The following is a 144,179-nucleotide window of genomic DNA, read 5'->3' on the forward strand; positions in this document are numbered from 1 at the left end:
TTCTCCATAGTTCTTGGGGCACACAGATGTATTTACCAACCAGGAAGCTCATTTGAGCTTTGGGAGAGTCATTATTGGGGGGTTCATTTTCAAGGCATGGTTGCTCGTAGTGGTCACATGGTTAAACTTAGTTTCTTTTCTTGGACGAATTTGGTAGCACTTGGATCTAAACCCATGGCTCTTTGCATTACAACCTGTCCCCTCCCTCATCCTGAATCTTCAAACTCTCAGATGTGGTTCAGGAGTCCACCATGGACAGCAAAGACGCCCTATCACTTGAATAAGTGCAAGGATTTAGAAAACACCTCCCAGAACCCAGGAAAAGAACCAGGCAAATGATTTATTACAGAATAGAAGGATCTATGATTGACTTTGAATCCTCTCCAATGCCTAGTATAATGCTGTGCACAAAACAGACACATTTAGGGGCCGGAGCGATAGCACAGCGGGTAGGGCGTTTGCCTTGCACGCGGCCGACCCGGGTTCGATCCCCGGCATCCCATATGGTCCCCCAAGCACTGTCAGGAGTAATTCCTGAGTGCAAAGCCAGGAGTAACCCCTGAGCATCGCTGGGTGTGACCCAAAAAGAAAAAAAAACCAGACACATTTATAAAAGAATGGGCATAGGTGGGCTTTAGGAAGGTAACTATGTAGGATAATGGGTTTTAGAGACCCATTAAGACTATTATAATAGAACTGATCTTGTTTTCTCAGCTAATTCAATATTCTGTTGATGGTGAGGTTGAAGAAATATAAACCTTAAAAACAGTTAGGTCTTTTATAGCTGCTCCTCCCACTATAAAGTCTTGCAATGATTTTCCTTATGTTTTATCTACGAAAGTCCTTCATAGAGAGGTTGAAGGTAATTTTATGTGGGGAGAACTTTATCTCATATATTTAACTGATTAAAATGAACACCTTGTAATTATGTTGCAAGAAGAGATTATACTTAGTACTGGCTTTGGTAGTATTCTCTTGGGAGCTTTAAGATCGCTTATCATGATGATCCACTCAGAGCAGCTAACCCCAGGATATTAGAATTTGCTTCAAAGTAATCTGGAAGGAATGAGGGTATACAAATGACAGAAGGTTTCATGAGTTAAAAAAAGGATTCATGAGTTAATAATTTATTGAAGCTGGTCATTGGGGATGGATTTTATTCTATTCTTTATATGATATTTATATTATAAGGGTATATTTATATTATGTTCTTTTCCCTCTCATATATTTTGGAAAGTCATCATGATAATAAGTGTAAAAAAGAAATCTTCATTTCCAAAACTGAATATGTCATATAAAGTGGCAATATAACAACTTAGGTCTCGTTACACCTTAGGTAGTGAGCCTTATAAATCAGTCCTTCACCCAACTGATGTGACTATTGGCGTCATCTGAAATTAGATATAAGAGGTGGCATTTGGAGGCCAGGTGTTGCCCAAAGATAACCCTCATTATTCTCTATGAAATTAGTACCAAATTCATTTGGAAAACCCTATGCAAGCCAATCCTCTCATCGGAAACACGGATATTTAAATACACCTGGGTTCTAATAATTGCTTCCAAATGTTTTACTTGGAGTCAAGGAAACAGAAAACCAATAAACAAAGTTGATTATTATTTGGAAAACTATGGGATGAAAGGTGAAGGTCAAAAATAACATGAAAGCCAGAATTGTTGCAGATCAGGAGAGCCAGCCCTTTGGGATGTAGTTAAGACAAAATTTGTGAAATGACAGAAGAGAATAAGAAGAAAACTTGACTCTTCTGCACTGAGGCCCAAACTGTAACAAGTGCAAGCATTAACAAATCAACCAGGCTGGACTGGGTATTTCTGTACTGTGTATCACAGCCCCTGTCTGGTGTCCCCCTGAACAGCTGGCTCTGGGATACAGGGAAAGCATGTTGCAAAAGATACTGCTTCCACTGGTATCAAATCAGTAGGAAAGTGAGGATCTCTGAGCCTTATTTGGAGTATAAATTGAAAACAACAGTTGCTCAAGCCCAGATGTAGGAGGATGTTATTAAGTCTGTTTAACTAGCAACACAAATAGCAAATTGGCAAAATAAAAGAGAGAAAGGGAAAAGTTCGCTTTTAGGAAAGGGGTGGCAAGAACTTCAGAAAGTAAAGCATCCTGAATCAGAATAGAGTCTCTAAAACAGGATTCTTTTGATTTTGAACACTTTTCCCCCACTTTAATAAAAAGATGAATCACCACGAGATATACAGCTACAAAGTTGTTTATGATTTGGTTCCAGTCATACAATGCTCCAATTCCTGTCCCTTCTCTATGGCAGACAAATCTTTCAAATCTCTCTCTCTCTCTTCTCCCTTTCACTTTTTTGCAATACTGTTTCTGGAAGGGTATCATTTATATCACTTTACCTCCTTTTAGAACTTGTCCAGAGTGATCATTTCCAACTGTCATTGTAGTAGTGGTCTCTTCTCTGTCTTAACTGCACTCACTTCCCACTCAGCCCCTCTTTGTGGCTAGCTTCTTACTATGATACTATGGACCAGTCCTCCTAGTCCTCATTACTATTTTCTTTGGGTATTACTCTCATATTATCTTTTTTTTATATCTTGCAAATAAGTGCAATCATTCTGTCTCCACCTCTTCCATCGACTCATTTCATTCAGCATGATACTCTTCATGTCCATCCATGTGTAAGTAAATGCCATAATTTCATTTTTCCTAATAGCTGCATAGTATTCCATTGTGTAGATGATGCACTATAGTTTCTTTATTAATTTGGATACTTGGGTTATTTCCAGATTCTGGCTATTGTGAATAGTGCTGCAATGAACATAGAAGGGCAGATAACTTTTCTGCATTGCGTTTTTGGGACCCTGGGATATATTTTCAGGAGCAGTACTGCTGGGTCATATAGAAGCTCAATTTCTAGTTTGAGGAATGTTCATATTTCCAGACATCTTTTTTTTATTAGTACAAAGACCCCTACCTAGCCTCCCACTCCTCACCCTCTTCTCAAATGAACTTAGTTCTGTTGTCAAAATCCACAGCTTTATTTATGTTTTAAATTTCTAAGTAGTATTATTTATTTAAAAATGTATTTAAGATGATTTTCATACATCCTATGTGTGTTTAGTGCATGCTATACATAGTATATGGATAGCAAAAAACATGGACTATTATATATCTCACATATGTGCAGGTTGTGAAACATGATAAACGAACTTATGTGTCTATTGTCTAATTTAAGAACTAGGATGTTACCTGTTACAGCCCCTGCATCCTGCTTCCTTCCACCCTACAGTAACCATTGTCATCAGTTTTCTGTTCACTATTTCCTGCTCTTTTGGAACTTAATAAGAATCCTTAAAATATACACATTGCTTGGTTTTTCTTATGTTTAAACTTCATAAAAATTACATCATGTCATTGTAGTCTCCCTGGAATTGCACAGCAGCCCTCCACCCCCCGCCCCCACACCCCCACAGACATACTTAACAAGGTTCCTAAGTTTTATCTATTATCATGTGAGCAACTGGAGTTCATTAGTTTTCATGATTGTGTAATGATCCATTGAAGGAACAGACCACAATTTATCCATTCTGCCATTAGTGAAAAAGTGGGTTATATTCAGTGTCCCAATGCTGTGAAAGTTTCTAAGACAAGTACAACCATTTTCTTGGGAAACTTGCACCAAAGTTTCCTTGATAGAAACACTGAATAGAGTATGTGTAATTGTCCAACTTTATGCAATTAAACGATACAAAGTAATGTCTGATTGCTTTCTAAAGTAGTTGTACCTTTTTTTTACTCTCAGCACCATTGGGTAATACCCTCCAATTACTTATACCATAGCCTAGTGTTTCTGTCAAACTTCTGAATTTTTATCAATTTACCAATTTAGAAATAAAAATTATTTCTATTGAAGTCATACATTGTGTTTCCTTATTATACTAATGAGGCATAACATTTTCCCTAAGCTTATTGGTCATTTTTCTTCCTTAGTGAAACATCTTTTACTCCTTCTTATATACCTCTCTCAGAGAGCCCAACAAGCTACCTAGAGTATCCCACCTGCATGGCAGAGCCTGGCAAGCTACCCGTGGCATATTCGATATGCAAAATCAGTAACAACAAGTCTCACAATGGAGACATTACTGGTGCCCGCTTGAGCAAATCGATGAACAATGGGATGACAGTGCTACAGTGCTATATTCCTCTACTATGTGTTATCATTTTCTCTTATTGAATTTATAGGTACTCTATACACAATAAAGTCTTCTTTACCATTTATGAACATGTGAGTATTTTAAGTTTACATATATAGAAATTAGAACTGGAAGGAGCTAGAAAAATAGTTTCTCTTTAAATTCCTATAGCTGACAAGGAAAACTGAGAAACAGCAATCAAATTGCTTGTCTGAGATCAAAGTTTCTGTTAGCAGCAATGCTTGAATGAGCACCTGAAACTTCTAATCCATAAGTAAGTGATTTTCCTATTCCTATGATGACTTCTTTTGTTGATTAATCTTTTTTTTAAATTGCAAGGTTTAAAACATTAAATTTTTTTTATTAAATCACAGTGAGAAACACAGTTACTAAGTTGTTCGTGATTGGGTTTCAGTCATATAATGTTCCAAAATCCATCACTTCATAATTTCAGGTTTTAAAGGGCTAAAGGAACACAGGTTTTTGGTTGGTTTGTTTTTTCCATGCACTGAGCCCAAAGGCTCAAGCTTTTTTTATTTTATTTAATTTTTTGCTTTTTGGGTTACACCGGTGATGCACAAGGGTTACTCCTGGCTTTGCTCTGAGGAATTATTCTTGGCGGTGCTCAGGGGACTATATGGGATACTGGGAATTGAAGCCAGGTTGGCTGCGTGCAAGGCAAATGCCCTACCCGCTGTACTATTATTGCTCCAGCCCCAAGCTCAAGCCTTTTATTTGATTTGTAGACCTATGTTTACTGGGCAACAACTTCCTTCAGCCACCATCACAGGAAAACCCCAACATATCCACATATTAGAGAAACAAAGCAGAAATACAATAACCAGGGAAGTCAGGGATGGAGTCTGTGCACTGGACAAGACACAGAACATGGACCCGAAACCACGGGTGCAGGCAGCCTAGGGGCTTCAACTCAAGACACACAAATTACTTCAGTTCATTAGGAAACACTCAGGGCAGTTGCCACTTCAGAGATCTACCAGCAAACAATATTGCTCCCCATGGAGTACAAGAACATAGAGAATAATGGAAGGGAACCTGGGGACACTGGTGCTGGGAAACATACACTGGTAGAGGGATGGGTGTTGGAACACTGTATGACTGACATCTAATCATGAACAGCTTTGTAAGGGTCTATCTCACAGTAATTTTAAAAAAAAGACATTTCAGCCAGATGAAGCTGTTTCCTGTGCCAATCTTGTTGAGCTGGACCACATTCCTGTCAAGGTTCTGGTGTCCTTGGTTCTCTGGAAACAAAGGTAAGGAGTGGAGCCTCCGAAGAAGACACCTGGAATCCCAGACTAGGGCCCTTTCTGTCAATCTAATTGAGCTCAACCATGTTCTTATCAAGGTTCTGTGAATCTACTTCCTCTGCCTTCTTCCTGCCAAAGAGTCAATACTCGTTGCTAGCCCCCACCAGTACTGCCAGACCAAGGTGGGCATTGTAGGTCAGCATCAGCAAGTAGCTCAGGACCACCTAAGCATATGCAGTGCCATCTGCACCAGATGGCTGGACCTCAGCTGCTGCTGCCAGGTGCTTTGGGGCATCTCGGTGGGGCAGGTTCCTTTGGGTCCTGGGACAGGCCAGGACTGGGTGTGTAGTCTGTCTTGGACTTTGCACAGAAGCCCCTTGCAAGCTCCCTTGAGTCCTTTGTAGGCTGTCGCTAGCAAAAACACAGCCACGAAAGCCAGGCTGTTTCTACAGCTGAGTCACTCACCAACCCAGCAAACTGCAGTTCCATCTTTTCTTGTAACCAAAGTAAAAGCCATAGGTTGTTGGCATCATCATAGATGTGTCTGTGCTGCCGCCCTGGGAGTGGGGCCCTAAGGCAGCCGGGGCCTGGTGAGATGGTGGCGGAGTGCTGCCATGGCCAGTAGTGCTCATCCTCACATGATGGTGCAAATGGGCCACTGTCCCAGGAAAGATGTGTCATAGAAGATTCTGGAAGGAAGACAGAGTTCTGCACTGTAGCCTCTTCTTGGAAGCTCAGCAGACAGCAGGTCAGGGACACAGTTCTGAAAAAAGGAAAAACAAATCCTAAATGAAGAATGTAAGAATCAGCTCCATATTCAGAGACAACTACTAGAGTTCACAATTTCTTTTCCAGATAAAAATGATAATGATTATTATAGAGTGCTTGTTATGTGCCAGTTGTTTGTATAAGCACTTTACCCTAAACGATTCTTTTGGTCTTCTTCACAGATTTATGATGCAGACTCTCACCATTATCTGAGTGTGGTAGACAGAATGTAGCCTCCCAAAGATGTTCTAATGCTAGCAGACAAGCCAAGGAATGTAGATGACTTCTAGCAAAGGTCAACAGTCAGATTCTCCCCTTGAGTATGGCCCTGTCACACACTGACTTTGCCCCAGTGAAACCCTTCTCAGACTTCTGGCCTCCAGAACTATAAGATATATAACTGTGTTGTTTTAAGCCACTGAATTAGTGATAATTTTTAACAGCAGCAACGGGAAATTAATATAGCTTGCTTACAACGGACTAAAGCCATACAACTAGTTAATAGTTAGAAGGTATTTTAATTTAGCTATTTGGCTCCAGAGCTTCTATCCTATGCCACTGTGGTCTTCAACCACCAGTCCATGAACCAGGGTTAACCCATGGGTGCAGAAAGGTTAAAAACCACTTGGCTACTGATTTGGTTATAAATGTCAGTTCGTGAACCAGTCATGAACAGATGCCAACCCACAGGTGTAAAAGGATTGAAGAATGTTGCTTTACCACCTGGCTGCTTTACCACCATACTTAGATATAATTTTAAACAGCACATACACTGCAATAAGTGAAAATCTTCCACATCATTTTAATACTTATTTAGCACCACTATATTAAATATGTTTCACTAAATACATAATTGTAGCACTGTAGCACTGTCGCCCCATTGTTCATCAATTTGCTCGAGTAGGCACCAGTAACGTCTCCATTGTGAGACTTGTTGTTACTGTTTTCTTTGGCATATTGAATATGCCACGGGTATCTTGCCAGGCTCTGCCATTTGGGCAGGATACTCTCAGTAGCTTGCCGGGTTCTCTGAGAGAGACAGAGGAATTGAACCCCGGTCGGCTGCATTCAAGGCAAACGCCCTACCAGCTGTGCTATTGCTCCAGTCCTTATCATACTTTAATCAATGCCTTTATTGCATTATTAGTTGCTTCTAATGTCCTAGTATTCTAAAACTGCCCATGATAAACATCTTTCTTGTGGAATTAGTACTTTATGAAAAACTCATAAATGGCATTTTAAAAAAATGTGCCTTTTCTATCCAGGAGACTCCAGGCTAACAGCATCCTCTGGACCTGTGAGTTTTAAACTCTTGACCTTGCACCAAACTAGTACTTTAAGCCAGAGAACCATCTTCTGGTTTATAAGAAGTGCACGTTTTTAAAAAATGGTCAAATTACCTTCATAAAATTACACTGGAATATAATTTTAAAAAAGACACAACTAAGAGAAGCAGCATATTTGATCTGTTTCTGAAATACCTGTGGTGTTTCCTCTTCTTATCCATGATATACATTTGAGTCTGTTGTATATTTTTGGCTTTGATACTATTTCTTCTGTAAAACCTCGGATATTAAACCAGAGATTATATAAAGTTCATTTAGTTTCACCACTTAACTTTGGGAAGTTAGAACTCCCAAGAGCGAGAGTGGAACACATGGGGAAGTTTCACCCAAGGGATAGGTGTGGTCAGAACTGGAGGGCCTGATTCCAGTCCAGTCATTTACCACATCTGCCATGAATATCACGAGGAAAATCCCCCATGTGGGTACCAAGATTGATTCCCCACCCACCCCTTCAACCTGTCTCAAACGTCTTATATCCTCAAACATCAGAAGCATATTTTAGGGGCTGTAGATTAATAAGCAGCCATATAAACAACATTGAAACACTGTATCCTGGGATAAACTTGTTTCAATTGTGCAACTTGGTAGAATCTACGGTAGGCAGTAAGTTCCTCTCTTCCCACTTCTCTTATCGTGCATTGTTTCCATGTTTTATACAGGAATTCTCTAGGCAGAAAATCAGAGGCTCTCCAGCATCACTCTTTTGCCTCACCCTAAATCATTTTCTTCCTTGGTTCAGGTGTGACCCATCTTCCCTCAAGTCACTCTTCTGGACTCCACAGAGCATGCATAGTTATAAGCAAACTCTGTCCATCTCTATGAAGCAAACAAAGAAAGAGAGAGGAAAGCACACTGCCATTTTCACTGACCTCAATCGCTGAGGGTGGACCCCGCAGGTTACATCAGCAGGCCGGCTCCATTACACTGCCCGGCGCTGTGCTCCAGCTACTGAAATATTGATTTTTACAGAGCTGCCGCACACACACTGAAAAATCAATATTCCAGTGCACACAACAGAACAGGCTGCAGAGCTGGGACCCACTCAGCCCGGAGATCTGGACCGAGGGGGTTGGGTGGAAGGAGACAATGCCCAGGGAAAGGTCCCCTGCAAACCCAGCACGGTTCAGAAAACCCACCAAGTATGGAGAGGGAAGAGAAAGAGTGGAGAGAAAGACCCTTGAGGATAAAACAGTTGGAAGGAGCAATGATTTATTTTTCCATAGGGGGAAATGGGGGAGAATGAAAGAGTAAATTAAGAAGAGAGGAAGGGAAGAATTTTACAGGTAAGAGTCTTCCCATGAAAATGTATTTTTTTGCTTTTTCTGTATCATTTGGTCAGATTTATGATGGGGGAGATGGAGAGATGATACAGATGTTTTACTACACGAAGGGGAAAATAACGAACCCTATTCTGGAGATTTTTATATAATTTTAAACGGAGCCCGTTCCGTCTTCCTTTCCGTCTGCCAGCCTAGAAGAAGCTGGCAGCTCTTACAATAGCCACGGGAAGAGCCCGCAGTTGCATTGCGGGCTTTCCCCCTGCATTGCTGTTACTTCCTTTCCCTAAGGGAAGGGGGCGGGGGCGGGGGTTCGGACATCCTGGTCACGTGGCCGCGCATCGATCCTCTTTCTAGAAAAGCACCTCCGTGGCGCGCTTGGGGAACCACATTGAGAATCGATCCCTTTTACGTGCCCCACGACTTCTGGGAGAATTCGGAGCTCGCGCGAGTCACACCTCCATCCGGATCTGGGGGTGGGGGGAGGGAAGGAGGACGTGTCGCCTGTCGCGGGGCCCGGGTTCTACTTTCGGGGACCCAGAACGCAAGCTAGGGCGGCGGAGACGGCTGTTTTAGGGGGAGGGAAAACCATCAAAACTGGTGTTTTTTACTTTGCGTTAGTATTTTGTTCCTTTCCTTCTCTTTTTGAATTGGGGGGATGGGTGGTGGGAAGCAGGCAGTTACCATTGATACTTTTTTGCAGGGTTGGGGTTCACATCCGGCGGTGCTCCGGACTGTGCGCTCAGGCATCAACTCCTGGCGGGGCTCGGGGGGACTTTATGGGGTTCCGGGGATCGAACTCTGAGCGACAGCGTGCAAGGCAAGGGCCCTACCCCCTGGACCACCGCTCCGTCCAGCGGGGACACTTTTAACCTCGATGGATTCCTTGATGTGCTTTGTCCTGGAATTCTCTTACCGGGAATCTCGCTCTTAGTTCTCTGAACTCTCAGCCAGAGGAGGAAAGTGCCCTCCCCGAGCTTCCCACCCCGTCCTCTTGCCCTGCCGGCAGCGTCGCCTCCTCTTCCGCAGTGCCGGAGCTCGGGGCCCCACCTGGGTGTGGCCGGGTTCGAATCTGGTTCGAGGCACTCCGGAGGAGGAGGTGGGCATTCAGGGGCACCTTGCAAACTGCAGTTCCTTTGGGCCTAGTGGGGCTGCCCAGGGACAAGGTCCGGCAGAGGGCCGCTGGAGACCTGGGACAGGGTGGCGGGAGGGGGTGCGCAGGGGGCGGGGCAGGAGCGAACCAGGTGGCACCTGAGCGGGGCCCCGCCCCTCCCTGGCGGCCCGCGAGCCGCGCCCGAACCGCGCGCCCCGCCCCGCGCGGCCGGTGATTTGCATAAGGAGGCGGCTCGTGGCGGGGGGGGCGGGGGGCGGCCCGGCGCGCACGTGACCCCGGGGGAGGCGGAGGGAACCTGCTGACTTGACACGAGCCTCTGTGCGGCTCCCCTTGGCGCGGAGTAGCGAGAGCAGCCGTGACCTCCGACCCCGCCCGCCGGCAGCCAATAAGAGCGCAGGTCGTCTCCAAACCCAAAATTTCCACGTCGGCAAAAGTCAAGATGGAAGGGAGCGGAGCGGAGCGCGCGGGGGGGAGCCGGCGGGCGCCGAGGGGGCCCGGGCCGCGGGGAGCCGCGGTGCGACCCCCGCCCCCCGCCGCGGGCGCCGAGGGGCGCCTGGTACTTGGTTTGCCGTCGCCTGTGCGCCCCGGGCCGGGGGGCGTTGGGGGAGCGGGGCGCAGCCCCCGGCCCCTCCGGCCCTGGCTGGAGAGTGGGCGGTGGGGGCTTGGGGGTGAAGCTGGGAAAGACACTTTTCCAGACCTGTTGCACCGGTGCAACAGCTGTTCGGGTGCGGTATGTCGGGGGAGGGGGCTGTCGGGGTTGGCATTGGCTGCAGGGGCTGGGGGGGGGGGTGCAGGGTTGGCGGGGGCGCTGAGCAGAGGGGCGCTGCTGGAGGATGTGTGCAGGGGCAGGGGGGAAGCCCGGGGCTGCGGCGAGCTCGCTGCCGAATGGGACGGAGAGAGTGCCGAAGAGCGGGCTGCGGGAGGGGAGCGCGGAGACGCGGCTCGGGGCCGGCCACGGCGGCTGGCGGAGCGAGCGGTGGCTGAGGCCGGGGGAAGCGGGGCTCGCGGAGGAGGCCCCGCCGAGCCTGGCTCTTCTGGGCGTCCCATCCGCGGGGCCTGTGTTCGCTGCACCACCCCCCGCCCCGACGCCCCCCAGACTCCCCCAGACTTCCCGCAACCAGGCTGGCCCCGCGCAGCCCCCATCCCCCGCCAGCTTTGCAGATGGGAAGGGGAAAAAAGTTGCCACAAGTTGGATGGCATGAGTTAGCTGCTTGGGAAAAAAGTTGAAAGCCCAGGGCCGAGGAGGAGGAGGAGGCGGCGGTGTGGGGCTGGGGAAGGGCTCTAACCTGGGGTGGGCGAGGGGGTAGGGGGAGCGGGGCGAGGGGTGGGAGGATGGGGGAAATGCGTGTTTGCGACCAGAATTCGTTTGAACCTGGTTGTTGAAAAAACACCCATTTTTTTTCCCCCTGCTGGACATTTCGCCCCTGCTGACTGCGGCAGTAACTTTCCATAATTAATGACCCGTTCCATTTATTGGTCGCATCCTGAGCTAAATTGCTTTTAACGACTTTTTTTCTTTGTCTTCACTGGGGGCAGGTAGGAGGTGGCCACCTGCAGGAAGAAACCTGGGCCGGAAGACGACGGGCCCGTTTGGTCTTTTGAGGCAAAGTTCTGAGACACTCCGACTCTGAGTATGATAGCAGTCAGTGCACTACAGAACTTTGTCTCTGCAGACTGTGGTCACCACGCCCGCCGCCGCCACGTCCCCGGGCACCGGACACCAGCGCAGGTAGCCCCCGGGTGGCCACGTCGCCCAGACTTGGCGTGGAGGAGGGGCAAGGTGGGGGGGGGCGGTCCAAAGCGCCGTTCCAGGAACTTGGCCAACTCCTTGAAAGTTGTTGCCCCTTAAAAGGGAACTAAATCCTCCAAATCTCTGTTGCTCTGACTCTGGAGTTGGGTTTGGGGCTGTGGGGGCTGGGGGAGCTTTGGGGTTTTCAAGGTTATTTATAAAGGTACTTAGAAGAGCAGCTTCACTTATTGAGCGAGGCAAGGAGAGCCAGGGGTTTATTAATGGGTGTGTCGGCGCTCAGTGCCTAACAGGAATTTACACTCTTTACCCTTGACGAAGGAAAGGTGTTCGTGCAAACGCTGCGATAATGGCCCTTTTATTCCGCTGCCCTCTTAGATAAATGAGAGCCTCCAGAAGGGTCTGGCCCTCACTGTCCCGTCCGCTTTCTGATTTAGGTCCAATTCGCTTTAATTATTGCTACATAAGAATATTTCTGAGTGGCGAGGAAGCATTGTTTGCGAAGAGCATTTTAACAGACATTCGGGGCGGGGGTGTTTGCACTTGGGCTGTGAAGGGGCTTTTCAGGGTATTCTCTGTGCCTCCCACCAGCTGTGGGATCTGGCTGATTGAGCGCCCATGGGTTGCCCCCCCGCTCTCTGCAGTGGATCCCGGCTGGGCACACTGGATTCTCATCCTGTGCCATGGCCATGGTCCTGGTTCTGTATTTCCCACCTCCACCCCCCACTCCCCAAGTCTTTCACGCAGTTTTATTTTCTGCCTTCTACCATCATGATAGAGAACCGAATTTTATCTTAATTGGAAAGTCTGAAAACACGGTCAAACTCAGCTCCTTGAAGTGGTCCCACCCTGGGCCTTTTGGTCATCCAATGCAAAACGTCCTCATGGCCTGGCTTGACCTTCACTCAGTCCAGGGGCCACTTTGGCAGACTCGCATTCCTGACTTGAACTTTTCCATGGCTCCCATACTCTTCCCTGGCGTCCTGTACAGAAAATGTGTGGGACCTTTCCTGCATTGCCCCAGCCTTTGGGACACTCAGTGAGATACCTTGCCAGGACCGCCTCTACTCCCCCTTACTTTGCTTTTCCAGACCCCTTTTTCCTGTGGACCGCATCCTCGAGACAGGCATCCTCAAAATTGCTGATGGATTCTCAACTGCCCGCCAAGTTTTAGCTTTGTGAACTTTTGAGCCACAGCAGCTTGATTCAAGGAATTGCCTCCCACCGTCCCTCACAAATGTAATAAAAAGGACCTTTATCCCACGGATGTGCATGGTGAGCTCTGGCTGCCAGGCACAGGGCGTAGGGTAGTGAGTAAAAAAATTTTAAAAAGTGGTTTTTGTGGCATGTTGCTGATATTCCGTCGAGAAAAGTACTCATTTTGATATCATTCATAGGATGCTTCAGGCTTACGGGGGTCTGTGGGTGTTTCTGGGAGGCCCTGGATTTTAACAGAAGCTGCTGACCTGGCTCCAGAGAGTACAGTAGGGAGGGAACTCGCCAACCTGGGTTCTATTCCTGCACCCCTCACCGTCCCTCAAGTTCTGCCAGGAGTGAGAGTGATCCCTGAGCACAGAGCCAGGAGTAAGCCCTGAGCACTAATGGGTGTGGCCCCAAAACCAAATTAAATACATAAATTGAAAGGCACTGTCCTCCTTGGCACTGTTGACTGTCTGCCCCTTGTGGGAGTGTGATCACGGGATGGGGCCAGTTGGGGAGAAGGGAGGGGGTGGGGGAGGGCGGTGGTATTTGGATGCTTGATAGATGTTAGAGCTTACTAGAGGACCTAGATGTTGCATTTCCCAGGGACATGTGACCTGCCCTCTTGTTTATGTGGCTGTTATCATTCTCCCACCTTTCCACCAGCAGCTGTTGTGCTTCAGTTGTTCAGCCCTTTAGACTCAAGATGGCCAAATTGGACTCATGCAGTGAAATAAAGTGACTCAACCCCCGCTTCCTATTCATTTGAGAGGTCAGATATGCTTACTTGCAAACAGAATGCTGTCCCCTGTTATGGTGTCTAAATGTATGCCCGTGAGCTAATGGGAGGCCTGTAGCTCCCCGGAGGGTGGAGAGGTTAACTGGGAGAGCAGTTCTCCTAGCAAAGAGGGGTCTGGGCCACCCCCAGAAAAGATGCCCAGGCTTAGAGTCCTTGACATGAAGTGTCTGTTTGACACTATATTTAAAGAACGACATTATGCCAAGAAATCTTTTGCTCTGTCTCTTTGCTGTGACCTTGGTGGGTAAAAGGACTTAGTGGAGGGCTATGGTTCTTTCCTGGGCTGAAAGTGATGGAGTAGACCCAGGAGAAAGGGTCTACTGGCATTCTCCCGAAGCAGCCTTGACCATATAGTGGCCTATATGATTATCAACTGAGTATCAGCTGTTACTGTGGATCAGAGGAACCCAAACGCATTTGGCCTAGTACCTCCTTGATAGAGCCCAGCAACCCCCTGGAAATCTGTCTTTAAGTTCCCCTCATTTGCACCAAGGCTATGCACCACTGCCTGGATCCTTCCATAAGGGGTGGTGGGGGTATACTATTATGTGTTTTAGGTGGAATTCTCATGTCAGTAAAAGCATCAGACATGTCGGGGTGAATAGAGCACTGGGAAGGTGGGGTGCTCTTAGAACATCTCTCTCTTCCCAGCCCCAACACCAGGCCACTAGGCACCATCACCTCAGGTTTTCCTGTCTATATTCAGCAAATTTTTTTTCTTTTTGGGTCAACACCTGGTGATGCACAGGGGTTACTCCTGGCTTTGCATTCAGGAATCATTCCTGACAGTGCTCAGGGTACCATATGGGATGCTGGGAATCGAGCCCGGGTCGGCCATGTGCAAAGCAAATGCCCTACCCACTGTGCTATCGCTCCAGCCCCTATATTCAGCATTTCTGAGGAAACAGGTATAATGAAAACATAGGTACACCATATGTCAGTAAACATTGGTAGTCTGACTTTTTTTTTAAAGAGCACTTTTCAAGTTTAAACTTTGATGAGTATTATACAGAAGTGATAGGAAAACTTCCAGCAGGAGCTGGGGACCACATCACTAGACCGCCTAGAGGTACATCTATCCCTCCCCCCTTCTAGCTGTGAAATAACTGGTAGCCCTGCACTTCTGAGTGTGTCTTTCAAAGAATTACAGAATGCACTTAAATGTTCTTCAAATACTGGGGTTGGACAGACACATTCCTTGGGATCCCCTGGAGCTGAAGGAGTACCACTAGTCCCCATGTGATTTCAGAGAACACTTAGGGACGGGGTGGAGGTAGGAGTTGGGGGATGGTGGTTTTGCTCAACTTCTCTGATTCCCTGGCTTCAGTATATACTAATTTGCGTGGGTGGTGTGTCCAGGAAGCTTTCACTGAACAATCACTACAGACAAGGAAAACCTCACCAGTACAAAGGCTGTGAGCAGGAAGAGAAAAGGGCTGAACATCTCCCTCCCACTGCTGTGTGTGATGTGGGAGGAGTGGTGGCACCTCAGTAGCCTTAGGAGGCAAGAGATGGAAAGAATATCCTAAGCAGCGTCTTTGTCTCAGCTGTGTCTCATTCCTCGGGCGGTAGGACGATGACTGTGCCTTCTCCACAGCAAGGAGCCTCTCCTAAAGTACTACTCTGCTTTCTCCTCAAATAGGCCTCCTTTCCCATTTGATAGGAAAAATGCAGAAAAGGGCTGTTTTACACTAAATGTGTATTATGTTGAACACTCGATGCCACAATAGCTATTTGCATATGTGAGAGCATTTACTCTGGTATTAGTACCATCGATATTCCCAAATTACAGATAAGAAAACCGGGGCATAGAGACAGTAAATAACCTGACCAAGGCACACAGCTAATCCGAGGCCAGGCATGCCACAGACCCAGGTGGTCTTAATCAGAATCTGATCATCACAGTAATGAGACTTGATATCATGCAATTGTCTAATTGACCACAGCGAAGGATAGAGCCTGAAAGTCTAGGTTCAAAGTGAGAAGCACTGCAGATAATTAGAGCACAGCTCAATGCAAATCTTCAGTCTGTTTCTAGAATACTGTTCTGAGGATTATTTTACTTTTTGAGGAAACTGCCAATGGGCAGAAGTGAATGCTGAGAAAAATAGCGATTTAAAAAAAAATGGCCTTGTGTGTATGTACAAGAAAAGCAAAGGAAGCAGAATATTAGTAAATTGTATTAGTGTATTTGTTCAATGACTTGTGAGTTCCTCCCATGCGTCAGCCAGCGGATGTGAGCAGTTTTGGTGTATGACCTGTACTGGTGCTGGCAGCTGCCACTAACTGCATTCAAGAGGGCAGTCCAGAGGTGAATGGTGCATGAGCCAGATATTGAAGGCGGGATTAGGAGCAAGTGGAATTAGGCAGGGAAGGGCCTTATTGTTAAGGGAACAGCAACTACTAACTCATGGAAATGTGCAGAGTATAGTGTGTTTAGAACCAGAATGCCCCCACAGTGTGGCAGGCTTATATGTCACTTGGCAGGGCAGCCCATAAAGGATTTTGTGTGGCAAATCCACAAAATGTTTAAAACTCAGAACCCAGTGCTGGAGAGATAGTATAGGGGTTAAGGCACGTGCCTTGCAAGTGGCTGATCCTAGTTCTATTCTGGATACTGCGTATGGTCCCCAGCACTGCCAGGAGTAATCCCTCAGCACAGAACCAGGAGTAAGGACAGCACCACTGGACATGCCCGCACAGCCAAAATAAGAATATCACCCTGAACGCCATGGGGAGAAACGAAAGGATCATTAGCAGGGAAAATGGTCTGATCTGCTCTGCTTTTTAGAGAAGGTGTTCTAGAAGCAGCAGGAAGGGTGAGTTGTTTGGACGTGAGGTGAATGAGCCAGTTTTGAAGCTATTAGAGAAATAGAAGGGAAGCATGAGGAGGGGTGCACAGGAAAGGTGTGGGTGGGCTTCGAGTGAGAGCAGGAAGACCAGGCGCCTGGGTCCACATGTGTGACCTTCCAGGGCAGCCTGCTCCGGGGCCCTCGCAGGCAGCCTGCTGTCGGCACACACCCTGGGAATAAAATCAGCACTAAATTGCGTTGTGTCGGACATTTCGAAATATTCAGCTTGCTTGGCTCTAATCCCAGGTTAAATCTGGAAGTGTAATACTGGAGATAGCTCTTTAACCCTTTACAGCATTTGGTAGATTTTACCCTGGTTCATTGAACACGAGGAGTTGTAAGGCATGTCATTATTTAGTATTCTGCTAAGCAAGGCAGGATTGCTGCCTGCAAAACTGAGCAGTGCTTATGTAGCATGTAGACTTTCAAAACTTATTTTCCCTCAAAAATACTTTTTTCAAAAACTTATTCTAGATGTATTAAGGTACAGTTATTTAAAACTCAGAACCCAGGGCTGGAGAGATAGCATAGGGGTTAAGGCATTTGCTTTGCAAATTTGATTCCCAGGATGGTGTATGGTCCCCAGTACTGCCAGGAGTGACCCTTGAGTACAGAGCCAGGAGTAAGGCCTGAGCACCACTGGGTGTAGTCCAAAATCCAAAAGAAAGAAAACTCAGAAGCCCAGCAGGAAACAAAGCATCCTCAAAAAGGTGTGTGTGGGGGGGAAGGGGGCTGATGTAGGTCATGAGAAGAATACAGATTCCCCACTACCAACCTGTGATGTCCCGATCAATCTGGAAGTGAAAGAACAAGTGGGAAGTGGTGCACAGCCACAGGTGAGGACCCCATCATGGTCCTTACTGAGAGGATGTCATTTCCACACCTTGGTCATGTCGAGAACTTGTATGTGGGACTGTCACTGGCAGTGAGGGACCGTCTGTATTCACCCAAGGTATGGGGAACCCTCGGTGAGCTGAACCCTGGACCAGGTCCCAGGGTGCAGTGAGAGAACAGATCTCTCAGGAGAGTCCAGGACACAGGAAAGCGGCCCAGGGGAAGCTGTGGCCTTTAGTGGAGGGGTGTGGCAGTGACAACCCACAGCTGAGCAAGGACACAGCCAGGGCAGTTAATACCCTGACCTCTCTCTCCTCTGGCTCTCGGCAGTCACTGCGCCGTGGCTGAACCCAAGTAGAACCAATGCAAGGGCCTGGCGGGGCACTCCATCAGGTCCGCCTGTGGGCATCGAGGAGGGGTGCAGAGGGCGTCTGAAGTGCAGAGGAGAAGTCTTGGGGCTCCTGTCACCCTGTGTGTTCCTTCCAAGGACAACTTTCAGAGAAGTCAGGTGCTGGACGTGCCCCAGGATGCCTTCATGTTCTTTGTCTCCATTTCCTCCAGAGCCTTGACGTTGCAGCCCTCCAGAGGGAAGCCGAGATGTTTCCTAGAAAGGAGACGCCACTGCTGCTCTCTCCAAGCCAACAACTTCCTTTCTGAGAGGTTGATAGGGGCTCGGAGATTAAGGTGAAACGGGAGAAAATTAAGTTTGCCATTTTTAAATGCACTTCAGTGGCAGTAAATATACTCTGATTGTTGCAGCCAACACTGTCATTTGTCACCTCAAATTGAAACTCTGTAGCCTTAAATGATAACTCCCTATGATCCAGGGGCTTTCCAGACCTACTCAGAAGAGGCCAGCAGACGAAATTTAAGCAAGGGCAGAAAATATCAATGAAATCATACCCATCTGGCCGCTTAGAAGGCTGTACCCGGATTCTAATTCCAGAAGCTAAATTGTGGGGAAAGTACAAGTACAATCAATTGAAATTGGTGAATTCCTCTAGAACAAAACCTGTGACCTGTTTTCCATGAATGGGCTTCAGGTGCACCAGAATTCTCCCGTCTGCCCTCAGAATCTAGGGCAGCTTGAAATCTTCGGCTTTAATAAAGTAGCAGTATCTGTTTGCCTAGCGTAACACAAATATGCTCATGATTTGTATGCAGTATAACACACGCACGCACAAGTAATAACTGGGAAACAGTTCTTTCTCTCTTCAGTCTGGCCAGATTTCTGGGTTTCTCTTCCATTCCGTACCATCCATATGCTTCAGAGCTCAGGGGAGGCTTATGGACGACTGTTCAAATATACTTGGACTAATGTAGCAGGAAGACTGCTGATTATGGATGGAAAAGCATTGGGGATATTGGATACTTTCTCCTTTTGTGCAAAGAAGATGTTAAACTAGGCTGGTGGATAGGAGGGAAGTGGACACTGGTAAAGGGTTTAGTTTTGAATATCACATGCCTGAAAACCAGTCATCAATAACTTTGTTCACAGTGACTAAATAAAACTTTAAATAAAAAACTAAAAAGAAAATAATAAACAGATGCGGAATAAGACCTGTGTGTTCCCTTTCAACCAGCAGCCTCACTTGTATTGATTTGGTTCTGAGTAATATCAGTCTATGGTCAACTAGTTGAAAGGAGAAATGTCCAATTTTACCTTCAAGAAGCCTGGAGGGAGGGAGGTACCATGGCTGGGTAACTCAAAAGCTCAGCTATTCATGAAAGATCTGGGTTCTTTACAACCTACTTCCTGCCTCACTCACTTTCTGGTCTAATTTTCAGACTAGGTCTTCCCATGGCTTTGTGAAAGCTGCAGTGGTTACAAGATGGGTAGAATAATGTCTCCAAGCCTCTCATTCTCTTAGTCTCCAGCTACTTTTTCTGTTTCTCATTGGGCAATATCTAGTTGTTGTTAGCTGTAATATCCAATAACCGTAGGTCCCTTGCCTATAGGAATGGGACCATTTGACATCTACCAATCAGGACTTAATTCAGACTCATGAGAAATTGATGTGGACCCTGAACCAAATCAATTCTGTTAGCAAAAATGAGATAGATGGTAGGGATGTCTTTTGGGAAGGCAAATTAATGTGTCTGCTGAGCCACTTGGGGGGGAACAGTCTTGCAAAGCTGAAACTTCATGGCAGTTGAAGTTGCCACAGAAATACTGGCTTCATTACCAGTATTTTTATGGTTAAAAATTAGGATGAACCAACATGTCCACAAATGGAGGATCAGACAAATAAGCCATGGTATGTCCTACAGTGAAACCACTGTTGGGAAAGAAGTGAATATGTGTGCAGTCACCATGGGAAAAACAGGGTTTCTAGTAAAGAAAATGTAGGAAAAGAAATGGGGCTTGAAGATCAAAACAACTATGAGATACCACCTCACACCACAGAGACTGGCTCACATCCAAAAGAACAAAAGCAACCACTGTTGATGTGGATGTGGGGAGAAAGGAACCCTCCTACACTGCTGGTGGGAATGCCGACTGGTTCAGCCCTTTGGGAAAATAATATGGTCACTTCTCAAAAAATTAGAAATTGAGCTCCCATTTGACTCAGCAATACCACTTCTGGGAATATATCCTGGAAAGACAAAAAAAAGTACAGTCGAAATGACATCTGCACCTGTATGTTCATTGCAGCACTGTTTACAATAGCCAGAATCTGGAAAAAAAAACAAACCCGAATGTCCAAGAACAGATGACTGGTTAAAGAAACTTTGGTACATCTACACAATAGAATACAATGCAGCTGTCAGAAAGGATGAAGTCATGAACTTTGCATATAAGTGGATCAACATGGAAAGTATCATGCTAAGTGAAATGAGTCAGAAAGAAAGAGACAGACACAGGAAAATTGCACTCATTTGTGGAATATAAAACAACAGAATGGGAGAGTAACACCTAAGAATAGTAGCAATAAGTACCAGGAGGCCTGCTCCACAGCTTGGAAGCTGAACTCACATGCTGGGGGAAAGGGCAGCTCAGATAGAGAAGAGAACACCAACTAAAGTGTAGTGGAGGATCCACTCAGGATGGGAGAGGCGGGTTGAAAGCAGATTATAGATTGAACACGATAGGCACCAGTATCTCCATTCAAACCATAACACCCAAAAGGAGAGCGAGAACAATAAGGAATTCCCTGTCACAGAGGGGGGGACCCTGGGGCCATTGATGGAGGAGAATGGGCACTGGTGGAGGGATGGGTACTCGAGTATTGTATAACTGTAATACAGGCACGAAACTCTATAACTGCACCCTCATGGTGACTCATTAATAAAAAAAAATGGGGCTTGATTCTATTTGACTCCTCTCTGTTTTTTTTTTAGTACATAATCACTTAAAATAGACATGTGGAGTATGGGTGTGTCATCTGAAGTGGGTTAGGATGGGGTCAAAATGGTGGTGGGGAGAACTTTCAATGACTAAGTTGTATGCTTTTGATGGACATTTGGGGGCTCCCAGACAGTGCTCAGAAGTCCTGAGAGCCCCACTGGAGATTCTTGGGCAATAAATACAAGGGCCTGAGGATGTAGTCCTGCTCAGATCTCAGCCCCCAGAGGTGGTGGGGGCCTCTAGGACTGCAGCTGGCAATGTTTGGGAGACCAGGGAATGCCAGGGAGTGAATCTGGGTCTAGTATGTCCTCTAACCACTGTACTATCTCCTCTCTTCTTGACTTTTTAAAAGTGCAGTATAAAATACTTTTGTGATAAAAAGAAAAATTCGTTTTCTGGGGCATGGAGATGGCTTAAAGGGATGGAGTGGGTGCCTGTGGGGGCCCCAGATTTGATCCTGGCACCACATGTTCCCTCAGCACTACCCCCACTTAGCATCTCTGGAAAGTTTGCTGATAGATGCAAATGGATGATCAGATCTTAGGCCCTTGATTTGCTTGTTGCTTTTGAGGGGAAGAAGGTGTTGGAGATGAGAAGGCAGTGAAATTTATTAGCAGCCGAGTACCCTTTTTCTGTGGTGTTTTAATGTCTCAGTTTCTTTTTGTGGGTTTTCCACAAGTTGGAAAACCTTTAAAAAGGAAACCACTATGATCAAATGAAAGAAGGGGAGATCTTGCTAGGGGACAGAACAGGAAGAGACCGTTATCTTCAAGAAGTAATCAAAGTTAAAAATCATCGTCTGTCTCTTCTTAAAAATTCAGTAACACAGGCTTCTGTAAACCAGGGTGCACATAACTGTAGATGTTCATTAAAGGTGCCTTGTGTAAAGCACTGGAGGTATCATGTGATTGGGAAGGGCTTGGGTCTGTCCCAGACACTCCTGGGGATCTAGGTTCGATTTTATTGGTGGCAACAGCACCTTCCATCAGAGGCACTTTAGAACTATTTTCGGGGCTGGAGCAATAGCACAGCGGGTAGGGCGTTTGCCTTGCACATGGCCGACCTGGGTTCAATTCCCAGCATCCCATATGGTCCCCGAGCACCACCAGGAGTGATTCCTGAGCGTAAGAGCCAAGAGTGACTCCTGTGCATTGCCTGGTGTGACCCAAAGAGCAAAAAAAGAAAAGAAAAAAGAAAAGAAAAGAAGTATTTTCCTGATTGTTCTGCATGCATCAGAAAGATATGCCATGTCCCAATGATGAAAACAAACCATGGCAGTGGCCCAGAAAAAGAACTGGTCTCTGCAGATAGTCTTGCTTTGAATTTTATTTCTTAAGTGACAGTTCCAGTTGGCTACTGCTTCCTTGTGAGTCAACATTTATATTGAAGTTATTACCATGAGCTGAAGTGCTATGGAAAATACGCCTTCAGTTTTTTTCTGCCTCCTTAAGCTGTGAGTAAATGTATGTCAAGGATAGACAACAAACGCAGCTTTTGAAAGGCCATTGAGAGCTGGTTTGTTAGGGTGTCACTGTGTTGCATCTGGAGATCTGAGAAAAGGAAGAGGATGATTAAGTAAGACCAGCGTGGGCTGCTAATCCATCTGATGTTAACTGTCAATTGGGATTGATCTGTACCCAGTGAAAACTGAAAATCAAATTTAGTTTGTCTTTCCAATAGTGAATTTGTAGTTATTTGAAGCCTTCACTGTATAATTAATCATGAGCACTGGGATGTGAAATACGGAGTTTGAGTAGTAGAACATGAAAAGGTTAAGATACTTAAACCTGCATTCTTCCTTCCTAATGCCAGTCTCATGAGGTTTCTTTTTATTTCTGAAGTATAATTTTTACAATTACCCAAAATTACACCCTTGATGACTAAATTTATAAATAATGATAAGTATCTATATACATTTGTGCTGGAGGCCCACAGATTTTCAAAGTTCTTGAGATGAAGGGGGGTCAGGGGAATTGTGCAGATAAATTTAGGGAGACTATAGGCTATTTTGGAAAGGGAACTGGAGTGACATCATAATAAATATGTGACAGTATTGGATGATTGTAACTGATACTTGGTAAAATCGTACTAAAGTCTGTTACTGTTGGTCATTTGATGTGAGTCCCTTTCTGTATATTATTTTATATTCGGCAGAGAGTCTCTTGCCTGCACGCCTGGCTGTCTTCCCCGGGGCCCCTCGGAGGGGATGGGTTCCAGCTTCCCTCCCCGCCCCGAGCAGAGCTCCCGGTTGCTGAAGACCTCCGGAGTCTAGCCACAGCCATGCTTAAGTCCCCTCTCCACTTGTTCGGACGAGCCTCATGCATGAAGGTACCGGCAGAGGAACCCAGGTGTGTGGGACCCAGGGCTGAGACTTCCAAGCCTGATCGGATCAGGACTGGGCCTCTTCCGCCCAAATTTCCCATTTTCTAGTAGCTAGGCAGTCACACTCAGGGACTGCCCCCGGCACTGTGGAATCCCATCAATGGCCGACATCTAGAAACTTAAAAGCAAGCTCCCGGAAGCGCACTGCTGCGAAGAGCAATATCTTATAGCCTACTTCTCCCTCTGGGAGAAACTGGCAAGCTGCTGAGAGTTTCCTGCCCACATGGGAAAGCCTCTCAAGGTCCCCATAGTGTATTATTCATAGGCCAAAACCAGTAACAAGCTGGGTCTCATTCCCCTGATCCTGAAAGAGCCTTCAATGCAGCATCGTTGGGAAGGACGAGTAGAGAGAGACTTCTAAAATCTCAGGGCTAGGACGAATGGAGACGTTACTGAGACTACTCAAGAAATTTAACGATCAACGGGATGATGATGATGATGATGATGATGATGATGATGATGATGATGATGATGATGATGATTTTATATTCTACCTGGAGAGAGAACGTTCTGGATCTGTCCCTCTCCATCTCAATATTGGAGAGCATAGACCATGTTTGTGCAATGGCACATTTTTGTGGGTGGGGCCAATCCAAGTACAGGATTAAAACTGATCCAGTTATTTTCTCTCCCAGGGGCGTGATTTGATTTTGCAGTATCTAGTATGACTTGGTGACCCTGACTTGTTTGTTTCACAAGTGAGTATTCATAGACACACTCATCAGTCCCCGCTCAACCTGCCATGGCTGGGGTCAGACCACTAGCCAGTAATGCAGAGCATGGTGTATAGTCAGATTCTGCCTGGAGACCCTGACAACTGTCACCAAAGGGAAGAGGGAGATACACAGTGTAGACAAATACAGTGACAAGTGCTATAGGAGCGCCGAGCCCAGATACTGAGCCCAGAGAATGTGTCACCTTCAGTGAAAGATTTAGTTGTTTCTGTTGAGGGCTCAGGGGGCATTTACAAGTAGAGGGTGGCTCTGTGCTCATCTAGTTCCATATGGAAGACTCAAAGAATTCTCCCCACAGATTATCCTTTATATAGTCCAAGTGTTTGCACCCCTTCAGGAGTCATGTGTTGAAACCTAACCTCCAACTGGTGCTAGTAAGAAGTGGGGTCTTTGGGAGATGACATTTGGGGCATTAGTACTCCAGAGAGCCCCCTGTCCCTTCCACCATTCGAGGGAACACAGTGAGAGAGGGAAGCTATGACTTGGGAAGTGAACTCAGAGAAACCAAATCTCTCAGCATCTACCTTGCTCCTGGATGTCTCAACCTCCAGAACAATGAGAAATATCCGTGTCCATGAGTCACCAGGTCTCTAGCATTCTATTATAGAAGCTGGATTGTTGTAGAACCTTATCTGAGACAGATACTCTACACCTGGGTCTTAAAGGGTGAAGGAGAACCACATATGCACAGGAAGAAGAACACCCAGAGGAGACTGTGCATATGAAACACATGGTCGGTGAACTGTGGGGTTGGTGGATCTGGTCCAGCCATATAGGATGGGCTCATGTGTGGAGAAATCAGGGGACAAGCTGAGAAACGCAGATAAGGCCAAACTTCACGGCAGGCTCTATATGCAATGCCAGTAGATTCGGACATTTTGCTGAAGGGGCTCTAGTTGGGGAGAAATGTGGTTAGATGAGTGTTTTGAAATATATCTCCTGCCTGTTGAGAGGAGTTTCATCTGGAATAGGGTGTGAGGCCATGGATATGTTCAGCCAGAAGTCAGGAGGATAGTAGACCAGAAAGAGTTATGATCACAGCCTTTATTTATTTTTTGCTTTTTGGATCACACCCAGTGATAACTCAGTGGTTAAGTAACCACTCAGTGGTTACTCCTGGCTTTGCACTCAGGAATTAATACTGGTAATGCTTGGGGGACCATGTGGGATGCCAAGGATTGAACTGGGTTAGCTGCATGCAAGGCAAATGCCCTACCTGCTGCCGAGGATTGAAACAGGTCAGCCCCTTGCAAGGTAAATACCCTACCTGCTGTAATATCACTCCAGCTCCTGATCATGGCCTTTAGGTGACACTATATAAGAGCATCTGAGAAGGTAAGATAAGCCAAACCTAGTTTTAGCCTGGAAATGGAGAGTAAAAGAAAATATGAGGCTTAGGCTTATTTTTAAAAATGCAGGTTTTGGGTTTGCAAAGTTTCTAGCCTGCTTCTTTTAGAAGTCTTGGTGGGAGCATAAGAGAGAAGGTGTTTACAAAGATAGAGATTGGAGCACAATATAGAATGGAGAGCTGGGAAGCAGTTTTTGTCTACGAAACTCAGTCCTTCTGGAGTAATAAAGATTTTCTTATTTTTAGAAGAACTCAATTGCAGTTACATTTTCTAGGTTTTTATTCAACTAGATATGACTCTATAATCAAATTCTGGCTAACAAGTTAAACTGAAGTGTCCTATGGTAAGTCTGGAACTCATCTGTGAAAGGCAGCTGGAATATACCTTCTACTCTCTTTGTTGTTCCTTCATGGGTCCTGCCCCCTAGAACATGTGTGCCACCATCTTGGATCATGGGCACCAAAAAGGATCTGGGCATGCTCAGCCAGAGTTGAGATGGTCTGGATTCCCGAGGGTCTTGTGGGTAGAGTGTTATAACAGCCCTGGATTACCTGTTTCCAGTTTCACTTACCTGAAAAAGGCAAAGCTTTTGTGTTGGGTACGCCATTGTTATTTTGAATTTCAGCCACAGCTTGAACCTAACTTTAATTAATGTGTGACATCACTAATAAGATTGATAAACAATCCAGTCTGAGGACTTTCCAGGGTCACCAACTTAAATAAGTGTTTTCAGGGAAATTTAATGAAAATCCTTATGCAAGTAATATTTGATTTCATTAACTCTGGTTCTCATCTTTCTTTCTTTCTTTCTTTCTTTCTTTCTTTCTTTCTTTCTTTCTTTCTTTCTTTCTTTCTTTCTTTCTTTCCTTCTTTCTTTCCTTCTTTCTTTCCTTCTTTCTTTCTTTCTTTCTTTCTTTCTTTCTTTCTTTCTTTCTTTCTTTCTTTCTTTCTTTCTTTCTTTCTTTCTTTCTTTCTTTCTTTCTTTCTTTCTTTCTTTCCTTCTTTCCCTCTTTCCTTCTGTCTTTCGGGTGGTGTTTGGGCCACACCTAGCAGTGATCAGAGCCTACTCCTGACAGAGTCAGGTAACCGTAAAGGGAACTGGGGATCAAACCCAGGTCAGCTGCATTCAAGGCAGGTGCTCTCCCTACCCACTGTACTATTGCTCTAGCCCCATCTGGTTCTCGTTTATCTCTCATTTCTCAGAATCTTCATGGTTTCAGAAGTGAGGGATGTGATAAAATGTACATTTGGACCTTATTTCTAATTTCCTGTGTAATTCCAAAGAATCACAGTTGGTGTGTCTATTAATCATCTCTTTTCTGTATATTTAATGCCCTAACATTGCAGAGTCTTGATGACCGTGAAGAGAGCCCTGCTCAGAGCTCACAAGACTCTAGAGGAAGCAGCAATTCACTTGTAAGTGCCTGCCTTCTGAGTGCTGACCACTTGGACAGTTTGGGAAGGGGTCATGCCTAGCATGTTCCAGAAGTGGATTCAACCTTGGTAACACATGGCCTCTTGGAGCACTGTAAGGTGCAGCCCTCAAAGGCTGGGCAACCTCTGGGGCGGCTCTCGTGACCCCCGGCACCATAGGGCCTGAGCAGTGTTGCACACTCGGGCCCTCACATTGAGCCCCCACGTTGGTTGGTCAAGGATCAAACAGGAGTGGCCTCCTGAGCACCTTTGGGAGCCACCCTTCCCCACCTACCAAAAAAAAAACCCACCAAAAATGCAAGCTAATAATCAGTTCAGAACCTGTGCCCCCAACACTCCAGTCCACTAGAAACAGCCTCTGTCCCCTATGCAAGTTATTCAGACTAGTTGCCCCTTTCCTCTGCCTACTCTGTTCTTCCCCAGAATCCTCAATAAAAACTCTTGCTCAGGCTTCCTCTCTCTTCCTCTGTCTCTGGTCAAACTAGTGCTCCCCCATGCGGCCTGCATGGCTAGCCATGCCTCCTATTCCTAGTGATGTGAGTTTAAAGGAGGGGGTGGCTCAGTGGCTAAAAGCACTTTTTCCTACAATGGTGAGGCCAGGAATGCAGTTCCCAGGATTGCCCACATGCACCAGGCTCACTCCCTGCAGATTTGCTTTCGAAGAACCCCCTCACATGCCAACAGAGAGTTCAGACACTGCAGCTGCTTGGGGACCCCCAGCAAGGGCCCAAACTAAAGACATACAAGAACAGTGACCAAGAGTCTGACTCCCTGCAAATTCATGTGAGAGCAGCACTATGGCCCCTGGAGAGCTTCACGGCTAGAATGTTCAAGAGGGCCCCAACTCAAGGACTGTCACTCCCTGTGAGCAATTGCCAGCCTGGCAGCTAAAAGTGTGACGCCCAGAGAGCCCCACAGCTGAATGGACAAGCATCACAGTAAGAGATGCAGCCTGATGCATCGCAGTGGCCACATGCACAAAAGGAAGAGAAGTGGGGCTGGGGGAACTTATCTTGTAGAGCAATCATGCTTGCCTACCTTTCCATAACTGACTCAAACATTGCAGGTTTCCTTAAAACAGTGTCGGCCTCAAGAATGGAGTGCTGAAATTAGATCAAGGGATATACAACAGCCTTTCAGTACCTGTGTTGCAAACCTTAATGCCCAGAAGAGGAGGAAGGGAGGGAGTTTGGAAGGAAGGCACAGAGAGAGAGAGAGAGAGAGAGAGAGAGAGAGAGAGAGAGAGAGAGAGAGAGAGAGAGAGAGAGAGAGAGAGAGAGAGAGAAGAGAGAGAGAGAGAAGAGAGAGAGAGGGTCACCAGACACCAGAGAGGCAGGCTTTGGGGGTGTGGTGTGGCAGGAGGGAATCTGGGGACATTGGTGGTGGAAAATGTACACTGGTGAAGGAATGGGTGTTGGAACATTGTATGACTGAAAAACAATCATGAACAACTGTGTGTGTGTGTGTGTATCTCACAGTGATTCAATTCAATAACAACAGCCACAGCAGTGTGGTACTCAATTTCCCTGGCTGGAAACTGGTACTCAATTCTTTAGAGAACCTCATAAAATGAGGTTCACACTTTCATTGTTCACTCTTTCCCGTTCATGGCATTTGTTTGCCAAGTGATGGTTTGCTATGATTGAGCTACTGTACCTTTGTGTTTTTGATTTGATGCATCATTAGTCAATAATAAAGAAATATTATTTAATCCTAGAGTGTTGTGTTTTTTATTTGATGCATCGTTAGTTAATAATAAAGAAATATTATTTAATCCTTAGAGTGAATACAGAAGCTTTTGGTGCTTACTGTGTCTTTTCTCTGAATATTTGTTCTATTAATTCATGTTTATGTAGCACTTTCAAACTGCATGTGGTGCTTTTATGCAGGTAAATTATATGCTTAATAAGAAATAAAATACTTGCCCCTGGGAGCTTGTAGGTAAGAATATGTTGTTACTTAGAATTAGTATAATCAGTAAGTATGATGACTAAGATTACCTTTTGTTTGAAAGCAGAACAAGCCTCTGTCTGAATGTTGCATTGAGTGTGAGTCTCTTGGAGTCACGAGTCACGCACAAGTCATGGGCCTGGGCCCCCTCTTAGTCCCGGCTGCTTCCCAGGCAATCATGTATCAAGAATAGCAGTTTGTTCGCTGAACGTGAGGAATAAATTACTCCAGAGGCCCATTCAGTTCAAGTATATATATATAGTTCAAGCAGACTGGGGACATAAAAATCTGTATTTACACAACAGCTATATTAAGAAGAATAATTCACTTTCCAAAAGATTTACTGCGGAACTCACCCAATAAATTTCAAATCTGATGTGATTTTTAAAAACATCCTTTCTTATAGGCTATTTTGGGGAGGATAATTGATCATGTAAATGAAGGCAGTTGAGTGAGATAGGACTTACAGATGTAAAATGTGGCCATTTGATTTTAGTTCCTTTGTGACATTATCTCCAGGTTCTGTCACCTTTCCAGCTGAGACATTCTTTGAAACTGTTGTGGTGTACAGAGATGGCAGTTGATTGAAAGCAATTCAAAGATTAATTGAATACATGAAGTCCTATTATTCCTTAATGTAGTGTAAACGTTGACATCTTTGCAAGGTCTAAATAATTCTGCCTTCGATGGAGCAGATAGCTGTCTGAGTACATTCTTTCCATTATCTCTTTTGCTCTTCCTAATGCTCCTCTGGGCAGAGTTATATTTGGTTATATGGGTTATATTTTCATCTTCATTTCGCTGGTCAGAAGAGGAGCTGGACTAAAACCCAAGCCCCTGGTGTGTGGCATTACTTACAGTGACACTGGCCTTTGGTTGGTTTTGGAGAGAGCCAGTGACCCCAATTTATCACTTTGACTCTCTGAACATATTTTTCAATTTTTTGCAAGAAAAAAAACTTCCTTATTACCTTATAGTTGTATTTTAATAATCTCTGAAATGTGGATTTAGTGATTTCTGGATTTTATTTGTGGTTAGAATGATAGTGGAAAATATTTACCCCAAAACCCTCAAGGAAAGGAATATGAATTATGCTGCTTTTCTGCCAAACATGCATCCGCTTAATAATAATAAGAAATGCTGAAGGTGCATTTCCTTATTTGTGGTGCTAAATGTTTATGTAGAATGAGAACTTGAAAGCAACTTGGATGATATTTTCAAGTTATTTCTCCAATTTTAGAGAAATTATGTCAACCTAGTTCTCTAGCAGCACATGACATATACTGTCTTAGGGATAGGGAAACTTTTTTTTGTTCACAATTTTTTAATTACATAATCCTCTTCTTAAATTAATTTTTAAAATTAAACCACCACAAATGAAATAAACCTCAGAAAAGGAAGAGAGCAACATGCCACAGAGATGCCTCAGACCCTGCGTCAGGCTGTCTCATATGGGGCAACCCAGAGGGGAGTGGTTGAATCCCACCACTCACCCCAACAAAGGCCCACCCACCAAAACACTCCAGAACTCAATCACGGCCATGTTGATGGTCATTCTCCACAGGCTCGGGTGAGCCTGATCCATGAGTGAATCTGCTGAAAAACTCAGGTATGCAGGATTTGTGACTGAAATCTCCAGGCTAGAAAGGAGTTGGGAATGGACAATCTTCCCCCATCTCCCTGTGCTTCCTCAATTCTGGCGGTCATGCCCACGACTGCCTCTGGTGCCATGTAAGCTCATTAATGGCCATGATCCAGAGACTCAGAAATAAACCTTGGAAGAGGAAGAGAGAAATACTCTGCAGAGAGGCTTCTGAACCCAAAGTCACCATCCAGTTAAAAATTTAACTCTGAATCACCCTACTTAAAATCTTAGAATTCTAATACTCTACACCAGTGATGTACCAAAAGTAGCACACACATATACACACATATATGTATATACACACATATATTATATATACACATATATGTATACACACACATATATGCACACAAGTTTCAACCTTTAACAACATGTTAGGAATCTCTTATACAAGGGCTTAACAACTCCAAGGTGAGATACAACAATCTTCAAACACTTTCCTCGAAGGAAAATTTTTGGGATCATTTTTAACAGATTATTCATAACAAGCAATACAAAATAAATTATTTAGGTCCTGCTTTGGGGCAAGTTTTGGGTGTCAGGGTGGAAAAATTCAAAATATGGTGGTGGGAAGGTATAATGGTGGAGGGTTGGTGTTGGAATATTGAATGTAAATTATTGCAAGCAACTTTATAAAAATAAAATTAAATTTAAGATAAAATAAAAGTACATCACTGTTTGTGGCTGGAGTGATAGCACAGTGGGTAGGGCATTTGCCTTGCATGCGGCTGACCCGGGTTCGATTCCCAGCATCCCATATGATCCCCTGAGCACGGCCAGGGGAAATTCCTGAATGCAGAGCCAGGAGTGACCCCTGAGCATCGCTGGGTGTGACCCAAAAAGAAAAAAAAAGTACATCACTGTGAGATACAGTTACAAGCTTTACAAGCTTTTGTGATCAGGTTTCAGACATACAATGTTCCAATACAGGGATGGCAAACTTTAATGCAAAAACCGAAAAGTAATTCGGGTACTGGAGAGATAGTACAGGGATTAAAGCACTTGCCTGGCATCCGACCAACCCCAGTTCAATCCCCAGCACCACATGGTCCCCTGAACATTGCTTGAGTGCAGCCCCAGAGACCTCCAAGCACACTAGGTGTGGCTCTGATGGCCCCCGAGCACTGCTAGATGATTCTCCAGCACTGCATGCTCAGGCCCTTGCATTGATCAGCCAACCTGGTCAGCCGACAGCTGCTGGGCTGGTGGTACCCTTGAAGCCTCTTGATCACTGCTTGGGAATTGCTGTCTCCCATTCTCACCCTCCCTTACCCCCCAAATAAACCTCCACAAAAACCCAAATAGATACGGAATTTGTGCAGTCGTTGGTTAAGCATGCCTGCTATGGAGTGGGGATTGTCCGTGTATGCAGGCATTCTCCTGTCTGACCTACGATGTTTGACCCAAGAGTACAGAGATACCCATCACTATATTGCCACGGAGCCACACGGAAGAGGCCCAACGCTGCTACTATTATTGGAGAGGTCACTTGTGTAAGTGAGAGGATGGAAGCAGGGAGAGCAGGAAACCTGTCCTCTGGGCTTGTTGCTCCTTCCTCGTTCCGTGCACCTCGTGCTTCGGCCTCATTGAATTATCTGTCCTTTCACACTCCAAGCCTTGGCACATAATCTTCAGACTTCTGAGAACTCCATTCCCCATCTTTTGTAGAATGGCACGTTCTGCTTACTTTTCTGTGTCTGGGTCAAGAATAGTTTCTTATTCTAAGACATTTGCCTATGGCCACATAGGCCATTAATGTGCAGGGAGGAGGCGGAGGCTGCTTTTCTTCTCTCTGCTCTAAAACATGGAATTAAAGTTCTACCCTCTAGTCCTACCCTATCCATTATGAGAGCAAAGACCATTCATAAGCATTAGACCTTGGAATCATGGCTATTTTCTTTCATGCTTATTCCAAATTGATCTGGACTTGACGTGTAAAGAAAAAACTATATTTTGAGAACTTAATGTGAAAAAAAGTGAATGTAAAATAATAATAATTTTTACATTGACTGAATATTTGAATGATATGTGTTGGGTAGAGTGAGTTACAGTGCTTGCAGTTGAAACCTGGACCTTATCCATGCAAGGCAAGTATTTATTTGACCACTGAGTCACATTCCTGACCCCATACAAATACATTTGAAATATTAATTTAAATATTAATTTCACCTGTTTCTTTTTATCTTTTAAAGCATGGCAACTACAAAATATTGAACTATGTAAGTGGCTTACATTAGCTTTCTACTGGCTAGCACTGCTCTGATCAGATGGGGTCAGCTTTGGACATGGTTTGGAGAGTTGCTGTAGCACTGTCATCCCGTTGTTCATCAATTTGCTCCAGCGGGCACCAGTAACATCTCCATGTGAGACCTGTTGTTACTGTTTTTGGCATATCGAATACGCCATGGGTAGCTTGCCAGGCTCTGCTGTGTGGGTGGGATACTCTCGGTAGCTTGCCGGGCTCCATAGCACAGCAGGTAAGGCTTTTGCCTTGCACATGGCTGAACTGAGAGTCACCAGGTGGGAATAAATGTTTTGTGCTGAGTGGCTGACTCATCATTTGGTGGTGAGAGGCTATTGGGGTGGGGGATGTCAATCATAATATCCCCATAATGAAAGAGTTCTGAGGAATAAAGTGCTTATTGGATCATCTAGTTCTGGCAGAGATTAAAAAAAAAAAAAACCTCTTTGGTAAATTTCTAATGTGCTCTGGGGATTTGAAATGAGGCGAACTCCTCCAAACCCACTGTCTTTTCTTTTCTCCAGGCTACTTTCTCATTTGCATGAGGGCTTGTCTTCCCCCTCCCCATGCAGGCATCATGGTGGGTAGCCTTGGAGGATGGGGTGAGGTGTGACAAGTGGCTGGTTCACCACACAAAGTTCTGTCACCAAGTGAAGACAGCAGGGGCTGGAGTGATAGTACAGCGGGCAGGGTGCTTGCCTTGCATGTGGCCTACCAGGGTTCTATTTTCAGCCCCCCAGAAGGTCCCCTGAGCCTTGCCAAGAGTGAGCCTTGAATGCAGAGCCAGGAATAAGCTGAACACTGCTGGGTGCAGCCCCAAAAGCAAAACAAACCAGTAAAACCCAGTGAAGACACCAGAAGTGTTTGTTCAGCTTGAAAATGAGCCTAGGGGAGGAAACGAGCTGGTGGATTCTTTGGGCAGGGAGAACATAGGAGGCGTTGCCCTGTGTTCATTTCCCAGTCGTGCTTTGGCCCCCTGGGTAGGGAGAGGGTGCTGGGGAAGGAAGGCAGAGCCCACCAAGGACAAGGCCCGCGCTTGGCCAGTGAGCACCTCTAGGCCCCAGAGTGGCTGTTTGAATGCTTTGAGTTTCTTTTCTACTCTAACTCTCTAAGCAGTAAATGGGCATTTTACCTCATTTGTTCTTTATTCTTAGTTTCCATGACTCCTCTATGGCCCCTCCTCCAGACACAACCTCCTGTATACTCTTCTCTGTCATGTGGCCTTGTGGTCTCATATATCACACACACAAGCACGCGCGCGCGCACACACACACACACACACACACACACACACACACGCACACGCACACAGTGTCATCCAGACATTCTACTTCAGAATCTTCTTCATTAAATTTGTTGTTGTTTTTGTTTATTGGGGGTGGGGGTGGTGTCACAGCTCTGCTTAGGGCTTACGCCTGGTTTTATGTCCAAGGATCACTCCTGGAAGGGCTCTAGGGGCCATTCGTGGTGCCAGGGATCAAATCAGGGTTGGTTGCCTGCGAAGCAAGTGCCTAAGCCCTGCGCTGACTCTTCCATCCAGGCCTCTTCCTTCGGGTTGCCCAACTCTGGGACCCCCACACCCAGGCTGACCCTGCTCTGCAAATGGCAGTGTTGGCGACACTGGACACCTACAGTGACCGCTGTACAAAATGGGCACGCTGACCAAGAAAGCATTTTACCTAGAATGCCTCTCCTCCGGCATGCTTGTGGTCCCGCCTGCCTGGCTGAGGCCACATCTGTCAGCTAGATGGGAAGACAGTTGTGCCTGTTTCCTCATTCTGAAGTCGGTGAGCCCCTACGGGCTGCTTATTTGAAGTGGGGAGGAGAGAGATGGTCACTTTCTCCAGATCCACCTCTGCCACTCTGGCACCCAGGCTTTCGGGTTCTTGTCTCAGCTCGCAGAAAATAATTTCAGGAGTAGATATGCAGTGAAGTAAAAACATTTTATCTGGAGGTTTTTAGGAAGGGGAAGGAGAGAGAGAAAGCGAGAGAGAGTAACATGCCCATGAGAGAATGTGGGCTTCTCCAGAGATGGGGGAGAACCCCCCCCCCCGCATCCAGCATTAGATATGGAAGCATGAAAGCACATATCCGAAGGGGAGATGTGGGCGACACATGTGCTCGGCCATGTGAGTACAAGCAGCACTGCTAGGGAGGTCACCAAGGGGGTACAGTTGGGAGTGGTCTATGGCCTTCTTTGAAATTCCTTTCCTGGCCTTTTGTTTCTGCTGGAGCTTCTCTTGGAGGGGTGGGTGGACGTGGGGGAGGGGGTGTCCGGCCTTCTCTGGGTCTGTTACTGTTACTGGCTCTAAATGAAAGTCCTTAGTTCCTATGCTCAGGGGGCAGCCCTGATGGCCTTAAGGATAACAGTGTTATTACATCCCAAGATCCATGGCTGTGGGTCCTTCCCTGTCTACTTGCCTACATCAGTTCCATCCAAACCTGGGAAGTTCCTCTCTCCATAAACATGGACAAATCTGCCTCTCAATGGTCAGCCACTGCTGGACAAAACTACTGAAGCATTGAGATCACCCCAGTGTGGGGTGTCCAGCCACCTTCTGATGTCCATCCAGCACTGGTGGAGAGCAGGCATTGGAACCCCCTCATGACCCAGACCAGTCCGTCTCCACTTATGTCCCGGGGCCAGGAGTGCAGGACGGGTGTGGGTGGGGACATCGGAAAGCTGGCAGCTGCGGCTCACACTGTGGAACTTTCCCCAGCCCCAGAGAGCCCACAGTCTGAGGTCTGGCCTTAGTGGGGAGGTCACTCTGTGGCCCAGAGTGACCACAGTCTTTCTAGGTGTAGAAAGCCTTTCTTCTAAGTGGGTGGCACCCTTTCTGAACCCTTCCCCAGGGCTTCTCCCCCATAAATCTTTCCCCTCAGAAAACTTGAGGTTCACTCCAGAAGCACCTGACTTCCAGAAGGAGGCGGATCCTGGAACCCCCTCCAGTGGTTTGGGTGTGAGCATGGATGGTGGTGACAGAGAATGGAGCACCAAAGAGCTGGAACTCTGCGGACGGGGGGGGGGGGGGGCGGGGAAGGTGTTGAATGAGTTTTCCAGCTGCCAGGCCAGAGAGATAGGCTCTTGCCTTGCACATTTCCTGCCCTTCCCACTCTTTGATCACTGGTATTGAATATGGCCCACTAGCCTCTGCCAGGAGCAATACTGGAGCACAGAGCCAGGAGTAAGCACTGAACAGTACTGGCAAAGAGAGAAAGAAACATAGAGAGATAGACAGAAGAATGAGAGAATAGAAAAAAAAGAGAAGGGAAGGAGGGGGAAAGAGAAAGAACAAGAAAGAAAGGAGAAAGGAAGGAAGAACAAGAAAGAAAAAGAAGAGAGAAAGAAAGGAGAAAGAAAATAAAGGAAGAAAGGGGAAAAGTGAACAAAAGAAGGAAAGAAGAAAGAAAAATGAAAGTAAATGAGAAATAAGAAAAGAAAGAAGGAAGGAGAGAGGGGCTGGAATGATAATACAGTGGGTAGGGCATTTGCTTTGCATGTGGCAGACCCAGGTTCGATTCCAAGCATCCCATATGGTCCCCTGAGCACCACCAGGAGTAATTCCTGAGTGCATGAGCCAGGAGTAACCCCTGTGCATCGCTGAGTGTGACCCAAAAAAGAAAAAAAAAGGAAGAAAAGGAAAGAAAAAGAGAGAAAGAAGAAAGAGAAAGAGAGAAAGAAAGAAAGAAAGAAAGAAAGAAAGAAAGAAAGAAAGAAAGAAAGAAAGAAAGAAAGAAAGAAAGAAAGAAAGAAAGAAAGAAAGAAAGTGTGTAAAAACACAAAAAACAAAAAGAATGGGGAGGTTGATGGCGACGAAGAGGCAGGTGAAGGAAGGAAAGGAGGCAAGCCTGTTGGTCTCAGTTGCAGTTTATTCCATTCCCATCTCCATTCTCCTCTGATTCTCCTCCTGCTTCTTCCTCCCCCATCCTACTTCATTCTCCTTCTCTCCATCTCTATCTAGCTTCTCCAGATCTGGCCCTGGGACTGGCCCTGGAACTTGACAGCACTCACCCCCAGTCCCCTCTCACAGCCACCTTAAATCCCCCGCATCTGGCTCCCGAAGCAGCGGGGCGGGGCTTATGCATAGGTGTGGTTACAATCAATAGTGGGTAAAGTTCTATCCCTTAGGGGATGTTCACTAGTACAGAATCTCTTTTAGCAGGACATCTGCCCAAGGGCGGAATCCCATGGATGTGTTTCCCCTCTCTTTGTCCAACTAACATATAAGTATTCATATTATAAATCATTTTGTATGGACATAGCAAGAGATGCATTAAGCTTATAGAATTGCTCTCCGGGGGTCACCTCGATCTCAGACTACAGTGCCCAGGCCAGATTAGTCTTTCCTAACCCTAGCAGGGCCCTAGTCTCCTCGTTGCTTTTGGATCATGACATGACATGCCCATGACCAAGCTCTTAACATATAGTTAAGCATTAGGCGCTTTGGACAGGCCCATCTCGATGCCAGGGTAGCACATAACTCACCACTTGCCATGGGTCCATCCCGTCCCTTGTCGGGACCCTGCTTTTGGGGGTGCTAGGAAGCAAGGGCAGCTGAGGCTTAAGTCCAGAAAGCAGATGCCCAGTAGTGAATAATATTTGAAGCCAATTAAATCCCATGTTACCAAAGCATATTAATAAATGTCTTTCTTTGTCCATACAAAAAGGATATTGTTTTAAAGTAAACTATTCAAAAGACATAAGAGAGGAAAAAGACAATATTAACTTACAATACAAGTTCACTGTCCTAGCAAGGTCTGACCTTACAAATTAATAGAGTTTGATTAGAGGAAGAGCAGATAAACTGGTAGAAGTGGTTACAGATAAACAAAGGAATGGGAGTGACTCGGGAGCACTTTGATGGGTGTGACTGATAAACCTAAGCTCCTAGTGGCAAGGGGAGCAGGACAAACCAATGATATCCAACAGAAAGAAAGAAAGAAAGAAAGAAAGAAAGAAAGAAAGAAAGAAAGAAAGAAAGAAAGAAAGAAAGAAAGAAAGAAAGAAAGAAAGGAAGGAAGGAAGGAAGGAAGGAAGGAAGGAAGGAAAGATTACAAAGAGTGAGAGGGGGAAAGAAGGAAAGAAAGAACAAACTTTGATTCTAATCTAAATGATCGACTGTCTCCAGATGTGGACATTTTGGTTGCTGGATATAGTGTTACCTATTCTCCATCAATATTATTTATTCAAATTTTTATACTGTTCTTTATTGTATAGAAAGTCAGCATCCAGAAAGCACATCAGTCTCTTTAAGGCGCAAAATGCCAGAACAGCTTCAGCTGGAGCATTGAAGACAATGAGAGTTATTCTGATACGCTTCTGGGATTATTCTGCAACTGGGATATCCCAGAGCTATATTTTCCACAGAGCATGTCTATTTATTGTGTGTGTGTGTGTGTGTGTGTGTGTGTGTGTGTGTGTATGTGTGTGTTGGAGGGAGTTAGTCCACACCCAGTGGTACTGAGGGATCACTTTTGGTAGTGCCCAGAGACCCATATATGTGGTGCCAGGGATCAGTCAAGGGTGGGCTGGTGCAGACCTTTCCCGCTGTACTATCTCTGGGTCCCATCTTCTTGACAGTGTTCAAGGTTATGAACTCTTCCTGCCCAAAGAAAGAAAATGTGCGCACTAGAATCTCAACATTAGAGCAGATGAAACCCAGTGCACTGGGTGGATTTCAGACCAGCACCCCTATTTTGATCCTTGAATGGATTGAGAATGTTTCACATTCTGAGAACACCCTCAGATGAATTTAAGTGAAAGATGATCCCTGGTTCTTTCATTCTGGTTGCCTTAGAAATCATCCCTGTAATTAAATGGCTAGAGATGCTTCTTTCGTGGGGAGGAAAACAGCAGGCAGAATCTTTGCAATCCTGCCAACCAGGCAGTAGGCTTCCTTACCCTTTGGCAAAGTAGAGAATCAATACCAATCAGAAGAAAATGCGAACAAAAGGGGAAATCTCAGGGGTGCCGCAGGCGATGAAAGACTTAGAATGTGAATAAAACATCACAGGTCAGCATTAAAATAGATGAGACACTTCTTGCCAAGGCAAAACAGGCAGCCTTTAACCAGAGGTGCTAAGGGACCCTCAGGGCGCTGAGGGAGAGGGGAAGACCCCCCTCCCCCCAACCCCAGTCCATCCCCTCTCACACTCCTTGGCAATTTCCTTTCCTAGGACACAGACACTCCCTCAGCTGAGGTTGGGTCAGATCAGTCACTGCTGATGAAGTTAAAAAAAAATCTCTGAAAGTATCCATGACGCCCATGAGCATTTTCTAGGAGACTTATTTCACAGAGGGAAAGGTGAACTTTGTAACGGAGGAGGATGTTCATATTCCTTGGAAAATCACGAAGTCGAAAGAGGTTTGCTCTTGACTGCCTGAGTGGGGAGTAAAGCCCATGGACGTCCTCTCCAGCTGGAAGAGTCTGGGGGGCTTGGTGGAGAGGAAGTGATGGTAATTCTTTCCGAGTTCTCCTGCATCATCAGTTCTTCCTGAGCAGCCTTCCATCATGGGAATTTCCAGAGGCCAAAGCCAAATCCTGGGGATAGAGGAAGCAGGGTACCGATCAGAGTATCATGTTTTAACTTCCAGTTGTTATCTAAGGATTGCATTCTGCAAAGTTCATTCTACGATTCTTTGCCAAACCGTGGACCGTGGGCCGGATCCTCACTGGAAGAATGCAATCAATCTCGGGAAGAGATGATGGGTCCGAGTAGGCCCCGGGAGCTCTGCTCCCTCCCGGGCCACTCCTGCTCGGTTGATCCAGGCCCAGGATTGGGGCATAGCCAGTCTGACCACGACAAATTAAATGCAGATTATTTTTTTTTGGTAGTGCCTGGGTTTGAACCCAGGACCTTAATGAATGTGTTAAGTCGCTGGTTTTAACAATTTAAGTGTTGATTTAATGAACTGTATATTGTACTAGAAACGTGCAGCCCTCTGTAATACTTTAGAGTTAAAATAGATGATATATATATATTTAAAGATAGTTTTACATTTTAATTTTTGTTGTTTCGTTTTTGGTTTGGGGCTATACCCGGCAGTGCTCAGGGATTGATTATTCCTGTGTCTTCACTCAGGAATCACTCCAGGCTGTGCTCAGGAGATAATATGGAATGCCTGAAATCAAACCCTATTCAAGGCAAACACCCAACCCGCTATATTCACTATATTATCACTTGGGCCCCAGAAACTGTAGAACATTTTTACCAAGTCAGTATCTTCATACCTGTGTTCACCATGGCCTATTTACAAAAATCAAGATTTGGAAAGAACTAAGTGTCTGAGGATAGATAGATGAAGAGGGTGTGATACACACACACACACACACACACACACACACAGAGAGAGAGAGAAAGAGAGAGAGAGAGAGAGAGAGAGAGAGAGAGAGAGAGAGAGAAATACTATTCAACTGCAAGAAATGATCAAAGTTCACTTTTGCAGCAACTTGAATGATGGACCAGAGGATGCCATGCTAAGCAAAGGAGGAAGACATACACCAGAAGATCTCACTCACGTGAGATAGAGGTAAACAAAGCAAGAGAAAAGAGCTCGCCTTGTGGAAGCAAACCACTTAGACTGCAGAACTAAGATTACCAGAGGGGGAGGAAAAGGGGAAGTGGAAGAGAGATGGGGTGCTAGGGGCTTGAGAAAGGGACGGTCCTTGGATAGAGTGTAGAGTGTGGTTGCATATTTAAGAGTGTAAAATTGTATTCATAGGGCAGGAGAGGTAGTACAGGGATAAGACTCTTGCCTTGCATGCAGACAACCTGGGTTTGACTCTGGCACTGTATACGGTCTCTTGAGCACTGCCAGAAGTGATTCCTTAGCACAGAACCAAGAGGAAGTCCTAAGCATAGCTGGGTGGCCCCAACCAAAAAACAAAACAAAACAAACAAACAAAAAACAACTGTGCTCTTAAAACATGTATTGTCAGTGCCAGAGCGATAGTACAGCAGGCAGGGCATTTGCCTTGCACAGGGCCGGCCTGGGTTCGGGCCCCGGCATCCCATATCGTTCCCCCAAGCACTGCCAGGAGTGATTCCTGAGTGCAGAGCCAGGACTAACCCCTGAGCATGGCCGGTGTGACCCCCCTCCCCCAAAAAAGCCCAAAATTTTTAAAAAAATCCCAACATGTGTTGTCACTGGAGCCAGGGAGAGGTGTCACCTGCACCCTTGAGGCATCAGAGATAGAACTGAGATTAAGGCACTTGACTTGCATACAGGTTTGTTTCCTGGCACACTTATGGTCCCCTGAGCACTGCCAGGTATAAGCCCTGATCAGGTGTGGCCCAACGCTTTATTCAAACTCCGCCCCCTAAAAAAAACCCACAAAAACAATAATATACAGTCATGTAAACCAATTCCTTGATAAAATGTTAATAAAATTTAGAAAGTCTTTTTCTCCCCTCTTCCCTCCTCTATTGTTGTTACTGAGATGAGGGGGCCTCACACTAAGGTGCAGTTCTCAGATGAGCCAGTCTGGGTTCTCAGGGACACACCATGCTGCCCACTCAGGATCCAGCAGCGTGAACTGTGCCAGAGCCCACACGTGGCACTGCACTGCGTAACTGATCCCTGGCCCGAGAGCTGCCAAACTTCTCAGGCTAGGTGAAGCTCATCCAGTTTCCCTCCCTCAGTTTTGTGTCTCCAGTTGATTTCCCGGGTCCTGATCTGTTTGCCTTTCCTGTGACAGGTGGTTATCTGTGATAGGGGACTTATTGTCTCCATGTTAAGTTCAGATCATTGTTTGATTGATCATCCGTGGTTCTAGCTTTGCCTCGCCTCAGTGATACAGTTTTTAACTCCCATTTAGTGGCAGCCTGCAGAGGAAATAACTCCACATCTGTTATTTACATATTGGTGTGTGAAATTTGCGAATTATAATGGCGGCTTCTGCTGGTGCAGTATCTGTAGTTTTCAGAATGGGTGACAAATGCCTCTACCACCTGGATCGATATTTTCCGGAGCAGTCTGATATTAGTAGAAAGACCTAAAATGCAGGGTTACTTTTCTTGTGGGGCGCTGAGGGTCTTTCAAACAGTGCTCAGGGCCCTCTGATGATTTTATTTATTTATTTATTTATTTATTTAGTAGTTGTTATTTAGGTCGTGTCTATAGTGCTCTGGAGTTACTCCTGACTCTGTACTCTGCACTCATGCCTGCTGGGACTCAGGAGGCCATTGGAGGTACCAGGGATTGAAGTTTGCTATGTGCAAGGCAAGGGCCCTCCCCGCTGTACTATCAGTCCAGCCCATTCCCTTTGATTCTTTACCAACCTACCTAGCAGTTCACTGCAAAGGCTCAGGGTGTGGGGTCCCTCAGACCCTATAGTGCCAGGTACACCCTAGCAGTGATCAGCCTCTGCTTAGGGGACCACGTGGTGTTGGGGGTTGAACCCTCTGCAAGGCATGTGCCTTTCCCCCTGTACTATTTCTCTGGTTCATTTCATCTTTTATAAAAACACTTTTTTACATTTTTTTTTGGTTTGGTTTTGGTTTTGGGGGTGTTCTGTTGTTGTTTGGTTTTGGTTTTGGGGGCACACCCGGCAGTACTCAGGGGTTACTCCTGGACCTGCACTCAGAAATTACTCCTGGTGAGGCTTGGGGGACCATCTGGGGTGCTGAGTGTAGGGCAAGTGCCTACAAGCCATCCTATTGCTCCAGCCTTCCTTTTTTGTTCTTATGGCTACCCTTCCTTTGAATGAAGTTTTTATATAATTGGTCTCCAGCTGGATATATTCTGGTAAGTGACAGGAAGAATTGAGTGACATAAAATATCATTGTGGACAATGAAGGAAAAATATTAATGTTTTTAGGTCATTATAGTATTATTTTGTAATAAAAATGAAAATAACATAAATGTGCTTTAGTAAGCCATTGCCTAAATAAATGATATTCTGTATATTAGGAAACTATGCTGTCCTGAAAATTTGTATTTCATTTAAAAAATTTATTTATTGTTGGTTTTTGAGTCACACTCTTCAGTGTTTGGGACTTACTCTGGCTCTGTGTTGGGGATCACTCTTGGCTGGGCTTGGGATACCATATACCATATGGGGTACTAAGGATTGAATCTGGGCTGCCTGTGTTCAAGGCAAGAGCTCTGCCCATTATATCTCTCCAGCCCCTTGAAAATTAAGAGTTTTAGATCAGTGTTTTTATTTGATAGAACATGTTTTAAAGGTCTGGATTAAATGTTTATATTTATATTAGGTTCCCAAAACAATTGAATAAGTAATGTGAATTATCCCTTATCTAATGATCAGGCTATGTTTTCAAAAAAATAGTTTTTAAATTTTTGCTTTCATATTTATTTTTATTTTATATTGTTATAGTTATCAATGCAATTTTATATTATTGTGAACAGGGAACATTATATATGATATCAGTTCTTTGGTACTTGTTAAATTTCCCTTTTTAAAAAAAATGGGGGTGACAAGGAAGCGCTCTTGGACTCCAAACAGCCCACTGAACTAATTCCGGCATGGGACCAGAGAACCCACGGTGCGCTGAAACAGTGGGAGCCGGGCATCCCCCAATTCTTTTAACCTCTCTCTCTCTCCACACCTCCCCCCTGAGCACAGCGCAGGATCCGCGGTTTTCCTGAGCGCAAAATGGAGACGCCGAGCCTCTCTCTAGGCTTCTCCATCTTATGAGCACCATAAAAGGGTAAAAGTTTGTAGTGATGTTATTTCTGGTTGTACTTTCCCTGGACTCTATACAGAAACCCAAAACCGCGCGGCCGCTGTCGCGGCCGCGCGACCTAATGTCATCTTAGCATCAGCAATATGTAATATGTCCCTTTTTAATGGGTCGGACTTTTGTGGGAGATCCTAACAAGAATAGTAAGTCTGTTGCTGAAATATTGAAGGCAATCAAAGTGGTAGCCATCTTTCTAGACTGAACTAAGCTATATCCCCACGCCGGCTGAGAAGAAATATCCTTCTTTCTCGGGAAGAAACGCGGCGTGGTGTCAAACATAGTGTGATGTCCATTAAGCAAACAGACCTGGTGGCGTGGGAATGGGATATAAGGGGAAAAATTATGTACATGGAACAGTGGGACGCTGGTGGAATCTCGAGCCGGAGCCGATACCAGCGCAAGCCCTTCGGTTCCAGAAACTGCTTGCAGAAACTCTACTAGTCTATCAACTAAGCCAGAGCCCCACGCCTGCTGATGACGGGAAATAACCATCCTTTTCGGTTTTTTTTCCCCTTGTCAGGCAGCGTGGCGATTACCAAACAGGCGTGAACTCGGTGGCGCGGGGCAAGGGGGAAAAAGAAAAGTTATGTAACAAACAGCGGGACTTAATATCTCTATATTCTTAGCAATGGAGAACTATCAAATGCCTCCTTGGCAATAGGACTGCTTTCCTTTTTTGGGGGAAACCCCAACAACGGTAGTGAGTTGTGTGTTGAAACATGGAATGTAATCGAGATAAGGCATAAACGAAGTGGAACTTATCATGTACAAGGGTGGGGACTGGGGAGGTGGGAGGGGGTGGCAGGTATACTGGGGGGGTTGGTGATGGGAGATGGGCACTGGTGAAGGGAAGGGTGTTTGAGAATTGTATAACCGACATAATCCTGAGAACTATGTAACCCTCCACATGGTGATTCAATAAAATTATTTAAAAAAAAAAAATGGGGGTGAGATTGGCTCCCATGCAGTGCTCTGAGTTTCCCCGAGGCATTCCTGGTGATGCTCATCCAGCCAGGCCAGCAGCTCGAGTTAGAGCCTGAGAATGTGTTTTCCTACTGGGAGGTGCCAGGGACCACTAGGACCTCAGAGGACAATGCTTGGGAACTCCGGGTCTAATCCTGGTGATGCGCAGGAACCCCTGTGGTGTTAGGGATGAGACTCTGTACCTGTAGACCCTTTAGAACTGGTTAGATTTTGTGTTTGATTTGGGCCCACACTTGGTGGTGCTCCGAGATTACTCCTGGTTCTGCACTCTGGGGTCACTCCCGGCAGGGCTTGGAGGACAAATGTAGTATTGGGAATTAAACCCTGGCTGGCTGCATGCAAAGGAATTGCCCTATCTGCTGTACTATTGCTCCAGCTCAGGACAGGTTACATTTTTATAAGAACAGATTCCTCAGAAGAGGAATGTTTGGTTTTTTAATTTGTTTTTTTACAAAGTAAACATTTTAATTAAATTTGCTAGTGGGTCTCAAAGAGTTCACAATTCAACAGAAGATGAAGTGAGAAATAGAAAATGTATGCTTTCTATCGGGCACTGAAATCTACCTAGATAGAAGTACATATATGTAACAATGCACTCATGTGTAGATGTGCCGATAGCTACAGCCTCATTTTATTGCATATACATTTATTTATATATACTTATATAATATATACCCACAAATTTTGTAAGCATCTACATTTTATACTAAGTCAGTGAATAATGGTCTTCATGTCATGTGATTTTTTAATAACTTCTGTCTTTTTGACCTCTGAGTTTGGGGAGAGGCATCCTAACATCTCTACTTTAGGTTAATACCACTCAGGTGTGCTCATTTTTCCTGGTAATTTTATCCATCCTTAATTCATGTATTTCAAATCCATTTGTTGATCAAGTGAAAATGAATGGTTGATAGATATATTTTGTGGGGATTCTCTTTTATAAATGCCATCTCTCTGTTCCCTTCTCATCTTAATTATGCTTTCATGAACAGTAACTTTACTATACCAGCTTTCTGTGGGTTACTATTTATGAATTTCTTTTTCTGTTCCTCTGTTCTCAGACTTTCTCTTGTAACTGAATTTTGGGTTAACTCCAGTGGGGAATCTTGGTATTTTAACAAGTGAGTGTGTACAGATTTATGAAAAATATTCTTAATGTCTTACTTTTTTTTCTTTATGTTTTCTGTCTCTTCATCTTTTTTAAAAAAATTTATTTTATTGAATCACCATGTGGAAAGTTACAAAGTTCTCAGGCTTATGTCTCAGTTATACAATGCTCAAACACCCGTCCTTTCACCAGTGCCCATATTCCACCACCAAAAAAAAAAACAAACCAGTATACCTCCCACCCCCCACCCCCAGCCCCCCCATAACTGATAAATTTCACTTCCTTTTCTCTTTACCTTGATTACATTCCATGTTTCAACACAAAACTCACTATTGTTGTTGGAGTTTCAACACAGAACTCACTATTTTTGTTGGAATTTATCCCCCGAGAATACGGCCCTATTGACAGGGAAACATTTGATAATTAGTTTTCCACTGATGAGAATGAAGAGATATAAAGGTTTAGGATTTCTGTATTTTAGTAATTAAGTCCAGGGAGATTTAAGTTGGAAATTGAATCATTTCCCTTCCTGGAGCAGCATGGAGCAAAAGCTTAGTTCACAGTCTGGAGACATGGCTGCAAGCACTCGCTGGGACCCCAAGTCATATAGCAGGCTCTGGATCTTGGTCGTTCAGCAGCAAAGCGGCTGTGCAAAGTCATGGCCACCCAGGTTGAATCTCGGCGGAGCTCGAGCCGGCACCGGCCCTGGCCCGAGACTCTCTGTCTCTTCATCTTTTGACGTAGCTGGGATGTTTCAGGATTATTTCCTTACATCTTTCTTTTAATTCACTGAGTTTATCAGTATTATTCAGCCTGCTCTTAACCCATTGATTTTCTAAATGATTATTTTTAAGTATTAGAATTTTTGTTTTTCAAGCAGTCCCTCTCCGAGAGCCCAGCAAGCTACAGAGAGTATCCCACCCACACAGCAGAGCCCGGAAAGCTACCCATGGCATATTCGATATGCCGAAAACAGTAACAACAAGTCTCACAATGGAGACATTACTGGTGCCTGCTCGAGCAAATCGATGAATAAGTGGATGACAGTGCTACAGTGCCACAGTTTTCAAGTAGACATCTTTTGTATCCTAGTAACATGTTGTTGTTGAGGGTTTTAGGGGGGGTGTTAGGTCAAATCCAGTGATTCTCAGGGTTATTCCTGGCTCTGCACTCAGTAATCACTCCTGGTGATGCTTGAGGACCATATGAGGGATGCCAGGGATCAAACCCAGGTCAGCCACATGCAAGGCAAACATCCCACCTACTGTACTATCACTCTGGTCCCTACCATGTTGTTGTTTGTTTGTAGGCCACACACACCTATGCTCAGGGTTTTCTCCTGGCTCTGTCCTCAGGGATCACTCCTGATGGTGCTTGGAGGACCATCTCTGCCAGTGATTCTCTCTCTCTCTCTCTCTCTCTCTCTCTCTCTCTCTCTCTCTCTCTCTCTGTCACACACACACACATACACACACTTGCCCCATGTTATTTTTTAGAAACTATTCTTTATGTCTTTAAATACTTTTCTTTTTCTTCTTGGGTCACACCCGCCAATACACAGGGGTTACTCCTGGCCCATGCACTCAGGAATTACTCCTGGTGGTGCTTGGGGGACCATATGGGATGCTGGGAATTGAACCCGGGTGGGTCATGTGCAAGGCAAATGCCCTCCCCGCTGTATTATCACTCCAGCCCCATGTCTTTAAATACTTTTAAATGCTCACTTAATTTTTAAAAATTGGAAACTGGGCCAGAGAGACAGCAGAGATATTAAGGTGCTTGCCCTATACATAGCTGTTCCCGTTTAATTCCCAGCACCATATATGCTCCCTCAAGCACCCCCAGGAGTGATCCCTGAGCACAGAGCCAGGAGAAAGTCCTGAGCACTGTTGGGTATGAACCATACATCCACCCCCACCAAAAAAATAAATAAATAAAAGATCTCCAAATAATATGAAATACCCAATACTCTCTTGAGGGCAGAACCCCGTCTCCCTGCCACCCCAGAGAATAACTGCTATGAAGAAATACCAAATTCCCATTCCCAATTCACCACCAACACTGTTTTGCTGGAACCATAAGCACATCCCCTGATTGAGCCTTCGATGTACAGGGAGCTCTGTGGTTTCATAGAGCAGTTCTATTTAGGCATAGAGAACGTCAGCTCTGACTCCTTATTCTCCCAGAGCCGTCTGTGGTAGATGGCGTGTTCCTGGGACTTCCATCTGCAGGAATCCTCCTGAGACGCTTGATTAGGGTGCATGAAAGTAAAGCACTGTGAGAAATATTGTCCAACACAGCAATTATAGCTGCTACTATTCTCATCCAGGCTGAGCTCATAAACATCTCCCTGAAATGTTATCAGCCACAAGCAAACAGTGAAATAATGTGAGTCAAGCAATTGTGTGGCTGACAGTTAAAAGTCCAATTGTCTGCATGGGCAGAGCTCTGGTGTCTCTCGGCCTATGGCCTCCATGTGTGCTGTCCACCCATCGGGTGCACCTGGATTCTACCATAGAAGAAATGAATGGTTTGGAGATTTCTTCTGCCTAGTTCATCATCATTTTAAACTATCAGGGCATCTTCTGAGCAGCCATCAGGAAGCCTGCTTCTGATTTAGTAGGGCAATGAACAGAATCCTTCTTTTTTTTTTTTTTTTTTGCTTTTTGGGTTGCACCTGGCAATGCACAGGGGTTACTCCTGGCTCTGCACTCAGGAATTACTCCTGGTGGTGCTCAGGGGACCATATGGGATGCTGGGAATCGAACCCGGGTCGGCCGCGTGCAAGGCAAACGCCCTACCCGCTGTGCTATTGTTCCAGCCCCCAGAACAGAATCCTTCTTTGGCTTTCCAACAATTAGTTACAGAGCTTAGTAAAGGCGCCCACCACCACGTCCCGTGGATGGCCTTGTGAGCAGTTATGGCAGCGCAAGGCTTTCCTGGGAGGGTGACTTGGAAAGTGTGTATGGGCTGTGGGGCTGTAGGTAGTGCAGAGCTCCCCAGGGGCACTGAGGCCAGGATCCGGGAGAACTGGTTTATTGTCATACGACAGCTGGGTGATGGGAACCAGGTTGTCTTTGGTTTGACTAAATAATACGCTGTGAGCAGAGTGTCAGAGAAAAAGAAACACCCAGTACCCTCCAGGCGAAGATGCAAAGCCAGGGAGACCTGGGAGCTGGTTGTATGGCTGTGCCAGCGGGGTTTCCCGCAGACATGGGTGCTTGCAAGTGCACCCAGGGGATGTTAGCCAACTGCAGCCACAGACTGAATCCCTGAGAGAAAGTTTCCCCCAGCACAGAGGAAGGCTGGATTCCTTGCTGGGAAGTTCCCATTGATTGGAACAGCAGCATGAGAGGTGAGGTCCCTGGGTTCCTTTGTATGGCCTCTGGATTCCAGTGCAGTTTTTAATTTTATCTCTGTCAATATTTTTCTTTTCTTTTTCTTTCTTTTTTCTTTCTTCCCTTCTTTCTTTCCTTCTTTCTCTCCCTTTTTCTCTTTTTTCTTTTCTTTTCTTTCCTTCCCTTCCCTTCCCTCCCTCCCTCCCTTCCTCCCTTCCTCCCTCCTTCCCTCCCTCCTTTCCTCCCTCCCTCCCTTCCTTCCTTCCTTCCTTCCTTCCTTCCTTCCTTCCTTCCTTCCTTCCTTCCTTCCTTCCTTCCTTCCTTCCTTCCTTCCTTCCTCCATGATGTTTTAGGAAGAATTATACTATTCTAAACATAATGTTTTAAAGGAAATTGTTCAAAAAGACATGTGACATTCATATGATCTTTAGTGAAGGTAGCATTGTAGCATTGTCATTCTGTTGTTCATCGATTTGCTCAAGTGGGCACCAGTAATGTTTCCATTGTGAGATTTGTTACTGTTTTTGGCATATCGAATATGCCATGGGTAGCTTGCCAGGCTCTGCCCTGCGAGCGGGATACTCTCGGTAGCTTGCCAGGCTCTCCAAGAGGGACGAAGGAATGGAACCTGGGTCAGTCACGTGCAAGGCAAACACCCTACCTGCTGTGCTATCTCTCCAGCCAAAAAAGATAATCAAATTACCTTAAGAATTAACAATCCTGTGAGTCTAATAATATTACTATGTATTTTATTTATTTTATTTTTGTATGCGATAGATAAGAGGTTTCATTTACTTGGATAACAGATTGTTTCTTTAAAAGATGATATGAGGGGCTGGAGTGATAGCGCAGTGGGTAGGGCATTTGCATGTTTGATTCCCAGCATCCAGGTTTGATTCCCAGCATCCCATATGGTCCCCTGAGCACTGCCAGGGGTAATTCCTGAGTCCAGAACCGAGTGACCCCTATGCATCACCGGGTGTGACCCCCCCAAAAAAAAGATGAGATGAGAGACCTCCACAAAGAATGTTTGGCTATAGTTTACACAAAGAATGTTTGGCTATAGTTTATACAGTTTGTACAGTTTGTACAAGTCAACCTTCCTTCCTTCCCTCCTTCCTTCCTTCCTTCCTTCCTTCCTTCCTTCCTTCCTTCCTTCCTTCCTTCCTTCCTTCCTTCCCTCCTTCCTTCCTTCCCTCCTTCCTTCCTTCCCTCCTTCCTTCCTTCCTTCCTTCCTTCCTTCCTTCCTTCCTTCCTTCCTTCCTTCCCTCCTTCCTTCCTTCCCTCCTTCCTTCCTTCCTTCCTTCCTTCCTTCCTTCCTTCCTTCCTTCCTTCCTTCCTTCCTTCCTTCCTTCCTTCCTTCCTTCCCTCTCCCCCTTCCTCCCTCCCTCCGCAGGAGTCTTGGAGTCTTCCCAGAGGGATCTGAGCTCCCTCTCCCTGCACGTGTGGGAACACTGTCACAGGAGCAGGAAGGGCTCCCCAGTGACTCAGTGGACAATCAGTCATGTACTGTGTCATTAGTTACCTCCCAATCCATTTCTGCATTTTGAAGACTTGAAGCAGTGGAGTGGGATCCTTAGTTCCCTATTCCCAGGGATAATGATGATAGATTCCAAAGGAGCAGGATCTTTGGCATCATTATCATCCACCGCAATAGAGGATGGGGGATGACTGAATGAGGGCTGTCTCCTAGCGAGAGCCTGTGTGTTCCTCTTTGTGTCCAGAGCTGTTGGTCTCTGGATCAGCTCTGCACACATGAAACTTAGTTTCCCAGTGACAGTCATTAACAGGCATGGCATCTGGAATCCATTGCAGGTTTTTATTTTATCTCTGCTTATCTTTTCTTCTTTCTTTCTTTCTTTCTTTCTTTCTTTCTTTCTTTCTTTCTTTCTTTCTTTCTTTCTTTCTTTCTTTCTTTCTTTCTTTCTTTCTTTCATTCTTTCTTTCTTTCCTTCATCCTTTCTTTCTTTCTTTCTTTCTTTCTTTTCTTTCTTTCTTTCTTTCTTTCTTTCTTTCTTTCTTTCTTTCTTTCTTCCTTTCTTTCTTCCTTCCTTCCTTTCTTTCTTTCTTCCTTTCTTCTTTCTTTCTTTCTTTCTTTCTTTCTTTCTTTCTTTCTTTCTTTCTTTCTTTCTTTCTTTCTTTCTTTCTTTCTTTCTTTCTTTCTTTCTTTCTTCTCTTTCTTTCTTTCCTTTCTCTTCTTTCCATCCCTCCCTCCTCTCCCTCCTTCCTCCTCTCCCTCCCTCCCTCCTTCCTCTCTTCCTTCCCTCCTTCCTTCCTCCCCTCCTTCCTCTCTTCCTCCCCTCCTTCCTCTCTTTCCTTCCCTCCTTCCTTCCCTCCTTCCTTCCCTCCCTCCCTCCCTCCCTCCCTCCCTTCCTCCCTCCCTCCCTCCCTCCCTCCCTCCCTTCCTCCCTCCCTCCCTCCCTCCCTCCCTCCCTTCCTTCCTTCCTTCCTTCCTTCCTTCCTTCCTTCCTTCCTTCCTTCCTTCCTTCCTTCCTTCCTTCCTTCCTTCCTTCCTTCCCTCATTCCTTCCTTCCTTCCTTCCTGTTCTCAAGGCTTACCCCTGTCTCTACTGTCAGAGATCACTTCTGGTGGATCATGTGTGGTGTTGGAAATCCAACTAGAACTGGCCAAATGCAAGGCAAGAACCTTAACCCCGGAAAATCTTTCTGGCCCCTTTTTGACAGTATTTTTGCTCACACAAGAAATTCCAAGGCTGGGGCCACTTGGGGAAGGAGGTGTCTTGGCCCGGGCAGCAGCGGCGGCAGCTCCTGAGAGAGGGTGAGCTTGTCAGCCACAGACTATTACATTGTGCACGAGATCTACAATGGGGAAAATGCCCAGGACCAGTTTGAGTATGAGCTGGAGCAGGCCCTGGAAGCCCAGTGCAAGTACATCATCATCGAGCCCACCCGCATCGGTGATGAGACCGCCCGCTGGATCACCGTGGGCAACTGCCTGCACAAGACCACCATGCTGGCAGGCACGGCCTGCCTCTTCACCCCTTTGGCACTGCCCTTAGATTATTCCCACTACATCTCCCTGCCCGCTGGTGTGCTGAGCCTAGCCTGCTGCACCCTCTACGGCATCTCGTGGCAGTTTGACCCTTGCTGCAAGTACCAGGTGAAGTATGATGCCTATAAACTGTCCCGCCTGCCCCTGCACACACTCACTTCCTCCACCCCAGTGGTGCTGGTCCGGAAGAACGACTTGCACAGAAAGAGACTGCACAACACAATAGTACTGGCCACCCTGGTGTACTGTGCAAAGAAGGTCTATGAACTCTACTTCGTATGATTTCAGTAGGACCCACAGACCAGGAGAGAAGCAAGCAACCCAGCCCACCAGACGCCGAGTATTCAGATGTCACAGTAGCAGTTTAGCTCTGAGAGCCATCGGAGCCTGGGAAGCTGTTTGGTTTAATACTTGTTCTTTAAAAAAAAAAAAAAGTAACAGATCACAAGTGTACCAAGGGTTTTTTGACTCATTACATGTAGGATAACATGGGGTTTGTCCTTTTAGCCTTGCCGCAGGGAATTTAGTTTACCTTAAAGCAATGTCCTTTCTGTATAAACACAGGAAGACAGTTAATATTATGCTTTGTAACTTGGGAGCTGATTGACTCCAATAATATTTACTCCCGAGCATCTGCTTTCCTAGCACCCCAGAAGCAGGATCCTGACGAGGGACGGAATAGACCCAGGGCAAGCTGTGAACTACCCTGGCATCGAAATGGGCCAGGCCAAAGCACCACAATACTCAACTATAAGTTGAGGGCATGATCATGGACAATGCTGTCATGATCCAAAGGTAACGACCGAGACTAGGACCCTGCTCGGGGTAGGAAGATTAACCTGGCCTGAGGACTGTGGTCTGGAATGTATAGTGAGATGTCCTCAGGAAGAACCAAACTTTATATCTCTTACTGTGCTCATACAGAATGACATTGCTAGAAATATTAGAAGTAGATTTACTATAACTATTAAGCAGATTACTAGGTCACACCCTGACACACCCTTGTTTGGAATCACACCCTTGAGCGGATCTCCTTAGATGAGATTTTGTTAATCTCCTCAAGAAATGGTCTTACCCTTCTTTGTTGATTTGTTGATGTTAAACCCACCTTTGTGCTACTGCCCTATGTAATTTGCTATATAAACTGAGACCGTGGGGCAGAGAGAGAGATAGAAGAAGATCCAGAGAGAGATCCAGAGACAGAAGAAGAAGAGAGAGAGAATGAAATAAACTGATTGAGCAACCAGTTTGGCCTTCTTCCTTCCGTCGCCTGCCCTTGACCAACAGCCACACACAGTGGTTCCAGAGCATCAAATGCAGGCAGTGAGACGGAGCCACCTGGAGAGCCCAAGAGTGCACACGCCCACGCCCTCGGCATGCCTTAGTTTTTTACAATTACACTAAGATGTGGGTTTCTGACCCACAGGATCTGAGGCTGTGGAAGTCTGACCAGGCAGTGGGACTTGGATGGAAGCAGCACTACTGAAGGGGTGTGACCGTGCTTGGGAGATGGCTTTAAGTATATTGTTTAACTGTACCATTCAGAGCCAACCAGAAGCTATTGACCATTAAAATTATGAGAATTAAAAAAAAAAAAAGAAATTCCAGGGCTGGAGTGATAGTCCAGTGGGTAAGGTCTTTGCCTTGCATGCAGCTGACCTGGGTTCAATCCCTGGAATCTCATATAATCCCCTGAGTACTACCAGGAACAATTCCTGACCACAAAGCTAGGAGAACTGCCTGAGCACTGTCGAATGTGCATCACCCACCAAACCAAAACCAAACCAAATCCAAAGAAATCCCATACCTTCTTCTTACCTCAACGTTTCTGAGTTTCCTGTTCCAAAGTCTGGCCTCTCCTGCCCAAGCCCCTCCCCTCTGCCCCCTCCAACATGTCCTTAGTTGTGAAAAATAAATTTAAAAATAAAATTTGCTTTCTTAATTTTGGTTTTCTTTGAGGAGGCACATATTTTTTACATAAAAAAAGAGTTCAAATAATCATTTTTCTCTTAATCATTTTTCTTTGGTCTTATAAACTTAGGAAAATAAAATTTTGCATTTGGACAGTAGGGTGCTCAGCAGCTTTTACCAGGTAGCATGGCCCCTGAGTCGTCGGCCCGGCTCATGGCTGTCACGGCAGATAGATGCACATTCCTATGTTCAGCCAAGATGTTCCTCCTGAGGCAGTCACCTCCCACCTGACTCCTCCTTCCTGAAACCCCTGCAGTGTGTCAACTCCACAGTCCGGCAGCCTCTCAGCCCTCCCGCAGCACAGAGGAACACCCAGGGCTTGTCCCTGAGCTCTGCTCTGGCTACTCTCCCTAGCACCATCCAGGCCAGTCTGCTAGGAAATCTGTGTTTCTTACTTCTTCCAAATATACTAAGAGGGGACAGAGACATGGGACAGGGATATGGCACTTACCGTGCATGCTGCTGACCCTGGTTCCATCCCCAGCACTGCATGTTGTCCCCTGGACCATTTCACCAGGGGCCAATTTTGAGCAGAAAGCCAGGAATAGCCTTTAATCAACACAGGGTGTAGCGCCCCACCCCCCATACCTATCTATCTATCTATCTATCTATCTATCTATCTATCTATCTATCTATCTATCTATCTATCTCTGTACATGTATGTATACATATACATAAATACATATGCATATATGTGCATATACATATGTGTATATATATATATACATATAGCACTGTAGCACTGTCATTCCATTGTTCATCAATTTGCTCGAGCGGGCACCAGTAATGTCTCCATTGTGAGACTTTTTGTTACTGTTTTTGGCATATTGAATATGGCACGGTGGCTTGCCAGGCTCTGCCGTGCGGGCGGGATACTCTCGGTAGTTTGCCAGGCTCTCTGAGAGGGACAGGGGAATCGAACCTGGGTTGGCCACGTACAATGCAAACGCCCTACTTGCGCCAACATCTTATACATACATATATGTGTGTATATATACAGAGAGAGAGAGAGGGAGGGAGAATCCAACCTTCTTGATGGCTTCTTTGCCCAAATCTGGGACATCTTTCTTTGTCTTTCATCCACATTATTTTAGACTTAACAGATTCTGTACTCAATTCCACTATGGGGTGTGTGTGTGTGTGTGTGTGTGTGTGTGTGTGTGTGTGTGTGTGTGTGTGTGTGTGTGTGTGTGTTTGGGCACAGGTGGAATGTTCCCCACACATTCAGAGGACAACTCTAGGTATCCTTCCACTCAATTCAGTCATAACACTGCTCGTATAGCATCAGATCCAACAGGCTAAACACAGTCCTACCTGCTGCCCTAAGTGTCAAACACCAGCCATAAGCTCAGGGGGCGCCTCTGCTTTTCACGCCCTTGCAGACTGAAGGTCCGTGCACTCCTCTCTTGGATTTGATCTATTTGCTAACACACCCATTGGCACCAAGACAAGTAACTTACTTATCATATTGTGGCTTATTGGGAAAGGCTGTAATTCTGGAGCGGAAGGGAGGGGTGGAGGTGGGGGGGCACGACAGATGCACCAGCACGGCATGGGGCAGAGGAGGAGAGGGTCTATTTCCGTGGTGGAGGGTACTCATCCCAGATCTGTAAATGGTCACCAAACCGGAAGGTCTCTGCATCCCATCCTTCTAGGGTTTCATTCTTTTACTGTGATTGACTTCCACCCCCTCCTTCCACCCCCAGAGTTCTAACCCCTGTCACAGGGGTCTTTCCTCTCACCCAGTCCCCATCTTTAGGTGACCTTGGGACTTTCCACAAGTCCAACAAAGACACCTTTATCTCTTGCTTCGCTTAGGAAATCCCAAGGATTTTAGTCATTTGGTATGGGGGAAGGGAGGTATTAGACCAAATATAAGTTTTTTTCTTACAAATCGCAATATCACAGTTTGATACTTTGTTTTCTCCTGACTGTTCTCTTTGCCTCTAATCCCTGGAGTTTTGTTGTCAACAACATTTATAAAAAGTTTAAATGTTTATAAATTTGATACCCCCAGTGCCACTGAGGTAGGGGTATTCCACCCAACCAGAAGGCCAACCGGAAGGTCTGACCAACAGCACAGGGTTCAGCTAACAGTTTGTGGCCCCCAGGGCATGGCTCAGTGATTGGTAAGGGTTCATGGTGCCAGGATCAAACTCGAGGTCTCAGGCATGCCAGACATGTGCTGGCATATGTCATATCCTTGGAGTCATATCCCCCATGCCCAGAGCATCATTTTCAAAATCTACATCTTTCTCCCCACTTTAAAAAATTTAGGTACCATGATTTACATTGGAGGGAGTGGTTTGGATCATACCCAGTAATGTTTAGGAGCTACTATAGTCTGCTCAGGAGTGACCCCGGGAAGTGCTTACAGGAACATATGGGGTACCAGAAATGTGAACTGGGGTCAGAAAAATGCAAATCATGAGTCTTACACCCTGTACTGTCTTCTCTGGCACCGTACTTTGCAACACTCTTAAAGACAGAGTTTCAGGCATACAATGTTTTAATGTTTTGATACCACTTTTTACCAGAGTGCTAGCTGCCCCCCCCCCCCACCAGCGTTCTTTCCTGCCCCACAACCCCATCTTGGTAGGCTCAGTTCTGTAGGGTAATCCTCAGATTCTTTCGTCATTGGCCATTTCTTCAGTCTTTGGTTTTGTTTGGGGTCCATACCCGGGGTGCTCAGGGTTTACTCCTGGCTCTGAGCTCAGGAATCACTCCTGGCTGTGCTCAGGGGATCAGATGCAGTGCTGGGAATAGAGCCGGGTCTGGTACATGTAAGGCAAGTGCCTTGCACACTGTATGATCTCTCCAGCATTCCCTTACCTATGTGGAATTTAAAACCTTGGGCCTGTTCTGTCTCTCCTCTGCCTGCAATGCCCACCATCTCACTTAGAGAAAAAAACAGACTCGCCATCTCGCTTAGAGAAAAGCCAGGCCCTTAGCAGACGAGGAGGCTCTGCAGATCCACAATCTTTTCTCTCTGGTCCTGTTCTTCCCTGCTGGGCAGCCTTACACTGACCGTTCACTCAGATGGGAACTCTCTCCTTGGACATTCTCCTAATTTCTTCAGCTCCAGGGAAGCTCCCAGCTCCCAGTGAGCCTTACTCTGTCCTAGATTTCAGTGTGCCCCTTCCCTTCTCTGAGTCAAAACACGCTTATTTTGTTTCTTTTGCTCCTAACGAACTGGAGTGATAGCACAGCGGGAAGGGCATTTGCCTTGCACGCGACTGACCCAGCTTCTATTCCTCTGTCCCTTTCAGAGAGCCCGGCAAGCTATTGAGAGTATCCCGCCCACACAGCAGAGCCTGGCAAGCTACCCATGCTGTATTCAATATGCCAAAAACGGTAACAACAAGTCTCACAATGGAGACGTTACTGGTGCCCACTTGAACAAATTGACAAACAATGGGATGACAGTGCTACAATGCTACGTGTTTTTAAAACCTAAGAGGAAAAATTACTAATCTATTAATATAGTTTTTCTTTTTGGATCCACTTCCGGCAGCACTCAGGGCTGCTTTTGGCACGGTTCTCAGGGGTTACTCCCAGTGAAGCCCAGGGAATCATCTGGTGCTAGGGATCAAACTCAGGCTCCCACATGCACTCCAGCCCTCTGAGAAATCTTCCCACCTCCTCTAACTTCTTTTTTAAAATAGGAGTGGTGCTGAGGATGAGACTCAGCAGTAGAGTACATGTCTTATAAGTAGAGACCCTGGTCTTGATCCTCAGTAATGCTTAAGTTAAAAAAAAAAAAGAGGGTGAGAGGAGTATGGGGTGGCCTAGAAGCTGGTATGGTACAAAGAGAAGATTTGAAGATCCCAGAGACCAGTTCTGGGTCTAATATATGGTGGCTCAGCGCACTGCACTACCTTGTAAAAGTCATTTCTCTTGCCTGAACATGCGTTTCCTCTCTCTCTCTCTCTCTCTCTCTCTCTCTCTCTCTCTCTCTCTCTCTCTCTCTCTCTCTCTCTCTCTTTTTCTTGTTTGGTCATACCCAGCTATGCTCAGGGGTTACTCCTGGCTCTGCACTCAGGAATTACTCATGGCAGTGCTTAGAAGGACCATATGGAATGCCAGGGATTGAACCTGGGTCAGCTGCGTACAAGACAAATGCCCTACCCTCCGTACTATCGCTCCAGCCACTTTTTCCTTTCTTTCTTTCTTTTTTTTTTTGCTTTTTGGGTCACACCTGGCGATGCACAGGGGTTACTCCTGGCTCTGCACTCAGGAATCACTCCTGGCGGTACTCAGGGGACCGTATGGGATGCTGGGAATCGAACCCGGGTCGGCCGCGTGCAAGGCAAACGCCCTATCCGCTGTGCTATTGCTCCAGCCCCTGTTTCCTTTCTTAAAATGTGTGGAAGTGGCTGGACATCTGGAGAGAGAGAGAGAGAGAGAGAGAGAGAGAGAGAGAGAGAGAAGAAGAAGAAGAAGAAGAAGAAGAAGAAGAAGAAGAAGAAGAAGAAGAAGAAGAAGAAGAAGAAGAAGAAGAAGAAGAAGAAGAAGAAGAAGAAGAAGAAGAAGAAGAAGAAGAAGAAGAGAGAAATAGTGAGTGTGTGTGCATGTGTGTGTGTGTGTGTGTGTGTGTGTGTGTGTGTGTGTAGTGTCAGGGATTAAACCCAGTGTCTTCTGGCAAGGCAAGTGTTTTACTGCAAGGCATGTGTTTTACTGCTGAACTACAACCCAGGCTGTAGGACTGTTTTCAGCTCCAAACATGCTCTCATTCTAAGACAAATAAGCAGAAATAATCTTTATTCACTTCCATTTCTTCCTCTACTGGTAAAAAATGTGTGGGGGTGTAGTGCCGCCACCAGGTCAACCTGTACCTGTGGGGTAAATGCATCAGCAGCCTGATGGTGACTCAAGCTTCCTGATATCCCAAAATTGCTGCTGTGCCTCAGGCCAGACCCCAATAAGTCGGGATCAAGTTTCCTGAGAAATTAAATGACCAGAAGTTAGTTAGGTATATGGAAGCCACATTCACAAACCACCTCTGACTCAGCTATACAGGCTTATTTACCGGCCTTGCTTCTGAGGCCCATAAATAAATCTCAAAAGAGATCAAAAACTGCAGTTAATCTGAGACTCGTGTGCACAAGGCTGAACAGATAGGGGTAAATCAAAGGGGGCGGGTCAGTCTGCTGCCTGCCCAAGCAGATCCCCTGGAGGCTGCTTGCTTCCATAATCCAAAACCGCTGCCAAGCCCCCAAACAGACTATACCATCTCAGGATGAACTTCACTGAGATGCAATCTGCTGAAAATTTGGGTGTGCAGGCTTTGTGACTGAAATCTCCGGGCTTTCGCAGGGTTGGAATGGCTACTTCCCCTACCTCCCTGTATTTCTGGAAGCCTCAGCAGTCATGTCCACTCCCCAACGCTGCCACCCAGTTAAAAAAGGCTACTCCAGCCTTAACTGCCCAGTAAAAATACTGAAAGCCCTGAACAAACATGATGACCTCTTCGTACCTGTATAGCAAACCAAAATTCACAAAATGAGAGAGAGAGAGACAGAGAGAGAGAGAGAGAGAGAGAGAGAGAGAGAGAGAGAGAGAGAGAGAGAGAGAGAGAGAGAGACAAAGGAAAGTGCCTGCCATAGAGGCAGGCTGGGGGTGGGGGGCAGGGTGTGAGGGGGGTGGTTTGGTGGGGGTTGGTAGAGGGAAATGGGGACATTGATGGTGGGAAAAGCACATTGGTGAAGGGAAGGGTACTGGATCATTGTATGACTGAAACCCAATCAAGAACAGCTTTGTAACGGCCTATCTCACAGATATTCAATTAAGAAAAAAAAAGAAGGAGGCTTGTAAGAGGGCATGAAAATCATCTGGAGCTAATAGCCCAAGTCCAGGAACTGCCAGAGCAGGTTGGAATCCAGGATCTGCTCTCTACTAGCTGTATGACTTCATAAATGATTTAACTTTGTAGAGAATCATTTCCTCATCTGAAAACCAGGATAAATAATTTCTACTTGACAGGACTACCGTATGGATTATACATGAGATCATGTTAATTGCCTCATTTGAAATCTGCCATAAAGTAAGCATTTGGTAAATGGTAACAGTTATGAGAGAACGTGTGGGAAGAAGAGAGGGTGCACCTCACTTTTCAGATCAGGAATCACTCAGAGGTGGGGCACATCTTTGTGGACAGAGCTACAGTTTTGAAAGGTCTTCTTCTTCTCCTCCTCCTCCTTGGCCTTCTTCTTGCTGTGTTTGGACCATACCTGACAGTGCTCAGGGGTTCCACCTGGATCAGCATTCAGGAATCACTCCAGGTGGGATCGGGGGACATACAGATGCTGAGGATCGAACCCAAGTCAGTGGGTGCAAGGCAAGTGCCTACTCACTGTTCTATCTCTCTGTCTTCCCCCCCCTTCTCATTTTAAACCAAGGTGATTACAGAGAAGAATGTGTCCTCTCATGGTGGATGGATGGATAGATGGATAGGATCAAATGTTCTCTTTCTGCTCTAGGAACTAAATACCCATCTGAGTTGGAAACTGGTTTATTAATCTGTGTGGTGTTGGGAATCAAAGCCAGGATCTCACATATGCAAAGTTTACCTTCTATCGCTGATCCACATTCTGGGCCATGGGCTCAGAATTGTAAGAATATGATTTCCAGAATCAAAGTTATTTGAAAATAACAAGCCTAGCAGATAAATTTCCTCCAAAGAAGAATCTATAGAGAGAGGGATGTCTTAGACTGTCACTCAGGGAATCTGACAAAGTCATCTTTCTTTACAGAGGCCATCATCAGCTCCCTCTGTGATTTGAGTCCTGTATCTGTTTAATTAGACATGATTTTTGGAGATGAAGGAGAAATGATTCAATTATCTAGACTCCAGGAAAACAAAGGATCCTTATTTCAGCCATCCATCATGACTGGCATCTAGAGTATTACAAACTATAATTCACACATGAAGATTTCACCCGAAAGTGCAGTGTCCCTGTGTGCGATATCATTAAAGGGAATCATGAAGCATTTATGTAGCACTTTGTGTGGGACAAGTGCTTTGCTGTTATTTTTATTGCTCACCCAAATCCCTCAGAGGCTGTCTTTCTCTACATCTTAAAAATAAAGTAGAGAGTAGAAATTAGATTACCTCTGGTCTTAGAATAAAGAACTGGATCAGAATGACACCTTTGTGTGTCAAAATCAGCTGTTCCATTTAATCCACTGGACCGTTGGTTCAGAAGTCTGTCCTCGGAAGGATCATCTGCTTTGGGATGGGTTCTTTCTCTTCAATATCAGGCTCATTGGTGGTGCAAGAATGACACCATTCATGTTCTCTTCTTTTCCAATTGGGTATTATTGATGAAGGGCACAAATTCTAAGTTCCTGAATAAGTTAAATTAAAAGAGAAAAGCCAGTGCATCTTAAAGAACAAGCTTTATTGTGCAGTGGTATTAAATAAATACTGGAATCCCAGTGCTTCTGGAGAGTTCTCCTTAATCCAGCCCACAGGGAGCCAGGCTCCTCCACCCCCACAGTGTTCTCCAAGTCACTGTCACAATGGTTGGGAAAGGACAAGGAGTTTATCTTTGTTCCTGCATACTCTTGGACCAAATGATACCTTGTCCATCAGCATTCCTGCTTACAGCTTGGACCAGGCATACTTGCATGATCTCAACCTACCTTACCAGAGGCCAGGCCTGCTGGCAAGCACATGAGTGAAGAGCACTAATGCCCCATTTTCAGACTGATTTTAATTTGCTTCTAGTTCTCTCTTTTGAACTTTTACTTTGAGTATTTGGGGATGCTCCCAGGCAGTGCTCATGGAGCCCTGAGACCAGTTTCAGAGGCATTCAGCCAACTGAGTTGGATTCTTCAATGTTCCAGCACATGATATGATGCTGCTCAGGCCCAGTGTGCCAAGGGCCTCCAAAGCCATACCTGGAAGTACTTGGGGCAGGGTGTGCAATGCTGGAGATCAAACTCAGGTCCGTGAGCTATTGACTCTGAGCTACCTCCCTGGTCTCTTCTCTTTTGAACTTTGAGTTCACAATTTTAGTGATAGCATCTCTTCTACTGTTTGACAGGAGACTCCCATGATACTTATTTTTAGGCCTCACATTTTTTCACACCTTATCATTTTCTAAATCCTCTCACATATTCTGTCTCAACTAATTGCAGCAGAATTTCGATTAGTCCCATTAAAAAATAGAGAAATAAAAATATATTTGTATTACAAACCACAGTGCCCAGAAATAGTTAAGTTCCAACACAAGAGAGAGAGAGAGAAAGAGAGAGAGAGAGAGAGAGAGAGAGAGAGAGAGAGAGAGAGAGAAGAGAGAGAGTGCGTGAGTGCAGGCTGAGGGTGGTGATGGGAAGGAAACTGGGGACACTGAGAAATGTACACTGGTGGAAGGATGGGTGTTGGAACACCGTATGACTGAAATCTGATCATGAACAGCTTTGTAAGGGTCTATCTCACAGTGATTCAATAAAAAATTAAAAATTAAAAGATAAAGAAAAAAATAATTTCTGATAGTCAAGGGGACTTCTGTACTTCCTCTTCATTCCCTCATGTTCAGCAGCTTCCCCAAAGTACCTTGGAAGCAAACTCTGAACTAAGGAATATTTATCCAGTTAGCCCAGTCCCTGGAAATGGCCTTCCCCAAAGGGATTACGATCAGGAGCAGAACTCACTTCTTGGTGAGACCCAAATCCCGGTGGACTGTCACGTCAACGTTTGTTCACTATTGAGGTCATCATTGAGAGGCAGACTTCATTTTGTCTATGTCTGAGGAAGCGAAGAAGTTTGGAGGAAGGACTGGGAAGGAGTAGAAGGGGAGGGGCTGGTCTGGCTGCATCTGGGAGCTGGGGAATTGCTCCACTTCCCAAACTCTGGAAAGTCTGGTGTTGGCAATTACTCACAGTCTTACATAGTCTCTTATTTCAGTAGTTGTATATAAAAAAAGTTATGAGATAATTCTAAAATTAAACAGTTGCCACCCATGGAAATACCAAGGGAGGTGACATGGAAAACATGAATAGTTGAAAGTTCTGAATTATGGAATGATTGGTGAGGGCAAGTTGAGCTTTCCACCTCTCCTGCTGGTATATTTTCTCAGAAGCAGTGTTGCCCGCAGAGCAGAGAGATCCCATGGACTGGTTTCTGAAGGGCAATAATGAATTTGTTTGTAGGTTGGCCTAGCTTTAGCCTCTGGGTCCTCAAGTAATGCTGACAACTTTGACCCGATTTTGGAAGGTGATTACATTTGGCTGGTTGCAGAACTCTTTCTCAGAAACTCTTTTCGGGACAGTTGCCAAATGCTCTTTCTGTAACTGTTGTAAAGTATGAAGAAAGTTGTCTTGGGTCATTGCCCAGGACCTACCGCCCCAGTTGCAGAGTTGGATGGTTGCAATCTCTATATTCCATGAGAGCTGCACACAGACTGCCGCAAGCTTCTCCCTGAGTTGTCTGCGGCAGCAAGTTCTCTGAATCCCACCCATTGCCTGATGAGAAGCATCGGGCTCTGATTGTAGCCATTCATTAGTCCAGCATAGAACATCCTCTTAAGCCACTTGCTGGACAAGACTGTTATAGCTATCTTAACCTTTCCTCTATTAGTTCTTCCGACTTGAATAATTTGGGTGGATTTCTGTTTCTGACATCCCATGCTCTAAATGGGATATTACCTAGGAACTGAAATATGCTCAGAATGCTGTCACTAAAACATGACACCTCCAAAATGCAGAAATGACACTGTTACCCTCAGAAAATTAAGATTTATTTTTGAATTATAGTGATTCGACCTACGTGAAACCTCTGCTTTCATTTTCTTTTTTCCTTTGGTTTTGCTGTTGTTGTTTTGTTTGGGGGGGGAGCACCCAGAAGTGCTCAGGGATTACCCCTAACTCTGTGCTCAGAGAGAATTCCTGGCTGTGCTTGGGGGGGTCCATATGGGATGTTGGGGATTGAATTGGCTGTCTTGTACAAGGCAAGCACCTTTTCCATTGTGCTATCACTCTAGTCCCTTCTTAACTTTTATCTTTGAAAATTACTTTTCAATTTTATTTTCATAAAGTTGTTCAAGTAATTGATTACATTCAATATTTCAACACCAATCCCACCACCATTACCCCTTCCCTCCACCATTATTTCGAATTTTCTCACCACCACTAAAGCCTGCCCCACAGGCAGATGCTAAATAATTTATTTTGTATTGCTTATTATGAATAGTATAGGATGTCTAAAACTTTAAATAATTGGGGTCCGGAGACATCTTTGTGGTGAGCTGCTGTCTTCCGAGATTCATTTGTGAGTTTCTGCATCTTGGCCGTTAATGTGCTTAAATGGCATCCGGAGGCAGCTCATAGGCGTTACAGCCAGGACACCGGATGGGAGGGGAGACGGGGAGGGACGGCCCATCCCATATTCACCTCCATGTGGCCTGGAGTTTGTAGTCACTGGTCCCACATACCTGGGTTTTTCTTCTGGAGGGTTGTGGCCACCAGGGTTCATCTGGAGTAGGTGAAGAGAGAAAACGCCTGCTCCACTTGAGGTGCCCAGGTGAAATCAGCCCAACACAAGCTCTGGGGGCATCTCTGTGGCGAGCTGCCATCTTCTGAGATTCATTTGTTGAGTCTCTCGATTTTGGGCTTCCCTTCTTTAGCTTTTATTTTTATTTATTTGTTTGTTTGTTTATTTTTATTGAATCACCATGTGGAAAATTACAAAGCTTTCAGGCTTAAGTCTCAGTTACACAATGCTCGAACACCCATCCCTTCACCAGTGCACATATTCCACCACCAAGAACCACAGTAAACCTCCCCCCACCTCCCCCACCCCCAAGCTCCCCACTCCGCCTGTGTAGCTGATAAATTTCACTTTACTTTCTCTTTACTTTGATTACATTCAATATTTCAACAAAAAACTCACTATTATTGTTTGGAGTTTCCCCCGCCCCCCCAAAAGTCGGACCTGCTGGAAAGGAAGCATTTGATAATTTGCATAGAAGTGGATCAACATGAAAAGTATCATGTTGAGTGAAATGAGTCAGAAAGAAAGAGACAGACATAGAAAGATTGCACTTATATGTGGAATATAAAGTAGCAGAGAGGTACAAGCTAGCAATGATGCAATTTCTGGCAGAAATTTCTCTGGTCTTAGTTACTAAAATACTAAAATACAGAAATCCAAAACCTCGTGGCCGCTATTGTGGCCACACGACCTCATATCTCTTTATTTTCAGCAATGGAAAACAAATTAGCTTTTATTTTATTTTTTTAAAAAAGTAGTGATGTTTAATCAGACAGAAGATATGTACTTAGCAAGGAGGGTGCTCAGGGGTGGTAGGGTGGGGGCTGGGAATGAGGAAAAAACAAACCTGTCCTCAGGATCCTTGACTACTACTGGGTTGAATTATTCCTATCCTGTCAGACAATTAACAAGGGAAAAGAACTTTTCTGTAAAACCAGGGCTGGAAGCTCTCCTCTACCCTTCATCCCTCTCACGCCAAGAGGGACACATCTAGAGAAAGTTATACACATGGGAATCACTAGGAAAGTAACCCCTAGTCCCTAGGTACAACTTTCTCTCCTTATCACCCCTAGAGGAAGTGAATTTAGGGCCAGGAACATGCACAGAGCTGCAGAGGCAGAGGAAGTCTCTCCTCAGAGGCCAGTTTAGATAGGGAGGAAGCGTTGACACAGTCCTGGGGAAAGAACTTCTGGAAGTAATGCCAGGCCAGGCACTGGCCTGCAGGGGACAGGTTACTCAGGGAAGGAAGCGCGTTCACTCTGGGGAGGATCAGGACCAAGCTGGTCCCAGGTGAGCTTTCAGGAAATACAGTTTCAAACACGGGGCCATGAGGGGACTGGGGTAACCAGGTATCTTGTGGGAGAGAACTTGGAAAAGCATCTGATTGGACAAGGCTTCATACTGGGTCCTGGCAGTTAACACTGAAAAGAGCCTTGAGTTGGTATTAACTACCTCCATCTAAATGCCAGTGACACCTGAGTCACCTGCTGGAAAAGGATTACCGGCTGCTTTTATCTGCATAATCTAAGGCAATGCATAACTTTATTTCCCATCTAATAGTCAGGTTCATCTGGTATTTTAGATGTGGCATCAGTTATGTTTCTTCTTTAGTGAGCTTAGAAAGGGATATGAAAATATGCTGAACCTTGTTTTTATTGTTCCTTTAGAGGTTTTCTACAAAGCTACAATGGTATATAAAAACCCTGCTTCAAGTCTTGGGAAATGCCCCCAGCCCCACTCAGCACTGAGGGCCACACCATTGTGTATTTCATTAGCTGATATGGAAAAGCACTAATGCTTCATATCCATGAGATGCCACTGGGGTCTCAGTTACCCCTGAGGGAATGGGGCAGGCAAAGTTAATACGGATCCTTGGGGAAAAGATATTTGACTAAAGGAACTAAGAGCCTTAGTGTTGTTCCTACACTTTGACCCAGTAATTCCAATTCTGGGAACCTCTTCTAAGGAATAGATGAGAGAGAGGTGGCCAGCGGTTTACACAGAACCCTGTTTACAGGAATGCCATGTATAACACCCAGCAATAGGACATTAGTTCAGAGAAGTATTGTGCATTCCAGGGATGGGACATTATTGAAATCATAAAAAGCCTAAATTTTGAAGATTGTTAGTATTGAATGTTGAGAAGAAGAAGATCATCGTATCATATCAAATGAAAAATAACAGCACCTATATAATACAGCTAGAAGATAAAAAAATAAGCAAACATACCAAAATGGTAATGATGCTTGTGGCAGGTGATGAGATTACAATTACCACTGTGAAAATGTTCTGTCTGTGCCTTATGTTCTCTATGGAGAGGATGGAGTTATTTGATAATTAACAGGAAATTATAGTTTAGCTTTAAAAATGACAGAAGCCGTCAGTTAAAGTAAGCACTAAAAATAAGGAGTTCACAGGAGACATTATTTTATTGGTGTTATTAGTATTATTATATATGAATTTATTTCAATCCATGTCAGTAAACACTGAGAACCTTTGATGTCTCAGAGCATTTGTTTTGGTATCTGTTTTCTTTGTTTTTTTTTTGTTGTTGTTATTGTTCTGTTTTTGTTCTTGTTTTGTTTGGGGGCCATACCCAGTCTTGCTCAGGGCTTACTCCTGGCTCTGCACTCAGGGATTACACCTGGCGAGCTCAGGGGAGCACACGGGGTGTAGAGAATCAAACCTCAGTCGACTGCTTGGAAGGCAAATACCCCACCTGCTGTACTATCGCTGAGCGCCGCTCCCCACCCCATATCTCAGAGATATTTATGGCAGCAAATATCACTGTATCATTGTACCACTATCATCCAGTTGTTCGTTGATTTACTTGAGCGGGTGCCAATAACATCTCCCTTCGTCCCAGCCCTGAGATTTTAGCAGCCTCTCCTTACTCGTCTTTCCCAAAGATTGGAGGCTTCTTTCAGGGTCAGGAGATGAGACCTGTTATTGTTACTGTTTTTAGCACATTGAATACACCACAGGAAGCTTGCCAGGCTCTGCCGTGCAGGCAGGATACTCTCAGTAGCTTGCTGGGTTCTCTGAGAGGCATGTATATTTATTTCCCTCTATGATGATGTGTCACTGCGCGGTCCAGGAACATGTTCACTCATTGTGAGGCTCGGCTCGAGCATGCAGAAAGCAGCCTGAAGCATGGCGGCGGTTGGGTAGTGAAGGTTGGCTGCTGGAGCTGAGTCTCTTGGGGTGGGCTCTCACCTGCCCCCCTCTGGGGTGCCGGAGTGAAAACAGCCTGGCGTGGAGTCTGGTGGCATGGTTATGGGGGCCTCATTTTATACTCACTTCTGGGAGAAGCAGCTTCGACTTCTGGAGGGTGGACAATGAGGCAATTATCTGGCGCTGGCAGGAGGTGGCTTATGGATGTGAGTGGCAGCAAATATACAACATAAATATATTCTCTTTCCATTGACGGCACTGTGTGGACACAGATTTTTTTGTATGCAATTTTATTTAAACATCGTGATGTACAAAGTTGTACATAATACAGTTGTTTCAGGTATTCAATGTTCCAAACCCCGTGCTATTACCAATGTGCCCTTCCCTCCACCAATGTCCCCAGGTTCCCCCACCCTCACCCCAAGCCTTCCCCCTTAGCAGGTACAAAATTATTTACTTTATATTGTTTGTTACAACTATATCTCATAATGGTGTTCTACAGTCATGGTCTGAGGATTTTCTGAACTTGAGCCTTCTGTATTTCTGTTTTCACTCATTGAGCTTAGAGAGCTTTTCTGCAATGTTCCCGTCTAATATTCTGTGCTCCGATTGGGCTGCCAGCTCTGTGAAGTTTGGTCTGCCTGCTTCAGGAGCTTTGGAGTGGGAACAGTCAGCTGTTAGCGTCTTTCCTAGATCAATCGTGAAGCTGGGCTGTTTCTGTGGTGGCAGTAGGAGCCAGATGTGGGCGGGTGGAACGCTGGGACTCTGACATGGCAGGGACTCAGTCTGCCCCCATCTCAAAGGCTCCAGAGATCGGGGTATGGGCAGTGGCCCTGCCTACCTGGAATAACTCAGCTGTCAGAGTCTCTCTGAGATCAGTGGAGAAGAAGTAGATTCTTATGTAAAATAACACAGTATGAGACTAACAGTGATGGAGCGATAGCACAGCGGTTGGGCGTTCGCCTTTCACTCGGCCAACCTGAGTTCGATTCCTCTGCCCCTCTTGGAGAGCCTGGCAAGCTACCGAGAGCATGGAGCCCGTGCGGCAGAGCCTGGCGAGCTACCCGTGCGTATTGGATATGCCAAAAACAGTAACAATAAGTCTCTCAATGAGAGACATTACTGGTGCCCGCTCAAACAAATCGATGAGCAATGGGATGACAGTGACAGTTAGATGAGACGAACACCCACAGACAGTAGAGATAAGGGGCCAGGAGGATCGCTCTACAGGTAGAAGCCTGTCTCAAGTGCTGGGGAGAGAGCAATTGGGATAGAGAAGGGACCACTAAATCAATGATGGTTGGAAGGATCTCTTGGGACACAGGTGTGTGCTGAAAGTAGACTAAGGACCAAACATGATGGTCTCTCAGTATCTGTATTGCAAACCATGATGCCCAAAGTAAAGAGAATAAATAGGAAAATGACTGCCACAGAGGCAGCGGTGGGGTGGGGTGGGGTGGGGGTGGTGGGAGGGATACTGGGGACATTGGTGGTGGAAAATGTATGCTGGCATTCAATCACTGTATGACTAAGAGTCAATCACAAAAGCTTTGTAACTGTATCTCACAGTGATTTATTAATTTAAAAAAAAGTAGATCCTTAAACCTCAACACTTTAAAGATCTCAAGATTCATGGAATCTGGGTTCTGACCACCAGGAGCCGGGCATGGGCAGAGACGCTGGGCTCGGCAGAGGGGGTGGCGGTCTCTTAGGAATGACTCTGGGATGGTTCCTTCTGCAGTGTTGGGGTGTGCTCACTGCTCACTCTGTCACAGACCTGGTGAACTAGAACACCTGAGAAGTGACACTTCCAATAATTCACTAGGGAGCATCATTTGGAATTCACTCTGTGAACATTTTTCTTAAAGAAAATGTAGGCGAGCTTGTTTTAGCAACATGTGGGATAATACACTGCTTGGTTTAGCACTTTAAGAAGGAGCTTTGCATCAGAATCATTTGGAGAAATAGTATAGCCGGTTGGGGCATTTGCCTAACATGTGGCTGACCTAGATTTGATCCCAGGCACCACATATGGTCCTCTGAGCACCAAAAAGAGTTCTTCATGAGCACAGAGCCAGAAGTAGCCCCTGAGCATCGCCTGGTGACCCCAAAAACCAACTCCCCTCCCCAAATAGAACATTGATTCTTAGGTCTAGAATGAAAGGTAATTCATGCAGAAGGTTCACTAGATGATATTTATTGCTTTATTTACTTATTTTCACTTTGGGCCACTTCCAGTGGTACTCCTGGCTTTGTGCTTGGGATTCATTTCCAGCAATGTCTGAGAGACCAGGTGGTTTGAGAGATGGAACCTGCATGCAAAGCATGTGTCAGCTCTTCCAACTGTCTCTCTGGTGTCATCTTTGTGCCTGTTAGCCTCTCAGTGAAGATTTTGTTGTTTACCTGGAATGGTGTGCAAACTGTAGACCACGTTTGGTTAAAAAAATTGATAATAAATATAATACACTGAGCAGTGTCATGTTCATTTGTTGCTCTTCCAAGGAGAAGATGATAAATTCATGATCCAAGACGAAAACCACAGTTCCAGGGGAGCAGGTGGCAGATAGTTAAAGTCGAGCGACTCAGCTCTATATGGCTGATTCCGGACCCCGCTGGAAGCAGGTCTTAGTAGACGTGTAGGAGCCTGGCCCCTAGGACATCTGCAGGAAACCCTGGCACAGGGAGGTCCTAAAAGTTTGCCACCATAAAGCCATTGGTCTTCTTCCTTCACTGTCTCTGCAAACCAGGCTTGCTCTGTGAGCAGGAGCCCGTCGAGCCACAGTGCAGCCAGCACTGGGGACCTGGCCGGGAGGGAGAGGAAAATCAAGGGCTGGGAAAGGCAGCCCCACGATGCAGCCTGAACACTTGGCTCTGGGGAGGAGCCTTCGGGCCTTGGAGGGCTTCCAGTCTGAACTTGGAGAATTCGTCATCAGGAAAACAAATAGCTGGCATGCCTGTATTTACTTTGCCTTTCTCAAGGTTGCAACATAAATTTCCTGACTTTGAAAGCTGTTAAGGTCGGGGAGACATCTTGTGAGTCCAGCGTCTTCCCGCCAGTATGTGTGTGTGGCCTGTGTGTGGGTCTGGGGAAGGCGGGCTGCAGCCCACAGGGTGACGCGGGGTGGGGGCTGGCACAGTCTCTTTGCCGTTGGGCCCACCCAGGGCCGGAGCCTGCCTCTCTCCATGGGTGCTGCTGGCATGCTTTGCAAAACCCCTCTGTGCCTCCAGAGTGAAGCCAGGAGACACTCAGCCCTCATGGATTTATAGCAAGCTCGTGTGCAAAACAGCCGGGGGGGCCCGGGGGCTGGGGCTGGGCTGTACTATAGCTTGATCAATTCTGGGAGCCACCGTCTTCAACACCACTGCAATATTTGTGTGCTCGTGCCAACATTTCCCATTAGCAGAGAAGCTAGTGCTGGAAGCCGCCACATATAACCCAGAAAAACACTGTCAACTGAACATGATAAAAATTGAATTTGTGTCAGAAGTGGATTTAGATTCTTTAGGTTAATATTATTTTTGCGATTAGGTAATGAACTGACATTAATTTACTTGCGGTGTGATATTAGGTTAATTTACTCCAGAATAATCTTGCATTTTTAAAATTAAGAATGGTAGCCGTATCTTCTCATTATCAATCAAAGACGCAGTCATTCTACAGAAGCAGCACCATTTTGCACTCAATTGTGTTCCTATAGGCAGTCAAATAAGCACTAAAAATGATAAATTACCTCGCTCCAATAGATCTTCATGTTTAAGTACCTACAAATAACTGTCCATTTGTAAATGGTTAAACCTAATCAATTATTTTTCCTATAAGCAAGATCACTTCTTCCACAAAAACAAATTTACAAATAATATTAGAGTAGCTGAAATCTTCTCCATAATACTGCTTGTATGGAAACGGTGGAGTGGGGGATAAGCTCCCGGCCACTAGAAGAAAGCTCGGTAGTTTATTCTCTTCCGTTTGACCTTCAGAAATAGAAGTCCTCTATAAATGGTGCTATAAATTGTTTAAATCCTTTAATGATTCGAGTGTGTTGATAATGTTCCTACACTCGTTCTAACTGTGGTTCTGTTAATATTTGGAAAATTACTTTAATTAACCTTATTTCATCGCGTGGCGGTTATAGAACACTCTTACATATTTTAACTCTACATTAATTTGTTTTATCATTAACCTTGGATTTTACCCCGGGTAATTACGGTCATTTATAATTTGGGTTGAGTACAGCATTAGTACGACTGTAGAACCTGCAATAGACTAGGCTGGGTGGTCAGGATTTTATTTTTTCCCCCGAAAAACAATTTATAAAGGTGAGAGAAGTAAGGATACGGTTCAGCAGAAAATTCTCAGGGAGAGAACTCAGTTGGCCAGTTACTCTGAGGGAGGAGGGGTGGATCCTCACTGCCCAGCAAGGCTCTGACGCCGACCCACTCAGCACAGCACCACCCGGATCCCAGAGGAAGGAATCTATTAGATCAGAGGGGAAGAAGAAAGTGAGCAGGCAGCCAGGCCCAACACCCGGGTTTTTACATCTGAATCTCCAATTTGTCACAACTCTCAAAACCTTAGGTCTCTGTCTTCCCCGTTTTTCTCTAGAAAGACCCAGTAGCATCTAGTTCTGCAAACACCTGCCGTGGAATTGGGAGGCATCTGGGAGGAAACCCCCCAACTCAGGAATTTAGGGCCGGGCCAGGACTCACAGCAGAGCTCAAAGGAGACAATTTCTCAGGTGTTCTGGGTCCCCGAGTCTTCTCTCTGGAAGTGCCGGGACAGGCCAGAAGAGGGCGAAATACTGAAATCGCACAGGCTGCAAACCATAGCCTCATACTTGACTAAAACCCTCAGTCCTGCCTTTCTAGAAAGCTGTTGATGTGAATGGGACGTTTGTTTTGAGCACAGCTACTGCGTGACAAATGCTCGCACACCAGCCATGAAAGTTAACGCTGAAGTCCAATGCTCTGAACGTCCCAGAGACGCTGCTCGGAGAATCAGAGCTTTCCCAGACAGACTTCCTTCTGTTACATTCATTTTTCTTGTCAAGGTCTTCTGCAACTTCCTTTGAGTTTTCAAGGTCGGGGTCTCCTGTCCACCCTCCTCTTGGTGGAAGATTTTCACACAGACCTGCTGGAGGTGGGCAGAAGCAGGGTGGGGGCATTGTGACACCTCATGGCAGAGCTGCTGGAGACAGCCTGCTCCAGATGGCACCTGTCTTTTTCATTTGTTTTGATATTTGAGTCATTCCCAGCAGTTATCAGGGGCTACATGTGACTCTGGGCCCAGGGAACATGCCTGACAGTGCCAGGGCTTGCTTGCCCCAGGGTCTCGGCCACAAGCTGCACGCTAGGCAAGAGGTATCACCTCTGTGCCACCTCTTCAGCCCTAGAGGGCACCTCTTACACCTGACCCAGGTGTGTCTGGCTGGAGTTGCCCCTCGGGTGGAGGAAAGGTATGGGGAAAGAAAAACTCTTGGGCTGGGAACGAGCTTGGATCAAGTCCTTCCTGCTCAGACAACTTTGCTTTTAGATATACAAAGCATCCGTGGTGCGTGAGTAAAGAGAGGTGCCACAGAATCCAGGGCATTCTCAGACCAGGGGAACATCCGGGGAAATGGCTCGGTGAGCTGGAGCACAGGTTTTGCATGGGGGAGCCTGTCTTGACCCCCCGGCATTGTATGATCCCCTGAGTACCCCAACTTCTCGCACCAAGTCGGGAGTAACCCTCTCAGCACCACTGAGTGTGACCCCCAAAACACTTAAAAAAAAAAAAAAGAACCTTATAGACCCTTTTTGTTCAGCACACTTCTTTCGCTGACACAGAAGACTGTGACACATTCGTCTTAGAACCAGGCAGGGTTCCCCACCTGAACCCACCCTTGCCCAAACAGTCCAGCCGGGAAGTAGTCAGTTGGGGTGTGAGAGAGAGAGAAGTACGCTCTCACTGGTTCCTGTAGCAGTTTCCAGGCACTGAGTACTTTTTGTTTTCTGAAAAGGAGATGATAAGTCAAGTTTAGGGACATCTGAGGGACTTCAAGCCCCAGGTGAGTCAAGCAAAGTCTTCTTGGCCAGCACCCTCTTGCCTTGTGGATTATTCTGGAAGGCTAACTATTGTTCAAACAGCCCTAAATAAGCGATTTCACAAAACAAAAGCTGTGTCTTGCTCGTGGGACCATTTTCTGTTAGAGTTGGGGGTCACGTTTTGGGCAGGGATTCAGGAATCCAAGCGAATCTCACTCATTCTCTGCCTTTGTCCAGTCCACGCCCGTCCTCATGGACCTTGAAGTTAGTTGCTGGACTGAGACAGGCAGAGATGGAAGGATAGTGCAGGAAGGAGCTGCCTCTCCCACCGCTGGCTGGGAGCCCCACAGGACACTCTGTGTCAGGGAGTAGGGCCCGGGAGCCCCTCTGTGCGCACAGGGACAGAAGGGATGGGTTTGTGCAGACACACAGCAAGGCTGTGTTGTGTCCCGGCGGGGTGGGGGGGTACTGAGTAGTGGGAGATGCAAGCTCTCCGACAGTGGATGATCATATATATGTCTAGATTCTGGTTCTGTGACCTGAGAGATAGAATTAATCTCTTCCAGCTCATCTGGGAAAGGGAGACAGCCTGTGGGCTCTCTGTGAGCCCTGCATGGAACAATGATGGGAAATGTCTGGTCTCAGCACAACCTCACCTCATTTTGGCCAACCTTTCAGACTGGATGGGGGTGGGGCAGGGAGGAAACAGAGAGAGATGAATAGCCACACACACGCTTCAGTAGATGCCAAGACATGTTTGTGTCTGCAGTCTTCTCGCTAAAGCTCAGCATCACTCATTCTAATTGATATGGGACTTTAAAAGGTAAAAACAAAATTCAAAATTCTTCAAGCATCTGTTTTATTTGACCAAATGAGTCCAAATGCAGTCACTTAGCATGCAGTTCCAGGAACGGGATTTTAATCCCGCAGTTCTCCGACTGAGGCTGTCACGAGGAGAACACAGTGATTGTACCTTTCCTTTAAAAAAAAAAAAAAACACTAAAGAATCTCTGGGAGCACAATGCAGAGAGGAATGATCACAACCTAAGGGCCACCTTTCACACAAGGCCTTGGTATTATAAAACAGTCTGGCTCACAGGAGTGAGATGGTAATACACCCCACATCTCACCCCACGCCATAAGACCCTGAAAGGTGAATCATAGTTGATATCTCCTGGCCTCACACATTAAGGGTTTCAGTATATATCTACTGATACAGAATTAATAAAAGTAAGGAGAGAAAGGTTACAGAGATATAGCAATAAATACAACCCTTTTACCAAAAATGTCAAAATTTGGGGTAGGAAAACCCCAGTATTTTAGTTTTAGATCCCAAATGGTTTATTTAATTGCAAAACACACATACATACACACACACACATACACACACCAGAGGTATCATCAGAGATAAAAGAGGAAGCCTGATTATGTCGTTTTTGAGGGCACTGTCCTTTAAAATAAACTTCCAGTCCCGGTTTGTTCATATAAGCAGCAATACCATATTGAAAGTAATAAATAAAATCATGTCCGGGCCTTGGAAGGTTAACAGTTTTTTCAAGAAAATCCTTTTCCAAAACCCAAGGGTAAAATGGCGCCTGAAATTACAAAATATGGTCCTATAGTGCCCCCTGGTGCATCTTTCATGGAACTGGAGTTGTCGAGGTCTGGATTTCTGGCTGGCTCTAATTATCAGTCTGGTTCTGGGTTCATTTGAGCCTGGGTATTTGGAGGCCAGGCTTATTTGGATGGGACTGTGGATGCAAGGGTGTGGGGAAATTCTTTTTGTCACTACCTTTTCGAGTAGGTTAGTGTGGCAGCGTTGACATAATTCGTACAACCTTGGGATGAGATTTAAACACTGAAACCGTGATGTGCTGTTATCTTTGAAAGTCTTTCCAAAAATTATTGGCTTTAAAATTATTGGCTTTAAATTTCCTTTCCAGAAAGCAGATTATGAAGCCGTTTTCCCTGCCCATTCAGGAGTTCTGTGTAAATCAGTTGGACAGAGGACAGTTTTTAATTTCGAAGATTAATTATCAATGTGGTAATTAAACCATTCTTTTTTCCTTGAGACCTATTAATTCAAGTAAAAGACATACAGGGTAGTCTATGAAATGTAGTTAAGACTGTGGATGAGATGAAAATAGTCTAAAAGATACTGTTTTGTCATTTTTAAATGTGTTAAATTTATTTCCATAAGGCCATTCAGGTTCGTATGAAACGCAACATCTTTGGCAAACAGAAATGATGAGAGGGAATCATGGAGAATTTGAGGCTGTGATGGATCCACCCTGACTCTGGCTAGTTCTAAAATGCTGCTGAAAAATGGGCAAGTGTGATGAAGGAAAGGGGGCCTTGCTTCCCCCACCTGCTCTTGGAGGCACATCTGATCCATGCAAGTGTCTCACGTGCGGCTTCAGGTACTGTGCTGGCCTAGTGGGCCGGACCTCAGCAGCCCGGTCTCCTAGGCCGGAGGCCCGTAGGCAAGTGCAGCCTTCTGGCCCACGTGCACTCTGGGCTAAGGAGGAAGCTGGCGGGAGAGGGGCTCAAGGTCATTCTAGGACCAGTCACTGGCCCAGGCAAAGGACCCAGCACCACACTGGGGCCTATCAGGGCTGCGCAGAGGAAGAGACTTCCCGGGGGTCCCAGCAGCAGGAGATGGTTTTTGTTTGGTTTGTAGGGGCCTCCTGGCAGTGCTCTCCACCCACATCTAGTTTGAGAACCTGGACTCAAGCTGTGGAGTCACCAGAATGAAGGGGCCAGTGGAGATAGTCAATGCACTGAGCACTGTGCTGAGGGCCTGTTCGGGAACAAAGCTCAAGGTCTCCCCAATTTCTCAGCTGAAAAGATTCCTTGCTCTGCCTGTCCCGGCAGGTGGACACATGTCTGCCACACAGGGCCCGTTTCTGACCTTCCTAACGACTGATCTGTATGACTAAGCCCATCTGAAATTGAAACAGAAAGGTTTGTCTTTGCTCTGCCTTTCTTTAAAAATTAAAAAAAAAAATTCCCACATTCCACATTGTCCACTATAGAAACCAGGAGACGGTGGGACTTGGTGGTTATGTTCAATGCATCACGCAAGAGTTTTCCTGTATTCACATCAGTGGGCAATATATGTGTGAAAGGAGGCTCAGCATCGATAGCTATCATAGATATGCAAAGAAGACAAGAAGAATAATATTGTTTTGTTCCAGAAAAAATTATCTCAACTATTTTGTTCAGGGTTCACAGCAACAGAAACAGATACTGCTGACAGGAGTATACATTAGTACAAATAATTTGGGAAACCATTTTAGGCTACCTAGGAAAAAATGCTGATATGATGCTCTATGATGTGGAAATTCTTTTGAATAAATACCCCTGAACTCCTACAAATGTAGACCAGAAAAGCATACAAGCAATTTAATAAAACAAAATAAAATATGACTAACAAAACCAAAAACAAAAATAAGAGTTTTCCTGTTGTATGGGATAAGCCCTGAGGTGGTTGGTATTGGGGTCACGGGTCCCGCCAGCCTCTGTGGGGCCATACTTTGGGCTGTGGTATCTTGGGAGCTCCCCACAGGCCTGGGCTGTGGTGTTCTGCCTTTGTGGCCTGTCTTGTCGGTGTCTCATCTTTTACCTCAGACTCGTTTCATTTTCCCTTTGTAGGACAGATATAGCCTGACACTGGTTTTTGTTGATGAGGTTAAAATTATGTATCAAGGGGCGCTATCCAAAGATGTTAGGTCCAGAGAGCAAAGGGTGGTTTATGAAGAATGTTCTAGAAAGTGGCGGAGACGTGGCGGGCGAAGGGAAGCACAGGGTGGAATATAAGGCAGAGCCAACACAGACCCGCAGGGACTGAGGGGCTGGATGGCAGGGAGGTTAGTATGGGTCCCCCTAGTGGATTGAAAGCGAGACCCCCAGTGGCCTCAGAGTAAAGTGCATTTAACTCAAAATGCTGCTAGGGCTGACAAACATATTAACTCGGTGGAAAAAATCAGAAGCATTCAAGACAAAAGCAGATTGCTTCATCGCCTCAGGGAGTGATGAGAGCACTACACTTAAAACTTGACCTTCCCTTAACTTTTGCTACAACTTTGAACTCAGTGTCCACACCCTTCGGGTGCCTTTCTTCCCTAAACTCCTGTGACTCATCTACAGACGCTGTTCTGATGATGGCTCTCTCACTTTTGTTACATCCCAATGATGAACTTCATAAACAGATGTGGGTATTTCATAATTTTGTCCAGTGAAAAAGTTTCAACTAGGGCCAGTACATGTACTACTTTGCATGCGGATGACCTGGGTTCAATCCCCGGCATCCCATATGGTCCCCTGAGCACCACCAGAAGTAATTCCTGAATGCAGAGCCAGGAGTAACCCCTGAGTGATCGCTTCTCGGCCTTTTGGCTAGGAGTAACCCCTGAGCATCCACTGGGTGTGACCCAAAAAGCAAAAAAAAAAAAAAGTTTCAAACTATTTCTCCTTTGCAGGTGGTGTTAGGTTTGTGTCACTCACTGTGGTACTCAAGGACTGTCCTGGGTCAGTGCTCAGGAGTGACCCTGCCAGTGCTCAGCAGACTGTATGTGGTGCTGGGGATTTGAATTGGGGTCTGCTGCATGCAAGTCAACTGTCTTTCCCCATGTACTATCTCTCCAGCCCTAAGACTACTTAAAAATATATAATAAAGATCTGGCAGAGGTGAAACAAAATTTGGCAATTTCTATAAATCTGCAATTTAACAGAATTATTATTATTATTATTTTGGTCAGCCTTGGTACATAAGCAGTGCTCAAGGGACTAGGCGCCCTTGTAACCCATTCCCAAACTTGTCTGTGGCTCAATGCCAGGGTCCAGGAATGAGACTGGGGACCCCCCCAGGGCATCCCCAACTCCTGTGCTCTCAGTCCAGCCCCTACGTTTACATAAATTTCCTCCTTGGCATATATCTTCAAGGAAGGGTTTATTCAAGATACATGAATCATGCTTAGCTCTTGCAGCCATTATCTGTGTGACCTTGAGTTGGTGGTTTAACTTCAAAACTGGGGATAATAATTATCCCTAGTACCTATATTAATAATTTTTTTGGCTTTTTGGGTTATACCTGGCGATGCTCAAGGGGTACTCAGAAATTACTCCTGGTGGTGCTTGGGGGACCATATGGGATGTCGGGAATCGAACTTGGATCAGCCTCATGCAAAGTAAACGCCCTGCCTGCTGTACTATCTCTCCGGCCCCAATAATAATCATTGTTAATGAGTATCTCGTGTATGGACATTTAAATGGGAAAATGCTTATAAAGATCTTAAAACATGCCATGCCCTTCAGTCTTGCAAGATGGGAATGTGCAGGAGATCTGCTGCCCAGCAGCATAAATATAATTAACATCATGAACTGTGAACTTTGGAATGGTTGTGGTGGGGAATATTTATGTGTTTTATTGGCACAGCCATAAGGATTGGAAATGCCCAGGGATATAGCTTGACATCAGGACACACGCTTTGCATGTATGAGGTGCGGGCATGAATCCGAGCACCAAAATAACCCCACAAACCCTCTCAAAGCCAAAACACCTGGGGCGCTAGTGATAGTTCAGGAGTTAAGGGGCTTGCCTCACCCGCCACTGACCGTGCTTTGAGCCTCTACACCACACACGGTCCTTTGAGCACCTCCAAGGGTCACTTCTCCGCACAGACACTAGAACAGCCCCTGAGCCCTGGGGGTGTGGCCCCACCCTCCACCTCAAACAAAGCAAAAAATAGAAACAATAGATGACATACTAGTATTCAATTATTAAAAAACAAATTATTTTTTTAATAAATTTATTTATTTTTAATTAATGAAACACCATGAGGGTACAGTTACGGATTTATACACATCTGTGCTTATGCTTCCCCCATACAAAGTTCGGGAACCCATCCCTTCACCAGTGCCCATACTCCACCACCAGTAAACCCAGCATCCCTCCCACCCTCCCCAATCCCATCTCCCCCCCACCCCACCCTGCCACTGTGGCAGGGCATTCCCTTCTGTTCTCTCCCTCTAATTAGCTATTGTGGTTTGCAATAAAGGTGTTGAGTGGCCACTGTGCTCAGTCTCTAGCCCTCATTCAGCCCGCAACTCCCTTCTCCCACATGGCCTTCGACTACATTATAGTTTGTGATCCCTTCTCTGAGTTGCCCTTTCCCCAGAATGTGAGGCCAGCCTCCTAGCCATGGAGTCAACCTCCTGGTAGTTGTTTCTACAATTCTTGGGTGTTAGTCTCCCACTCAAAAACAAATTATTTTTAAAAAATAAAATACAGTGTGAGGCCTGATGCCTAGCTTGTGCCTGACCTGGGTTCAATTCCCAGTACTACATGGTCTACGGAGCCTTGCTGGGTGCTCTGAAGGCCCTGAGCACTGAGGTATGTCGGGGAACTCCCAGTCCTGCAGGGTTGGAGCGACTTTGCCACCGAGGGCCCTTGCATGGAGACCAGAGGCCTGGCTGGTCAAGAATCACCAGTGTTACGGTGGGTAGGGCATGAACTTTGCACGTGGCTGACCGGGTCGAATCCCCAGCATCCTATCCTCCTCTGAGTACTGCCAGGAGTAATTCCTGAGTGCAGAGTAACCTCTTACCTGTATGGGTCATGTCGACAGGGTCAGAAAACACACCTCTGTGTGAAGAAGCCTGTCCTCAAGGAGACAGGAAGCGCCTGCGCACGAGGAGCGCCAGCGCCTCACCTCCTCCAGCCCAGTAGGGCCCACGTACAGGCCGGCTGCTTCCCAGAGAAAGCCCCTCTCCACCACCGCACACTCAGTCCGGGCTCTCACGGGGGCAGCCCATGTCCCAGCTGCGGCCCCTGACCCGCTGCCGCCTGTCCCTTTCCTTTCAGCACGTGCGCGGGGTGTGTGGAGAAAGCTGCAGCGTTTATCCTTTTGCACCTGCCCCCAAGGGTGTGCTCTACCCCCACCCCCTGGCTTTGTGACCGGGGTTAGTGGGTGTCCTCGGAGCCCCTTAGATGGGGGAAGCTAAGGACATGAGGTGAGGAAAGGGCAGGTTGATAAAAGCCCTTATGCCTTCTTCCCGGCCCTCAGATGCACCGAGGGAAGAGGCACGGCCCTAATTTCCCCGCTCTTTCAGCCGAAGCCCAGGTTTAGCCGCCACCACCGGCTCAGTGGCAAATGTGGTCCAGGCACTGAGGCGGGCTGGCTCCGCTGCTCGTGCACCCCGAGGGTGGCTCTCGCACCGTCCAGAATCCAAGTAGGATGCCGCTTCCATCAATTTGCCTTTCACTTGCCAGCCCTGCAGCGCAGACAACTACCTCCCACCCACCACCACCCACGAGCATGTGAGCCGTGATGCTTACTGACGGGCTTCCTCCCACGCCCCCGCCCCCGCTCCTCTTGAGTTCATCGAGAGCTGGGCCTCGTGACTCAACAAATTATGGCGTGCATTTGCTTTATTGCAGGCTGGTGGCTATAATAAAATTAGCCCTGGCCCACATTATTGGTTCGTAATTAGAATTACAGGAAAAAAACAGATCCAATCTCACCCAGTCTTCTATGGCTGAGCAACTTAAGACGACGGCGTGAATTCTTCTTTTCTTTCTGCTCTTCAGCTTTCATGTTCAGAGCCTAAAAAAAAAAAAAAAAGAAAGAAAGAAAAGAACTCTTTCAACTAGGTTTTTTTTCTACAGCTTTTAGGACACTATAATTTAGCATCAAAACTAGGACAGTTGTGAAAGTATCTATTAATAATGAGGCCAAAGCAGCAGGCCAGGCAGAACGGCCCCGGGCAAGCTGGCAGGAGTGGGCAGCCTACTTTTGGGGGTTAGACTCCCACTCAGACAATCTAGGATTAGTCTAGCTCAGCACTGATGCTTTTCCTAATTGTTTTTTCTTAAAATATCAATTTGGAGCAATCCCCTTTGTTTTTAGTTGTTTGTGTGTGTGTGTGTGTGTGTGTTAATTTTTGGGGGATTGACTCACACCCATAGTCCTAGTTGAGGTTCTGGGGGGCTGCTACTCCCAGCTTGGTGCTTGAGCATTGCTCCTGGCAGTATTCAGTAGACTATGTAGTGCCAAGGATAGAACCCGGGCCTCTTGCATGCAAAGCATGTGTCCAGTCTGTTGAGCTACCAATTCCCTTGGTAATTAAAAAAAAAAAAAAAAAAGTCCCTTGCTATGTGGACTATGTGGATAGCTACTGTGCTTTAGGACAGATTTAAGAAATTAAAATGCAGCATGTCTAGTGTTTTGTTTCACGCTGACACCTGTGGTTGTTCAGTGCAGGCCTATATTTCCTTACTCCAAGCCTGTGACTAGGACCAAGAAAGGAGGAAGGACTTCTCTTCACCAGAAGAAAGGCCGAGGAAACTTTGCAGGGAATAATACTGGAGTCTCTTTCCATTCCACAAAAGTCAGATTTGAGCAAATGAAAAGTCCAACCTTTGGCTTGTACGTGGAATATACATTGATAAATATGAGAAGGAGTGTTCCTGAGAAATAGCTCTCATTTCCAAATATCCATGTGGCGTCTGGAAATTTTGACCTTGACTCCAGGTTGATTCAAGTGGAACTAGGTGTTTAGTATCCCTGCCTTTAAGGTTGTCACTAGCCATTCGTTATCCGCTCTTGGCTAGCCAAGGAGCGGCTTTCCCTAGTACAGTACAAGACTCTCATATCCGCTTTCCCCAATGATCCTGAAACACAGGCACCTAAGGCAAACAAGTCAAGGAGCTTTCGGTCCAGGAAGCAGCAGTTGCTTCTTGTAGCTTCAGGACTCAGCCTGGGGTCAGGTAAGTGTGTAGCCAAGATAACACGAGTGCAGTCGGGAGGGACGTGTCTCACTACCTGTAAAGTATCACCACAATACGTTAATTTTAAATGACAGCTCACCATTTATTTAAATTATGCATCACAATTTACAATGTTGTTATTAATAGAGTTTCAGGCATACCATGTTCCAACACCACACCCACCACCAGTGTCAGCATTGTACCCTCAACATCCCAGAATCCCATCCCAGCCACCACCATCCCCACCATGGCAAACTTACTTTTCTTTCTTCCCTCTTTATTTAAACACCATGGTTTACAAAGTTATTCATGATGATTTGTTGCAAGCATTTGATATTCCAACACCAATGCCCCTACCACTGTCACTTCCCTCCTCCACCATTGACTGTCTCCATTTCCTCAATCACCCCTCAAGCCTACTCCTTAGCATGCCCACAGTAATTTATTTAGACCCTAAATGGCTAACAGTATGATCAAAAAAAAAAATTTCCGCAGAAGAAAATTTGTGAAAATTGTTGTATCTCACCATGGGGACATTAAATCCTTATCTGAGGGCTTAATAAGATGTTTTTGCAAGTTAAGTCTTCAGGACAATGTTTTTGTTATCGAGATTAGTTGGCTTCTGCGTTCCATCCCATCTAATCTGGTGTGCTCCTACTAGATGTCAGTGTTGTAGAGTTTGGAGGTGTCCCTCCATAAAATCCAGAATATTTAACTGGTCAGTTATATCTGGAGGCATAGTAGTGGCTTTGGGATGTCGGGGCTGTTGGGGCTCTGTTAGAATGGGCACTGGCGCCCCCTGCCCCTCCACGAGTGCCCCTGAGGTCTCAACCGGGAAGGGTATCTGAGAAATTTTTGCAGCTGGCAAACTCATCCTTCTAGACAGTTTAATTATTGCAGTTTGGATCACCTGTTTACGATAATGTTAACACTTACAGTTTTGATGAACAGTTACCTCATGGCCACAATATGCTTAATTCCTACTTCAGTGGTCTCTGGATGGAGTTGAAATCTTTTGTAGTTGTAGAATGAACTGTAGCATATCCAAATCTGTATATGAGAAAACGTGTTTCCACATGGTAATGTGCTACTAAAACAAAGTTTGCCTACTTTTTTTCTTATCAGAAGTAGCCCAAATTTGGCAAGGTAGTAGTAGGCTCAGGCAAGGCATATGTGGAGTCCTAGTGAGTTCTAGAGATTGTCCTGGATCGGAGGAGAGGGACAGAGGGGCAGAGTCATAAAGGATGACTTCATGACGGTTTCACCAAAACTATGTGGAATTTATCCTTGGTTCCTAGGGACCAACATCTACTCTATGACTATCAAAAGAATACTCTTGTTAGAATAAGATCACATTTTCCCTTAAAACAAGAAGGTGGAGAGGGCCAGGAAGATAGTACAGCTAGTAAGGTGCTTGTCTTGCATGGGTCCATCCTAGGTTCGAAACCCAGCACTCTACATGGTCCCCCAAGTCCAGTAGGAGTGAACCCTGAGGGCAAATCCAGGAGTAACCCCTGAGTGCTGATAGGTGTGGCCCCAAAACCAAGATTGAAAAAAGAAGGAGGAGGAGGAGGAGGAGGAGGAAGAGAAGAAGAAGGAGGAGGAGAAGAAGAAGGAGAAGGAGGGGGACAAGGAGGAAGAGGAGGAGGAGGAGGAGGAGGAGGAGGAGGAGGAGGAGGAGGAGGAGGAGGAGGAGGAGGAGAGAATGTGGCAGATGTGTTTGAATTGTACTTCCAGCTTGCAAGGTGTGGACACCTCCTATAAGGAACTGTGGGGGAAACAAATCTATAGTCCAACCATCATCCTTGGGTCTGAAGAGATAGTACAGAGGTTAAGACATAGGCTTTGCATGCAACCAAGCTAGGTTCAATACACAGGGTCCCTAAGGAGCTGCAAGCCACCTTCCCATAGCATTGCTGGGATGCCCCAAAACCGAAGAGGAAAAAAAATCATTATTTATCAAGATCATTCTCCCCCTACCTCGCATCTCATCATAGACCTGTCTATGCTATGCTATGCTGGCTTGTGGTGTGTGTGTGTGTGTGTGTGTGTGTGTGTGTGAGAGAGAGAGAGAGAGAGAGAGAGAGAGAGAGAGAGAGAGAGAGACTGTGTGTGTGTGTGTGTGTGTGTGTGTGTGGTAGGATTGTGCTGTTGAGTGGGTCCTGGGTGTGTGTGTCTGTGTTTGATTTCTCATCTGGCATGATTAAGGGAGAAAATGGGGGTGGCCTGTTCTTTGTTTATTTCGCAGATAAATCTCGCCTCTAATCCGAATGCAGAGCAATGCCTTGTGCAGAGGAAAGCGAGACCCTTTCCCCCCGCCCCACCAGTGACATCCATATAAATCAAAGGTTTTATTTCTCTGCTGTGAGGGGCACTGCAGATTGGAGCAACGTTACAGACGCTCATTGGCCGATGCTTCATTACTTGGCGGAATCTCCCCAGGGCCAGCATGTTATTTAAATGTGCTATGAAAATAAATGTGATTTATCTGTGTGTTGTCTGCTGAGACTTCTCCCCGCGACTGCAGGTGCTGCTGTGCATCCGGATTAGCGCCTCAATTTATCGCCAGTTCAAGCTCTGCATGTGCTTCGTGACAGGACATTGTCCACATCTCTCAAAGTTCCAGAAAGGAGACAGTGTTTGCTGAGTGGCGGGATTTTGATATTTCGGGCGGGGGGGGGGCGGCATTGACTTTTATGGGCTGAGAATGTGCTGTGTGTGTGTGTGTGTATGCGTGTGCACGCGCACGCGCGCACACACACACACGTGGGTGCCTCTGTTGAGATTCGTTTGAAGGCGCAGGGAGCAGACACTTGGTACGCAAACACATCAATTTCCACTGGCAGCAGAATGGTGTTTCTGGTCAAAAATAGAGAAAGAAGAAAGCGCAATCTTCATTTCAGTCCAGGGCTGGGCTCCACATGTGCAGCTCAAAGCGATAGAAACCTCTGAAAAGCAGGTTTGGGCTAATAAATGTCAGCAGCCCTTCAGTCCAAATAGGATTTGATTAACAGGAAGGAGTGAGATGGGATGTTTCCATTACCGAGAGAGAGACACGGGGAAAGGCTTGTCTCCAATGGCTGGAGAAGAGCCGCAGCACCCCAGCACCCCCAGCAGAGCTGGGAGGAGCACAGATTTTCCACGTGGATTCTCACTGGTGCTCAGGAAGGGGAGGGTGAAGCTGGGATCATCTCAGTGGTGCAAGTAAGGACAGTTGAGGTTGGGAGGGCAGCAGAGCTGACCCGGATACTGGAGAGTGAAACTTGCAGGGCCTCCTCTCATCCTATGCTTATCCTCCCCTCAACATTGCCTTGTGCCCACTTTAAAGATGGGGAAACTGAGGGGTTAGGGCTATAACTCAGCAGTCAGAGATATTTGGCAAGTGCAGGGTTCCAATTTTGAACCCAAGCCCTGCCAGACACCATGTGTTACCAGGCCTGAGTATTGAACTATCCAGCCCGCCTGGTGGAGAATTGCTGGGAGTACACCCCACCACCCCCAACCCCCCAACGCTGTGACCAGACCCCTGAGCACTTCTTGAGAATGTTCTCAAAAAAAAAATTAGTGAATACGAGGAAATGAAGAGCCACAGAAGTAAACACCCCACACTCTGGGGCTCTGTAGCCTACAGTCCAGATCTTCTGCTTCTAGAACCCTCTACTCTGAACATTAACTTACCTTGTGATTTATCTCTCGTCTCTGAATCCCCTGCCCTCACTTTTTCTTCAAGATTAAAGGGTCTATACATCACAGGCAACAGTAAGAACTGACTGTAAATCTTTTGTTTTGTTCTGTTTTTGTTTGGGAGCCACATCAGGTTGTGCTCAGGGCTTATGCCTGACTCTGTGGTCAAGAATCCCACCTGGAAAGGCTCAGGGCAGGGCCAGAGACTGAACCCAGATCGGCTGTGCGCAGTGCAAGCGCTTCGCCCCTGTACTGCCTCTAGAGTCCTTTAAAATATTTTTATAGTGAAAACTTTATAAAAAATTGATGTGGAGAAGCAAATAAAGGAACTTACAAACACACATACTCCATTAGGCTTTTATTTTAAATAAGTAACTCTGAAGACCTAAAAGGAAATATTTTTTTCAAATTAGTTTTAATTTTGAAATATTTTAGATCCACATTAAAAGTGCATAAATAGAAACAAGAATCCCCCCACACACACACACCCCATTCGCCAGCACTGGTGTTTCTGACCATCTGAGCAGGGTCTTTGGCTCTGCACCCAGCGTGAGTAAAACAAAGATCCAAATGTTTTCTTCAGCAAAACGTTATGAGAAAAGCCAATATGGGGGCGGAAGGGAGTTTCTGAGGAACTGCACGCCTGGCGAAGGAGTGAGTCTACTAAGGATGGGGCATCAGGAATCTTGGGGAGCCTGTGATGTCCCCCAAGACCCAGAGAGTCAGAGGCAGGACAAGAAGCAGCCTTGCTGGAGGATTTAGAGCCATTCACCGAGGAGGATTAGGGAAACGCCTTTCTAATGCAGGTGTTGACAGACGGGACTAGCGTCTGTTTTATGGGCTCTGCACCGATCAGATCAGGCTTCTCCTGTGGAAGGAGCATGTGGCAGACGACGTGCTTTGACCTGTGGTCTATCCAAATTGGTGTAATGCTGAGCGAAGTTCTGAGGGCTGTGGCTTTTCCATCTGAAGTCAAGTATAGTAACCCTGTTGTAAAACCAAGCAAATAAAGGCTTCTGTTTCTCCAGTGGGTACCGGGTGGGGGTGGGTGGGTGGGTGCGAGCAGGGAGGGTGTGTATGAAGCAATCAACTTGTTTCCCTCCACGCCATATCCATCCGAAAGTTTGTAAAAAAGCTCCTTATTCCTCCTAGGGAAATGATTCTAGTCCTAGGAAGGAAATACACGTCTCTCTTTGGAGACTCGAGCCTGCGAGCTGTATCAGTGGCCCCAGCCTGGCACTGAAGAAAGGGCACTTTGATGAGCTGAGCCAAGGGAAGACTTCGCAGGGGGAGGGCTGCAGGGAGCTGGCATGTGAGTCCTCGCTGATGCCATCCCAGAGAGACCAGTGGAGAGAGCACAGAGACTTCCTACCTGCCAGAAGGGCTCCTCTGGGAAGTGCTCTGGGGAAGCAAAGCAGCTTCCACATTCAGAGGCTTGTGTGTCTCTCCCAGCTCTGGGCTGCTACACTTGAAAGCAAATTCCTGCCCCTTCTTGTTTGCTCGCTTAAACGCTGTTGTTGTCTATCCCGCCCCCACCCAAGGTGTTAGCAGTCTGCCTTACGTTGTTCTTCTCCCAGCCTGCTGGGATTTACGATCCAGTTCGTATTTTACTACGTGATCTTGGCAGGCTCCCCTCGTTGAAATTCAAACCGAGCCGCTTGATGGGGGAGCAGACATAAAAATATTAATTTGGTGGATATTAAAAAAAATCACGTTGGTTATAAATCAGGGGCTGTCCACTGGTTCCTTTCATCATCTAAATGGTCCTTCTAACCAGACCACAAATCTTATGGGGGGAGGGGGGAGAAGGCTGGGGAGGTGGGGGTCCCCTTCCTGAGGTTTTGGAGACAGCTTATATCCAACACTTCCTCAAACCTGGCTTTGTTTTTTAAAGGTAATAAAAAGTGAGTACCTCTGGGCCAGGCAGGCTAATTAGCCCGCCTCACAGAACAGACCCAGGGTTTCAAAGCGAGCTGACTTGGTCTAAAAGACATTGGGTTGTGGCAAATTCTCTATTAGCATTAAACACAGGGCTGGGGAGACTCGATGACTGTTCAGCTATTCCAAGGCTGTGGAGCCCAGTGGTTATGGCAGTGGTGGCTAGAGGAGAGAGGAGGCAGGATTAGGCAGTTGGGAGGATGGGGGCAGCGGACACCCCTTCGTGAAGAGCTGTCAGCATGCAAGTGTCCAAGACGACCCTGAAGGGGACATGTCTGAATCTCCAAGGGCATCCTCAATGCCAGCAGTTAGATTTAACAGAGGCCTATCCCTATATGCTTCTCAGGGGAGAAAGCCATGACATTCTGGGGGCCTGGGATTAAGAAAAGGTGACAGAGAATTTTCCTTCCTAAAATGAGAGTTTCATGAAACTTTCCTTCTCATATTCTGGTACCTTAAAATTTTCATTAAACCCCCTAGCAATTGTTTGGTATTTTTTTTAATGGTAGCTAGTTGGAAAGAGCGATATGTCTACAGAAGAAGCTAATCCAAAAAAGGAGCATGGATCAGGGGGGAAATACCCACATATTCAAGTAGATAGGTGGTGTTCATGAGCAAGTTATAATTTTCTAGACGCTCAGGATTTTATTATGTGGTAAAAAATAAAGCAAAGAAGTCCAATAAAGCCAAGAAATCAGAAATTCCACCCAGCCTGGCTCATAGCTAAAGTGTTTGCTGTAATGAAACTCCAGACACATCTGGAGTTTGAGATTAAAAAGAGAAAATTCAGTAGCTAGAACAGGGCTGACCAGTTTCTTATAAAAATCAAAGTCAGTCCTTGATTCAAAATACTAGCATGATCACAGCAAGAAAAATGGCTGTAAACTAGATTTTTTAGGAGAAATATTTCTACCCAACAACTGGTTCATATTAATTCTCTGCCATTTTTATAAGCAATATGAAAAAAAGAAGCTACATAGTTTTGCCCCAAGAATAAGATGAGAATTATTTCATCTTCTCCTACTGATAGTACCCTGGACCACAAAAATGATATTTCCATCTCTAAAAAATGAAAGGTAGGAGAAGGCAGTCTATTTGTTTGTTTTCTGTTTGGGACCCACACCCACCAGTGCTTGGAGCTTAGTCCTGACTTTGTATTCAGTGATCACTCCTGTAGGCGTGGGCGAGTACGTAGGATGCTGGGAATTGAACCTGGGTTGGCCATGTGCAAGGCAAGTACCTTATCTGCTGTACTATATCTCGGTCCCATAGTGAAGTTATTCTGAGTTCTGCTCTAAATCACCCACCTCCATCTCACCCCCACCATTTCTTCCTTCCACCCTGGTCAGGGCCTTTCTGTAGGCCAGCTCCATCACATGATCCTAGAAATCACATTTACTCCTCTCTTGGGTTCTTTGGTGGAATGCTTCCTCCTAGCCTCATAGTTTCCCAGCTCTTACCAACACTGCTTCTGTGTCACCCCTCCTCAGGGACCGCTGCTTTTGCTCAGCTTTTTTTCCAACCTCCCTAGCTCTGTAAAGGACAGTCTGGCTTGACCTTTATCATGACTTGCTTTCTTCGATTGTGTGTCTTCTTCCCCAGAGGTAATGGTTTCTAGGAGCCTCTAATTCAGCATCTGTGAAACAGTCAGCTCTGCACTGAGCCATGGGAATGGAAGAAGCCAGATCACACAACCTGAATCATGTCGTGGGCTGATTCCACGCTGTGGCCTCTCCTTTCCTCCGTATTCCCCTGTCACATTTCACCACTATCTTCCTCTACACCTCTGTGACTCTGTGTGTGTGTGTGTTTATTGTTCTGTTTTTGAATGGAGCCATCAAGCTGTATTTTGCTTTACAACAGGCAGCTGCTATTTTTCCCTTGACTTGGGAAAAAGAAAGCCAATTGCTTGCACAAGTTACCCTGGTTAGACTCGAGACAAGGAGGTGATAAAAAGCAGGTTTCCCTCAAGGCTGGAGAGATAGTACAGCAGGGAGGGCATTTTCTATGTACATGGCCAGCCTAGGTTGGATGTCCGGCATCCCGTATGGTCCCCTGAGCACCACCAGGAGTTATTCCTGAATGCAGAGCCAGGAGTAACCCCTGAGCATCACTGGGTGTGCCCCCCAAACAAAACAAAACAAAAAAAACAAGCTGCTCTTGGGCAAGAATCCTCCATGATCCTGAATCCGATTTCTGGGCTTCAGGGGACGTTAGGAAGGAGGGCTTCAGGGGACGTTGCAGAGCAAATTGCATCTATTCCTAAGGAGTTTCCAACTGTGAGAGGGGCCACCCAGCAGGTGGACAGAAACCATCCCAAATGTTGTCTTTACTATTTAAAGAAATGAAGGAATGGGAAGGGGAATGGGGATGCAAGATGCTAATGCCTCCTTTTGACAAAAACTGGAACCACCTGCGCTAGTTGGATTTGGGGAAAGAGCCAGACATTTCCATTCAGGCTGTTGAGCAGATAAGGACTCCAGAATGGATGCCTCAGAACAACACTCCCTGCCAGCCCCTGTTGCCAAAAGCCACATCCCCACCAAGCTGGGAGCTAGAGGTGCCACATAGGGCCTCCCGCTCCCTGCCCTCCCACCCTCAGGATTACAAAAGCGACAACTATCTCGACTGAGTGGGTCTCTTACAGAAACCAGACACTTCCCTTCCTATGTCAAGTGCGTCGTGTGTCAGGTCTGGTTTAGTAAGCAAAACTGGACAAACATACAATGCATGTGCATACATAAACACTATAAAATTAGTGCAGACAGCTGGCAAATCATTAATTAACAGCACTAACGGTCTTCCAATAGCTCTCTGGGGAGGCCACAGAAAGAGGAGGTTCCTGGACCTGGTTTTAGTTTGCCCATAATCCGAATTATGAATTCGGATACTCATAAAAAAGAAGGGACAGAGTAGGAAGGAAAAGATGCAGAGATGCCCTTAGAACACTCCCACCTCCCTCCCTCGGCCTCAGCCCCAAAGAGAACAAATAGCAAAGGAGCTGCATGGTTCCTTGTCTGCAGGGCAGTCCCCAAGCCAGACAGACGCCAAATGAGCAGCGGGCACACAAGGATGTGCCCAGCACAGGATAATTACGCCATAAATATAATTAAAGTCAGCAGGAAGACCATTATGGAGAAGCCAAACTTTAAAAAAAATTAGTACTAGTGAAGAAAATATCATACATTCTTTTTATTTCAGCCTAATTTTGTTTACATGATTCATACAGTTTCCAAGAGCATCCCTGGAGAACATTAGGCAGCTCCACATGCATAAACATTCATATACAACATGTAAATTAGAAACAATCTCAGGATTTATATAGAAATTACAGCCACTTCTAGCAAATTAATTCAATGACAGAAAAAGGGTTACTGTCTCTCTTCAAATCAAGAGGGAGAAATATTGGGCAAAGCAGATTTATTTATTCAAGAGGCTTATTCCTTGCCAGGAGCTGATGTCCCCTTGGCCAGGAGATTTCCATTTTTTTATTGGATATGTATTGGTGATTGAATTTACTCTGAATACAGGAGCAGTCAATGAGGACCATAATGGGCAGTTTTAAGTTATAGCATTGCTAATACAGTCATAAAGCCGATTAGGCTAGAAGAGTTTGCTGTAGGGAAATGATGGAAAAGAAAGCAAGTTGCTCAAGTTAAAATATTCAAGAGTATCGAATCTGACTCTCAGAGAATCTGAGTTTCAATGCCTTGAGAATGCAAACTTACCATTTTATAGATGAAGAAACTGAGCTCCAGAGACACAATTTACCCAGAAAGACGGGGGTGGGGGGTAGGGGATAAAAGGAAATGATTTACAAAAGAAGATTAGAAGCCAGTCTCTTGTAGTTGATTATCCTAAACACTTCATCAGTACTCTTCAAAATTTTGATAGAATGGGAGGTAGCTACGTAGCTCAGTGGTATAGCACTTGTGTTGTTGTTCCTATAAGATGCTTGACTAGATCTTGACATAGGAAAAAAAGAAAGAAAGAAAGAAAGAAAGAAAGAAAGAAAGAAAGAAAGAAAGAAAGAAAGAAAGAAAGAAAGAAAGAAAGAAAGAAAGAAAGAAAGGGAGAAAGGGAGAAAGGGAGAAAGGGAGAAAGGGAGAAAAGGAGAAAGGAGAGAGGGAGGAAGGGCGGAAAGGGGAAAGGAGAAAGGGAGGAAGGGCGGAAAGGGGAAAGGAGAAAGGGAGAGAGAGAGGGAGGAAGGGAGGAAGGGAAGGAAGGAAGGAAGGAAGGAAGAAAGAAAGAAAGAAAGAAAGAAAGAAAGAAAGAAAGAAAGAAAGAAAGAAAGAAAGAAAGAAAGAAAGAAAGAAAGAAAGAAAGAAAAGAAAGTAAGAGAAAGAAAAGGAGAAAGGAGAGAGAGAGGAAGGACGGAAAGAGGAAGGGAGAAAGGGAGAGAGAGAGGGAGGAAGGGAGGAAGGGAAGGAAGGAATAAAGGAAGGAAGGAAAAGGGAAGAAAGAAAGAAAGAAAGAAAGAAAGAAAGAAAGAAAGAAAGAAAGAAAGAAAGAAAGAAAGAAAAGAAAGAAAGAAAGAAAGAAAGAAAGAAAGAAAGAAAGAAAGAAAGAAAGAAAGAAAGAAAGAAAGAAGGAAGGAAAGAGGAAAGTGGAAAAAAAAAGCAATGAGTGAATAGACCAGAATGAACAAGTGACTCTGTTGGACTGCATTGTTTGAGAGGATTTTGTGTTGACATCTTTGGGTGGTGATTTTGCCATTGGGAATTGTGGTGCTGGATTGTCAGTGTGGGCCTTAAATTTTTCTCCTTCCCTATGGCTATGTCTTTTCTATGTGACCTGCAGTCCTTGAATCTGGGCTGGGCCCAGGGATTTGCTTTGGCATAAAAAGATGGCTGTCATGTCTCCAGACTGTGAACTAAGCTTTTGCTCAATGCTGCCCCAGGAAGGGAAATGATTCAATTTCCAACTTAAATCTCCCTGGACTTAATTACTAAAATACAGAAATCCTAAACCTTTATATCTCTTCATTCTCATCAGTGGAAAACTGATTATCAAATATTTTCCTGTCAATAGGGCCGTATTCTTGGGGGGTAAATTCCAGCAAGAATAGTGAGTTCTGTGTTGAAACTCCAACAACAATATTGAGTATTGTGTTGAAATATGGAATGTAATCAAGGTAAAGAGAAAAGGAAGTGAAAATTTTCAGTTATGCAGGGGGGGCGTGGGATGTATACTGGTGTTTTTTTTTTTTTTGTGGTGGAATATGGGCACTGGTGAAAGGACGGGTGTTTGAGCATTGTATAACTGAGACATAAGCCTGAGAACTTTGTAACTTTCCACATGGTGATTCAATAAAATAAATTTTTTAAAAAAGGTGGCTGTGTTCTTCCAGTGCTAGCTCAGATTCCCAGCATGATCCTGGCTTCTGCTGCCTCTTTCTATGCCCACCATGGTTACATGCCAGGGCCTCCCTGCAAGAGAGAGGGGGAGATCCAAGGCTTAGGTTGTCAGTTTGTAAGTATTTTAGATATAATTATACTGAAAATTATATTTTAGAGGTTGGGGATGTGACTCTATGGTGGGGTATATGCTTCCCAACTGTGAGGCCTTGCATTTTATCGCTGACTTTGAAAAAAATTTAATTATTTTTATTTGAAATTTCAATCTAGCGTGGTATCTGGTATTTTACCTGTCAATTCTATATATGGACTTTTGTAGGTCAAGTATCTTAGGTGATACTATTCGGTATAGGCCAGCCAATGTAATGAGACTGACCTCTCTAGCATAGAATTTTCATGTTCTATTAGACAATAATATATGATTGCTTATAGCATATAGAATATATTATATGTCCTCCACGTATGGAATATAGCATAATGCCTGAACATACAATGAGAATGACACCTTTCTGCCCCACCCACAGGCTGAGCATAGTCAAGGTTCTGGGAACATCCATTAGGTACCTCAGTAAATATAAGCATTAATTGGTGTGTGACACTAAAGTTTAGGGGATTTTGGTTATACAATATTATTGTGCAGTAACATTTCAGGACTATTCATCAACAATATTCTCAGGGGACTGGAGTGATAGCATAGCAGGGAAGGCGTTGCCTCGCACGCAGCCGACCCAGGTTTGATTCCCAGCATCCCATATGTCCCCTGAGCACGGGGGAGTAATTCCTGAGTGAAGAGCCAGGAGTAACCCCTGTGCATCACCGGACGTGACCCAAAAAAGCCAAAAAAATTAAAAAATAAAACAATATTCTCAGAAGAGGAATCTGATTTGACCTGGCAATGAGGACTATATCAATTCCATGACCTCTCTGCAAACCAAAATAGCACAAAACAGAGATTCGCACATAGATCCCAGCAATAGAAAGGCCACACATAAATACACATCAATGAAACCTGTGCCTGAGGCTTATTTCTGTCATCGTTCTGGTGTTTTGCTTAAATGACCCACTTTGAGGATATGTTTTTATTAGAGAAGAAAATGCCCAAATGAGCGTATTTTCCACTTCCTAGACTCTGATGCATCTTGTCTCTGTACCTCTTCTCTCCTCCCTCCTTCCAGAGCTGCCTCTCTCACCCTCTAGGAGATAGGTAGTTCATGTTCCTGATCTCCTGTGATGGTCACTTTTTCCAAGATTCATTCATCTCCACCTAGAAGAGACTTGTACTGTATATCTTGTGCTTGGACAATATTTTGCACTTTTCAAAGCCCTTTCATATTTGTTCCTTCAATGATTTCTCACCATCTCCCTGTGGGAATAATTGGGCTGGGTTGGATTGTGTCTTGAAGATGAGAAAGTGATGTCAACTTTCCCATGGTCACACAGACTGGTAAAGGAAAAATGAAAAATTGGGGTACAGATTCTCACTAGTCAACCCTAAAGTCTTTCTGGGCTTTGTGCCCTGCTGTCTTCCTTCATCCTGGAACTTTGGCCAGTTTATGCCATAGCCAGGTGTGCAGCCAGCACCTGAATAATGCCTCTATTTAGGACTGACTTGAGTGGAAACAGGATGTTCTTAAAGAGGCCATTAGAAATCCCCAGACCTCCACTAAAGCAAGGCTTGGTACAGATGACTGACGGTTGTATAAATGCTTTCACCTTGTAACAGCTGATCTCGGCCTCTAGAACACAGTTCTACATTGTGAATTAATCACCCTCCATATCTCTGTTTATAAATTCTGTTATGGTCTCTTAAAGATATGGTTTAAGATGGAATGTTCCACACAGAGTCATGGTCCATTTAGAAGTGAGGCTGCTTGCAGGGTGCTGGTTGAGAAGAACAATTGAATGCAGATGGTGGGGGGTAAATATCAGGAGATTATTCCCAGGGAACTTCTCAAAATTTATAACGCAAAGACAGAGCCTCCCACCCAAAGTGGTACTTGCCTAAATTCCCTGCTTAATCTTGAGTTCGAAGGTCAGGGATGCTACCATCACCAGGGAGAGCAACAATCTTCACTTTTTTATTTCCCTTCATCTGAGGTGCTTCTTAGGATGTGAATATTCAGTGCTGACAATGATGGACATTCTGTTAGGTTCTCTTTGCAGCCCCTTTAAGATGATCTGGTGAATAATACCCACCCCACCCCTTTCACCAAAAAGGCAGTGTGCATGAGTGTGTGTATATGTGTGTGTGTGTGTGTGTGTGTGTGTGTGTGTTTAGTGACAGAGTGACCTGCTCTGACTTCTCCAAACGAATCTAACCAGGGAAGAATACTGACCCACGAATCAGAAGGCTATCTCAGGTACTAATAGGCTGGGCTTCCCTTGGACCAATTCATTTATTCCCTGCCTCTCAGTTTTCTTATCAGTAAAGAGGGGCAAAAAGTAGAGCTCTCTGAGGTCCTATTCTGTTATACATTTTAGGGTTTTATTGGATAGGGACCAATGAAATGATTCCACTTTGTTCCAACTTCTTTCACCTGTCACTCCAGGAGTTCCTCACCAGGCCTCTCCTTTGGCTCAGCACAAATGATGATGCCTGGACCAGGGTCAAATGTGGGGCAGAGACTCAAAGCTCTTGCTCAAACCTTTTAGGTCAATGCTTGCTCATAACGTTTTCTGTGATGAAGGATGTGCTCTTTATGTATACTCTTCAATGTGATTGCACTAATCACATGTGACTTTGAATTTAATTAAAATAAAATAAAATAGAAATTAAGTTCTTGAGTCAAAGTAACCACATTTCAAGAAATCAAGTGCATGTAATTAATGACTACCATATTGAAAAGTGGACAATAGTAGAGGTGGAAATAGACTGTTTCTCCCACTGCAAAAGGGCAATTAGCAAAACATTGTGTTAGGGAGCCATCTTGAGCATTTTCTCAGTAGCCTTGTAGATAGTACAGGTGGAACACAAAAGAGAAGGTGATCAAAAAATGATAGAAAAAAGGGTCTTCATCACCAGTAAATTTTATCTAGTGGCATAGAAATGTGGGAACGATGTAGCCAGCTCACTGGAAGTAAAACACTTTAAATTTTACCATGGTTAATGGTCTTTTAAATGTTAATTAAAAGTTAATAAAAAAGAACATGAAATATATCTTTCATTCACACAAAAGCAAAAGGGCATGGTAATTTTCTTTTTACCAATCCTGACTAGGCTAATTCTTAGGTCAGCCATAAAATATTAGGAAATACATTTTAAAAGCTTAATATAAGAGTGGAACATTTTTTTTTGCAAGGATCAGTTGCCCCATATCTTGTAGGAGAATATGTACACAAAGGTGACTTTGTTTATCATTGAGATTCAGTAAATAGCAACTGCGTGCTCAAGTCTTAAGAGCACTATTTCCATCCTTGTTGAAGATGTCAAAAAGAAATCTTCATGTAATAGGAACCCCAGCGACGTTGCTGATAATGAAGAAATGGAATTCCAGGAACAGCCTCTAGACCCAACTATGCCAACTGGGAACTGCAACCTTCACCAAGTGACTTACTTGCCTGGCCCCCATTTGCAACTTTCACTGGAGACAAAGATATTTTATGGGGTTACTGGCATCTATAATATCCTCACAATATTTTTGTGACATCATTTCTGACTTCTGCTCTAGACATTAGTGCAGATGACAGGGGTTGCCAATTTTCCCTCAGTCCCAGCTCCTATAATCAAACTTCCCAGCATCAAAGCCCTCACAAAGATAGTCAGCATTTAATTCTGATCTCGGAGTCAGGAGCAAGCCGCTCAGAGAAGTTGAGGCCCAACAATTCTGCATTTACACTGGTGAGAATCAACCTACTAGTAAGGACATTCTGGGTGTCCTGGAAACTAGCATGATAGGAAACTGGTTCCGGTTCAGCCACTCACCACCAGCATGACCTTGGACCTGACGAGTCCCTTTCACTTCTCTGAACCCCAATTTCCCCATCTCTAAAGATGAATAATTATTATGGTTGGAGGGGAGACTGCTAACCAGAAGCAAACGAAGCTAAGATTTCAGAACCCATCATTTGCATGACCCCCTTTCAGATCCTGGGGTTCGTTAGTAAAATTTTGTGATATTTTCCTTCACAAGAGGCCCCCAAATTGTATAATCTCCAGGTCCCCTCCACAGTTTTCTCATAGCATTGAACCACAGACGGCACAGGGTAAGCAAGAAAGATTAGATCTCAAACAAGATCTAGCCAAGCCATCCCTCTCTGCAGCTTCTCTATTTCTTCCAGATGCCACCCTCTCTGCCTTCCCCTCACACCTGCCAGCCGGCCACCACAGTGGCCTCCAGATGCCAGAGAACTGTGACACCCACTTCATCACCCATACTGAGGGCTGCTTGTTAGAAAACACAGCATTTGGCCCAGTCTCCACAGAATCTTTCCACATTTTCTCCCAGGAGCTGCTCCTTCCCCTCCTTTCTTTCAAGACCCCAAACAGAGACCTCCCAGTCTCCTTTGAACCAGAGTAGCATCAACACTCTTAGGAACATCTACATCAGGCCAGCCTTACTGTCTCTTCTAATCCCATGTGATAGGCATGAAAATTTCTGCTGAGCTCTGTTGAATGGGATGACATAGCTGTTACATAGCTGAACACATCTACTCTTACTTCTTTCATTTATTTTTAAAATTTTACTTATTGTTGTTGTTTTAGGACCATCCCTAGTGTTGCTCAGAAGTTATTTCTGGCTCTTTACTCAGGTGTGATCCCTGGAAGTACTCAAGGGACCATATGGGATGCCAGAAATCAAACCTGGGTTTGCCACATGGAAGGTCAGCATCTTACCTGCTATGCTATCACTTCAGCCCCCTACTTACTGTTTTTCCAAGTTATTTTTTGTTTTTGTCTTTGAGGGGCTCAGGGGATTTCCCAGATCTGTGCTCAGGAATCACTCCTAGTAGTGCTCAGGGAAGCATGTGGTCTCAGGGATAGAACCTGGGCCTCCTGCATGCAGCATATACACACCAGCCCAGTGAGTTATCTCTTTGGCCCTCTTCTTCCAGAAAGATGTAGTGGAAGCTCAAGTTAGCATTAGGCTTGTCCAGCTTGGTAGATGATGGAGTGAAGATCCCGGAGAGTCAAGTTCTACCCTATTATCCTTACTGTTATCAGGAGGGGATGGAGCCTCACAGACATCACACAGTTTGTAGGAAAACAAACCTACAATGTTAATGCTCACCTGTGTAAGTGTGTAGGAACGACTTGCCAGACTCCCAAGTATTGTTTCCACTTACAAAACATTGATCTTTTGCTTCTGTTAACTGCCACTGGCTCTGTCATTCAAAACTCCTTCCTTGGATTCAGAATTCTCAGTCTTTGTTATTGGTGATAATCTAAACTTCCAGCAACGGCTGTCACTGTCACTGTCACTGTCATCCCGTTGCTCATCGATTTGTTCGAGCGGGCACCAGTAACGTCTCTCATTGAGAGACTTACTGTTACTGTTTTTGGCATATCCAATACGCACGGGTAGCTTGCCAGGCTCTGCCATGCGGACTCCATACTCTCGGTAGCTCTCCAAGAGGGGCTGAGGAATTGAACACCAGTCGACCTCCTGAAAGGTGAAAGCCCAACCGCTGTGCTCGCAACGACTAAAGGTGATATTTATGCCTCAACTCTTTCTCTCCATTCCCACTCATTATTAAAACATGAACCCATAATCCACTCTTTCTTCATTCATGCCACAAATTTTTACTGTATGACTTGAAGGGGTGTGTGTGTGTGTGTGTGTGTGTGTGTGAGAGAGAGAGAGAGAGAGATAGAGATAGAGAGAGAGAGGGAGAGAGAAAGGGGGGGAGAGGGGAGGGAGAGAAAGGGCGAAAGAGGGAGAGTGAGGGAGACGGAGAGAGAGAGCATTTAAAGAGTCTAAATATGGTGAATGACATCAACTTCTGGAGAGGCTGGATATATAGTACAGTGGGTAGGGTGCTTGCCTTGCATGCAGCCTGGGTCTATTTCTGGCACCATGAGTGTTGCCCTCCCCCTCCCCCACACCACCAGAAGTAATCCCTGAGCATAGAACTAGGAGTGAGCCCTACGTGCTGTCGAAATAGACCAAAACAAAAGGAAAGCTGTGAACTCTCATTCTCCTGTGGAGACACTGACTTAATTATATATGGACCAAATTGCCTTTGTGAGAATTTCTAATGAAGCCTAAAGATCCTATTTGTAGACCAAAGAAATTTCTCATTATTTAGTCAGAGGCTGCCTATCATTTGTAAACTTAATAAAAATGTCTCACTTAATAAAAGTATTTTTTATTGTTTTCTCTGTGCCAGACACTAAGAGCATTATGAATATTGATGCAATTTTCTCTCCAATCCCATGAGGTTGTGATTTTTATAATATTCTCTTTGTACTGATGGGAGAAATAGAGACACAGAAAGGTTACAAAAGTTGCCCAGTGTCAGTGACTGATCTTGCAAACCAGGCGGTCTGGCTCCAGGTCTATACTCCAGATTGTGTTTAAAATTGGAAGTTGGCACAGTCTGGGCACGTTTCTGAGCTGTTCAGATGAACAGATGCTTGACTTATGCCGCTTTTAGGGATCCGCCTTTCAAAACAAAGATGTGTTCTTCAAAGGAGTAATTGAATTCACCCGGTCCTTAACTCTTGATTTAATAAACAGAAGATGGAGGAGAAGAGCTGGTTTAAGTTTGGAGTCTCCATCTTTGATCCCAACTCTTGATGGATTTTACCAGAGAGCTAGCTCAGAATGACCACTTAAAGAATGACATGAGCACTGAATGGGCAAGACTATTAACTATTTCTCAAAAAGATAATCTAGTAGATCTAGAATTTTGTCATGTAGAATTTGTACATGAAATTGGGATTACTGTACTACTCTAAGCAATTTATGCATTTGGACCACTCACAGTAGTTACAGCTCCCAGATTTTTCTATAGTTCAGAAAAAAGTGCTGGAAACTCTTTGGAAAATTTTGGAAACTTTTTAATGCACAAAAACCTGAAAAAAATTAGGAAAATCCAGTGGCTTCTTTTAGCAGAGATTCCTCTGGTTGCTCACATTAATTAGAATGATAATAAACACCTCCCTTCTTCTGTGCCATCCAGGAAGACTTCGACAAGGATACACATGCAAAGATTTAGTTTTCTGATAGACGTCCCTCTGATGCCAGACCTAAAAGTTTCACAGGGTTACAGGATTTTCTCTCAAAAGACTAGGTGCCTTTGTAAGAAAGACTCAATGAAGAAACAGGCATTTTTGAAAGCACAAAGGAAGCAACAGTAATTAATTTCTGGAAGGGAGCAACAGTAATTAATTTCTCAGTGCAATAAACCATATAATTTGAATGGGTTGGGTATTCTCAAAATTCTCAAGCATGAGATGAGCAAATGGAAAAGTTTTCTTCTCCCTTGGCTCTTCCTTTATTTTTTTGGCATTTGTGTGAAATATCAAAAGGAAGTGAGCCCATCTGTTTCTGATATCCCCAGGCCTGATGCATCAGAAGGTTTTGTTGCAGTTATTTGATGTCTAGTAGGCCTCCAAAGCATTTTCCATGAGCTTTAAGCCTGTGCCTTTATTGACAGGAAGTTTTTTTTTTTCATGGCATTTCAGCATTAGTTTGACACTCAAAAAACGAGAAAGGAGTAATTGGTCAAGTTCTAAGGTCCACTGTTCAGTTTTATTGATGTATCTATACCGAGAGAAAATTTGAGAGGAAAGTTGGATGGGAATTACAGATTATTGTTATTTACGTGGCTTTCAACTTCCTCTCTTCTTAATCCTCTATTGTCACCCCTTGCCCCTACCATATTCCTCATTTGATTAGGAAAAAGATAGAACAACAGGGAAGATGGTAAAGGTGGAACTCAACATGGAAGGAAGAAGGGAAGGGACTCATTTTTGTGTAAAGGTCAAGAAGAAGGACAATGAGGTTCTACGAGATGACTGTCCTGTCCTGTGCTCTTGACAGTGCTGCTTGGAGGAGCCTCTAGTGGGGGAATGTGTGAGTAGGAAAGGACAGCGAGTGCAAGAAACAATTTTTGCACAGGAAGTTGGACCATACCTGCAAGAAAATCAACATGCTAAATTCTCTTCCCAGTCTGCAAAGCTTCAGTTTCACTGAGAAAATAACAGAGTGAGCTGTCCCTGGGGCTCGAAGCCTGGTACTTCCCCATCTCTCTCTGTTATTCCTGAAGCTTACTATGAGAAATAAATGAGGAAACCAGGAAACAGAATTTTATTCCTTCCCAGCACTTTGGTACTTATTGAGAGATTCTTTCTCTACTCACCTCTAAAATTTCTCATTAAAACAGCAAATTCTAGAATCGATGTTCATTTTCCACAGATTTTTTTTTTTTGGGTCACACTCGGCGATGCTCAGGGGTCACTCCTGGCTCTGCACTCAGGAATTACCCCTGGTGGTCTTGGGGGACCATATGGGATGCTGGGAATCTAACCCAGGTCGGCCGTGTACAAGGCAAACGTCCTACCCACTGTGCTATCACTCCAGCCCCCTTCTACAGATCTTTTGGACACCGCCTAGGAGAATGTTTGATGGTGCTGACTGATCTACCCAACTTCTGGGGAGGACTACTAAGGCTTAATTCCAGAGGAGGAATCATTCTGCCCAGGAGACTCTTTCATCAACTCAGAGTGCTAAGAGGGAAAACAAAACAAAACAAAACAAAACAAAACTGTTGGCTGACTTTGAACTTGGTCACAAAAAATAATGTTTGTTTGTTTTTAAAGCTAATTAGTCTTCTCTTGTAATGGAAAAGTAGGAAGACAGTACTTTAGTAGCTTAGTTTATTGCTTTGTTTTACAAAATTGCCTTTGACTTCCCTTTCTCCTTTTCTCACAGTCTCTTAAGTAATATCTAACCATTGAGAATGAAATGTCATTTGCACTATAATAGAATTTATATGTACAAAGAGCATCAGAATATATTTTTATACATACATCTATGTTATATGTAAATGCAAAGAATTTTAAAAGCTCCCATCAAACTGGAGAAGAATCTGCGTTTTGAGGAATTTAGACTTCAAAACGTTTTTCATATTTTGATTTTCCTAAAACAAAAATTTCATGTTGTCGGTTGAAAATAAGCAATTTAAGAAAACAAAACCAAAATACATATATTCCCCAAAGAGAGAAAGAAAAGGGAAGAAAACGAAACAAAGTGCTTTAAAAATATGTTAGAACCATCATAAGAATTTAGCCTATAAACTGATCACAGCTGCTGACAGAGAAGCAGTGTCATAAGCATGAGAAGCACTGCGCTGTTTATAATGCAAGAAAATTAGACACAAATGACTAACAATGTGCAATGTTGAGTACATCCAGTTATGATCATTGAAACCTCTCAGCCAATCAAAAATACTCTTAAAAAATACTGGACATGGGAAGATTTCCATGACTGATAGAGTGGAAATTAAAAACATTTTAAGAATTTTCAAAATAGTATGTGCAAAGTTCAATTTATTTGAAATGCAAATCTACACAAGAGAATTTCTAAAAATGACTATAAAAATCTGAGCAGTGTTTTTTTTTTCCCCTTGGGAGAGAATTCTTTGTCCCTTCTGGCATCTTAAAATTTCTCTACAGTGTAAATATGCTATTTTAGCATTGGAAATACAAATGAATATATGTGCACATGTATCATATGGTTTTGAAAATCATTAGGTCATGTATAATAAGTTTTAATGATTAGTAACTTAGAAATCAGGAAAAGCTCCTATCAGATGTATTGAATATTTGACAACTTCACATTTTAATTTGGTTAGAAAGATATATTGTTCATTTGCCTCAAATATAACTTCTAATATTCTTGTGAATTATACTAGTGTTTAGCATATGTCACAGAACATATGCAAAAAGAAACGGGGAAAATGAAAATAATGAATCCATTTTCCCCCCAGAAGTGATTTGTTTTCCGCAAATATGTTTCATCACCATCTCCAGAAGTTAAAGTTCTATTCCACAATTAAAATAAAAGAAATAGAATGTTTCATGGAATTCTTCTATATGTCGTCACAAGTTTGTACAAATTTACACTGTTAATTGAATAGGTTGACCAATCAGGAACTTTGGTCATATTTTTCTATATAAAATTCATCTTACAAGTGAATTTACATAACAAAGAGAATTCCTTACTTTGGGGGGTGCTAAACATATTTGAAACATCCCTTTAGCCCCCTGAATATACAATATGATAAATAGGTAATTTTAACCCCAAACTTGCTTATCTTACACTCTGGACGTAGATTATTTCTCTTTCCAAATACATTTTTGATTTTGAGAGGAAAGCTGGTATTCTGGCACTATTTAGCTTATTAGCAATAAACTTAAAGTATTTAATAACTGCCTTGCCACCTTTCAGAAACAACCATAGAATATAGAATCCCTAAATAGGTGGTACTGTTAGTAAGGCCACCCATTTTTCCAAGAGTTTGCTTTCATTACTTAATTATGATACTCTGGGCACAAAACACTTCTTGTTTCCATAGGGGTAAATACATATATTATATATACACACATATACACACATGTATATATGTATTTTATATATGTATACAAACACATATATATATGTACATTCATTTCCAATGGTGAATTCATTTTTTAACAAAAACAAAAACAAAACAAAAAAACCACTCCTGATGAAAGAAACAAAATAAACATCCCCTACCATGCTCTTAATTTCCTTTCTTGTGGATGGTGTTTATTCACACAGGCAAATGTACTCTTTTGAAAGCAAGCACCTTCCAGCTGTGAGCATGTAATTGGTCTATTCACTCTTATCCAAAGAGATTTTTACATGTCACTGTATATTCGCCTTCAGTTCTTGAACGTTGGCATCCACAAAAACACTAGCCAAACTGTTGCTCATCTATGGAGCATTTCACTTTCCGTATCCTTTGCTTATAGGACCACGCTGGAAAATTGGTAAAACTATTCATTTCATAAAACTATCAGTTAAAAATAAAATTACACAGCCCATAGATTCAGACTTTTGTATGATTAGTTATAAGGTTTATATACTTAAAACAAGGTTCATTTTTATCATTTGAACCCTTATTTGAATATGTTAGAGCTGGATATTACTTTAAAGTAAAAGGAGCCAAAATGTAAGGATGAATTTCTTTTCCAAACATCTACCACCACAGTGAAATAATTCGTTTTAGAAATGTACAGAAAATATGCTATATTATAAGGTATGCATTGTTATGAGTTTATAATTTAATGATAAACTGGAAAAGTCACTTTGTTATTGGAACTATAAAATCAAAATGGAGTGAATGGCAATACAGACAGTGAAATGGAATGGTGAGATATGTGTTTTTGTTTAATTTAGAAGCCACAGATATAGCTAATTATGCATTTCGTTAAATACTTGCCCGATGATATGCCCTTAATTACATGTCCTTTGCGGCTTGCTGCTATTTTCAGGTGCTATTAATAAAAATCAGTATATCTAAAAGTGCGAATAGATTGGAAGCAGATGATATTAGTAAAACATAATTGGACTAAAGGAAAAATTTTGCAATTTGAAAACAGAGCACTGTCTTTGATGTGTTAGTTTGTTGTGAGTATGTATACTTTCCGACTTGAAACAGGAGTGATGAACAAATGCATCTTAAAAGGAATCGGAAATCTAGAGAAAGGACACACTAACCCAAAGGAAATCCTCAAATCATCATTTGCTAGATTAGAATATAAAATTGTAAGAATATAAAAATGTAAATTATAAGAAATCATTTATTACATATGGAAAAAGGTAAATTAATTGTGAGTGTATTGTTTTGTTTTTAATACAAAGGTTCATTAATGGTGCCCTAAAACAGTAATGCGGTGTATTTTTTAAAAATGCAAACACTGATAGTGGGAATTTGTTATGAACATATTGTATACTTTATTTCTGCTTTTTGTCATTTATGAATGTCTATTACTTATAATAGTATGAAGTAAAAAAAGAATCTCAGATTGAATTCATACAGTTAAATTACAGGAAGTAAAGGCTTTAAAAAGTGAGTTCTTAGCATAGATCCTAATCTGAATTTTGTAATAAGATGAAAGAACAATCTCATACAATGATGAAAGAAAAGAAAGGAAACTGTTAGATTTAATCTCTGACTGTGAACCTTTGGGCTTCCCCACACACTTTCATTATTTTATTTCTATTTTGAGGAGCATGTATTACTTCAAAACTAAAAAAAGTCTGCATAAAAGAAAAAATGTGCTAATTTGGATTGAATGTTTTTCTTAAATTGTAATTTTATCTATCGCCCTAATGCATGTTGAAATAGAACAAATATAGGCTGACTCCTAAAAACTAGCATGCTCATATAAATTTTTGCATAGGTTGTAAAATTCACCACTTATAATTACCATGAGCCAAGTATGTAAAAGAAAAGAACTAAAGCTTTTTTTATTAGTCTATCTTACTAGAACTCAGTTTCAAAAAACATTTTTACAAATTGTCAACTGACAAAAAACTTTTGACTTTAGATAGATTTACATTATTTTAATTGATTAGACTATTATAGGTATTAATATGAATTTTTAACATCAAATTACTTGTTAGAAGTAGAGTATTATTTTTGGATAGAATTTTATGGAGGCATAAAAGCATGCCTTAAGCAATGATTCTGTAACAGTACCAAATTAAATGAGTTGAATCCAGTGTACTCAACAACATTGATATGACTCCAGAAAGACAATAAGCAAATTTTTCTGCAGTTATTACATATTTAAGAGAGAAAAGTTAGACACCATTGACCCATCAAGAAAGCTTTCCTTTACTTTTCTGGAACCACTATATCCACTGAGAGAAAGTTAAGTTTTTATTAATGCAAGAAAAGAGTTGGAGACTTCTTTATTCCAGCACTGAGGGATCAGGAACTGTAGAACTGGAAGATATCTTTTGTTTTCCAACGAAGAGGTAGAATTTAGTGAGGTGCTGGGTATTAATTTTTGCTATTAATTTTAATTTCTATTTAAAGTTCCATAAGTACGTAAAAAAAATTCAGTCCTTTCTTCCACCTTTTAGGTCTATTGAGATCTAAAGTGTAATTTGAATTAAGAAACAAACACTTCCAATTTTAGTTTATACCAGACAAACTACCGTAATTCCTTTTCTGAAAATTGTAGAAATGTTAAACACATAGCTGCTATTTTAAAATTCAGATTCCTGGAATTCGCGTTCGTTCTTTCGTTTTCTAGTTATCTGCCTGACAGCTCGCTTCCCCAGTCCTTAAAAGGTAAGTCTACATTCGGTTGGACATAAAGCAGAAGGGATTTTTTTTGGTAAGAAAAAAATCATTTATTAAATAAAATAATTCTCTTATTTAAGAAATGTATTTTGATACTAAGAGGCATATTACTGTTGGAAACAATTTTAAGACTTGCATCATTCACAAGCAATTCAGGAACGCTTTCAGTCTGCAAGAATTTTCCACCCTTTCTCGCATTTTACACACTTCGACTCGGCTCTCTCTAGCGCTGCAAGAGGAAAATTGAGGAGACGGGAAATTCATAGCAAATAAAATACGTAAATTATAATGTAAGAGTAATTTATTACAAAAATATTTTTCCTTCATAAAAGTCCGCTGGAGCAGTCGCGCAGATTGAAAATTTTTCTTTTTTGATTACCCGATATCTACTTATTTTATGGTGCGATCATTAGTTACATGATTACAGAGATAAATTAAAAGATACATTTAGAAATACATAATTCCCTTTAAAAGGTGAATTTAAACGAATATACAGAGAAAACTAATTCTTCAAACCCTTGCCTAACGCCGGGAGAGGCAAGTCCGGACCCACCCCCCCGACCCACCCACACCCCCAATGGAGTAGAGACGCCCAGTTATCAAGTTACAAAAATCCCGCCCACTCTTTATGCAAAATTAACCCCGCCTCCTTAATTAATGCAGCCAATGACTAAACTGAATTCCCTCCCGGCGGGAGGTGGAGCCAGAGGGTTGATAAACCAGTCAAACGAGTCAAAACTCTCCCCGCCTCTTCCTCGCAGGATTCTCCGCGCCCCGGGAAGAGGCGGGGAAAGGGGCGGAGCTAGAAACGTTCGCGGGGTCCTATTTACATTCAGCCGGGCTATTGGCTAAAATTGGCGACAGCGCGGGCGGGGGAGTGTGTCAAGTAAGCCTCGCTATTGGCTAAATTGTCTAATGACGCAAAGAGGGCAGTCTAAGCAAATAGAAGCTCCGGACCAATGCGGCTCCTTCTTGCCCCACCTCCTTGCGAGCCACCCAATGAAAGGCGAACCTTTGCAGCATATTTCTTAGATATTTAAATAAGAAATCAAGATCCCTAGATCCATATTCATGAGGAGGCGTGGAGGTATAGAATGTCTCCCGGAAATGCTTCTGATTGGCTGGTTTTCACGAACAAGTGTTAGTCCTTAAGAAATTTTCGAGCACCTCTCAGATCAATTAAATGATTAGTTTCCTGCATCTTTTCTTCTTCAAAAGCGCCACACCGTATACACCTACTTTTTTTTTTCTCGGTGATTGATTTCATGTGTGGTCCCACCGGCTCGGTTTTGTCACTCTTTCGCTCTCAATATATTTTCCTTTTTGTAACTCAAGTCTTATTTTAATCAATTTTTAAAATGCAAAGATGTGGGACAGATGGAAACAATTAGAACCTCCGCTCTGCTGATGTGTATAATCTTATTAGTTTAATGGGTCACAGGGCGCAGGACCTATTTCCTTTGGATCAAAGTGAAAACAAACACGGTTAATATCCCATTTTGTTTTAGAACCACATCGTATCAGATTCCCTTTGTCGACCACGCTAATGACAATATTAAGAGATCTTGGGTTGCCTTGAAGTTTAGAGGGAAAAATTGAGTCGCTGAAATATTCGGACTTAAAAATGCATGAATATTAACACCAGCACTCTCTTGAGTTTATCACAATGGCATGGCTATTAGAGGATTTCAGTATTGCGCCTTTTGATCCATTGCCTTAAAGCAAGCGAAAAATCGTGCTTATTTCGCTGCTAATTACACTGGCTTCTCGGATTTCGTCTATTTAGATCCAATGCAAAACCTCTGAGCTCTTGCTGTTAATTTCAACTATGGCTCTTTAATGATTTTCTTATCTGTGTGTGGTGACCAACTCCTTTCAGATCGACTTTTGCGAAGTTAAAGAGCCCCACAACGGACACTTCACAAAATTTAGGTTTTCTTTTCAGGGAGTTCAAGATCACTTCACAGACCTCCCTAAACTCCCGCGGTCTTTAGTTAATCCATACCTTAAGGAATTTTCCTCCCCTCTCTCTCTTCGGTCGTGGTTGGACTTTTTGTTTAGTTTCCCGCCCCGGGCAAAAATCTAAGTACCTGCGGAGGGGGTACTGGCTCTTGGTTTAAAGCCCCCCACTCTGGAAACCTGCCGCAGTAACTTCTCACCCCAATAAATTACCAGCAGCCACAGTGTGGTCCATTACCGGGGGAGTGTGAGGTGAAGGCGCCTGTCAAAAGCGGCCGGTGGAATACAGACTCTTAAATATTCCTGCAGATAATAAATATCTGTGAGAGGAGCGGATGTAAATAATAGGTTCCTATTTGTTTAGAAAGTTTCGAACTACAGCAATGAACAAAGGCACTTGATGAATGCCCCTATATATTTCCACGAAGGTGACGGGGAAGTTCTGAAAAATATTTTTGGTCTGGGCCTGGAAACCGGGCTGGAGCTCTGGGCGCGTGTGTATGTCTTTCCCGGCTCTAGCACTGGAAACGCCGCGAGTTTAGACGCGGCTAGAGCGAGCAGCAACTATTGTTTTAATTCAAAGTGCAGGAATATGTTCGCTTTTACAAGACCGAGTGAGACGAGGACTGATAAAAGAGAACGCTGCCTTCTCTCGCGGGGCTTGGAAACAGCATCCACTGGATCCCGGGCTCAGCTTTCGTAGTTCTGGGGCAGAGTCCACACACATAGCCAGACGCGGAGCAAGATTCAGTGGCTGCGGCTGCCGCTTTCCAAAAAGAAAGCAAGTTGCAGGGAGGTCGAACATCTGGCATGTGGCTGCTACACCTTTAGCTGTGATGGTTCCGTGTACAAACCCTCATTGCCTTTAATCTCTTTGGGAGCTTACTCCTGTCTCTATGGTTGGAACCCCAGTTGGCAACGTGCAAGGCAAGCGCCCTACCCTATTTGTTACTCCGAGGGCCCCTCGTTGACTTATTTTGGTTTGCCTTTAAAATTCCATAATTTTGGTGCCTGTTCTTTAAACATAGCCCAATGCACGAGACATTTTTTCTTTTTTTAAAAAAAAATTATCTCTTAACCTATTTAAAATTTTTTTATTTATTTACTCATAGTTTTGGGGTCACACCTTGCAATAGCCCTGGTTCTCTCCTGAATCTGAGCTCAGGGATCGAGCCTGGCGAACTTCTGCGGACCATATGCTGTGCCAGGAATCCAACCCAGGTCACCTATGTGCAAGACAGGCAGGCGCCTTAGAAGCACAACTCTCCAGCCCAGAGCCTCTTTGTTTTTAAGTCCATGATATAATGTTAATTTGGAAAAGGATTATTTTCCTTCTCTCCCAAGTCCTTCCAAATTCTCCAATATGTTATTTCCTGAAACATAATTCCACTTTTGCTTGTCCAGAAAGGACATACACAAACTCAAAATCCCCACTTGTTATTGATGACATTTATTTATTCTATATGCTATTTATTTTGGTTGGGGCCACACTGGCGATGCTCAAGGATCATTTCTGTGGGATCTGGGGGCCAGAGGCAGCAACAGGGGTCTGGATAGGTGTGTGCTGCATGCAAGGCAAGGACTCTGCCTGCTGTACTTTCTCTCTGCCACATTCTAAGTATTTTAATTTATTTTTTTAAAAAAGGAATATAGGGGCAGGAGTGATAGGCAGACAGTGGATAGGGTGCTTGCCTAGCACCGGCTGACCAAGTCCTCAGCATCCTGCCAGGAGTGATCACTGAGCGCAGTTAGGAGTAAGTCTTGAACACCTCCAGGTGTGACCTCCCAAGCCCCCACCCCTCAAACAAACAAAAGTAAAACAAACAAAAAACTCTTCTGTGTACCTTATTGTAGATGGTAGAAGTAACCTGTATTTCATGAGACAAATATCCTTAGATATGACTCCAGTAATTATTCATCAAAGTTACAAAATCTACCAGGATTAATTTCACATTTTCGGACATATTGTGGGGGTATTAATATGTATTTACAATAAAAAAAAAGAAAGAAAGCAACATCTTGACTTTCCTGTACAGCAAAAGACCTTACTAGCACAGGCAACTTTTCTTTTCTTCTGTTCCCCAGCCCCCTTCCCTCTCCTTATCTACTGTCTCCTCCAGTTATTTACTTTAGCCTGGTGAGCCCAAACTGTAAACCCAAAGGTGAAGTCAGTTCTATGACTGATGCGTACAGCGCGAGTTTTGACTCGCTTCTTCCGGGCCAGCAGAGGTGCAAACTGTCATTTCCTAGAAACTGCTCCCGCGTCGAGGTCCGCCTGGAAAGAATCCCCAAAGCCCACCGCACTAAGAGTCCTGCATCGCAAGGCTCATTGTCTTTTCGATTTCTGGCAAAATGATCCTTTTATTTAAGATTTTTATGGCTTCGTTACAGCTTTGGCTGGGAGCGTGGGGAATCGCGGGCCCTTACAACGAAGACCTCGTCGGCCTCCGGAGCGGGTGCACTCTAGCTTGAGTTAAAGACGGCCAACCTCGGGGTTCAGGTGACAGTCATGCCTCAGATCTGTCAATCCACCCCAAGGCCCCTGCTTCACACCTGGGGCGGAGAAGTCAGTGGAAAAACCTCGACTTGGACCATAACACCGCAGTGGTCCCAGAGGAGGGCACCCCTCGGAGGCGCGGCGAACCCTGCGCGGGCTCAGGGCGCGCCTGGCTCAGCTGGGTCCCCCTGGCAGCGCGCTCGCTCGCAGGCGCAACGTACAGGCCAGAATTTGTCGGTGACCAGAGGCTGCGGGGCTGGCTCGGATTTAAAGGGTCTCTGCAACCGGAAGTCATTTGACAAATCTCCAGCAGACCTTTCTAATCTTTATTACCCAGCAGAGCTTTGCAAATCTCTAAACACACTGCAACTCTCTTCCAATACTGCTCCAGATACGCGGGAGGGTTGGCTTTTATTTTAGGGTGTCGTCGAATGGAAGGGGAGTCTGCACAGAAGGTCCTTCTTTGCTCCGATCCGCCCGCCCCCCTTTCATTTTAGACTCGACTCTGGTCTGCCAATTTCCGCTCATCCTTCACCCCACCCAGCCCCCAGGGGCCTCAGCCCTGTAGGTCTCCACATGACCTGGCACTGGAGTATCACCCTATGCCCCTACGGAGGGTAGGGGAAAAAGAAACTCGTGAAGCAGCAAGGAGCGCGGGGGGGGGGGGAGGTGGGTGATTTATGCCTCTGATCCATTTTTTTTAGGAAGCAGAAATTAACCTGAGGGGAGGTTAGGCTAGAGCTTTGAAGTTCATGGTTTTGTTTTCCTTCCACTCAGCCCGGCGATCAAATGGCTCTTGGTTACTTCTACTCACTTCGTCCTCCTCCTCCTTCAGTCTCCCATCGACCCACCGCTACCTCTCAGCAACCTTTCCTGCAGCTATGGCCGTAATATAAAATAAAACTTATCTGCAGGCACGAGACTGAAGTTCCTGACTGTGACCTAGCAAGCAGAGGTAACATACTGTCCACATCCCTGACTTCTTGGGACTTGTATTTTATGTAGTAGTTGGAAGTGAGAGTGGCAAATTCGTTCTTTGGCTCTTTTCTATTTTATTCAACCCTTGGGGGTAGTTCTTCCTTCTTATTTCCCCAATGAGCCGCGCTGCGAAGGGCCACGAACTTCCCAGGCTTTAGGCTTTGTGGTCGTGTGGATGTATATACCTTCGTTGGCTAGAACATTCAGGTCCAAACATGAAAGACGTCCCTTACCTTGGTCTTTTACCCTTTATTCCAACTCCCCCCAGATGCCCTTCCCTCCCCGCCACAAACTGTGGGTCTCCGAGGGGAATTTGTCTCCTGCGGTTCTTTCCCGCTGGCGCCTGCTGAAAAGGCAATTTCCTTGGGGGTGTGGTTTGGGGCGAGAGAAAAACAGAAACCGGGATTGTTTGGGACCTGAAACCATCCAAGTTTATTGCATCCGCTACAAAGTCAGCTAACTTAATGAGCATCCTAGCGGAAAAGAGCCGAGTGTTAAGGCAGTGGCGGAGAAAAGTCTTATTTCTTTCTCTAGCGGTTGCAACACCTCCCTTCCCGGGAGGCTCTTCCCAACGCCAAGAGTACAGACGCGCAAGTCGGAAGGCATCAGGTTTCAGGTCCCTGGGTGATCGAAGATCACTCGGCTACGAGGACCTTCGAAGTTGGTCCTGTCTACAGCTTGTAATGAAAAGGATAATCTGTCTTGTAATAAAAAACAGGAGGCACCACAAACAAACCCAGCATCCAACCGCCTGCCACTGCGTCTCACTCTTCCCTAATAAGGGCCAGTGACAAATATTGCCATCCAGTTCCACCCAAAAAAGGGGAAGCAGTAGATCTTCCTTTTAATAACTTCCCAAAGTGTTACAAATAATAAAAGGGCCGCATAAATCATCACGGAGGCGGCCGAACGTGGACTACGGAAGGATTTACTTCTTTCAAGCCTCGGCTTCCAGCCGCGCACTCATTGGCTGCTTACTAGTAGCCTGGCCCCCCAATCCATCTTCCCATTGGCTCATCGGTCACGGTGACGTCCGGAAAGGGAATGGAGTTTGTAGGGCGCGGAGTCAGTCAGCGCGCATGCTCCGCGATGGCGCGGCCTGTGATTGACAGCAGGGAGAGGCGAGCGCGCGTGCGCGTGCGGGTGGGTGTGCGTGTGGTGAGTGTGTGTGATGGGGGTGATGGTGGTGATAGTGGTGGCGATGAGAGCTCGAATTGAAGCTGCTTCTGCCGAGGGTGTAGTCCTCTTTGCGGGCATTTCCCGCTGAGTCAGAAGAGCTCAGAGTTAAACACTGTGCTCCGGTGGGCCCGGGAAGCCGTCTGGAAGCGATTTACTGGGAAGGGGCTCCCCCAGTCGCTGGCTCACTGGGGAGGGAGTAAAGAAGGACACACTTTCCTGTTTCTGAAAAACAGGGCTTAAACACCCTCAAGAAGATATTTATTTTTAACGCTGGCTTGACTTGTGCGTTTCTTGTAAAGCACAGAGTAAATCACCTTTGGTATCAAAATAGCCTTAATTTGTACCACGCACCTCTCCCCACCTCCTCTTGGCCAAACGGACTGAGCCCCTGTCAGTCTCACTTACACGACAGCCTCTCGTGGTAAAAACAAAATTTCAAAGTCACTGGGTGCACTGTGATATCCTTTAACTGGAAGAAAGTGAAAGAAGTGTTTTTATTTTACTTTTTAGCTAAAGAAAAGCCAAAAAAACTAGAAATATGTAAACTCAGTAAAATAATAGTGACCAAGATTAACAAAGTACTCTTGAATTAACAAAATACACGTACAATTTGAAATTTCCCAATCCGATTAATGCTATGAAAGTAACTCCCAGTGTATTGAAATGCGTGTTGTTAACGCCTAGTACAAAATTCTTCAGAGGCGAGGACGAGCATAGAGAAGAAACGCTGCATTGCCCTGTTGCATCCAAATTCTCGTTTCGGACAAGTTTCTGTGGCATGTTGGAACTGGGCAGGGGAAGCCCGGAGTGTTTGCTTACTATTAGGTCTTAGGTACTTCGGTCTGTTTGCATACATTTTGGGGAGACAATGAGTGTCTCTTAACACTAGGCGTTCTTAGAATTTAGTAGCTCTAGAATAATGTGGCTGACATATTAAAGCTTCGGTTTTACGAATTTTACCATTTTAAACTGGCAATATTTTTTACAAATCCTGAACTTTTAAATTTTTGTTTGTGTATGTGAAAATGTAGAAATGCAGATAATACAGATGCTCCATTCAAGTACTATCCTGATTGCGTGGTAGAAATAAAAAAGAGCAGTGTTAATATAAATATGGGACTGTTAAAAGCAAATAATTTTCTCCTAGATTTTTTCTTTCTTAGTATATTTTGTTTTGAGGCAGTATTTCCACTCTGCTTTTATCAGAGTAGTGTAAGCGGTGTTTTTATATAAAAACAGTTATTTTATTTTGGAGCCTCATATTTACACTTAATTAAAAAAATTTAATTCATGACACCAAATTACCAATATTCTCTTCGTGTTTCATTATGTTTTTGACTACTTATTGATATTTTAAGGCAGTAAACGTTAAATAAAATTAGTAAAGGAGCCTTTGATAATGGCCTAGTTTTCTTCAGTTGAACGACTGCTTTGTTAGATAAATATGCATTTTATTTTTAAATAACCAAGAAAATAAGATTTTTCTATTGCTTCGCTAGAACAAAATGATATTTCTTTTTTTCTCCGTCCGACTCTTTCTCTTCCAGCTGCCACAGCAGACTGACAAGCTCCGGGCTACCCTGAGACCAGTATGCAAATTTTAGATGATTGACAATAGTAGTAGAAACCAATCACACTGGAGTATGTCACTGATTGGCTGATGACGATTTGTCGTCATACTGACGTTTTAAAGACCTAACGTCCAATCAAGATAATTCATGCAAATAAAGGAAGGGATCATATTACTAGGGGCAGGCGAGACTTGAGTACGCCCTCACGTGTTCAGTAATGGATATTGCACTCATACGTGCATGAACCCCTAAAATACCCTAGCAGGATGTTTGGTTGTACAGTTCTCCTTAATCTTTCCCAAATTTAGGTGTAACTGGAATACAGATTATGATATTTTAAAAACAAGAGTTATGATATTCACATATGATGTTTTAGTCGAGAAATCTAGGTAACTGTGGACTTACAACGCACAGGATTTCTCTATTTCCTAACAATACTGGGAATCTGTTTTTAAATTAATCTTTGGTGAAGCAGAGTGACACCTACCCTGATTTCAAAGGTTTGAGATTTACAAAGCCTTTCTTAAGAGAAAAAGCCTCTCTAGGTCATGTAAATTTGGCGGCTTCAGAGAAATTCCTCGTGGCACCGCCAGATGGCATAAAGCTCTTTCCACTGCGCGCCACTCCGACCAGAACGAACCCCACAAGTAATCTAAAAAATTTGAAAATCAAACACTTTTATATTTTATAGCTAAATAAAATGAGGACGGGTTTTGCCCTGTTAAGGAGTAGTGATATGTTAGAAAAACAAGCCTGGTTGTTGTTTTAATGTGACACTGCGTCTAGAATTTTGCCAAGGAAAGTTTTTGATGAAAAAACTTAATCCAGTGAGTGTCTTTGCAAAAATTTCCTCAAAGCAAAGAGTGAAGCCTTCAGCATGCCACCCAGCGGGTTAAAAATAGAACGCTGAGAGGTGGCTGCAGTTTTTAAGGGTGTTCTTTGCAGGATTTTAGGGAGATTTAAAAAAATGAGGGTAAGTCTGAACTTCCCAGCTAGCAGGCAGAGAGAGAGAGAGAGAGAGAGAGAGAGAGAGAGAGAGAGAGAGAGAGTTTGGCCTGACCATTGGGGCCACTGATTTCGGGTGGGGTTGAAGACAAGACTACTTGGCTTTTTGGGGTTGTGTGTGTGTGTGTCCAGGGTACATTGCAGAGAAGGAAGACTTTCTTTTTATTTAAGTGTCACTGTACTCAGAGGAGGGAGAGAGCCTTTGTCTCTAGGGGGTGGCCTTGGAGATAGGACCCTGAGAAGTACTGAGGGTCCTCTTCTGCGTCCACTTCTCTGTCTTCCTTTGAAAGAGTAGTATATTTTGGCTTATAAAGAAGAGAGGGATTCTTGCTCCCCTCTCTTCACGGCCAGACTAATAACTTTGGAGAGGGAGAAAGAGAAGAAGTAAGAAAATATTCAAGAAAATTAATAAGCCACTGTCCTTTTTCTGGGAAATTTCTTTCCTACACTCCTTTCTTACTTACTCAGCAGAATAATTGTGTATTCACTTCCCACCACTTTACCCTATAATTGTACATAAAAAAAAATGCATCCCGTGGTTACAATAGAGTTTAAATGGGCACAATGGTTTTTAATAATTCACTTTTTAATAAAGTCACTTTTTAATAATCTTTCAGTAAAGAGTTTTCTGTCCATGTAACTGAAAAAAATCTGTAATCATTAACCCCTTATCTTACAAAAAAAAAAAGAAAAAAAAGCAGAATACGGGGTTTGTGTTTCCTTTGCTGACTTTTGTTTAGCTAGAAGCTAATGATGGTTCGGATGTCGTGAATCACGTCTCCGGGATTTCGGGCAAAGATCTGGTCTAGCCCGACACGCTTCTTCAGTGTCTGCAGAGCACGAAGCGGCTCGTGTTCGCTCAACTGCGGTTCCTAGGGATCAACTTTACCAGCTGTCGGTCGAAAAGTCTTCACAGCCACAACGGGGCACGAAAACAGCATCTTGCACGATTTTTAAAATTTCAGAACTCGAATTTATTGTTTCAAGAGGAACTACCGGTTTCTCTTTTTTATTTCACGGTACGCTGCCCGGGCCCCCCCAAATGTAGCCAGAGACTATCTAAGGAGGCTTTAGCAAACGTTCAAGGACGCACTTATTTCTTTGCGCTCCTTAGAGTCAAGAGCGTCAGAGAACGCGGCAACGCGAACGCCCAGGCATATCAAAGAGAAACCTTGCAAGTTTCTAAAGCAGTTCGCCGCTCTCAATGTTTTTGTGCTGCAATAAATAAATAAAAGGAGCAAAATGCGGTGTAACAGAGGTGGGGGCCGAGGGCATCGCCAGGTTTCACTAAGGACTAATTTGCTTTGTTTTTAATATATATATATTGCAAAATAGATAGATAGATAAATAAATAAATATTTTGCATCCCCCTCCACCCCAAAGGTGGGTGCAAGGGTGGACACTGACCGCCCCAGCGCGGCGGGTCGGCTGCCTTTTGCAGACCAGGCGGGAGCCAGGGTGGCGGGCCCGGGGCGTCGGTACTGGGGGCAGAGAGCCCGATGGCCCCCCGTCCCGGTCCCCTTTCGGGGCCTCTTCCGGGCTGAGCCTGGGGAGTCGCTTTCCTGGGTTGAAGTGATTTCGCCCGAGTGCGCCAGGCGCGGCTGTAAATCACCCCCCTCCGTGGCCGGGGCGCGGGGGCGCGGGGGGCCGGGTCCGAGGCCCGCGGCCGCAGCTGGACCGGCCGCCTCCGGCGAACCCATCAATCAAGGCCGCGCCGCCCGCCGGGCCTGCTTTGTGTCTGGCCAGCCCGCCGCCCGCGGTCTGGGGGCGTCCGGCCCGCTCGCTCGGGGGTCTTGGGGGGCGCGGGCGTTGGCCCCGAGGCCGGGGGTCGCTCTGCCCCGTAACGGAGCGCACGGCCCCCGTGTTTCACCTCCTTCGACCCCTGCTTTTGCGCCGTGCCGCGGAATTACGGCCCTACTCCACAATCTTCCCCCCCCACCCAGGTTTGCACCCCTAAACTCTGCCCTCCCGGACAGAGCCGCGCGACCGTGCTGCGGGGATTGTCGCAAGCAGCCGGTGACCCCGAGAAGTTCCTGCCTCGGTTTCCCCTCTGCGAAGGGAAGACGCCGGCTCAGGGATTTTGCATTTGGGGGCACCAATTCTAAGGTCCTCTAGTTTGGGGTTGGAGAAGCGCGATCCCCTTTCTTTGCCGAGTGGATTTCGGGAAGTTTCTTTTCCCTCAAGTCCCCGTCCTCCACACACTCCCGCTCGGTGTCTGTTGGTCGCAGGGAGCAGTTCCAGCTCGCAGGGGCGGCGACCCTGGAACCTTTGAGGAGCCGAGCACCCGGCTTGTGTATTTCAAAAGACGACACCAGGGGGCGACAGAGCCCTAGAGTAGAGCATCCAAGGCTCCGCAACCGTCTTTACGCGAGCTAGCTTGTCACACACATTGATTCCTTTTCTATTTGCGTGACTTCAAGACAGAGTTTTGTATTTTTAAGACTCCCTTTCTGGTCATCAGTGCTAAGGCAGACGGCTGAAGTCTGAGGTTCATGGGGGATGAACTACAAAAGCACTACAGAATGGCAGCCTGGGAATCCAGAGTTCTGCAACAAGGAGGCGAAATGCAAACTTTAGGTGCAAAACTTTGGTTCTGAGGCCAGGAACACTTTGTGGGCGCGGGGGCTCAGAAGGCATTGAAACAGTGACAGAAAGCACACTGGTGTGTCTATCAGTGGCTTCCTTCCTTCCTTCCTTCCTTCCTTCCTTCCTTCCTTCCTTCCTTCCTTCCTTCCTTCCTTCCTTCCTTCCTTCCTTCCTTCCTTCCTTCCTTCCTTCCTTCCTTCCTTCCTTCCTTCCTTCCTTCCTTCCTTCCTTCCTTCCTTCCCTGCAATGATCAGGACTTTTTGTTGTCTTGAACGTGGGAAGGGAGTCTTTGCAGAAGAAAGCAGTTAAGGGACTTTTCTTGGGATGGGGCTGGGAGGCCCTAGCAGAATGGTTTAGTTATAGAACCTCAATGTGGTGACCTTGGTACATTCTAGAAAGTTTCTGTCTGCAATAGAAAAAGAACCACATCCCTTGCCCCTGTCTCCAAGGGCAGTGTGGGATTATTCTTTCATTTGTTTCCTGAGAATGTTTTACAATTCGGATTAGCTGGGCCTGAGAGGAAGCTGGATCTTGTTCCCTGCAAACAGGCAGAGGAAACGTGTTAGGCTGAAATACCTCATCTCCCCACACTGCAGGCCTCTTGGACTGTGTTTGCTTTCAAAGTCCATAAATGTTTTTATTCAACTGTATCTTTCTAGTGGCCCCTGCTCATAGAAAGTACTCAGAGAATGTAAGCGCTTCCATTTTGTTCCCCTTTAGGAAAATGTTGTAACTCGGCAGTAAATATTTGCTCTAGTGTGAACTTTGGCAAGCAAGAGCTGAATCTGAAATCTGTTTTCACTGTATGTGTTTGTGTATGCACATGTATGTTTTAACTATGTATATGTATATACACACATACATAAATACACACATGTACAGGAAAAAGTGCAGGAGAGTTTGATATTTTTACTGCACACGGGGAGGAATAATGACCATAATTACTGGAATGACATTCTAAAATTAACAAATTCTCTTTCAAATTCTGTTGCCAGCTCCCCAAATCATGTCCATGAAACGTCCTTACAATGTCACCCCTTAGAACACCCTCTAGAGTAGTGACTTTGGAGTATGTTTTAAAGTAATCACGTGCAGTTTTTTCTTCTTTAATTCTGTGTTATTAGTAAGTATGTAAAATAATCGAACACATCACGATCCTTTTTTTTTTTCCCTCCCGCCCCAGACACATCATGATCTTTACTTTTTTTTTCCCCTTTCTCATTTCTTCTCCTTTAGTGCTTTCATTTGGGGATCCTGTCGAGTAACTGCGGAGGGGAAAGTAAGTCAGAGAGTGAAGTGGTACCGAAACACACAGGTCGGAATTTGGCGTTCTCTTCCCTGGAGGAAAGCTGGAAGTTACTGCCCCGTAATGAAAGGGATTTCATTTTATGAAGATGCTGAAGCTGCTGAGGTTGGTTTAACAAGAAGTCTATGGGAAAAGACTTTAAAACGGGAAAATTGCTAAGCGGGGCCTGAGAGTCCTCATGGCTGAGGCAGAGACGGGGAGCTCCCATCTGCCTGGAGCGCTGAGCCACTCTGGGGCTCCCGGGGTCGCTTTACCCCCTGAGTGGGCTGACTGGGAACAGAGCTTGAGGTCTGACCCCATACACTCCGCTCGCCTCCCGTGTTCTAGAGGCACTGTCCTTCTTTTCTTCCTTCCCCTTTAAGCACCAATGAAAATGAAGGAGAGGCTGTGAGTGGAGCATTTCCAGTCAGGATCGCCCCTTCTCTGTCCTGCAGAGAACTGGGCTCCTGGACCGTGCCTGTCTTCTCTGAAGGGCCTTTGGGAAGAAGCAGAGCTTATGCTGGGGCTCATGGAAGCCTGACTGACAACCTTTGCTATCCTTTCTTTTCCTTTTTATCCTCCTCTTGTTCCCCAGCACCCCTTTGTATTGCGAGAACTGTGTGTTCCCTTCTCTGTAGAGCCTTGTTTGTTCTCTGGGCTACCACTGAGGGAGAAAGTTGTGCTGGGCCAAGCCGAAAAGGAGCCTGGGGGCCTGAAAGATTGACAGTGGTGAAAGCCCTGGCCTTGCATGTGGTAGACCCCAGTCCAATCCCTGGCACCACACATGTCTCCCCAGCTGTGCAAGAAGGCACACCCCTGAGCACTAGAGCCTCAGAGCCAGAGGTGAGCTCTGGCTCCAAGCCCCTGTATCACTGTATCACTGTCATCCTGTTGCTGATCAATTTGCTTGAGCGGGCACCAGTAACGTCTCCATTGTGAGACTTGTTGTTACTTTTTTTGGCATATCGAATACGCCACGGGGAGCTTGCCAGGCTCTGCCGTGTGGGCAGGATACTCTCGGTAGCTTGCCTGGCTCTCCAAGCGGGACGGAGGAATCGAACCCGGTCAGCCGTGTGCAAGGCGAATGTCCTTCCCGCTGTGCTATCACTCCAAGCCCCGCTCCCCCAAAATAAGAAGACTGAGGCCCAGTGTGTGCTGTGCCTGGGCCTGCGGGGGCAGTGGGAGGGAGCAGCCCTTGGCCTGAGTTTCCCTCCCTCTTGTGACAACAGCATCCCTGGAAAACATCATGTGGGGCTGAATCACTCTCTGGGGGACCCTCTTCTCAGAGTTTCGGTTTCTCAGAGTTCGGTTTGGCAGTTCAGGCCCGTGTAATCCTTCCTTTCATGTTTTCCTGCCTTTGGAAATGTGATCATTTTCAGTGTCCTCACACCAAGGGCAATTGGAAGGACGGCTGAGAAGCCCAGAGAAGAAGCCCCTTTGGCAACGCCTTTTGGGAGCCGATATAGTTGGACCGCTGCTGTCCTACAGGACTGCGCCATGGGAAGGAAGTGATAGCAGATGTGGGAGGGAGTCTATGGGAACAAAGGCTGCCCAGGGCAGATGTTGGGAAGTTAACAAATCCCACTCATGGACCGTAGTTGTAGGTTGTTTTGTTGGATAACTAATGAGCTGGGAGGTGATTTTGCCATAAATACAATAACTGGGTGACAGTTGGGTCTGCTATTTCAGTTGCAAGTTTCTTCCAGTGAGCAATATTATCCATGGCTTTATCCAGCTGACAGAGAGAGGTGACTTACCCCAAAAGTTAATTTCTTTGAGACATACTGCATTGCCAGGGTGAGAAAAAAGCAAGAGTATCTTTAGGTGGTGAAGTTTGGGGCAAGCTCTCTAAGTATCTCCTAAAACATGGTAGGAGGAGGGTTAAACCACAATTCTGCAGAATTTTTTCCTAAGGTCATTTCAGTGCAATAGAAATACAGTGTGAGGGGTTGGAGTGATAGTATAGCGGGTAGGGCGTTTGCCTTGCATGCAGCCAACCCGGGTTCAGCCCCTAGCTTCCTATATGGTTCCCCATGCACCACCAGGAGTAATTCCTGAGTGCAGAGCCAGGAGTAAACCCTGAGCATCGCTGGGAGTGGCCCCAAAAGTAAAAAAAAAAAAAAAAAAAAAAAAAGGAAATATAATGTGAGCTACAGTGATAAGTATACCATCCTTAAGCTTACTTTTTTTAAAAAGGTTAAAAAAAATAGGTGTGACTATTTAAAAAAATTTAAGCGTAGTCAGTATCAACAAAATATATTTTTAAAATGTGTTCTAAGTCTAATGTTATTACGGTGATATTTAGCTTCTCTTCCACCCATCTCATGTCTTCACTCTTTGGCATGGACTCACAGCATATCTCAATTCATACTTCAGGAGTTCAGGCATGCCAGTGCAGTTCCACAGAGTTCTGGTTCTAGACTCGATGCATGTTCAGTCAACAGATTTCCTTCCACATTCCTGTCGAGGTCATAGAACCTTCCTCAGAGAAGAAAGATTCTCTGATCTTTCTTCTTTTTCAGTGAAGAAAATTGGATCTAACTGGGAAGCACATTTAAATATCCATTTATTTTTGGTGGCACAAGGACTGAACCTAGGGCCTCGTGCGTGAAGCCTGAGCTTCACCAGTGAGCTACATCACTGCTTTAAAAGAAAATGTCATTTTAGGGTTTTGGTTTGTTTTTCACTTGGGGGCCACACCTGGCAGTCCCCGAGGGCACTCTGTGCTCCAGGGGCTACTCTGGGCTGTGCCTGATAGACTGTGTGAACCAGGTCATCCAGCTGCAGAGCCTGTGCCCAGCCATGGACCCATCCTTTGGTCCATCTCACAAAAGAAGTCCTAGACTCTAGTAATGAGTTAAGGAAAATCTGGTATTTGAAAAGAGTAGTGATTTTTTGGGGGGAAAGTTTTATTACATTTAAAATATTCATATTTATTGATTTATTGCTTTTTGGGTCACACCTGGCGATGCACAGGGGTTACTCCTGGCTCATGCACTCAGGAATTACTCTTAGTGGTGCTCGAGGGACCATATGGGATGCTGGGAATCGAACCCGGGTTGGTTGTGTGCAAGGCAAACGCCCTACTCACTGTGCTATCACTGCAGCCCCGCATATTTATTTATTTTAAGTTATTTTTATTTATAGTTTGGCCACATTTGACTGTGCCGAGGGCTTTCTTTCAGCTCTGTGCTCAGGCATCACTCCTGGCAGTGATTGAGGGACCACATGGGGTGCCAGAGGATCAAACTCTGGTTGATTTTGTGCCAGGCAAGCCCCTTATCCATTGTACTATCTCCCTAGCTTCCCTACTTTTTAGTTTTTTGTTGTAAAAAAATGTATTTTTAATTATAAAATGAATCTCTGTGTTACACAACACATAGACAATACAAAGTATAATAAATGATAAAACTGGGGCCGGAGTGATAGCACAGCGGGCAGGGCATTTGCCTTGCACGCAGCTGACCTGGGTTCGATCCCCGGCATCCCATATGGTCCCCCAAGCACTGCCAGGAGTAATTCCTGAGTGCAAAGCCAGGAGTAACCCCTGAGCATCGCTGGGTGTGACCCAAAAAGCAAAAAAAAAAAAATAATAAAAATAAATAAATGATAAAACTATTCTATCCTCCTAACAGCTCCAGGGTCCTGTTGGCCTGATTCTCAGATAAAAAAAAATAGTTCTGATTGAACTACAAAGGATTATACATGTCTGTCTCTTATTCGTTTCATGTTATGGCAGAGCAGCATCTCTCAGGATGGTCAAAGCACTTCATAAGGATAATTTTTAAGAACCAAGAGAGAGTACTGTTATTAGGGCACACTTCTGGTATGTGCCTGACCCAGGTTCCGTTCCTGACACCACATGGAGGCCTCCAGCACTGCCGAGGGGGCTCTGAAATCCCTGGCATCACATCATTAGGCCTTTGCACTGAACGACTGACATTGAACATGAGAACCACCAGTGTGGGCCCCTGGACCACGTGAGCACTGCTTGGGAGACCTCCCCTGGAATAATATTTAGTGTTAGGAAGGTATTCCCTCAGATGGGGTCCCATGGTTCAGTGAATGACTTTCGATGGATAAAGGCAGGTAGCAGTAGTTTCTCTAAATGGTGAGTTTCCTAAACCAGCGACTTTATGGAAAGGTGACTGCAGCATGACTCTCCTCTCACCTCATGAGCGGCACTTTACTTCCATGCCTTGTGTTATTTATTTTCAGAGAACAGATGTAAATATTTCAGAAGAGAATCGGAACACCCCTCAGTCTGTTACCCACCCCGGCCATGTAAAGGTTCGGATGCCCTGCTGATACATTTAACTGTTGCCTTAGAGGATGACAAAGAAAACTTTTCGAAGGAGATTTTAAGATGAAAAGAATATCATGAAGCTGCCCATGCAGCACTCCCCCCGCCCCCCCTGCTCTCTGGTTGAACTCTTGCCCTCTTAGATATCACCCACCAGGAACAGGTACTGGGCCACCTCTGGTTCAATCATAGTTGGATTTATTTTGATTCCCCTTTTGGCTCTCTTTCCCACCATTTGTCATTTTCACAGGCTTTCGTGACATAAATCTTGTGGAATGTTGGCTATGCTCATAGCACAAAGGATTCAAACTCTCCGTTTCAAGCGGGTTGGCCAATGTAAGCAACACAGGGTGATGGTGACTGGGGATAGAGAGGACAAGCCGAGGCAGGCGTGGAGGGGCTCTGGAGAGCACAAGTGATGTCTGAAAAGGACAGCTTTGAGATGAGGCTACATCAGGAAGTTTAACCAAGAGTGACCACACCGGACAACAGTCATCAGGTAACACTGATGCCCACCAGATGCCGAATAACCACAAACCCATCATTATTATGTCCTGTCTCTCGGTGGAGACTGCTGGGCCATCTCCAACCTTAGCTTGTGTCTCTCACACCACCCTGATTCTGTGAAGTGTCCAGATGTTGAAGACTTCCTATCCGAAGGCCTAGAGCCCTAGAGCTCTGCCCTGACAGAAAACCTGAGGGTGGGGCCATTTTTGTCTTTCTTTCTTTCTTTCTTTCTTTCTTTCTTTCTTTCTTTCTTTCTTTCTTTCTTTCTTTCTTTCTTTCTTTCTTTCTTTCTTTCTTTCTTTCTTTCTATTAAATTTTTTGGGGGGGTCACACCAGCGATGCACAGGGGTAACTCCTGGCTCATGCACTCAGGAATTACTCCTGGCGGTGCTTGGGGGACCATATGGGATGCTGGGAATTGAACTCGGGTCGGCTGCGTGCAAGGCAAATGCCCTACCCACTGTGCTATCACTCCAGCCCCCAAATGAAAACTTTTTAAATTAAAGAACTATGATATACAAAGTTATTGACATATAATATCATATAATGTCAAAGAATAGGCATATAATATTTTAACACCAATGTGTGGTGGTTCTTTCCTGAATTTCAGGGCCCAGTGAGTAGGAGGGAGTCAGGGCTGTCTGGCCACAGTCTCTGGCCCACACAACCTGTCACAAAAGAGCAGTTTTCCTCAGTGGTTGACGAATTTGAAAGCACCCATGTGCTGGGAGGGAGGACTTACTCACTGGCCAAGTACAAATATACGTTTACCTCAAGCTGATGGCTCCTTCCTCTCTCCAGCCTGCAAAGTTTGAATTTTCCCCGTGTTGTGCTCTCTCATCAGTCCAAGAAACTCAGCGCAGGCAAGTTTGAAGGGTATTTTGTTTCTGAAGTGGGCAGTCTGTAAAATAGTGGACCTTTTAACGCTGCCCTGACAGACACTTTCAGGGCTAATATAATTGATGTATTCATAGGAGCTTAAGCAAAATAGCTTTCCGAAAGGGAGAAAAAACTGTCTTTTCACCTCCGCACTGACCGAATTGTGGTTTGGATGCATACACAAGATATTAAACAGACTCGATGGAAAAGGTTTGCTCGCCTCAAGTTTGACTTTCCCTCATTTTGTAATTTTTGGCTCAGAGTCAAGTTTTTGTCCATTCCCCGGCTCTCCTTGGGTCGAGGCCAGCGCCACGGGCTTGCTCTCTCCATGGTGTTGACAGAGTGTTTTTCAGCTGTACCAAAGGCCACGGATTTTATGTCAGACTTCAAGATGCACAGCTTGATAAACATGTCTGCCTCTGGCGATTGGCAGCATTCTTTCTGGAAAAGAAAACAAAAATTGTTCTACATAAACAAGGAGAGTGGTATGAGTCGCGTAGAATAACACATCTTGGAAGGTGTGCCTGAGCTCGGAGCTTTTGGGGACTCTGTTTTGTGATTTAGCTCAATTTATTTTTGAATCCGTGCTGTGCCTGGCCACCATCTGATTGCTTTCAGCAGCCATCTGTGAGCGGCTCTGAAAGGAAGAAACAGATCAACAACTGATTTGTTTTGGAGAGCAGGAGGGCAGTAAATAACTCCAGGATGATGTTTGGAAAAAAGACTCTTGGTGGGATGGGGAACTTTTATTTTTCCTGCTGGGTGAAATGGCTGACACCAAAAAACCTTCACTCACGGTAGTTTGAAGGAAAACTTGTGAAGCTGCACGTCTGGTATTTTTTGTTTTCTTTCCATTCTTTCCCTCTGCATGTCAGAGGGATCTCTGATCTGGGGTAAGGTATTAATTAACCTGTGCATGGAACTGACACAACTCAGCCAGGGTTTGGGAGGAAAACCTGATCTCGTTGATGGCCCCCAGTTGGAGAACTGAATCACTTTTTCCTCAATTCCTTATAAGGGGAACAGGGTTTTGGGTTTAACCACCCTCCTGATTTTATTTTAGTTTTGGGTCACACCTGGCTATGCTCAGGGTTAACTCCTGGCTATGTGCTCAGGGATCGCTTCTGGTAGTGCTTGGGAGATCATACAGGGTGCTAGGGATCAAACTGGGGTCCACTGTGTACAAAACAAGTGTCTTACTCACTGTACTATCTCTCTGGCCTCCCTCTCTCATGCCTTCGGACTTAAAAGCCTCTTGTTGGGAAGGAAAGAAGAAAACACACTGATGGTTGGCACTTTCTTCCAAAAGTTGCTTTGCCAGAGAACAGCTGCCTGGAAGCCTGGGAGTGGGGCTGGGGGAGCCCCCCATCCCTGGGCTTCACCTCACTGTGCAAGATTGATGAGATGTTGAAGGTCTCTTCAGCAAGCCACAGCGAGCCAGGCCAGTGGGGCAGCCACTCGGGCGGGAGCCGGCAAACTGGATGCCGGTGTTGAAAGACGCAGGTCCTGGGCACTCCTGGGTATGCTCACAGATGCCTCGGTGGCACTTAACACTAAACACCTTCCCATAGACCAGTCTGGAAAGGCAGCGCCAGCCCTCTGATGTCATGGCACGCCTGTGATTAAATGCCAGCCCAGTGACAGGGAGGGTCATTGGTAATGGACCTGAGAGGGGTCTCAAGGCCCGGGTAATATTTTATTCATTAGCAGTGTCGGCTGAGGGACTGTGAATCTGTCTGCGGGCTCGGAGTGCTTTCTAGGACACCTCCCCTGGGTTTGGGCGGAAGCTCCTGGCTGCCGGAATGCAGACCCATGTGACGGGCTGTGTGTATGTGTGTGTGTGTACATGAACACCTCACAGGGTCATCTTGTCAGGCAGCAGAGCTGGGAAGGCAGCATTGGGTCCATCTTAGGTGACTTTTTAATTTTATTTTATTGCTTTTAGGGTCACACCTGGCGATACTCCAGGCTTACTCCTGGCTCTGCAGTCAGGAATTACTCCTGGCCGTGCTTGGGGGACCATATGGGATGCCTGGGATCGAACCTGGGTTGGCCATGCACAAGGCAAACACCCTACCCGTTGTGCTATTGCTCCAGCCTCATCAGGTGACGTTAGAGAGCCACATCATGGATAAATAACAACTAGGGCTGTTTCCCAGACCTGTCCCCTCAAAACCTGTACAGGCATGGAACCACAGTGATAGAGGTTTGCTTGTCCAGATGCACAGCAATTGCTCTGCTGGTTTTGGTCAATGTTTTTAGAATGAGACCGTCCTGGACTAGGTCTTGGAGAACGCTGGACCCACGTGTTTTATCTGGAGAGGGCAGAATTCCTAGCCTGGGGGGAGCAGGCATGTTCAGGTCCAGGGTGAGCCTCAGCAAGGCCTGGGGCCCCCACAATTGTAAATATATTTTGCCTAAGGGAATAAGGTAGCACTGTAGCACTGTCATCCTGTTGTTCATTGATTTACTCGAGCGGGCACCAGTAACGTCTCCATTGTGAGACTTGTTGTTACTGTTTTTGGCATATCAGATATGCCACGGGTAGCTTGCCAGGCTCTTCTGTGCAGGTGGGATACTCTCGGTAGCTTGCTGGGCTCTCTGAGTGGGACGGAGGAATTGAACCCGGGTCGGCCACATGCAAGGTAAACACCCTATTCAATCCGAATTGTTAAAGTTATCTGTAAGGAGCAAGGGAAATAATCTTTCCCTCATTGAGTTCAGGTGAGGGTTAAATGAGAACTATATATCAAGACTTTACATGATGTTTGCCTGCCCTCCCCCACAATACTCTTGTGAGAAGGACTAGGTATCAGGTGCTGTTATCTGCAGATTGTTGCTATGAAGCCCAGCATCTGCTGTAGACAAGAATGTATTGTAACCGACTACCAGAGGGAGCTTTGGATGCAGCAGGGTAAGATCCACCGCCTTAGATGAAGGTGCTGGCGAATAAAGCTCCTGGAACCAAAGTCTCTTGGTCAGAAATGCAAGGTTAAAGATATCTGCCAGGTGAGGTGGATCAATCTAGGGGGAGGTTCCTTTAGCGCCTATGAAGAGAGAAGATATGCCCCTGGTTTTATATAATGACTGTTTTTCTTCCATCTTCTTTGAAGAAACATTCTCTTGCTTACTTTCCCTGCAGTTTCTGTTTTTTGAATAGAGTTCCTAGGGCAGAACCACCTTGTCCACATACACAAGGCCCATTTTCCCATGTCTTAAATTCTGTGAGTGACTTTTTAAAAAAATAACTTTATCAAGTCACTAGTTACAGACATTCAATAGTCCAACACCAATCCCACCACTATTGAACCTTTCCAACATTATTTCCAATTTTCCTAACCACCCTTAGAGCCTGCCCTCATAGCAGCCCCTCAATAATTTATTTTACATTGCTTCTAATGAATAATTTCATAAAAGGATGACCAAAAAATGCTTCCTTAAAAGAAAGTTAGTGAAGATTCTTGTACCTCACCATGGAACCCCATGTTGCACGGCTAAAATCGCATCCAATGCTCCACAGTGTCCAATATTTTTAATGGGGTGTGTGACTGCTGGACTTCTGAAAGTACAGGAAGATGGGGGCAGACAGCCCATCCCCGACCCCATGAAAGCTGGAGATTTCAGTTACAAACCCACATACTTGAGTTTTTCAACATTAATTTCTAGACGAGGTTCGTCAGAGCAGTAGGGTCTGGCGGGGAGCATGATGCCACTTGTGGAATGTGTGGGTGACTTTAATGTTATTTATTTCATTTTTTTATTTAAAAAATTTGGGGGTGGGGGTACATCCAGCAGTGCTTAGGATTGCTCCTGGTGGTACTCAGGGGACCACAAATATGGAATGCTAGAGATCAAATCCTGGTCAGCCGTGTGCAAGGCAAGTGCCCTAGCTGTTATACAATCTCTCAGGTCCCTGGGTAACTTTTTATCATTGAATTCAATCTCATAACTAGAACACTTTGAAGTCACCATAAAACAGCTTTTCTAAACGTTGCCCCACTTTATAGATCTGCAGACAGAGCCAGAGCGGGGTGTGCGTTTCATGTCTGTACTTAGTGAGAAGCAGTTACTCTCAGACGGGTCCTGCCAAGTCCAAGAGTGAGGAACATCTCGCCCAGGGCACTCCTACAGTCTAGCGGCCCTAGGAATCTATTTGCCACGGAAAGGAAACGGCTCCCTCTCGCCCATGTACAGACCCGGCGCGGATCTGACCGAGTGTCTGAAATGACACTCCTAAGACTCGGCCTGATCTGTCACCTGGAAATGAGGACCGAGCGCCGTGAAAGTTAGTGACTACCAAGTCAGATGTAGTAAAAGCAGACCATGGAGCCCTTTATCTCAGAATTAACTTAACTGCTTGAGGAAAGATATGGTTATAAAGTTAAATGGTGTAATTTTATGTATGGAAATGGCTGTCCTTTCTTATATTTAAGACTTACCTTAGGACATAATTACCCCTCCACAAAGCCAATTTCTAAATGGGAAACATTCCTCGGGCTGGATGTTCTTTCCATTTCTTGGGTCCCTGCGGAATAGCGCTAGTCAGTGATCCGGGGAGAGGTGTCAGGGCTCCAAAGCGAACTTCCTCAATGAAAGCCTCGCTGGAAGGGGCCTCATTCATCATTATCTGTTCTCATCTTAGGGCACCACGCCAGCTTTCCAGCCTATGGAATTTGGCGGGTCTCTGCTCTGAGAAGGATGTTCTAGGGGGTGAGAAACTGACCCAGTGGACAGAGGGGCCTCTGTTGGGGCTGCCAAAGGGGGTAGGGAGGGAAAACATACCCAGCCAGTGAATTTTGGCTTCCCCTGTATCTCCTAGCTGACTTCTCAAGGCGGGACCCTATTGTGTGCGAGCCAGATGCCGATTCCGGATCCCTTGGCAAACCGCATTGTTTTCCCATTTACAAAGACCTGTCTTCTCCTTGGAATTCAGTTGCTCAAGGCCCAGGCCTTCTTCTTTCCAGAGCCCTTCATGAGCCCCACAGAAAGTCCGACCTGGATTTTTTTTCCTGAATTTTACTTCGAGCAGGGAAGTGGAGGTCTTTTGTGTTTTTCTAATCTTAATTGGAGGGAAAGTCACAGGCAATTACACCACGACTTAAAATGCCAAAGGTTTGTGTTTGGACCAATCCCCTGAGTTCTTAGAGGCAGGAGTTGCTTTGTCCATTCGTGACACATCTCTGCAGCCTCTGCTTCCCTGGCAACTAGACCACTCTGAAGAGGCCTGGGATGAAGGCCAGTGGGAGATGAGGCACGGGGATGGGCCAGAGGGACAGGTTAGAGCATGGGAATGGGCCAGGGGGACGGGCCTAGGAGGCACAAAGGGGACAGGATGGGGCATGGATATGGAGGCCAAGGGGACAGGATGGGGAGGTGCAAGAGAAGACTACAAGTGGGGAACTGAAGAGGTGCCACATTCCAATGGAAGGAAAGCAGTGTTAGGACAGAAGCTTCTAGCTCTGAGATGGTGCCAGGCTTCTTGGAGGAGGAAATATGCAACCAGCTGAATGAATACTCTTGTGGTGTGTGTGTGGGGGTCGGGGGAGAGGTGGACTTTGGGTTCATGATCCTGGAAAGAACAATTCTAGTCCCTTGTATGCTTTTGGGACACACCTGGCATTGCACAGGGTTTGCTCCTGGCTCATGCACTCAGGAATTACTCCCGGAGGTGCTCGGGGGACATATAGGATGCTGGGAATTGAATCCCAGTCAGCTGCATGCAAGGCAAACACCCTACCCGCTGTGCTATCAGCCTCTAGTCCTTTGTATTCATTATGGAAATGAGTGATGGTGGACTTTTGTGTGATCATGGTAGAAATGGATCTTCCCTTCATCTCCCAACTCAAGACTCTTCTGCACAAATCCTATGACTTTTCAGTAAGAAAGTGTAAAAACGGAAGTAAGAGCCTTCAAGCCTGGGTGTTTGGGATCATAAAGGGTGGCTCCCCCACGGAGGAACAATTTATCAAATTATTGTGACAGAGAAGTGTCACCCAGGACTTGACACACAAGGCCTATGTTTCTAAGTATTACATTTTTGAATGCTCATCACGTGGTGGCCAACATGCACAGAGGTTGTCACAGTGAAGACAGCAATGGCTGTTCACAAGAAGCAAGAAGGCTGTGCTTCTGGGTGCTACCCAGAGAACCTCTGCTCAGTAGAAGCAGGGTAACATTCACAGATGCTGGGGCAGGATTACTTGATGGAGTGAGGATTGAATGGGGGCTTGCAGCAGCTGGGGGAAAACTGTATGTCCAGTTCAGCTTTCACCTAAGCCCTCCCCCCACCCCCTAGAAATGACATCTGTACCTATATATTCATTGCAGCACTGTTCACAATAGCCAAAATCTGGAAACAACCTGAATGCCCTAAAATAGATGACTGGTTGAAGAAACTTTGGTACATCTACACAATGGAATACTATGCAGCTGTTAGGAGAGATGAAGTCATGAAATTTGCTTTTAAATGGATAAACATGGAGAGTATCATGCTAAGTGAAATGAGTCAGAAAGATAGGGACAGACATAGAGGGACTGCACTTATTTGTAGAGTGTAGGGTAGCATCACATGAGGCTGACACCCAAGGACCGTAGATACAAGGGCCGGGGGGATTGCCCCATAGCTGGAAGACTGCTTCATGAGCGGAGGGGAGAGGGCAGATGGAATAGAGAAGAGGTCACTAGAAAATGACCTAGAGGAACCAATTGGGATGGGAGATGCATGCTGAAAGTAGATAATGGACCAAATATGATGACCTCTCAGTGTCTGTGTTGCAAGCTATAATGCCCTAAAGTAGAGAGAGAGAGAGTATGGGGAATATTGTCTGCCATTGAGGCAGGGGGAGGGTGGGAAAGGGGGGGTACACCTGGGATATTGGTGGTGGGGAATGTGCACTGGTGGAGGGATGGTTGTTTGATCATTGTGAGATTGTAACCCAAACGTGAAAGCTTGTAACTATCTCACGGTGATTCAATAAAATTTTAAAAATTAAAAAAAAAAGACCCCCATTGATCACTACCCTCAAGTAATTGCTGCCAGCATGAGGCTGGCCCTCACCACTTGTTGACATCTCTTGACAATTTAAATATGACCTATGCTCAATGTCCAGAGCCATTATAGCACATGTCCAGTGATGATGACATTTTAATCTAGTAGACTTTCTAAGCCCTGCTTTTGTCAAGTGAGTTAAATCCACAGACTGTAACATTTCCTGAGTGAGAAATTGGAAGGCAGTGATGTATTCTATCACACACTATTGACCCCTTGAACATGACAATAAAGGTGTGTTGGAACCATCAGCCCCGCAAAGATTTCGGGGCTGGAATGATAGCAGAGCGGGTAAGGCGTTTGCCTTGCATACGGCCAACCCGGGTTTGACTCTCAGCATCCCATATGGTCCCCCAAGCACCACTAGAAGTAATTCCTGAGTGTATGAGCCAGGAGTAATCCCTGTGCATTGCTGGGTGTGACCCAAAAAGGAAAAATAAAAAAGAAAGAAGCAAAGATCTCATACCAGGGGTGTGGAAGTCTGCAGCCAGGGTCCAACTTATTTGCAATTCATTCGGACTTAGGACAACTGTGACCTTGGGCCAAAACCAGTCTTATGGTCATAGTAAACAGTGCACTGGACCACAGCTACATCCTTTTGATAACTTTTGTTTATGGATGGTTTTGCTCTACAACAGCAGAATTGAGACAGACTGGATAACCTGCAAAGCTGAAAATATTTCCTAATTAGCAATTAGCAGAGGTTTGCCTCCTCCTGCTGTAATTAATGTAGGAGTCCTGATAAGGATTTTCACTCTGAGTTGCTGATTTGAGCTTTTACTATGAGATTCTATAATCTTAGAGAAGACTCCGTGCAATGAAGATTGAGGATAGCTGGGCTGGAGGGAATGGGTTCTGGCATAGCTTTATTATGAAAACTTTACAACTCCTTTGTATGATTCTGATTCATTTCCTTACAATCCTAGTGCTTGCAGCTGCTCTGCCTGTGGGGAACTTGGGAAAGCATGCAGAATCTTGTGTCCCTCTGAGCCCTCAAGGGTCCAAACTGCCGATTTCTTCTCTTCAGGGCAGAGGAGTAAAAGTTGAATGCACCATTTTGATTGACATTTGGTTTAGATGCCTATAAAAATTTCCAGAGCCACAGGTCGACTTAGTAAAATTTAGGCACGCTTGTTCTGGCATTCCACAGTTAAATCCACATTCTCTGGACTCCTGAGAGAGAGAGAATTCTTTCTTTATAGTGGGGAAGGCATTAACCTTTAAAGTACCAGATTACTATAATAGTTACAATTTTAGTAGTTGTTTGGGTTGAGAGCTCTGTAAAATGCCTTATACTCTGAGTATAATCTTCCTCAGTTTATGTCTGCAACCAACATAAGCACTGACCTGGTTTCCTTCCTGTTTTCTCTCTGCTCCCTTCAGTTCTTCCCCTGCACAGAGGCATTCTTAGTCTTCCTGTGAAAGCTTTGAATGAATGGGCTGCTGTGTGGAGAAAGATGCTCAGGAGTCACTGGAGGCCATGGCCAGGGCTCTGTGCTCAGTCCCTGCTCTGTGAGATGGTACAAGAGCGGAAGTGACAGCAGCTTGAGTCTGCTCCCTGTGCTTGCCCTGTGACTGTAAATCCTGGGACTGGCAGATTGACTCAGGGCTTACTGTGCTCAGGGATCACTTCTAGTGGTGCTCACAAGACCATATGGTGTGTCAGGGATCAAACCTGGCTTAGCTGTGTGTACGACCCTACCCACTGTACTATCTTTCTAGCCTCTGAAGTTCTGTATTTTAAATACATGCTACTGGTGGTAGAGCAGCGTGATTAAAATGACATAATAATTTTTTCTTTTTCTTCATTGCTACCTCTCCAAAGAATACCAGTTTGTATCTGTTTTTTCTGGTTATCTCCCATAAATAGTCGGTCATCCACAGCTACTGCCTCAGGCCTGCTCACTCGCTTTTCTCACACAGGGTCACCTAAGTAGGTTTCCTGGATTACCAAGATCCCAGTCATCTTAGTTGATTATTTGGGCAGTCAGTACTGGGACTCTGTCTGGGACTTTGTCTTCTTTTATGAGCTTTGCATATTTCCTTCCTTCCTGTCATCCTTCCTCCCCTCCCAAGAGTACCTTCAATCTCCCTTCCTTGCTTCTGTAGCCAAACACTTGCAGTGGAGATACAGCTTTTAGGGATTTGGTGCTGGTTTCTCCACTGTCAGGTCATTTGAAGATAGTAGCATTGGACACTAGTTGGATGTGGTTTGGCCTGGGATCCTTGTTGCTTTTGGGGGTGGAGGAGAATGTGAAGAAGGTTTAAGATTTAGGTGGTTGTCATTATTCTCTAGGCCTCAAAGCTTCTCACATTGCTCTTGCTTCTTGATCCGAGGGTCAGCTGTGTCCTGACCTGGTTTTATTGGGATCATATTTTCTTTCATTCCAGGAGCTGGGCTGGAAGAGTAGCCCCTTTGGGGAGCATGTAGTCTTCTCCTGACAGCAGGCAAGAACAAACTAGTCAAGCACATTGAAAGCTTCTGCTTACAGATAGTATAAGTATGATTCACTCTTTCCCTTGGTGAAAGCGAGTCTCATGACCATACTCCCAGTGGGACCAGGATGCATAATCCTTCTCCTTATGAAAGCACAACAAAGGGGCAGAGTGGATTATACTCTGGGGTGGAGAGTGACTGTTCAACAAATGTTTAAATTGGGCATTTTATTTTATCTCCAAATTGTTTAGAACTCTCTCCTTACGGTATGTTTTTTAAGAATTCAAATTCCACAGAGAAAGCTTTGGAGAAATGTTGTTCTGATTTATCTGGAGGTGTTAGAATTGACATTCGTTTGAAATTTGGGGTAAATGGAGGTGTGATTCTCGTGTCTCAAAGCCTTCCCAAGTCAACAAGTCCATTACCTCTTTAATTATCTAAGCTTCTTTAGTCCCAAACAACTGTAAAAAAATAAAACAAACCAAAAAAGAACCAGATTTGGAATGTAATTCCTAAATTCTCATGCTTTCTGATATCTATTGCTCATTAAGAATCTTGTTGGGAACCAATTCTCACCCAACCATCATTTGTTGTTATCTTTGCTAAGGAATTATTGTTTCCTATGTATACCTTCAAAAATGAAAACCAAGAGACTTCAGCTGGTTCTTTCATGTCACTTTCTGTGTGAATATTACCTTTTTTCAGCTTCCAACCTAAGTCAGAAATGGATTGTTGAACTCACTAACTATAGTACCTATCTTGGGAGCATCTATGTAAATAATAAATTGCTTTTAATGAGAAAAATTGCTGGCAAAAATTGCTTATTATGCATATAATGTATGCATGGCAGAATGTCTTCATTCTGTGGACTTTAGGTATGTGAAAAATAGAGAAATAAAACAAATTGGGAAGGTATACTCTTTCTCTGTGACATAAGGTTAAGTGTCTCATATCCCTGAAGGTATGAGATATAGGTCAGTGGGCTAGAGGATGGCAATAAAACTAGCTTTAGTTGAGTACTTACTTAGTGGGTTATCTTGGGCAATGCATTGTACTTCAGTATTCTCACCTGTAAAATATGTGATACTAGCTGGGGACTTCATGAAACTGAGGCTAGAGACTGAAAAGATGAGATAAGTGTTGTGGAAAAACCGGGACTTTTATATCATACAGTAATGTTTAAGTTGCATTCATTTTCTTTCTATCCCAAATGTGTGATCCTTTCAGCTTCTTTTCTAATGCTTTGTTATAAAAATCTACTAATACAAAATGTATTATTTTAATAAATTTTAAGTGTCAAACTCAGTGACGTTAAAAGTGCATCAATCATATTGTACAACCATTACCAAATATCCTCTTCCAGACCTTTTCATCATTCCCAAAAGAAAGTTGATAGCCGTTACAGAAAATCCTAACTCCCCATTACCCTCAGTCCCTGGGAACTCAATCTATCTTCTGTCTCTGTGGACTAGCCTAGTCTAAGTACCTCAGATGAGTGGTTCATACAATGTTTGTCCTTTAGATCTGCTTGTTTCTCTTAGCATAATGTTTTTAAAATTCATCTATGAAATATCCATATTTCACCCTTGCTGAATATATCAGAATTTTATTAATTTCTATGACAGAATGTCATTCTGCTGTATGTTGATTCCATAATTTGTTCATCCATTCATCTGTGAATGAACATTTGGACTGATTCTATCCTTTGGATAGAGGAAATAACATAGCTATAAACTGTGGCGTGCAATTCAAGCATTTGCAGGAAGATTCCAGTCCAGCAATCTTGAAGTTCTGTCACTCAGCTGAATGAGGGACAATCTGTCTGGCCAATAGAAAAAGATAACGGCAGCAGGTAAATGGTTAAAGTTCTGACTTGAAATTTTATAAGCTTAATTTCTTTCCCTTTTCTTGGGGTGGGAGGGGGAGGACCATTTCCTGGAAGAAAGTTCAGCTTTTAGAACTACCTACCACATGGGTGGCTGATGGGGAGTCACAAGGGGACAAAGCAATAAAGTTGACTGAGTACTTCATATTATTAGGGTCATTTGCTGTTGTGGGATTGAATGCATTACAATGGAGTGAGAGTTGTTTAATATTCTAATTGCATAAACTTTCTGTGTTTTGGGTTTTGCCATTTGACATATTCAATTTTATAATGTGATTGAATTTGTGTTAGGACTGTGTTCCTTAATGGGGTCTGACGCAGTTCTAGTCAGAACTCATGTTAAGCTGACTGAGATGTGGCACATCCACAGTGAAAATTTGGGGGAGCTTTGAGTACAAGTGGACCAGTGTCTTTCCCAGTGACATTTCACAAAATTTCTTGGAGGTGAAATCCACATGAACATGTTGTGCGATGATTGCATGTGAGATAAGGGAAGACTGGCTCAGAAACAGGAACTTGCAGAGGTCAAAAGTCAAAGGATTTGCTTTTTGTAAGAGTGTGTGAGGGAAAGGAGGCATGGAAAGCACTGAAATAGTCAGATTTTATTATATTTTTCTTTCATTACGCCTTTCTGACTGTGGGCTTACATACATACTAGCAGAAGCACCAGGCTTTTGTTTTCTCTGAAAAATAACTAAAGACAATCCCTTCCACACTCTATAACTGGGTCTGGAGCCAGTTTTAGGTGGCACTTATGATCTAAAAGATGGAGACATGATTTTTCGCCTCTGTATTTTGCCTCTGTACTGTCTGAATCAAGCTGGGCTTAGAATAGAAGGAGATATTAACAATATTTGTTGTTGCTTTTGTTTTGGGGCCACATCTGGTGGTGCTCAGGGCTTACTCCTGACTCTGAGTTTAGGAATCCATATGTGGTGGTGATGAGTGAACCTGGGTGGGCTATGCTTAAAGCAAGAGCCTGTCCACTATCCTATTACTCTGGTCCCTCAAAAAATTTTAAGTTGGTGGGGTTATTCATGTCCTGATCTCAAAAGGTAGTTTAAATTGGGTTTAAAGAGATTTATGCAAAACTCCAGAACAATATTAGTAAGATCCAAATAAATCAGAAAATTATAGTCATCTGGGAAATTATCATTTTAAACTAGCAGAGTTTGCATGCCAGCAAGGTTAAAAATAAAAAAGCAAAACACATGGGTTCTACTGCAACTAGGTTTCAATTTTTTAAGTTATTATATTAATTTTTTTAAATTATGAAGGTAATATAATTATTTTACAGAATCATAGAATAGAAAGGATTTACTCATAATCCAACACCCTAAAGCAGCTACTAATGTATTTTGGTATAATTTTTAATAGCTTTTTCCCTCATGCAATTTCTTTACATGAGGGAAATTTCTTTACATATTGATATCATAATTTAAGGGCAACTATGTGTCTTATTCTTTTAATTTAATATTATATCAAAGCATTTATCATATTTATATATTGTCATTATAGCCATAATTTTAAGGGAATGAATTGAAAGATGAAATGTTGAACAGTTATCTCAGTTTCAATTTTGTAGTAAAGTTGAGAGAAGAGGCATGTACGGATTTATCATTCAAGATAATCCTGAAGGTCCATGGAGTATAACAATTAGTACTCATATAGAAGCATTTGGGGTAGCTTGTATTTTAATAACCAAGTTTTGCATTTTTTATTACAAATCAACACCTGTATTTACTACATTAAGTTTGACATTAAAAGTAGAAATCCACTTTCATCATGCAAATGGGGTGTGTATGTGTTTGAATCATAATATTGAATTCTAGGAACTACACAGTCATTTCATAAACTGATTGCCCAATATAAGGATATTAAAAAGTTTGTCTATTGTCTTTTTGTCTTATATGCATTTTTTTGGGGAAAGTTGTTGTATTTGTTAGTTTTTGTTGTATAAGAAACTACTAAAAGCTCAGGACTTTAGTATAATACTTATGAGAGGCCGGAGAGATAGTAAATGGGGTCTAGGTGTTTGCTTTACATGCAGATGACTCCTGTTATATACCTGGCACCATGTGTAGTCCCTTGAAAAAAACCTTGCCAATGACAAATAAGAAAAATCCAAACCTTTTCCTATTTTCTAGGGGTAAATATTTCTATGGCTGCTAGGAGTCCAAGATCAAGACATAGCATCGTCCTTACTGCTTTTGTTCAAACGCTTCTGTCCTCAACCTGCAGGTACCTCTCACCACGTCTTTACTCAGCCTTTCCTCTGCCCATGCCTCTCTGCTGCCCCTCCCTCTTCTTATAGGGACACCAGTTGGACTGGATTGGTTCCCTTTTAGGGGGTAGGTGGGCACCTGTATGATCTCATTTAACCTTAGCCATCTTTGAAAAGACCCAACTCCATATTTTGCCACCCTAAGAGATAGGGTTTCATGCATTTTTGGGAAAGCAATTCATTTAAAGTCTAGTTTTTTAGGGTCTTAAGTTTATATAATTTGGAATCCTCTATAAAAGGAATATAAAAACTACTGGCAAAAATCATTGGATCCTCTCTCTCTCGGTCTTGGAAGAACTGGGGTCACCTGGGCCTATACTTCCTTGACTGCGGTTAGTCTACTTCTGCTGTTGTACTTTAATTGATTATGGGTAGAAATGCTGCTTGTTTGTATTTGACACCAATACATATAAGAAGCTTGTTTGCTTTTTTGTTTGTTTTGGCTTCTTTGGGCCACACCTGGTGATGCTCAGGGCTTCCTCCTGGCTCTGCACTTAGGGATCACTCCTGGCAGGCTCAGGGTGCCAGGGAATAAATCCTGACTGACTGCATGCAAAGCAAGTGCCCTTCTCACTGTACTATCACTCCAGCCACCAAAAGCTTGGTTTTGAGGGTTAAAGCAACAGGACAGACTATTATCATTTAGCATGGAGGGGTTTCCAGTTTGAAGTTTTGGTTTAAATAACATTTAAGAAATTTAGAAAAGGCTTTACTTGCTCTGGTGGAACAGAAAACCACTTATTTCTATGCGATATTTTGGCCACAAGGAAACTGTTTATTGATCAAAGTATGACCTCTGTCCTTTGAGTACTGATGAGTAAGAAGATTAAGAGGGGGATCTTCAGAGCTGGGGCGATAGCACAGCGGGTAGGGCATTTGTCTTGCACATGGCTGACCTGGGTTCGATTCCTAGCATCCCATATGGTCTTCTGATCACCGCCTGAAGTAATTCCTGAGTGCAGAGCCAGAAGTAACCCCTGTGCATTGCTGGGTGTGACCCAAAAAGAAAAAAAAAAGAGAGGGATCTTCATTGTTTTGTTAGATGTGATGTTCAGAATCTACGTTCTCATGGGGATGACTATACCAATTCAAGCCCAGTGCTAGAATGTTTTAGGAGTAAGTCTTCACAGGGGGAAGTAAGATAGCTTTGGGTTCTTAAGTATGTGTTTCACTAGGAGGTATTGAAAACTGGAGTTAATGACAAGTGGCTATGGAGAATAAGAGTGCTTATTTGCATGGAGCATCTGCTGTTTTAGAATTGTTTCTGTCATGCTTCCTACTTCATTGGATGTTAGGGGAAAGACAGTTGAGGTCTCAAACATTGCCTTTGGCCAATGAGAAAGAGATAACCTACACAGGTACTCTTGGGGCAATGATGAATTAAATGAGTATCTTTATGGTGATATTGAGGGGCTTTTGGAACATTGGTTTGGTAGTAGATAAAAGTAACATGATTATGGAGATGAGAAAGAGATATTAAGATAACCTCATGAAAGGACACATTCAAAGAAAAATGCATGAAGTATATGCCTCCACACTGAGTTTCTGGGTTTTGAATCCTGAGCAGTAGAAACATTTAATTAATGAATGAATATGTAAATAGAAACGAATTACACACAGGAAAGTTAAGTCTAATCTTTTTTTTTCTGTTGCTAAATAATATAGATAATTTACACACCTACTAAAACATCACCATGAACCTGTGGTTCCCGAAAGACAGCCAGTGAGATCCCCCAAGTTTAAAGGGGGCTTGTCTTAATCACCAAACCAAGTTACCATAGACACCAACAATACAAAGCATGTAGAAAAATGTTAGTATTTCCTATTCAAACAAATAGAAAATAGTCTGGGGACAGAGGGTTATCTAATTTGCCTTTGAAAAGAAAAGATAACATTTAAGAGAGCACGGACTTTAAACAGGAAACTGCTCTGCAGATGTAAGCAGAACTATACTGGGTAGCCCTATTGCCCACTAAGAACAAGTGGAGCATTGTTGAGAAGGAAAGAAGTGAAGCCTCTTAATTTGTTCTCATCCGAAGCCTCCGTTAGATTCAAAAGATGTATTCTCCTTGTCTCTCTCTGGCCTCCCTTCTACATTTTTTTAACCTTCTATTTTTAATGGGGCTATCTAAGTGGATGTTGAAATAGCCTGAATGTTCAGAAAGAGTACATTTCCTATGTAAACAAACACAACCCAGCTTAGAGAGAAAGGAAAGCAGTCTTGTCAACCCGAAAGGACCCAGCACATGGTAATTTTCTTAATTGAAGTATTCCAGGGATTCCAGAGCGCAGGAACAATCCATAAAACGGGGAACTGGACCACACAACAACACGGCCATGGCTCCAGGCAGACATGTTTGAAAATAAGCAGAACTTTCAGGGGCTAGGAAACATCAAATGGTCCTTATAAATCCCTGTCTAAAATGAAAATTCTCTCTCTAAGTTTCTTCCAGGTAAAAATTTTGTTTGTCCGAGGGATGGTGATGGTGGTGGTGGTGTGGGTGGGGTGTGGGGTGCAGGGAGGCAGGACTATTAACCCTAGTGGTGCAGAGAGGAAGACAAATAGACAGTCAAGGGCAGAGCTAGCACGATGTGCCTGACCTTGAGCGTTTGCTCTTTCTCAGGTCTTTTACGAGTGCACAGTTACATTGTAGTCCCAAGTCAGGGATTTCCACTGAATTAATATTCATCAGAATTTACTGTGCTGTAGGCACAGGACTTAATGGTTTTATGAATACTCTCTCCTTTGGATTCTTCAAAGACAACATCTAATTATCCCCAGAGAAGTCATGGCTGTAAGAACAGGATGGTAAGAGAGTTCCTAAATCTCTCCTAGACATCGTTTTCTTTGGGAAGTCTCTGCCACAGTCAAATGTGCTTTCTTCCCCACTCATTGGTAATTTTTTTTTGTCCATGAAATTCTTCTTAATAATTGTAAATTGAACAATGAAACTCATTTTAAAAGTGACAAAAGAGATCTTAATACTTTAAAATGATCTTATCTACAATCCCTGTAGCTTCCAATCTAGTACCAGATAAGTATTGTGGTTGCAAGAGTTCAGATAAGAATTTTGGCCCCTCCAATGATAGCCAGAATACAGAGGAGAAAAGAGACCCTACTGTATTTCTCTAGGGGTGGGTGGCCACACAGCCTCTCAGCGATGGAAGTCAAGATTTCCTTCAGAGTAAGTGGTAGCTTCTGACTGGCTGCACAGAGTCTGAGTTTGTTTAATTTGGAATAAAGTTTTATGAGCTGATCTCCAGCAAGGGGAAACAGCAGTAAACACAGAACATACTGGCCATTATTCTAAGTATTTCTACAATCTTCCTCATGCATGAAAGGTGAAAAAATGTTCCAGAAAATGGGGAGACTCAATGTTCAGACATGTGTGTTCGTGTGCATGTGTGTGCGTGCATATGCATGTGTGCATGCATATATGTGTGTGTATGTGTGTGTGTGATTTTGTTTTGATCAAGTCATCTGGTGTACAGCTTACCCCAGGAGGGTGAAGGCAAACATTTACCAGGAGATTCACATGGTTTCTGCTCTATATAAACTATTTGTAGAAGACTCTTATGTTTCTAGAAAGTGGAGATAAACATAGATCTCTCTGTGCATTTGTTAACACAGTCCAATCCTCTGCAGGCCAAACTGCTGTTTATTTTAGTGGGCCTTAAAAACTCAGGTGGGTTCAAATGCCAGAGAGACACATGCAATCTGGAAATGATCAGTATTGTGTTGGAGGAGAACTACCTTTCTCCTCAACTTTAATAATATGGGTGAAAAATTCAGAGAGATGGCGCTACTATGGTGTGCTGAAAAGTGGATTAAATTGCTATTAAATCACAACATAAATAATGCCGTAACTAAGAATGTTAAAAGTAACTTCAAATGGTCTTAAAAACAAAGGAGGTAATTAACCTGATTTATTAGGGGAGAGAAAAATCAGCTTGGTGTGTGTTCTGTGGGTTTCATGTTGAATGGGACAGACTTTTAGGGAAACTGCTGATGACCAAGGGGAAGCATAACAGATTGCTTCTAGTCTGCAGGCCAAGTTTTAAGGGGATAGAGGGCAGGAAAAATCATCCATCCTTCCAATCGATGTACCAAGGCACCAGGTAGCCAACCAAACTCATGTAGAATGCCCAGGCACTGGGAATTTGGCTATTGTTTCTGAAGGGGGTCCTGGCCAGAAGGACCATTAGTAAGAGAGCACTTTAACTTCAAAAGAAATAAGATTTAGTAGAAAGCATCCATGAGATCTGAGGGGGCACTGTTCCCGGTGACTGGGGCTCCTGCTGTGTCCATTTCTTTGAGTTGTTTTAAGACCCTCAGCTAAGATCCTGATTTGGTTTTTGTTCCTTTTAACCTTAGCAGCTACTTGGATCTTTCGCATTACCATCTCTCTGTAAAGTTCAAGATGCAAGTGGGCTTTTCATTCCAAGAAATAGCCCATTTGTAGCTGTGTTATGGGGTTATGCAGACTGTCTACTTCTGGCTGGTTGCGTGTCAGTGGGCAAAAGCTCTTATACTTTAGTTTCTTTTATGAATATCAAAGGTATTTATGAGGAGATAAACTAAGTTTCATGTCTATTCATGAACTAGGCTAGATTTAGTTTTGCTTCATATGATTTGAATGGTTTTGTCTACTTGGAGGATTTTCAAACCTGATCTCCAGTTCACTTTAATTTAGAAACTTCTAGGAATGTGCAAGATGATACACTGTTGGATGGCTGGAAAAAGATGGTGGAAGTTGTACATTTATTTATTTATTTATTTATTTATTTATTTATTTTAGGCTTGGGGACCACACCTGGTGGTGCTCAGGACTTACTCCTGGCTCTGCACTCAGGACTGTGTAGATTGCTGGGGATCAACCCAGGTCAGCCATGTGTAAGACCCACTGTATTATCTTTCCAATCCCTGTAATTTTATTTTATAAGATCAAATCCTTTGTTGTTTCCTCCTGTCCATCTACTTTACCCTCTTACATTCCTCACTTCATTCAGTCCTGTACTGATTAAGAGCCAGATTTTGGAACCCACAAGCCAGAGTTTGAATTCTTATTCTGGTACTCTTTTTTTTTTTTTTTTTTTTTTGCTTTTTGGGTCATACCTGCGATGCACAGGGGTTACTCCTGGCTCTGCACTCAGGAATCACCCCTGGCGGTGCTCAGGGGACCATATGGGATGCTGGGATTCGAACCTGGGTTGGCCACGTGCAAGGCAAACGCCCTATCCGCTGTACTATTCCTCCAGCCCCAGTTATTCTGGTACTCCTTAACTGTATTCTTTTTCTTTTTAAATTTCTTTTTGTTTTGTTTTGTTTTGCTTTTAGGTCACACCCAATGATGCTCAGAGGATACTCCTGGCTTTGCATTCAGGAATTACTCCTGGCAGTGCTGGGGGAACCATATGGGATGCCAGGAATTGAACCCAGGTTGGTTGCATGCAAGGC

At 44.6% G+C, this 144,179-nt stretch overlaps 1 pseudogene; it reads left to right on the plus strand.

Annotated features, from left to right (window-relative positions):
• Window positions 1-10,788: 10,788 nt before the first annotated feature.
• LOC101542821 (transmembrane protein 11, mitochondrial-like) lies at window positions 10,789-51,903 on the plus strand (annotated as a pseudogene).
• The last annotated feature ends 92,276 nt before the right edge of the window (window positions 51,904-144,179 follow it).

The sequence above is a fragment of the Sorex araneus genome, chromosome 1 (assembly GCF_027595985.1).
Source record: "Sorex araneus isolate mSorAra2 chromosome 1, mSorAra2.pri, whole genome shotgun sequence".
NCBI lineage: Eukaryota > Metazoa > Chordata > Mammalia > Eulipotyphla > Soricidae > Sorex > Sorex araneus.